General features: G+C 37.7%; 5 protein-coding genes and 1 long non-coding RNA gene across 15 annotated transcripts in view; 3 read left to right on the top strand and 3 right to left on the bottom strand.

Annotated features, from left to right (window-relative positions):
* Positions 1–949, bottom strand: part of tmem276b (transmembrane protein 276b) — a 12641-nt gene extending 11692 nt beyond the window's left edge. The window contains exon 1 of the mRNA XM_007554012.2: positions 229–949. Coding sequence (XP_007554074.1) covers positions 229–607 — 379 coding nt within the window. The 5' untranslated portion in view covers positions 608–949. The remainder of the gene's footprint in view (positions 1–228) is intronic.
* A 3335-nt stretch (positions 950–4284) lies between these two features.
* slc39a13 (solute carrier family 39 member 13) lies at positions 4285–17526 on the bottom strand. Of its 3 annotated transcripts, none has more exons than XM_016672492.1 (11): positions 17093–17526; positions 15804–15868; positions 13309–13674; positions 11249–11356; positions 10872–11014; positions 9222–9335; positions 7649–7738; positions 6552–6602; positions 6275–6401; positions 6071–6170; positions 4285–5181 (listed from the first exon to the last, which is right to left on the bottom strand). In XM_016672492.1, the coding sequence occupies exons 1-11, from the start codon at positions 17458–17460 to the stop codon at positions 5106–5108; spliced, it is 1608 nt and encodes a 535-aa protein (XP_016527978.1). In that variant the 5' UTR covers positions 17461–17526; the 3' UTR covers positions 4285–5105. The 3 variants fall into 3 exon arrangements, with proteins under 3 accessions (XP_016527978.1, XP_007554073.2, XP_007554071.1); XM_007554011.2 differs by having other exon boundaries at positions 6269–6401; positions 17093–17519; XM_007554009.2 differs by lacking the exon at positions 15804–15868 and having other exon boundaries at positions 6269–6401; positions 17093–17176.
* A 3820-nt stretch (positions 17527–21346) lies between these two features.
* Positions 21347–26197, top strand: LOC103139409 (uncharacterized). 2 transcript variants are annotated; one of them, XR_001662362.1, is made up of 2 exons: positions 21347–22063; positions 22632–26197. It is a non-coding gene; the product is annotated as an uncharacterized LOC103139409 (long non-coding RNA). The 2 variants fall into 2 exon arrangements; XR_001662361.1 differs by having other exon boundaries at positions 22615–26197.
* Positions 26198–33516: 7319 nt separating this feature from the next.
* LOC103139408 (transcription factor PU.1-like) lies at positions 33517–41266 on the top strand. The gene is made up of 5 exons (XM_007554008.2): positions 33517–33932; positions 34495–34585; positions 35659–35855; positions 37866–38016; positions 40070–41266. The coding sequence occupies exons 1-5, from the start codon at positions 33891–33893 to the stop codon at positions 40381–40383; spliced, it is 795 nt and encodes a 264-aa protein (XP_007554070.1). The 5' UTR covers positions 33517–33890; the 3' UTR covers positions 40384–41266.
* A 2864-nt stretch (positions 41267–44130) lies between these two features.
* Positions 44131–71787, top strand: LOC103139407 (myosin binding protein C3). Of its 6 annotated transcripts, XM_007554001.2 has the most exons (33): positions 44136–44237; positions 48005–48274; positions 49511–49633; positions 49930–50007; positions 50433–50581; positions 50921–51038; positions 51119–51167; positions 51694–51732; positions 54018–54077; positions 54198–54200; positions 55647–55819; positions 55908–56040; positions 56164–56166; positions 56253–56377; positions 56455–56560; positions 56968–57134; positions 58241–58406; positions 58514–58620; positions 58716–58745; positions 58831–58970; positions 59370–59441; positions 61299–61458; positions 61548–61652; positions 63099–63287; positions 65755–65889; positions 66097–66264; positions 66949–67037; positions 67803–67998; positions 68085–68224; positions 69483–69642; positions 69739–69875; positions 70751–70937; positions 71407–71787. In XM_007554001.2, exons 1-33 carry the CDS (start codon positions 44213–44215, stop codon positions 71445–71447), a joined length of 3843 nt encoding a protein of 1280 aa, XP_007554063.1. In that variant the 5' UTR covers positions 44136–44212; the 3' UTR covers positions 71448–71787. The 6 variants fall into 6 exon arrangements, with proteins under 6 accessions (XP_016527918.1, XP_007554063.1, XP_016527916.1 ...); XM_007554003.2 differs by lacking the exon at positions 51694–51732 and having other exon boundaries at positions 44137–44237; XM_016672432.1 differs by lacking the exons at positions 48005–48274; positions 51694–51732 and having other exon boundaries at positions 44131–44237.
* A 4773-nt stretch (positions 71788–76560) lies between these two features.
* LOC103139405 (leucine-rich repeat-containing G-protein coupled receptor 4-like) lies at positions 76561–115081 on the bottom strand. Of its 2 annotated transcripts, XM_016672490.1 has the most exons (18): positions 114186–115081; positions 104546–104617; positions 100110–100181; positions 99507–99578; positions 87418–87633; positions 85639–85710; positions 84594–84662; positions 83091–83162; positions 82880–82951; positions 82635–82703; positions 82471–82542; positions 80990–81055; positions 80827–80898; positions 80657–80728; positions 80438–80563; positions 78980–79077; positions 78195–78248; positions 76561–78077 (listed from the first exon to the last, which is right to left on the bottom strand). In XM_016672490.1, the coding sequence occupies exons 1-18, from the start codon at positions 114365–114367 to the stop codon at positions 76672–76674; spliced, it is 2934 nt and encodes a 977-aa protein (XP_016527976.1). In that variant the 5' UTR covers positions 114368–115081; the 3' UTR covers positions 76561–76671. The 2 variants fall into 2 exon arrangements, with proteins under 2 accessions (XP_016527976.1, XP_007554061.2); XM_007553999.2 differs by lacking the exons at positions 99507–99578; positions 100110–100181; positions 104546–104617; positions 114186–115081 and adding exons at positions 90272–90343; positions 90875–90946; positions 95308–95429.
* Between the last annotated feature and the right edge of the window lie 2948 nt (positions 115082–118029).

Below are 118029 nucleotides of genomic sequence, written 5' to 3'. Positions count from 1 at the left end.
AGTGAAAAAGGTTCTGATTCTGCAACAGTATGATTCTTTCAGCACCACGGACAGAGGACGATCACGACACGGAAAATTGCCAAGTATATAACATTTCAACGCGGAAACCCATTACTGTATGATGCGTCTGGATTGTTCTGCTTCATGTCAGCTTAGGTGTGAGCTCATCGCCGAGAATCACGGCCTGCTGCACATCAGCAGCCAGGTCTCCATCCCCCCTCTGTTTACCTTTGTAAATAAGGTCCTCGGTCTCCAGGTCGAATCCTTCCCGGTGACACTTCCTCCAAAGCCCGGAGACGGTAGAGTTGAACTGTCGGCTGCAGTGGGACTCCATTGAAGACGACGCGGGCAGAAAGTGCCGCTTCCCCCTAACGAGAGGAGCAGCATCTGGGCCGGTTTTTGGAGGCATCTGGAGGGGGAGGTTGTGGTTTGAAATGTAGATGTAACCGGGGTCGTTCCGCTTGTTGGCATAGTTTTTGCACCTCTCTCGGTGTCTCCTGGCGTCGGTCTCGTACCAGTAGTCGGTGCAGATCGCCATGGCGAGGAGACCCAGCGCGCAAAAAGCCAAGAAAAGCCCAGCGCTGGTTAATATTTTCATAGCGGCCATCTTCCTTTGCTCGGTGGAGAGCCCAAACAGTGGCAAGAAGGTTCCTCCGTGGCCGTGGTGGTGATGGTTTTGGCTGGTACCGGCGTGAAGCAATTCACGACGGCACTCAGAGCTTCCTGCAGTCCTTCGCCGGGAGCATGATGCTGCAAGGCCGTAACGGGGTGGACGGGATGCTGCGGTCTATTGTTGTGGTGCCCGGTGCATGAAACGTTGTTCCCACCATCTGTTATGGTACAGGAGGAGGAGAGGGGATGGATGGCGACCAACGCTGTGAGGAGGAGGCAGGGGAGGTGATGTAGTTGCGCTGTCTCTCCTCCAGGTTGCTGAGGGATGGGGAGCAGACAGAAATATGTTCTCCTTTTGAGGGGGTGGAGTGGTAACTATTAGTTATGCGTCGATGAGCGTCTTTTTCACTTTTGTAAATGTATAAAACCGATGTGTAAGTGTGGTTTTGCGTTTAAACCTATTTTGGAAATGAATGGTAACGCAGTAAATAGCAGAAAAACAAATGTAATTTATTTCCTTCAAATCATCTGTGATTATTTTACACCGTTTTTGTATTAAAAAAACGCTTTCATTTTGATGACGGAAACAAAGAAAAAACTGTATGATTTAAAACGCCTTTCAGAAGCATAGAAGCTACATTTCTCATTCTAAGTTTGTGCTTTCTGTTTTCAGGGTGGAATGATTATATAAAAAACTTTGATAGATTTTAAAAATTTAAAATGTGTGCACACGTTGTATTGAGTATTCTCTCCCAAAATACTTTTTAGGTAAAATGTCCAACCTTGGCAAGTTGCTCCTCCAGCACACAGTTTTTCATCAGCTCTGTTTGGATTTACCTCTCAAATAAATTAAGTTTATCTATTTTTTTTATAATCTTAGTGGGAGCATGTTGACATTAAATAGAAGCAGCCCCAGAATTGAACCGTGGGGTACCCCACGTCATCTGACTTTTGCCTTAATGCAACAATTTGCAATTGTAGATAAAATAAATTTATGAGCCAATTAGAACTAAAAAGCCTTGTAAAACCTAATTTAAATGACAGTCTGAAAATACAAGTTTGTCTCAAGATTCTGTAAATGACGTTAAAAAATAGTCCTGCAAAAAGTTCTTCATGCCAATGTCCATTTTTTTCAATTTCCCTCCATCTTTATGTATACTGTCAAAATTGCAGAGAGATACATTATTATACATTCACACTCAATTTCATATTTACAACTCTGGAGTACTTGCAAATAATGAATATCATTTATTATTTTTTGGCTTTTTTTTTCATTTTACAACCAACCACTTTATAGTATTTTATGATATTTTATCATATATAATAACACAAAGGAAAACATAATTTAGAAAGGTTATTGATAAAATTATTTACAAATGAAAACATCGGAAAAGTTCAGCATGCATCAACCTCTTTTACAAGCAGGACAAGACCTTCAGAAGTTACATAGTAGTAAATGTACCTGAGTAAAAGTTATTCTCAGAAATAAAGCCACTTTGCAAAGGAGGCGGAGAAAAACATTGAACTTTATGAAGAATGATATATATATATATTTTGTTTTTTTTTCACTACATACTGTCACAAGACATGTAATTTAAGTATTTCAGAATGTTTTAAAGCAGGGTATTGTTATATAAACAATATCAACAATATCCAAGAATTGAATGTATCACACAGCACAGCTCAACTTACAGGAAGAGTACAGTGAGACTTCCTACTGACCAGACGTAGACACCCATGTAACTGAGAAACAAGAAAGACTCATGGGAACTCTGGAGAAACTGCAGACAGTAAATGACCAGTATATGACTTGTGGCTTTATTTGATCAAAATGCCAAGTAAAGTAACACTTTATGAAATGTCTTTCCACACTTATTGATTTTTGTATTTGTGGATTATTTTTGAAGACTTCACTTTAAGTTATGCACTGTGTACATAAGATTCCAATAAATAGATTGAAGTTTGTGTTTGTAATAGTAGAAAATGTGAAACGGTTCAAGAGATACCAAACTTTTTTTCATGGGATTGTAACAAGAGTTGTTTACAGAATTTCAGTGGTGGGCAGCCAGCCGGGTGCGGTCAGTGCAGACAGTTTGGTGGATTTTAAATGTTTATTTTTTTTGCGTTATTTTGCCAAAGTTAACCTTTATCGACCCCCTCTCATAGCTTGTCTGATTTGATGTAATATAACTGAATGTAGACTAGCTTAAACTATTGTCTTATGAATTTATGCAAATATATTTTACCAAAAGTTGACTCATCCATCCTTCAATCTGAACAGTGAGTCAATCGGTATCTGGAGATTTAATTCTCTGTATGTTCATGTCTTTGTGGTATGGTTACAAGTAGCTAAATGTTCATGTTTGCAGAAACCTACAGGATCCTGCAGATGAATGGGTTTAATGGTTTACCGTACTCCTGGTCGACGCTTTGCTCATGGCTTACGCAAGCCGACTGTGTCCCTGTGTCACATCGATGTAAATCTGAATCCAGGACTTTTAATTCTTAGAGTAAATGGTGACATAAGAACGGGAATGTACCATCTGCCTCTGCGTTTACGGTTTTCTGCTCTAGGTCTCCCACTGCAGTGCAAGCGGTGATAGTTGTTTTTATGTGCTGTGACTGAAGAAGGCTCCCACAGACATTAAGCTGCTCAAAGCCTGATGACTAAGGAAGGCGACCTGCTGCTGAGTCGTTATGGCATTATAAGCTTGCCAGATACACTGCTGAAACTGGAAATGTGTGAACACAGAGTCATTGCCCCCTCCCCCCTGCTTCCATATGACAATTTATCACCCTTTGCAGTAGGATTATTCTAACGGTGAACATGTTAATGCAGAAAGGTCCATGTGACACCATGAGCTATCCCTGTGTATCTTTATGCAAATCCAACCATATATTTTTCCAAACTCAGTCATTGTAGAGTAAAAGGAGACACTGCTCATCTTAAGCTACAAACAGGAAAGAGACAACCCAGAGCCTGGACAGGTCACCAGTCTATTACAGGGCAAATAACCTCACATGCACACACTTGCACCTCAGGGCAATTTTGAATGAGCTGCTAACGTTGTGGGTGGTGGGAGAAAGCTGGTGTTCATGCATGCACAGCAGGAACATGCAAACTGCATACAGACAGGAACCCATCAATAAATACTAGACTTAAATTCTGCCATCTGTTCAATTAATTGTACCTAATTGTTGGGTCCCAGAATACTAATGCTGACATTCCATGATTTTGAAGTTATTAGTATTTTCAGAGGGGCTTTCAACTATAAATATGAATGTTTGCTATGAATTTACTTAACATATTTCTATATCAAAACCATTCTGTAAAATGGATGGCTGGAGAAAAAAAAAGAAAAAAAAAGAATGGATTGATAAAGACATGGAAGAACATCTGAAGAGAGATTGAGAAATGGACAAATGAATAGACAGCTCAATGAATGATGGATAAAATAACAGATGAAGGAATTGAAGGAAATATGGATGGAAAGTTAAGGCATTGGAAAAGGAAATAAAGTCAGTAAGAGATCTTGTTTTTAGTATTATTTTTATCTGGACCTGTAAAAGTTGTTTTTTTTCCCCCCCTGAATTTCATATTTTTTAAACTGCAGGAACCCTGCAGTGATTTGCATCACATTTTCCTCAAAATATAAAAACCAATCCCTTTGATACAGTTGTCTATAATTTAAAGTTTATTTCTTCAAAAGTCTTTTAAAACATGTACCATCCCCCGTTTTCAACTTTCTAAAAGCTATCTTTTGTCTCTCAGAAATAGCTAGCAATAAAAATTAAATGAAATTTAAGTTTTAGCAAATAACATCAATGTATTGTCATTAAATGTTACTACAAGCACTTCCTCTTGATGAATGCTGTGTGAGGAGCTCAAGCTGCTCAAAATGTGCAGGTTACACTGTATGTGAAAGGCAAACAGATAAAAGTTCTTTGGTAGAAAATAATACAACACAAGACAAGCGGGAGTGATTAAACTGTTTTCAATTTCAATAAATATTCAGAAGCTACATAAAAACTGATAGCAAACAGGACTAACAGAACAACATCTAAAAAAAAAAACATCAGACGAACTTCTGCTCTGCTAGAAACAGGGAACCAGAGTTTTTATGTTAGTTATGAGATTGTACGTCGCGTGTACCTGGCTGTAAATGTATGTGCAAAGCATCGTGATTGTCTTAAAAAACAACAACAATTTGGTAACAGATTTCCAAACAGACCTTTTCCTGATTCTGGATAATCAAGTACAGCACATTTCAAAGTGTCCAAGTACTAGCGTCCTGTCTTCTGATCACGACAGTCTTCCTTTCAGTCATCCCTAAATAAAGTGCTGCTCCTCGTCAGATATTTGCTTTAGTGTTTCCTTGGCTATGACGCCAGAAATCTCCTTGTCAGTATATTTCTGTGAATAAGAGGATGGTGGGGAAGTCGGTTCCTCTCCAGTAGTAGTGTTTAAGGCAAAAGAGTGTTCTCCTCCCACGTCACTCCACGATGGCTGAGAGCAAAGCCATGGTGCCCACCCCACAGAAGATGAGCAGTATTTGTAACAAGGAATGTCTGAAAAAAACAAAACAGATTTAGAAAGGTTTGTGGACTCATTTTTTTTAAACATTAAATAACTACCATATTTTCCAGACTATAAATCACACTATTTTTCATAGTTTGGCTGATTTATAGTCTTGTGTGTGTTTTTTTCTCTACATGACACATTTTTTAACTGATGATTACATGTTAATTCGTACTGACAGACATGAGCCAAGGGTTAAACATTACAGTCTGCAGCTGAGAGGAAAGCTAAACATGTGCTGAAGGAAAGATGGCCTGAGATGGAGGAACTAGTCCAGAGTTAGGTACTTGAAGAACGTCTCCCCGCCCCAGTAGTTGCCAAGAAGATGAATAAAAATGACTTTGAAGGAGGAATCCCTAGTGTTACTGCTTTATGCAACACAACTGCTGCTCTATAACCCCGGATTCACATTGGATGCTCCTCTCCACGGGCAAAGAGCACAGTGGAGTTGTTCCTGACCACCCCGATTTAGAGAATGGACCTTGGTAAGTCAGAAACTGCCAGCAGACTTTCAAGTCATGATTAAAGGTTTCCATGAGTACATTGAAAAGCAGGTAACTGAACTGGATCATCGACATGGAAAAGGCCTCCCTCACGTTTGACAAGGCTTAAATAAGTGTCTCCAGCTGTGTAAAAGAGTAATTTATCTCGAAATAGAAACTGGACTGAAATGTGTGACAAAAACACAAACATGGTCTTAATCTAAAGAAAAACTGCATCTCAAAAGCACAAAAAAACACTGATTAAGATAAAATCTGGTTCCTTGAGGGCTAAATATAAAGAAATGAATAAGGGATTACTAAAAAAAAATTTGGACACCTCTGTACACCTGATGGATTTGTTGTATTTGGACCTACAGGCTTATAAGTTCGTATTTACCTTAAACTAGACTCCTGTAGCAGGTCAGGCACAACATTAACCAAGGCAATGTAGAGGAAACCCCCCGCAGTGAAGGGCAGAATCCAGCTGGAGGAGTTTCCTTCAAAAACAACGAAAATCTTCATGAGTAACTAACCAAATTTACACAATTCCCAGCTCATAGCAAATTTTGCTGCATGTAAAATGATCTTCCACTACCTGCACCTTTGGGCGACTGAGCACAGAGGGCAAAACAAGCTCCTAAGACCCCAACCAAAGATGTAGACAGCTGCATCCGGGCGGCACTCCAGCGATCGAACCCGGCTCGCAGCAGAATGGCAAAGTCTCCCACCTGTGGAGGATGACATTTCTCTCAACACAGAAAAAGCTAAACAACAACTGTGTTTACAAAGACTCTAGGAGACAGATATGTCATAAAGCTCCAAGATATGCAAACAATTTATTTCCTAATGAAAACATTGAAGAACTGTTATAATCTCACCTCGTGAGGGATTTCGTGAAGCAGGATAGCAAAGGTGGTGAGGAATCCAACCTGGGAGGCAGAAAAAAAGGCAGGAGCAAAGTGATTTATACACAACAGAAAGTCTGTTTCTTGTAACACAGTAGAATAATGAGAAAATGCCTCAAATGTTAAAAAAGTAAAACAAGGTAGAAGGTTAATTTGTATAATTTAGCTTAAACCATTCGTAGCTAATTTTGTAGCACAAAAGGCCAACATAACAAAAGACAAACATAAATAAAGATAAGAGTTTAGAAAGTGTATAGCTGTAAGTCCTTTATTTATATTTAACTAAAAAAAACATATTTTTTGTTTAATTTATTTCATTTGCATATTTCAACAAGACAACTGTGACAAACACAACACGAGTAAACCAAAAAATGTTGGTAAAGTCTCGCATGCGCATGTTTGAAATATCTAGTCAACTTCCTTTCTGGCACAATGATCAATTCTTCATGCTGTTAACCTTCTGTCTCTCCAGCTGGACTCATGTCCCAGAACTGCAGATACACGGTAACCTACTGAAGCGGTACAAATCCATGTTTCTGGAGTTTAAAATGTACCTCTTAAAAAAGCTTGCATCGCAAAAAAAGAAACGGACAGAATATGAATATCTTTGAGTCTATAAACTCGATTGCTCAGTCGATGAGCTTTATAATTAGATGGCCAGGTTTATAACAGCTTAAATGAACATGACTTACAGTAATGCCTTTCATCTTTTTTATTATTTTGCGACATTAGATCAATTTGGACCTTTTCCCACATCAGTCATTGGCATCGTTATTCACCTCTTTAGTCAGTCAGATTGGAGCACATTTTTACTCCACACACAGTGAGGTTCTCCAAACTTTCACAGCTAGTTAGTGTCTTTTTCTTTGTGTGCACTTTCTGCACTAATGACCAACTTATGACTTTTCAGCATCAGCTCCTTTTTGGATTATTTGACCTAGGGTAATGAAGCCGCCTCTCCCACACACAAATGCATATAAAATAAATAAACCTGGCGAGCTTTTGAGCTGACACCGCTTGAAATGGGAACATTTACAAGGGTGATGAAACACCGTGAAATAAAATCCTACCTTCTTGCTCACTGAGAAGCTCCCAGCTACTGCCAGTCCATGAGTGAAGTTATCAATGCAGTTGGCCAGAAGGTTCAGGTATCCACTTGTCTGTAACAAATGTATCGAAAACTGTCTAATTTAAAGAAATTTTTTTTTTTTAGCATTTTCTCTTTAGTACCCCACGCTAAGAATCTGCCTAAAATGCGGTTTTAAACATATCTTGAATACTCACAAAAAACACTTACTCATCTTTTTACATGATGGATTAATTATTAATTGTCTTTAGCCACATTCTCAGGCTAAGCTGTATCACCACATGCCTGATTACTACCTGGCCTGTACTTTCAGAACCTGTCTGACCAAATGAAGCAGGCAACAAAATGTACAAACCAACATGTAACATGCCATGCCTTGCCCTAAAATAAAATCAAGAAAATATTTTTGAAACGTGTAATTAACACTCTGGAAAGAGTTACAAAATCATTTCTAAGGTTTTGGGACTCCACCGACCAACAATGACAGTGATTGTCCTCACATGGAGAAAACATGGGGCAAAGGTCAACCTTGACCAGCCAATCAAAATCAGACAGTATGAACAACCAACCAAAGACTTCACAAAGCAACCTTTTTGAGACACTAAGGAACCCACTAGCCTCAGCTAAAATCTGTGCTCATAAAAATGGCAAAGATGGCATCCATGAAATTGCTAATCAGAATAAACTTGACACTCATTTCACATTTACCAGAACTTATTTCTGACTAATAACTTTTGGAAAAATATTATCTAAAATGATGAGATGTGTTTTTTTTTGTTTTTTTTTTTGGAAAGTGTGTACCTCTACGTGGACTAAAGAATTTAAAATACAAAAAAAACCCTCCTGCCTATAGTCAAGCATGGAGGTGTAAGAGTGATGGGTTGGAGCTGCTCTGTTGCTTCAATGACTGCTGTTAAAATGTGCTGCCTTCACTCATTGACCTTTTTAACTTTGTTAATACAGGACACTGATCTAAAATTTATTTTCCGTCACCGAATGATGCAAGAGAATGAAAGTTTTATAGTCGCCTAGTCAAAATCAGAACTTAAATCCGATTCAGAAGCTGTTTATTTAAAAAAAAAATCCTGATATGGCTGAATTAAAAATACTCTGCAAAGAAAAGTGGGGAAAATTATTTTAAATCCAAACTGATGTAAAAGACTCATTGTCACCCATTACAAATTTTCGATGTCTACTGTAGTTTAAAAAAAAAAGCAGCAAATAGATACTAAGAGTTTAGTGGGGAAGGTGGCTTTGGCAGCTTTTTTCTCCTTAAAATATGGAAAAACATCATTTGACATCTTCATTTTGTATTCACTGATGTTATTCGTCTCGTACATAAAAATTTATTTTATGATCTGACATATTTAAAAAATTTGTAAGAGGGGAAATAGTTTTTTATTGCCTGTACTTTCATATTGCTGTTTGGTCAGGCAAAAATAATTAATAAATACAAGCATCTTATATAAGCAACCCACATCAAAGTTAACTGTTTATCCCTACTGTTGCCCCATTTTTCGTCATATTCTGGGATATGCTTTGGTTGTCAGCATTACCTTAATTTTCTCTGAGCTGTCTTGCAGACTCTGTAGCTTGGAGGATTTCCATGACTCAGCATGGTGTCCGTTTCTGAGTGATGCCTCCGTTTTGACGCCGAAAGCTGAACTTGACTGTGGAGAGAAAAGAAAAAAAAAAAACGCTTAACTTTTATAACACGTGCGCTCATCAAAAAAACTCGGAGAGAAAGTCCTCCCAGTAGAATCGTAAAGCTCCCAGCGTAACCAGTCAAATAAAAACTGCAGTTCAGTGGGAATCTAAATACTGCAAAGCAGCACACAGTTTGCTTATGGTCGCTTTTGATGTGCATTACAAGGACTCAGCCATCACATTTATTACTTGCTAGCGCCTCTGTTTTCTGAGAATAGCCAACTTCCCTGTTCCATCATTTAGAAACCACGTATGTTGTCATTTGGACTGAAGCTCAAATAAAGCGAGAAGGAAATAACCTGCGGTCCTCCGGTTGCCACAAGGAAATGTTTGCTCCATCTCAGTGACTGAAGCATGAGGAAGTAATGAAGTGTGATGAATTTTACGGCTATTAATGACCTCCAAGAGACGGGAGCTAAATTTCCAATCTAGAGCGCTGTGCAAGTTTTGTGTAAAAACGATGCATCGATGCAAAACACCGGCATGATTCGCTGCAAAAATATATTCACCTTGTTACTGTTCTTGCAACGCTCAACGTTTTAGGAGAGCACACTGTTAGCTTCCCCTTTTTGCTGTAAATCTCTGCCCATGTCTATTGTTGCCTCTGCCTAAAAGCGGTGTTCTCCTGTGGACAGCGAAATGGGTGAAGCAGCTGCTTCATCCCCTGAACTAAAAATAGACACAAGGAGAGGAGCTGAGACGTGGATTCCAATCTTCTCCCTCACTGGCATTAGACAGACATGATGGAACGTGTATTCTGCCTCTACAAACATACAGAACAAGGCTTCTTTTGTTTTTGTTTTTTTTTACAGAGCTAGCATTAACTATTTTACTTTATAGACGTAGCATAAAATGTGCATAAAATGCATACACTTTAATAATGAATACGGCCATGCTTTTATGTATATTAAACATGGCATCTCATCTCTGTGTGAGAAACCAAATACAAATATGAACAGCTGTTTCAAATCCATGAGCTGCAAATACAGTATCTTTGAGGGTTAAGTGGCTCTTTGATAAATGCACTTCTTTTGCTTTTAGCCTTTGACTGGATGACAGGATTGAAGTAGATGATTCACCTGGGTAAATATACACACAGAGTGAGCAGTCAGGCACAATAGAAGAGTACAAAACGCTGGCACTGAGAACATAGGAGCAGCCTGGCCATATCCATCTGCAATACTATCCTAAAGAAAAAAATGAAAAGCTGCTTTGCTTATTTTTAAGAAGGCAGGAGGCTAAACATGAAACCGACACTTTCTTTTTGCATAATTTATAAGGCAGGCAAGAAAATCAATAGGGATTTCTTCCCAAATGTGTAGCTGCTGCTGTAAACTCCCGGGTGTGCTGCGGGTCATCTGATACAACAGTCGTCAAAACACAACTGACAGATGTGCAGACTAAGCATCGAAGCATCTGCACAGAGAGCGCCAACAAAAGGAAATAAGCGAAGGCTTGCATCGACATGCGAGACAGAAAGAAATAACAGAAATACTTACAGACAGGTTAAAATTCAGGTCTGAATTTGGGGGGTCGTCCTCGAGGCCGTCTACATCTGGAAACATTTTCTCCAGCAGGTGAAAGGCAAACAGACCAATGAGTACCCACAAGCCCTGGGTCACGTAGTGGTTGTGTTTACTAGCTGGAAAGACAGCACAGACTGTAAATATGTGGGCATGAGATGTACACTAGAGATCTGGTGATGCAGCCAACACGCTGCTTCTAAAAACTGCCACAGACCTGAATGAAGGAACGTATAAATGCTATTTTCTTTCTTTAATGAACCAGTCTTTTTTTTCTTTTATTATTCTCTTACAAGAGGGATTCCTTGTTAGAGCATGAATATATTTATGAAAGCTGTGACTCTGAGACCCACCTGGAGGGCCAGAGAGCGCCCACGCTTCGGGAAGGAGGTGAAGGAACACGTCACCAAGGAGACCACCAATAGCAAAGCTCAAGAGCTGCTTCAGCTTCTGGCATCCAGCTGGCAAAGAAACAAGGTACCAATTATGTCAAGGTATGATTAACAACAATCTCCGTGCTGTTTTAGCTTTAAATACAGTTTATGATGAGCTTAAAATACGCGTTTACGGCATTAAAAAAGATTGTGATAAATTAGTGTCTCTTTTCAGCCTGGCTGTTGTCATTTCAACCTATGAGGCACTTAAATGCACAGTAGCATCTCTGGCTCACCATGCATTACCTATAATAACACTTCAAGGAAACTTTAATCTTGGAGTGGCTGCATTTCTCAGCCCTCAGCCTAAAATACTTCTGGAATGCCACATTAGCATGGGTGGGGCCTGTCAAAGCTTTCAGCCCTCTGGTTCACCTCAAGTGACTTTGGTCGGGTCACAGAGAACAAGGAAAGTGTACAGTAGATCATCAGAATCATTTAGAAGCTACAAGTCTGGATTAAACTGGATATATTATTACATGCAGATATTTTCCGCATGCAAACTCATGTTTAGAAGGAATTATCAAGTATCATTAATAACCAAGGATTGCAATAGGTGGTATGTGTATTAATGAAAAAGCAAAGTCTCAAAGAAGCAAATAATTACCAAAGAAAAATATGAATACAAAACTTAAGATAAACTAAACTCATTGGCTCCAGCTGGGCATCAAGTGAAATGTAAACATAAAGCACCATCGTGTTTGAATCTATCCTCACAGAACCAGTACCAAGTTTAAAAGTGTTTCTTTTTTTTTCTATGTTGTTGCACTTGGCAGCTGAAGCTCTTCCCACTCAGAACAGGAAACTCTTTACTGTAGATAGGAATCTTATAAAAAAAGTAAAAAAAAAAAAAAGAAAAAGAAAAGAAAAGAAAAGCTGTGAACTTGCATCATTGGACACTATAATTGTTTAGAAAACATGCAGCTGTGTTCATATTTGGCTTCTGCTGATAGTTCACTTCAAGCTGTGTGCTATAGGAAGGCTTGAAAATTTCAGATGCAGCTGCCTGCTTTCCACCAGAAACATCTGTGGATCCCACTGGAAAAAAAAAAAATCTCTAGTGTGGGGATGAGATTCATCACAAAGCTATCCAACTGTAAAACATGGAGGGGAGAAAGAAAAGAAGAAACCATTTATAGAATCTTACACCTTTAAAAAAAATAGTAGTAATAATCGTGATTAGGAAACATTAAAATCTATGAGTTATTGCAGATTGTCATTTCTGAATAATTGTAGTGGATACGTATGGCTTCTTATAGCAGCTCTATAGCAAAACAGAAGAAACTGAAAAAAAGCTGCTTACTCTGCTTTTTTGACAGATTATCTAAAGTGGTGAACCCGTTCAGAGACACATTAGATGTCTGGATTATATTATTATATTTCTGCAACCATGGATTTCTCATCTTTCAGATGTGTGAACCAGTAGCCCAGTTTACTCCATTTTCTTGCAGTGTTTCCATGTTTACAAAGAAGATAGAAAGAAGAAGTAAACCTGATCATAGTTCCCTCTCCCTCTTGCTACAATCCTTCATATTGTGGCAATATGAAGGACTGCTACAATAGGGGGGAAATTTGGGCTCCTTATAACAGGAGTTCAAAAATCTACTGGATCTGCATGTTAAAAAATATCCCTAACATTGAATAATATAACGGATGCTACAAAAACGCAAACTAAAATCATGCAGGCGTCGCAGCATCCAAACAAGCTAAAGAGAAGCAACAGAACGTCTCAGGAAGATTATTTTACAACATATTTATGCAATTAAATTGATGATAAAAACAGGAACATTTATTTAGGTAGCTACAGACATCTGAATCTGAACACTTCTGCTTTCAAAATTAAAAACGGAATTTCCCAGTTTGGTAAGAACATGGTTCAATCTGAGTTAACGTTGGATTTAAAAAAAACAAAAAGCAGTCGTGAATAATTTGAGCCATGGTTAAGCTGCAGAGTTAGGACTACATATTCCTTATCCTACCTTCAGTTTTGAGGGCAGCTCCTGCTTCAATGGGAACAACAAGCAGAGGGAAAACCCCACTGAGGCCCACAGCGACTGAGCCCACCAGGGACAGGAGCCATACATGTGTGTGTTCACTGGTTAAAAAGTCTGCGACCGCCTGCAGGCCTGGGAGATCATCTGCCAGACTGGGGCCCGGTCCCGCAGCTGTAGCCGTCGCATGAGCCATAGAGGTTTGTGTCATCTTCTGGCTGCTTGATGCTCCCCTGGAGGTGAGCATCAGCAGAGCAGCAGGGACACACAGAGCAGCGACAGCCCAGCTGGGCCTCCAACAGCTTCCACCTTTCATCCGTCTCTCAGCCCAAAAAACACTTGGAGCCCGTGATGCTGTAAGAAGAGAGTAGATATGTCAAAAAAAAAACAAACAAACAAACAAAAACAAATAAATTACTATTTCAAATGTCTAAATCTTCTGCATTCACTGAAGGCAAAAAAAAAAAAAAGAAAAGATAGCAATCAATAAGTAAAAAGAAAATAAATAATTTGTTAGGTTGCAAATGAATTAAACTGTAGTTCTTAGTGAATTTAGATGTTTAAAAATGTATGACTGCAGTAGAAATTCTGGGCACATAAAAAAGCAAAAGCAGTTTCTCATTTCAACAATCGCCTTGATGCTGTGCTTTGAACGCTCTGCAGGTGTACGTCCACAGAGCCAGATCTCTTTATCGCATTAAAATGCAAACCACTTGTTTGCTGCAGCCAAAAAGAAAAAAAATAAATAAATGAAAAAGATAATATTTTCAGTGAAAATAGCTTCAGCTGGATATCTGATGACATACAAGCCAGGGTTCTGGTTGTTTGCAACAAACTATTGGCTTTTCCAGCAGTACACGCTCGGTGCTCACGGTTTACTTTGACCAGATGAAATCTCAGAGGAATTCAGAGAATGTCAAAGAAAACTACAAGCATGTCTCTGGTTTTGTCATTGATCTGACATGTCTTCCTCTGTCTTTGAAGAGCCTCTTCCACTGAAGAATGTTTTTGCTTTCTTTGTGGCTCTTTTACATCAAACTAGTTGCAAGTACCAGCTACCAAATCTGCCTCCAAATCCCCAGTTTACGAAAGAATAAAATAATAAAAATGGATTCTATCATTTCTACTGAAGTCTCTCGTGTACATTCTGCACCTGCTGAATGTTTCTTATTTCAGAGTTTAGCATCAAATAGTTTTAAGTGAGTTAGTATGGTTGTGAAAATAATTAAAATTTTGAGGTATATTTAAAAATAGTTGACAGAAAAATTTAAGCACACAGTGACATACTAAGGATAAGTGATTGTAATATAACTGAACACATCACAAACTGGTGCAAACTTTCATAAAAGATTAACACGTTAGGTGCTGCCATTTTGTCAAACAGTGTGGTTAAATTTTATACGACATAAATTCTAGGTTTTAGTTTTCATTTAACAAAAGCTGACTTGTCCCATTCCTATTGGTTTTGCCCTATTTAAGGAAGTCATCAAACTTAGGTCAACAACAAACAGATTATATCTACATTTAAAAGTATAGATATAACCTCAGCTTTCAATGGAAGGTGTTTTTTTAATATAGCTGAAAAAAATATGCTTATTGTGAACTTTATTTTTTGCTGTGAATGCTGAAAACAACCGAAATCCACATGACGATTTTCAATGAGTTGAAAGCACAGCAGGAATGCTGCCAGCTAAGCAGATACGTTAATCCATCACTTATTGATCAGAACTGACCCATACTCAGGAGGATCATAACTTCTGAATTATTAAAAATCATTCAACATCAGCTCTTAAATTGGTCAACTGACTGACATTCATAATAGCTTGAATCCACTTGTACCATTCAGTAACATGAAATGCTTTGGGTTGGAAAGAAGAGAGGCTGTCATGCAACATTTAATCTCGAGTGTTATTTAAGAAGGGCATTATGTGATGACACAATGTGTAAAAAGCTATAAAAACATCCCTCGAAATGGATCTTGTTCAAGTGTACTTTTTAAATAGTATAGTAATAGTAAAAGTATATTTGAAAAGGTTCCATTTCAAGGGACGGTTTTACATATTGTGCTGGAATTTGCTTGATTTTTCTGGTTTGTTTTGAGTGGAATAATAGTAAATTAGAGAGCAAATGAACTTAAAACTGTCTTTTTTTTGTGGACATTTTAAATAGTTATGAACAGAAGCTGACCCCAATTTAAATAGTAAATTGTGTTGCATTCCTTGGAGGAAATGATTCTCAAACATTTCACAACAAGTATCACCCTAGCTAATACAGCTTTAGAAGCAACATCATCTTGACAGACATTTTAAACCCCCAACAGCCTTTTTAAATTTTGTTTAGTTTTATCATAAAAACAAACAAAAAACATTTTTTTTCTTCCCACTAGTACTGCTTCATTAGTTGAAATGTTAAGTTTAATTATACTGATGATCTTTTTTGACATAGATGATTATCATTCCCTAGTCTGAAACTGCATAACTTACCGAGATAATCAGTAGAAGTTGGAGCTTCAAGAAGGAAAGTTAGAGGTTTCCCCACCAAACTCAACCTAAAAATCCAAAATGGCAGTCTTGCTTTTAAAACTTGACAGATATGGTATGCAAACGTTTTCTTCACACTTCCGACAGCTTGTAAGTCTTTCACAAACTCTGAACTGTGAACGTCTGTGCATGTAAAACAGCAACTTTAGAAACTCAGTGAAATTGGGGTTGACATCATCCAAGTTACACATTGACAGGTAATTGATATTTAGCACAAGTCAAAGTGGCAATCAACATTTATTGAGTGGTCCATTGTCTGGCTGGGAGTCCCCAAAATTTTACACACAACACTTCCCTTTGAAGAAGATCTGCTTGAACAAGTAATAATTCTGCTTCTTAGTGGTTATGAGGGAACAGGGAAAACTTTTTTTATTATTTAACTATTGCCAAAAATCGTTTCCACTACAAGCACCAATTATCGCACCCTAATATGTTTACACTGCCACGTTTTGATTAGATCACTGCTCTGTCAGTTACCATAACAACCGAATATCGACAAAAACCTCTTTTATTTATTTAATCAGAGCAACAAAATCTGTGCAGTAAAAGACACTTTTGAACTTAATATTGATGGTTTTACCTTCAAAGCATGAATACAATTGACTGCTGTTAGAGAGATATGAGGCAGACAGAAAACTCCAGAAGGAGCAGACTTCCAGACGGACTTCCTCTTGGCAGATGATTATTTATAATTTTTTCCATTACCCATTTCAGGGCGTCTGACCAGCTGAGGTGACTACCTTTAGTTTAACTTATTGGATGTAAAATGAATGCGTGGATTTATCCTATTATTAAATATTACAAACTCCGAAATGTCAAGTCTGGGAGTTAGCGAAAACACGTGGAGTGAATGTTGATTAAAAACAGTTGAGCTGCAGCAGTAACTGAGCTGGAAAAACTTGGGACGCCATTATGCTAAAAGTGACAACAACAACAAAAAAAAGTGAGAAACTAGGTTTGCGATTAATAATATGTAGTAGCCAGCCCTGGGGTCTGCAGCTCAGAGTTAGCAGGCTAACAGCAGCGAGCAGCAGACGGAGGAATGCAGTCGGACACAGTTTGCTAAAGAGATTAGCTCCTCAAGCAGGTAGCCACGTAAGTTTTAACGCTAACAGCGGCTGCTCTCCGACAGCTAGCATCAGTTTCACAAACTTACTGCCATGAAAAACTTGTTGAAGACCTCCCTACCCCAAAAAGTACAATGTGAACAATGACTTATTTTATGTACATACCTTGTGGTTTCGACAGTCTGTGCACCAGTGTGTCCCTGCCATCCAGACCTTGATGAATAGCAGCCTGGGTTCCTGCAGACTCCCAGCTGCTGCTGCTGCTGCTGCGGGGCGGACGGGGACCCACACCGCTGCTCTCCCAAACAGCCACGTATCAGGAACATGAGGGGGAGCACCATGGAGAATACAAACACGAGAGGGGAGTCACAGCGTGGAACCCGCCTCACCAGAGATTGCAGGAAGTAGCCCATCCTCCTAATAGTCCCAAAACTAACACATTGGAAGGGATTGTTTGCGTATTTGACGCAGATACGCATGAAATAATTATTAAAATGAAACTTTCTCTCCTGGAGAAGAGGCACTAAAGGCATAAAGCTGCAGATGTTGCATCATCTACAGTAGCTGGTTTGTTTTGTTCAATACGACCGTAGTGTTTTATGCACTTTATTTATTCTATAATAGTGCTGCTGAATATATGAATTAGCCTCATGAGAAATTTATGACCATGGAAGTAACCAAACTATGCACATTTCTGAGCGGTATCAATGTTTCAAATCACTTTCAGTAGATGGTGGAACTGAAATTTAAACTTGCACGTATACATGACAGTCACTTTTTCCACATTTTAAGCTGCAGCCTTAGATCATATTTTATTTCCTTCCCCAAGCTTTTTATAATAGTTTGATGGAATTCTGGCCCATTCCAGTGTAACCAGGTCAGGTTTGAAAGCGACCTTTCACCCCATGCAAGTCAAGACTCAATCCGCTGTGGATGAAGACACTCTGTAACCAGCTTCAGCCCGTATCTTAAGGCTTTCGCTTTGGTTGCGGGATTAATCTGCACATTTCACATTAAAACATGTCCATCTGAGGACATGTTTTAATCGTATGAAAACTCGACATTTCATTCCTGTTTATAGTTGTGTATATTTTTTGAGTAGATGAATGTTTAAAAAAATATGTTTAAGGAGGTCCACATTTTTCTCTCTCTTATCTTTGATTATTTTTTTTTCCATGTCACACAAAGAAGCAGTGTGTTTGAAGTCTTACCTTACAATGCATTCAAGAAAAATACAAATCAAAATGGGTTTTCATTTAATTGAAATGTTGTAATTTAATCAGAAGTTTGCACAGCAGTGACTTCAAAATCTGAACTTTACCAAATTGCTTAAGGGCATATTAATTTAATCCATCCATCAATTGAGTATACTCACTTACCCTTGCAAGGGCTGGTGGCTTTCTTGAGCAGTCGCTTGGTGAGGAGTAGGATAAACCCCGGAAAAGTTATCAGGCCATCACCGAAAAACACAGAGAGTTGAAGAACAGATACAGGATACAGGACGCTCACACTCATAGGGCAACTTAGAAAGTCATGTTTTGTGATTGCGATGATGTCTAAGTACCCAGAAAGTACTGCTGTTAATGTCTCCTGAGAAATGCAGTTGAAATTATTTTATTTCTCAGATCACGTTCATGCTATCAGGACTCCAAATTAAGATGACAATTAATATTACAATATCAGTTAATGTTTCCAATAGATTTTACTTTTTCCAAAAACTTTATTTAAGTTTTGGAATCAGTAACAGTCAGATTAGTTTAACCTAAATAGTTTGTTGCTTTCTAAAATGGTTCAACACCAAATACAAATGACCTTAGAAATGGTAGAACTATGACATAAATCCTGCCATGATTGTCGCTGAAAGAAAGATGATGGTGGCGAATAACTCAGCTTTTTTTTTTTTTTATCTGAAGCTTTGACAAAAAATGTAAAGTATAAATGCTGATATAAAAAAATTACAATTGGTAGGACTATGTATTACTTTTAATTATTTTTTAGTAATCCCTAAAAAGTGATGTAAAGCAAGGTCTCAAAGTCATTCAGTTTTTCTTTAAAATCTGACTCTTTCTTGCTCTTGGAAACATTTTTTGTTTTTTATCCACTCAACACTGACCTATGAATCATTGGCATATGAGTCAATGGCTCCTAAACTGGAACAAACAAGTGTTTTATCCAGATATAAAAGACAACTTGGCAAAGAATCAATTTTAAATGGGATCTCTGGGCACTTTGTTACAGTGGCCATAGATATCTACCATGTCCTTATTTCTTTAGTACAGTCTATAAAACATCCCAGACAACTCAACTTGACCGTTTAAGCTCCAACAAGGCGATTAACAAATAGCTATTACCTAAAGTAATAGATTTAAATTATACATTAGGTAATACATTTCAGGACAATGTTTCAAAGAGATAACTTTTAGGTGACATTCAGCTGTTGATGTGTGTTTGACACACCTTCTTTTGTCCTCTGCTTGTGTTCTTGCATTTGTTCTTTTTTTCTTGTTGGCACTCTGCAACAAACTGTTGTGGTCAGGTAACGTTTCAAGGAAATTCTCTTCATTCGAGCGGCTAAACCAAAATCCAAAGCACTGCAGATTTAGGCGTTGCTGCAACTGAATTTCTCCTATTGGGACAAATTAAGATGTTTGTTCTCAATAACTTGGATTTTGCTGAATTTCAAATTTTCCGCTATTTGGTAGTTTTATCTATAAATATGAACAACTGAGTTAGTAAAGGCGTTAGACATGAACATTTTTGATATAAAATATTTTCTTTATGTGAATGTCGCCCATGTTGACAACCGTCTCAGCACCCCGCTCCCTCCCTCTCCTCAGTTGGATGTTTCACATTAACTACCCGACCACCAGGTGGTGCATGTGACAGGCATTTACTGCATGACTTTTGGCTTAACATTTGTTGAAACAGTAGACAAGAGATGTTAATTTATATACAGTGGATGGCATGTATTTATATCTTTGGCTCAGCACTGATTCCGTTTTAAACTTGAAGTAATTAACCTGAGATGAAGTAAAGAAGATTCTTTGCAAGTCGTCCGTTTAGATTTTGTTTAGGAATTTGAGGTGCACAAAATATCAATTTGTTCCCAGACAGTTTAGAACTAGCCACAAATAATGATCTCCGTCTTTAAATAAATAAATATATTTGGAAATATAATTATCTTCAAATAGTTGTCAAAAAACAAAGACAGACCTTCTGTCACATCATGTCAGAGGTCCAAACATGTTGCAGAAACGGACACTGTGCTCTTCAGAGACATAGTTTTTAATAATTGTAGACTAACCAAAGTTTGAAGTTCTCAATTTTTAAAAATAGACTAACGGACAGGCGGACTTAACAGTGTGAGATGTGAAGATAACAAAAAAGCATGATTAATATCCGCACTGACTCATCTTTGTCTGACTTGAGCAATACACAAAAAAGAAAGAGGAACTACTTGTTTGGTGGGATCGAGGCCCAAAGCCTTATATGGGTAAATTCGGGCAAAGTGGTTGTTTTTTTATGTGTGTAGTTTGGGAATTAAGAGTTTAAAAAAAGTTAATATCATGCATTGTGGAACATATTGAGATGGCAGATTAGCCAGACTTTGCAGAGCTACATGCTGATCTGTTTTGCGGGAAAGAACAACACACAAAAAAAAACAAAAAAACCCAGAAACAAAATTAAAGTGCCATTCCACTGTTTGTACGCATGTGTACAAATGTCCATGCGCCTCGTGATTCACCCTTGTCTAATAATATCCGCAGGCCCAGTCTGAGAGCTGAAGGTTGTGGAGTCCAGTGAAAATGAGGAATCAGGAATAAGAAGTGAGAGGGCTGGATGTCCCCTTGGCTTGCATGTCAAGTGAGCGTTCCATGTCATTGTGAAACACACGATGGCCACTGAAACCTCGGGGGACCGTCAGCCAGGAAGCACAAACCCTGACATGGACCGTCCGACGTTCACAGAACCGAAATATTCTGTGCAGTTTGTCCATTTTTCATTTAGAAATACAGTAGCTGGAAGCCCTCGCGTCAGCAAAAAGCAACTTTGCACGTCTACTGGACAAATTACCTCGGCGTTTTACTGGAGGTTCTGATCAAATTGCTAAAACAGAAATTAGAGTGAAATTGATCTTCTTTTTTTTTATCTTTCTAGTGAACTATAATTCTAATCACTCCTGCACGAGCTTCTGCATAAAATAAAGCATGCTATGCATCAGTGTTTATAAAAGCAGCTAGTTGTGACTATTTAGTTTTTGTTCAATATGCAGAGTGACATTTAACGTCACAGAAAAATACTTATTCATGCTAAATTTTCAAAACAATTTGCAGAGATTCTGTAATAATTTATTTGTGAGATAAAGTCACAATTTTGACCTGATGTCAGCGTTGCTTTTTTCCAGATGATATCTTCGTGCCTGATGTTTTTGAAATCTACTTTGTTTAGCAATCAGAGAGTCTCTGTTTCTCCACGCAGTGCTCATTTTACAAATTACTTCTGTAAAAGCTTGATTATTTAGATTTTGCCAGTCTGTTCTGCATTTAGTGCATTTCAAGTCAGTGTTAAAGGGGAAGCGTCAACTATTGACATCTCATAAAGACGTACCCAATGCCACTAAATTCAAATTATGGTGATAACCTTTATTATAGTCTCCAACAGTGCATTCAGTCTGTTTCAGTTTCATGATAAAATGGCTTTGTCAGGAGCACGTGAAAACATACACTTAAAGAACAAACTTCAAATGTAGTAATTAGAAAAGCAGGAGACAAAAATGCACACTGCATGTTTTCTTTTTATTCCAACTAAGTCGAGACAGTACCCTGTTGGGCTTGTTTGAACAAACTAAATTCAGTACCACCAGGATTTCTCACAGCCTTGACAACTCACTTTGTAGGAACAGTTTGCCACCTTCTTGTTTTAATAAGGAAGAAGAACAAGGAGAAGAAGCAGAAGCATTACAGGGCCAACCTAAATTGGAAGAATTAAGGAAGTTTTTAGTTCCCCTGCTAATACTGAGATATATAGAAAGCTTGCATTTTTCAACCACCTTTGGCAATTTGCTTCCAGCGATTCAACATCTCCCTGGTAGAGACCTTTGGAGGCTCGCCGCTGGGTGTTGCTCAGAAGATGACGGTAAGAGACGAGCCCGTCAGCCTTCCGAGCGAGACTGTGGGCGTTTCCTGATTTTCCTGCTTAAAACCCTTTGATACGAATTGCTGCTCAGCTGTTACAAAGTGTTTTGTGTTTTGCAAGTTTAGATATAGAGATGGAATTGCTTAAATAAGTGCTTAAATGTTACTGATTGAAGGAACACAGTGATGTTTATTTTCAGTTTTGCCAGAGAGGTTTCAATCATACCCTTAAATCCTGCAAAATGTTGTTTGTTTGTTTTTTTCAGTGTGTTATCTTCACGTATCTAGATTTTTGCATGTATTTTATATTCTTAAATTTTCAAATGGAGAACAGAATGTTTGTTTGTCTCAGCTTAAATGCATAGTTAATTGCAGACGGTGTTTAAAAAAACACTCAAAACATGATTTATTTATTTGTAAAGTGATCTGTGGGACATTTTATTGGCTTAACAAACTTAAAAGAAAAGAAAATTGCAATCTTTTCCCTTATTTCTAACTCATTGTACTAAAACCTTTTTTTTTTCCTTTTAACCTTTTTTTTCTTTCTCTGAGTTACTCAACTGGCTCAGAAGAAATGGTGAGCGAAGACGATTACGAAATTTGAATACTGCCGCAGGAGTTACAGAGTGTGGACATCAAACTGCAGTCATTCTGGCCAAACTGATGTTCAGCAAAGGAGGAGTGCAACACTTCCTGTTGCGACGTACCCTGTATCCTGTTTTCCACAGTCAGTGGTCATGCGTGTCATTCCCCTCTGCAGAGCAGTGTGGGCACAGTCTTGTGACCCTATTCTGTAAATTTTTCTCTGACTGGTTTTAAAATGTCTGCAAAGTTCAGAAAAAGAAAAAAAAAAAGAAATACATCTATCGTCAGCAGAAATTATGCATTATAATAGCACTGTAAATGTGTATGCATGCCTGTTGAGAAATAGCTGTGGGTTTAGTCAAAAATATGATCAGGCAAATCAAGATATTGCGAAATGGCAGACTTTTATAGCGTTAAGGAAAGCGTAACAGTAGCAGCATTTGGAAACCAGCAGCACACAGTGTTTTCTTTAGAGTATAAGTGGCATCTTAAAATAAGTGCATGGAGAAACAGTAATGCGAACACTGACACCTCCATATAGCCTGTGACTCAAGGGGCCAAGCTACGTGACCATGATTAAGAGGTGCCAACACAACTGTTTGCATGCTTGTGTAAGCTTTTGGCCAGCTCAGATACGTATCTTGTGACAGCGTTTAGACTAAAAACTGTGAAAAGCACAGTTACACCCTGTGGTGTGACCAAACCAAAAGGCAGCCCTTTTGGCTGGAGGTGCAGGTCACAAGAAAGGAATTTCACAATATGACACTTGCACTTAAATATATTGGTTCTGGAAGTTTTTATTTTATTCCCAGCAGGTGTCTTAATGATTAATGATTGGAGTGGTTCCTTCTGAACAACCTCACTTTATTTATGATTTTAGCAGGAGACCTTGTGAAGCACAGGTCATCTGTGATGTTGTATTCCATATAAATTGTTCACTTTTGTACCTGCTGGCTCATTCTTATAGTTTACAGCCGTTTTTAATGGAACAAGTGAATCTTTTTCAGTCCAGGCCATTTTTCCTTCTCTTTTTAATTTCTGTTCCTGCAATATTTTGATGGCATTTCAGAGGATTGACAGCTTTTCTGAATTACCTATATTGTGGTAACAGGTGAATGTAATTATTGACCTTTATTTAATTTTTAGCTTCATGCTCAACCACATTAATCCCAGCTTGTAACTCTTCTTTCATATTGGTTTACCAGCTCTGCATTTAAACGACTGCAAGAAAGGCTTCATCAAAATTTAAAATACACAAACGGGGTTTAACTTAACTAAAGACAAGCACATTTTGAGATATTTTTTTCGAATAATTATCCCAATGCAAAACTCTGTATTATTAACTAATCAGCCCATAAATGATTATCGTGAATGCCAACAGATATGCATTCTACTCAATTCTAATGAATGAGCCAGAACAGGCTTCTTCTGAAGAAAAAAGGCTGCACTCCTTTGCAAAAACAAAACAAAACAACAACCATGCAAACTATAGTTTGGATTACACTGTAATTCAGAAAGCTCGCAGACAAGACTTGTTCCTCAAATTACATTTCCACGCAAATGGCAAAAACTGCACTGACATTGTGCATGCATTTAGGAGAATAAACTAAAAAAAAAAAAACTCTAGTTTATAAAGACACCAAGCACATCTCATAAAACTTTCATTAAACAAGGCTGGAGGCACAAACAGCAAGGGGAGAGAGAATAGCAATTTTTCAAATGTATTATTTTAAAATGAGAGGATTCTATTACCTTTAAGAAAGTACATATGATTTAGATTATGCTTCATCATTGCATCATTGTTCACAACCTGTAGCTGTAAATACATTTATTTATAGAGATCTTCCAGAACATGATTGCTCTGTGATGCTCTGTTAATGTTGATGGGTTTTTGGGGTTTACAGTGAGATTTTTGTTTTTATTTCGCTGTCCTGTTTTATAGTTGAAAAAAGTTGTTTTTTGGGGGGAGTTTTTTTAGATTTTGATGTGCAAAAACCAAAGGAATTTGATTTGAAAAAAATGGTGCAATTAGCTTTTCTAAAACAAGGTGAGACTGAGCTGACATTTTGTTCAAGGAAGGGAAAATAATCACGCAGTGGATGCAGAATGATGGCGTTTCTCACCTGCAATAGTTACGAGGTCACAGGTGGTGAGACTGCACAGATCTTTCCCATTCGGAAATCGAAATTCACAAACCAAACCCAGTGAAGTTTGTCTATCGGAAATTAACAATTTTCAGATTAAGAGGTCAAATGACGTGGAGCAAGTAAATAAATTAAGCTATGAACTTTAAAAAAAAGGAACAGTTCTTTTAGACAATGGCTTGTGAAAGTGCAAAAAACTTTTCTCTGCCATTTTTTTTTATCTAAGAGCACTAAAAAGACTAACATCACAGTGAAACTGGAAAAAGGTCATCAACTGGTTTGTTTTGGTCAGTTTCTAATACGCAGAGCTCACCTAATGCATGAACCCAGTCATGCTGACACTGGTTGCTGAAGTAAACAGGAACTTTTGGAATTTCAAAATAATGCGTGCAGACATCTTAAGCCACTCCTCATTTCATTGCATTTCACTTCTAAGAAGCCTGATAACTTGCAGTTATTTGAAAGGCCTTAAGAAATCATCTAGTGACCTTTACAGTTCTGCTTGAACACATTTTTAGTTCAAAGCCTTTCCACCTGATTTTCTTTATTAAGTTAGTTAGTTTTTCCAGCTTTCAAATAAAACCCCTTAAAGCAACATCTTTCAAAGACAAATAGACATTTAATCTTAGAATATTTAGATCTAATGGACATATATAGAAGTTGGCAGAGAACAATGTGTTCTTGGAAATAAACTGAAGAGCTGCGGACGCCTCAGTATATCTTGTGTATTACTGTAAGAGCAGAAAACTGCATATTTTTTAGTTGTGGGGTTTTACCTGCTACAGACCATTGTCGGGGTCTTTAGGGTTTTATCATTTTATCCTCCACTTAAAGTTAATGTTTTAGTCATGAATTAGGAGAATTCAAGCTTGGCTGATGTAATCACTTCTGCTTTTTGCATAGCACAAAGGTGGTAACTTTTCAGAAAATAATTTATAACTTGAAAAAGATTTGAACAGCATTATCTTGAAATTATATATTTTTTCTCTAGGACTACGAGGATGTTTGTCGTATCATCTGCATGGCCTGACGCAAAATGAAAACAAGACTTTTTCTGGCTTTCTTTCAACAATGGCATTTTTTTTTTTGTCACACTTCCATAAAGTTTTTAATCTATTAACAATCTGTGAATTGTTAATAGATTATTCCATTTGGATTGAATGTCTCTTCTTATGTTACCTTGGCTGCTTTCCTGATTAATGTTATTGCACATACTGTCAGGTCAGCGAAGGTGAACAGCTATGTCTTGGTAGACCAGCAGCTGCTCTCTACTCTATTTTTAGATTATGTGTGGAACTGTGCTCTGTAAAGTGTTCAATGCTTAGGATATATTGTAACCCTGCTTTCATTTTATCCACAACATTGTCCGATGTGTTTCTTTATCTTCGTTGTGCAACTCCCCCCCCGCTCCCCAACAAACATCCGAGACCTTCACAGATCACCTGTATATTTTACACTGCAAATCAATTACTCCCACACAGATTTATTTTTTTTCTGCCAATTATTGACAACATGTCATTTCAGGGCAATAGGCTGCACTTGATTTTATTTAGTGGTATCAGACCGAAAGGGAACGAAAACATCCACTACCCAGTTTTCAGTGTGTGCTGGTTTGTGTTGGCCTTTTTAATTTTTTAAACTTAAAAAGTTTTAAAATTATCATGGTATATTTTCTTAAATTATATAATTGGGCAAATCTATTTTTTAGTTTTCTTAGTCTGGAGCTCATGCAAAAATATTTGGTGTCCTTATATAATTTATAATTTATAAGCACTTTGAATTGCCTTGTTGCTGAAAATGTGCTATATAAATAAAACTACCTTACCTTATAAAGTCTTCAGTATGTTTTTTTTTTGTCACATTTAAAGTTAACTATTCTTATCCGGGGACATGCTGAACTGTAGCTTGGAAACTTCAAGGGTTGAACAAACACAAAAACATAAAATATTTCCCGCTATTCCCTGATAACAGACTGGGGAAAAAAAAAGCTTGCCAACAGAAAAGTACAATTGGATGATGGTCCTGTACTACATAAACATATATTTACACTATTGTTTTTATATTTGCAGTCTTCCTTTTTTACCATGTTCAGGTTCATTTGCAACTTCTAATGCTGACGAAGATGCATTTCTGAAAGTGTTGAAATTATTCAAATTACTAGATTCAGACTTATTAGTAATTGTGACACTGTGTTATCACTGTGCTAATTTCTTTTTTTTATAAATATGGCATGTCTGTGTTTGGTAATAAAGAAAAAATACCAAGAAAAGGAAATCAGCAAAACTGAAATTGACTGTTGATGTAAAATTATATTGTATGTCTATAATTATAATTATAACAAAGTTAATAAAAACATTAACTTTTTGAATGTGAGTGGAAAGGATAAAATATGCTATTAAATATGCCTTAGAGTGATTTTGCAGTTGCATGTGATCTATTGTGGTTTATGTTTTATAATTTGCAATCTGTCTGCAGAATATGGAAAAGAAAAAAACAGATCACTATGAACTGAATGGTTGATTTTCTTTCTTTCTTTATTTATCTATAAAACCTGTAAAATGAGAATGTACAATCAGTCCTGGTGCTTCTGCAGCACATTTCTGAGCTGTAAGAAAGGAACTTTGATGAAATAAAGCTAAAATTCTTATCTTCCACCATCTGTTTGCTGTACTTTCTGGCTTTCACAATATTCTCTATCACACGGAGTATTCACGCAGCGACTATCACGAAACTGTTGCATACTATTGTTTCCTTTATGTTTAGAAACAAAATCAGAAATTTAGATGCCTTTAATCAAACTTCACCAACCATTTTCAGTGCTTTGACAACGGCATTTTAACATTAAGTAATAATAAATATAAAAACAAAAAAACAAAGAGGCTACTGCATTCATGGTTGACAAAAGGTTTGGAAATCATAAAACTGCATGTGCTTATCTACCGAGTGACACAAAAAAGATCCCAACAGTGCAACAAGCTCCGATGGCAAGGTCTGGGTCATCCTGGCCAAAATAATGCGTAAATGTATTCATTTAAAGGCAAGTTTCAAGGAACTGAATCTGAAAACAAGGGCCAGGTTCCTCATTTAGCAGCATGTTGCTCTTGTTTAGCATGTAATGTGCACTGCATGTCTTTATCTCTCAGGCCACAAGGAACACAGAGTTACATCCTTTAAAAACCAAACTTTGTGGTGAAAAGTTATCACAGTAGCAAAGTTGAGTAACAAACCAGTTTAAAACTCTTCTAAAGTTATATGTTCAAATTAAATACTGATTGTTTAGATTGTTAAATACGTGTGGAATAAAGGACAATCTGCAAAGTAGCATGACTGAAGGAGTAAATTGCAAAGCCTCTTGACTATATGACATCTATAAAATAATGCTCCAAAACACCTCGAATGCCAATAGTAAAAGAAAAAATCTACTTATCTGATTAATATAAAATCATGATCATTTTTATAACATTTGTTACTTACAGCAAAAATGAAAAAAAAAAAAAACAGTTTTGATCACAAATAATCTTAAAATAGTGGCTGGATCTGGTCTTTTGTTTGTCTTCCCTCATCTCAGAGAAAATGTTTAACAACAATCTTTCTTTCAGTGCTACTAGCAGAAAAATTAATTGCTTTATGGCCCATGTTTATTCTCAGAAGAAAATAGATCAAGACAGACCCCTGAAGTACGAATTCAAACTTAATGTCCTAAATGACTGCCTATATTGTATAAAAGATTGTGCACGCTGCAAAACTATAAACGATATTGGTTTATGTTTCACAAATATCTCATGTGAACTTGAAGAAATGTTCCTTGGCACACATGAAATGACAAGAAATACATTTGCATAATCTTTTATTATTTCTAGAAGTTAGCACCATCATAATTTGCAATACTCACTCTACTTTTGCACATTGCAGCCACACTCAACTACAACCAGCTTAAACAAAACGTCTGAGTTTTAGCCACCAAGCAGAATCCAGTGCAGTCTTTAATCCTATCTCTCAGGTTACATTCAGTTTTTATAATCTTTATTGTTTTATTAATAACCACTTCATTTTACCAAAGATGTGGGAAAGCCATCAGGCATTTTTAAAAAAAATAATTTTTCTTTCTATTCACTCTGGGTAATGAGAACCAGTCGTATTTGTCCACTAAACACAGTTTGATTCTCTTTTCTTTTACCTCGTCTGACCATTCCAGAGAGATTAACAATTAGTTTGACTCAAATACCTCTTGGTTTCAGTCATCACTGCTGATTCCAAAGTCTGACAATTTCCTTGTGTTAAAACTCTTTATGTCATACTCGATACAGTTCCTTTAATAAGACAAGCTTTAGTTTTTTGCTCTCTCTGTCTACTGTCATAGAGATTGTACTAATCATCCTGGGAAACATTCACACAGTCAGCAGCACAGCTGCTTTAGGCAACACCATTATTACTTTTTGCATTGATCATTTTAACTGTCTCTACTCTCATGGCCAATGTCAAAAACGCCACTTACTCCATTTTTTACCATTGAACAAAGTCGAGATTCTCTAGTTGATGTTAATTTCTCCATAATCTCTAAATGCTACATCTCCTTTGTTCCATTTGGCAACCTGCCCATAATAAGCTTAAGAGTGATAAGCCACAACAAATCCCAGCCCTGGAATTAACTCCTGCTCTTTATCCATACCACTAGCATGATTAACATGAAGACTGGTTTATTTCATATTTTTACTTTCTCTTGATCGAGTGTGCTGAAATGTTGTCTTGTTCTACCAGGATTTATACCTGTGTAGAACAGTCAAAAGTAAAACATGCTCTTACTGCTATGTCCAAGAGAGACTGACTTTTTCAAAATGAAAGACAGGGAGGAATTCAGTGAACAGTAAATACTGAATCAGCAGATGGTCCAACAATCCAAGATTACAATTTCTTGGTACAAAAGTGAAAATAGTGTAGGAGTGTCCAACATGATGAATAGAATCATGACAAGACAGTCTGAGGAAATGACAATATAAGCCTGAAAACTACCAGAAATGTTTGTGATCTTAGGAGCTTCAGTCAACTCTGGATAAAAAAAAAGTCTATGATTTGAGCAAGAAAGAGACTTAGAAAGTTTCTGGATAGTTTTGGTGTATATAAATGCAATTTGAGTCTTTCTCATGCAAAAAAAAAAAAGGAAAAAAATACAAAATAAAAAATAAAGTCTATTTAAGAAGTTTGAAACACTATAGAGGGTTAACAAGTAGCAGGAGCAGTAATGTAAGTTTAATATGCTCCATGTCCTTTAAAGATAATCTGGATTTAATCATATCTGTAAAAACACTGATAACTATTAATTAACTTAGAGTCAAAGTGTGCAAGTTTGCACTCGCATGTTCTCCCCAAACTGCCTTGCTTCTTCCTTGCATTGATTCAACAAAGTGTTGGAGACATTTTACCGTTTTGACATAAAAGCGCCATGCAGTTATCGCTGATTCAAGTCTCGCATTCCTCAAGATCTCAAAGATGCTTCGCTGGATTAAGATCTGGGGATTTTGGAGATTTTTGGAGTCAGTTTATGCTCAAGAAAGCAGTCTGAGATGATCTGAGCTTTGCAGTGTGGTGGAACTGTCCATCCAGAAGAGGAGAAGAGTATGGGATGGGCACAGTCAGCAGCAATACCCAGCTAGTCTGGGACATTGAATAATACGCCGTTGGTAAGGGGTCATGGTGTGTGAAGAAAATGTTCCCCACACAATTACACCACCACTGAGTGTTTTCTTTCTTCCCTGTTATGTTGCTGTAGTTAAACTTCTGGAAGTCAACTCAAGCGGTCCTTACTTCTTTGTCATTGACTATTTTGCAACAAAGGGTAAAAAGCAATTGAGCAGGTGTAGCTAATTTGTTCCTAATGTCTCAACATTTTCTTAAGCAAAATCTACATATATATACATATAAAAATAATTCCTCCGACATGCATGTGTTGCATCTCCACAAAGCTCTACAAAAACCTCTATCTTTTAAAGCTCAGTAGCATTTTAAAACTCCTACTTGTTCATCTGGTTTGATAATTAGAAATGACTGATCAATTGAGCTAATGTTACATTTATGTTCAGCAACCTTCATAGATGCCAAGTAACACTTTGTTTCTGTTATTGGCTCAATGTTGATGTGACTTTTTATTTTCGGGTTGTATTAAGCATGAAACAAACCAGAATCTAAGTAGTTTTGGATCAACTAAAAATAGTCATGATGGAAATAGTGCTGGTCTAGCAGCAGCAGCAGCAGCAGCAGCTCTCTGTGTATTAATACAGTCGGAAAATGCTGCTGTATCAGTTATGTTCAGCCAGCTGTGATTAAGACGGACCAGTGGAGGGGTTTGGCCACAGTCTGTGTGGTTTTAACAGCTCTCCAAACAGCGGACTCTAACAAAGGTGATCTCTCTCCAGTTCAGTTAAAAAAAACAACAAAAAAAACCCGCTTTTTCACAACATATAAACAGGAATGCTTATATATAAACTCACATCTTTATCTAACACACATGCTGCTGAATTATGTAGTGATCATTCACCTCCCTTTTCTCTGTATGTTTAAAAACACTTTGTCTTTTGTGCATAGGGGAGAACTCTGTACTCCTGATCAGGAGACCAAAATAACTTTAGTATTTTAAACGTACAGTAAGTAATCTATTCACTGCTCTGTCTTATCACAAAGCTGCATTCTTCCCCTTGAACAAGCAGCCCTAATAATACACATTCAGATTTGTGCTGCATGCTTACTGTACTATTCAACTGGTAGTTTAGCATAAAGGATATGTGTGTTTATTTTCAGCTGTTGCAGCAGCCTCCTCTGAGACTTGTCAAAGACACCTAACCATAATGTCAACCAGACATTTTGACCAGAGTTTAACAGAGCGTATTACACACAAACATGCGGACAGATGAGAAACTAACCATCTTTTATCAGTTTTCTAGTATGACAGAAGAGCTGTGCAGTTCCTCTTGTGGATGGTTCCAAACAGTGACTTCTCTGTGAACTGCTGCAACACTATAATCCTAATCTTCATTCACAGCTCAGAGTGGTTTCAGCACAGAGACTGTACCTTCATCTTATCTTCCAGCTGTGCATGGGGATGTGTTGTGGCTCTGCAGAGGATGGTGTGGGGGCAGGGGTTGGGGGGAAGTGGCTTATTTTATTTTTATTTTTTTGCTAAATTAAAAAAGTTTAAGAAGTTTGTTGATGCAACAAGACTGCAGAATTGAAAAAACCTCTGAAAAAAAGGAGGGGAAAATATGTTTTTCAGTGTATCTGACTCAGTCAGTCCATTTTTAAAGTCTAATTCAACAAATTATCAACTTGTGTCTTCTGTTTCCCATTTGGACCCACCAGGCATGATACAAGTTATTTTTATAGGGTGTTGAGGAATTAATGGTCACAGAAATGTCCAGATAATAAGCAGGTGTATTTTATATAAAAACTTTCTTTTCTTTTCTTGTTGTTGTTGTTGTTGTTGTTCATCTGGTTGCGATTTGGGCTTAATGACTCCTTTAAAGCCTGGCATGTTGAAAACTTTGATGACACCGGAGTAATTTTGAATTGCCACCTGTTGGTTTTTAGAGTCACATAGCCACATTTCTTTAAACTAAGCTGTAAGTGGAAAACAGAAAATTACTTTCACTGTGCAGCTCTCGAAGTACCAATGACAAGCTCAGTTGGTGCAAATTGACCAAAACTACAAAGCTACGAAATGGCAAAATAATCAGTCCACTTAAAATATCCCTTCTGTTTACAATACTAAACAGTGGGTTTCCAATCCATTTTTACAACACTGTTTGCACTTTTGTTCTGTTTGTTTCAGGTCTGGAGTCAGAATCTGAATGCATGATGGATTACCATGACATACAATGTCACCCAGTTAACAGACAATGGACGTTATCACACCATAATAAGGCACTGAGATTAAGCTTTTCTAAGGAATACTGCTTTCAAGTTTTTTCCAATAGTCAGAACTTGTCTCGTTTAACCAATTTTATGTGTAGGAACACACAGCAACATTGAATGAAAATCTCAGGGCTGCTTGTTTGTCCCCAACTTTCCCAACCAGAATTCCCACTTTAGCGGGTATTCATGTTTTTTTTCCCCCACTTGGGACCTCAAAGATTTGATTTCCAGTTTCAAAGACAGTGCATCCAAACTCACAGTTTCTGGGATGAATCTCAAAGCTTCTTCCTGCTCAGCTGGGGGTCTCCTGTGTTAGCAACAGGAAGGAGACCCTTTAGATTTGATGCACAAGTTAACAACAGCTTAGTCGGTGAAGCGGACGAGGATTTACATTAAAATTTTCAATTTTAAAATTTGGCCTTTGGAGGATGTGTTTTGGTAAATCTAATTTTAGACTTCCTGCATTAGCTTTTGCTTACAGTATAAAATGTTTCAGACAGAGGTTTAAACTCTTACAACTGTGAATAACAAGCTCTCTTTCAGCTCCCACAACTCTAAAAACTGTCTATTGTGTTCAAAACACATGAACATACATAGATGATCTGATATTGTGCATCAAAATATCAAACACTGTTTAAAATTAATGTGCAGAGTGTAAGTTTAACAAGTTAAATATATTCGCACAGTTCACAGTAGGCTGTGTTTATCACCTGTGAAGCAGATCTTTGAGTGAGAAACTGTCGCTGAGGAGAGTCCTTGAAGATGATTGGCCACTGAGGGAGGGGACAGTATATTCTTCACCGATAAATGTGAAGCTTCATGATCTTCTCTGACAAATCATCAATAGCCAGGAACCTGCAGCAGGCACACTTGAATGCTCCCACCCACCGACATTTTACAGAAGTTAAAAGTTCCTTTTTCATTTCACCGGCAAACAACACCGAGGCCTCGTTCAGTTTGGCTTTGCCTGACAGAGCAGCAGGCCTACGAGCGCGGCTAAGGTCACAAGCTTCTGCTATACAATAAGAGTGAGAGAGACATCTTTTTTTTTTTTTTTTTTTTTTTGGAGTTGGTTTTCGTTGAGTGAGAGGAAATTTTGAAACATTGTGCAATGGTGCCACAAAAGTTTTGAAAGGTTGTGAGAGCGTTTTTGCCAGCAAAGCGTCTGAGAGTCGGGTTGCTGGAGAAGAGGTCTCCATGTTGCATCCATACAGAATGGAGAGCTACCTCATCCCTCCTGTGAGTATATTTCTTTCTTTCTTTTTTTTTTTTTTTTTATCGAAACCCTCCGTAGACTTAGGACAAGTGAAGTGGCTCTGGTTCGGTCTGATTTAAACTAGCCCTGTCAAAGACTGAAAACTCTATTTCATAAACATGAGAATGGATATTAGATTTTTTTTTCATATTAGTTGACTTATTGTGGTCTCTGCTTCAAGTTGAGTGAAAGACACAAATTGTAAGAGTCTTTTATAGTACAGGAGACATGAAAATGAAACTCAAAAGTTCGAGGGAGTTTCAGAACTACAGGGACAAAAAAAGAAAAAAAAAGACTCACAATTGTTCACGATTACATTTAATTTATAATCGTTTTTCTAACCTCATTTGAATGAAGGCAGCTGCATTGTTTATGTGAAGATTTCACAAAACAGAGGTCTCGTTTGATTAACTTTATGGATTTATGTGTGTAAGACCATGACGGGTGTAGAATTAAATACCATTAGAGGAGTAAAAAAAATATTTGTTTTCTTTGCCTATGTTTCTGAAAACAGTTTTTTTTTTCTCTTTCCATATGTTCTTTCAGCACACAGAAGAAATGTACGAGTCTGACATCTACAGACATCAAATTGCAGAATATTATAATCCATACGTATTAGATCCTGATATCCAGGCAGGTGAGTTTTACTTCAACATAAATATTTTAAACAGTGACTTTGTAGTCAAACGGAAAAAAAAAAAAAAATCCCCTCTGAAGCTGAAACAAATACATATGAATTTTTATTTATAATTATTAATCCAATGAAGGCAGATGATTTCCAACAACTTGGCCTTACTGTTCAGAAGATCTTATTTTTTCTTATTTTTTTTTTTTTTTACTTCCCCAAGTTAATCCACCGGACGTTTCATATTTTAAGTCCATGACCCAAGGCGGTAACACTAACTTTTTTGGTTTATTGTACATAAAAAGAAAGCAGCGTGTGCAGCTGGAGCGCACCACATTAGGGTGTATGGAAACACAGGAAACAGATGCCTTTTCTTTCGGCCGCTACAGCTACAGACATAGAACAACTTTCGCCCCTTGGGGTTTTGTTAATACATGAGAGGGTGCTTTACTTTCTCTTGAAATCAACTGTTTTGAATGTTGCACCAAAACAACTGAATTTGGGTGTAGGTGGGAGGCAGTTTATGGTAAAAAGAAATGTCTGATGTGGGTGTTGGATAAAGTTCAAAAATGATCCTGGAACAGCATCAGGCAACGGAAAAATGCTCATGTGGACGTAGTAGTGAAAGAGTGGCTTTAAAGTTTTTTCTTAAATTTTGCTTGTACTGTATTTGATTTTATCAACTTGTTTGTGTTGCAGCACCCTCTTTCTATTTTTAAATTTGTTAGAGTTTACACTTTAGAAGCACGAAAGAGGTCCAATTCAACAATTGCACTTTCAAAGCGCAGGCCTTGTTGTTAAGTCCAACAAGCAGTCTGACTTAGCAGGGTTTAGTGAAACTCTTTTGCTTCTAAAGGGGTATTTTTAAAAGTGCTCAGCCCGACATCTACATGAGTGTCTCCGCTTTATCAACTTTTGTAGAGGGCATTAGTGTTGCGTGGAGGTGTGACTCTAAATTAGTATCCGGGGGTTGCCGTCAGACAGAAGACAAGCTGAAAATGCTGAGAACCACATAAGAGGCAGTGTGAAACAGCAAAAGACTTCTGCTGCTACCATTATCACTTTTTTCCATTGCCTTTGTTTAGATCACTGGGACTACCATTCGCACCCGCATGTCCACCCTGTCGAGTTTGAAAACCTCCAAGAGAGCAACTTCACAGAGCTGCAGAGTGTTCAAGCCCTGCATCCACCTGGGCTCATACGACACGATGCCCTGCGGTTCGACCCGGAGAACCTCCTCGACCCAAACCTAGCCGCACATTCGCATGTGCTGCAGCAACCAGTGAGTTTTCCTGTCACCAAACAGCTTGAGTAACACATTTTGGTTGTGTCGTCGTGAGGTGGAACCACGACGTTAGCTCTTTTCAAGGCGATGACTACAACTGAGGAAGGGTTTTCCTCAGGAGGACGACTTTGACCGATCTTAACGTTAACTTGCCACAGCTCTATCTGTGAGATAACAGAGAAATTATCAGTAAACAGAAATCTTAAGTTTGATACACACTTCTATGCTTGTACCACTAAACACCCTTGTTTTATTTTAGAGTTTGGATTAAAATCACACGGGGGGGAAGAAAAAAAAAATGACAGATTTGAAGCAACAGAGTTTGCTTTCAGGACTCTGAGCTAAAATCAGGAAGTGAATCTTTGGGTTACAAGAAACACTTCAATTTTAGTCTTCTTACTCTTTTTAATCAGTTCAAAAACAGCGTTTTCTCTGAATAGACAATGTCGACTCAGCTTGGCTCATTTGAAGTCACGTCTTTTTGCTGCGGTCTCTTTTTGTGAGCCACTGAGCTATAACAGGGGCCTAAAGTTTTTGGATAACATTTCAGCTCAGCATTTTCGACATATAAACATCATAAGTGTGAAACCATTTCACTTCTGCACTGCATATTTGCAGCACTTTACAAGCTACTTTTCCCTTTAGCATAGCAGATGATTAGTAAAAACAACCTGCACTGTATTTACGTGGCAAAATGTACTACAAAAGTTACACTTTATGTCAGAGTTAGCAGATTAGAGCTGGAAATTTTAAGGATTTTTACAAACAATTTACAGAGGGCAGAGAGCATGTGTGCTTTCAGTAAATTTTGTAAGTTTCACTGGAAATTCAAAGAGTTTTTTTCCCCGTGTTTAATGTTAAGACAATGTGTGTGTGTATTTAAGCGAGGGGAAAATGAAAGGTGTCACTTCAGTAATAAAAATGTCATGTAAAAATACAATGTGAAAACCATTGTTCCATTGCAGCTCCGTTGTCCTCCTTTGACTGTGTATTTTTTTTTTTTCTTTAACAGAATGTTATTAATAGATTGACAAGCTTTACCCGGCTAGGCACACAGATACTGACGTGTGCACACATCACAGCTCATGCAGAGAAAAGTTTGTGCCAAAGTCTTTTACTCACAGTGAGAAATACATAATAGAAACCCAACACAGTTTGGTATTTTTGTCCGCTGTTGGGGGTATGGTGTGAAATACTGCGTCAGTTACAAAGCAATGTAACTTCACCCTGAACACAGTCTAAACATTATATTCAGTCTTACGATCTTAAAGATTTCAAAATGGAAAATGTTAACATGGTTACAGAGAACTTCATCAAAAAGATACCATTTAAAATATAATGTGAATCTGAAATTGCTAATTACTTTTTAAATTATTCTAAACAGGGATAATCTAACATTTCCTATACTTTAAAAGTATAGTATTTCCTATACTTTAACAATTTTGGTTTTGCTAAACCAAAATTGTTAGCCGATTTTGGTTTAGCAAAAATCGGCTAACAATGGAGATAGTGATTTAGGAATTTAAAACATGGTCCGTCATTTATTTATTTATTCATGTGGAGTTATCCTGTGTGCTTCCAAAGTCTGATGGCATGAGAGGCACCATATCTGTTAGTGATTGATAATGCATGTTGGCTCTGTAGTAACAAATGCCGCAATCCAGATAAGATTTGTTGTGTAAGAGGAAGATCTTTCTTATTTAGGCAAGAGAATGCAACCAACAGGCGTTACAACAGTGTGGCTTCTTAGAAAGACAAACTGGATTATTGTTGTTGCCATGACAAGACTCTGTGCATTTTAAAAGGAAAAAAAAAAAGATAACTTAATCTTTTGAACCTTTAGAGAGATTATACTGGACAGAATTTTTACCGTCTGTGTTTAAATACAAACATAGGAATAATTCCCATAGCAAAAATAATGTAATTATTCTTAAGCATTTTTTTTTTTATGTCAAGTGAGTTTATAAGTGAATTGTACTGATGTGTGACTCTTTGATTCTCATATAGGTAGCCTTCTTCTCTCGAACTGTATATCCGCCCCGTGTATCCCAACGCAGCTCTGATGATGAGGACCACGGAGGAAGGAGTCCCCCGCTTGAAGTGTCAGATGAAGAGTGCTTGAGAGATCGAGTCCCTTACGTCACATCAGCAGAGCTCGGTAAGGATTCATACCGCCTGTACATCCACAGTGACGTGTTTTCAAAAAGCCTTTCATGAGACTTAATTGTCTGCAAACCAGAATTTGCATGTAGAAAGATTTGCTCTTAAAATAGCAAAGCCGTTTCTTTCTCTCTGTAGTAAAGCAGATTTGAATGAGGGAATTTGCATCAAAAAAAAAAAAAATATCGCCACTATTGAATTATACACACTTTTTAGGGCGGTGTTCAATTCTCAGAGCCCACTGGTATTTGTGACCTGGAGATGGCATGAAACAAACATGTTGGTGGAAGGAAATATTGAATGAAAAAAACGTAATATTACCCTGCAGGGACGTTTGTAGAAGGGGGCAGAACGGAGAAGTGCAGGGCAAGCAAGCGAATGTACAACCAGGACGCCCTCACCTCCCCTTTTATAAGGTCTAGACGTCACATTTAAAACATCTAGATACATTGTAGAAACAACTTTTTGCGTTCCTGTTACACACAAGAGCTTGAGTCTTATCAGGACCCTGAGTTAACTGAGGGCAAATATTTTCCTCTGTCTCTTTGAACACCTCTGCACCTGCTTGTGGTTGAAGCAAGGGCAACTCTGTCCAGCAGAGATCGTTCATCTCTGCTGGATGTGATGCGAGTGTTTGCATCCACACGCCTGTATTTTACTGCATTCTGCCCTGCTCTGTCAGTAGCACAACAGCAGAAGAACCAAACTTGGTAGGGAGGGATTTGACAGGCGGTTTAGTTTTTCATTTTGCAGGTTTATTGTTTATGATTTTGTACAGCACATCGATCTGCTTTTAGTATTAAGGATGCTTTATAAATATGATTTATTTGTTGATTGATTCATTAATTGATTCACTGGATCCACATCCACCCAGTCGCACTAAGAAATGAGCATCTGTACAAAGACTGGTTGGCAACTTGGGTTAAGTACTTTGGCTGGACAGAAAATGACAATTGGCAGGGAAGAGAGCTGAAATCCAACACACAACCTTCTGAATGCAAGACAAATACTTGCCCCATTAAGCTGTGCCTTGGCGCTTAACTCTGAAGATGTTTCATATCTCATTAAAACTACTTGAATTCTGATCATGGGTTCAGAATTTTGATACTTGTTTCCTTTGTGTAAACCTGAAGTCTTCAAAAATAAGAAGTGAAATATCTTTAAGTAACACAAGGAAGGGGGTCCAATTGCCTTTTATTTAAACTCTTGGCTCCACCGTCACAGCTTGGTGAACTTTCACCCATCGGCCTATATGTTGGCACTTCCAGGTTGTTCAGGCATCAGGAATTTTGCTGTGTTATTGTTATTTATGATTGATCAAGTAATAGCGTGTTAATCTTAATGAACTTGACCAATAAAGTAAGAAGGGAAAAGACAGAAATCGTCCTTATCTTCTTTGTTTCATGTTCATGTTGTGTACTTACTCAGCTTTTTGTTCTGCTGACACCTTAAGGAAAAATGTTGTAGAATTGGTTGCGCAGCTGTTTTTGACACTGCTGGTTTTGCATGTTTTATTGAGGAGGACATTAAAACTGGGTTATGTGACTACATATTTATGCCTTGTCCATTACAGGAATTACATTATATAAAAAAAAGTGTTTAAATATTGGAATGTTTGGGGGATAATTTTCTCCACTCAGCATAAATGTGATTGTGTGTTTAAGTTTGGTTAAATCCACCACTCTGAGTGTCAGCAATATTTTTGTCAAGCTATTTGAACATATTCATATTTATATAAAAAATATAATAAATATATATACAGAGAGATATATAGAGAGTTGGGTTTAGCTGTGTCTAAGTCGGGGCTTGTTTAAGCACTGCAGTTTGTTGAAATATTGTGTTGCTGAACTACAAACGGACAAAAGAGTAAGACGGGGGGGATGGGTGTTTGTGATTTGAAAATGTGACGAGATGCGTCATTGACAACATGTGCTTAGTAACTGGCAGCTTTTTCATAAACATATGACCAAAATATTGAGACAAGTCGTTCTTCTTAATGTATTTAGGCAAAAGATTATAAGTAATAATGCAACACCATGTTATTTCCAAAGGTAACAAAAAGAAGATCCGTCTGTACCAGTTCCTGTTGGACCTTCTAAAGAATGGAGACATGAAGGACAGTATCTGGTGGGTGGACAGAGACAAGGGGACATTTCAGTTTTCCTCTAAACACAAAGAGGCCCTCGCACATCGCTGGGGAATCCAGAAGGGAAACCGGAAGAAAATGACATATCAGAAGATGGCTCGCGCCTTGCGCAATTATGGCAAAACTGGCGAGGTGAAAAAAATCAAGAAAAAGCTGACGTACCAGTTTAGTGATGAGGTTCTCGGGAAGAGTCATCTGGAGAGAAAACCTTACATGTAGACTGTAACGACTGTTTCTGGTGTATATCTGTTGGAGAGCATTATAGAAATGAAAAAGATGACGCTGTACAGTACCAGTCTGGTACTTATGCTAGTCAGCCCGCTTTCCTGATCTCCAGACTCGTTCTTTGAGAATATGTGGCGGGAAACCACTTGCTGAGAGTTTTAAAGAGACCTTTAGAGGCCAAACTCAGTGAAATGCATCAAAGGAGAAGCATAAAAAGGGTTGCTTTAACAAAATGAAATAATTAATTTGACAACTGGGAGTAGCTTGTAAGTGAGGAGTTAAAAAAAACACACAAAACAAATTAAATAAAAGATTAATTAATACAACTTCACAAGCATAAGCAACCAAAGCTATTAAAAATACATTTTGTTCCTCTTCTTTCCTTCATATTTCCTGTAAAACATTTTTCCTCTATTTTTGCCTTATTATTTAAGAATACTTAATAGACTTGCCCATAGTGTTTACTGAGGATCCTATGGTTAAGTCGTAAGACTAATTTTCTGTCTGCCGCTAATTTGTTTATCTTATGACAGTCATTCTGTCCTTCTTCACCTGTCTGAATGTTATTAGGTTGTAGATTTGTGCATTAATAAGAGCAGCGTCAATTTGAGTAGCAGAAGGCCGCCACATTTTGTTGGGCCTTGCTCATTTTCTCCACTTTGTTTGACTCTTCTCGTTTTTCATACAAACAAGTTCTCTTAGTTGTGTAAATTTACTGTGTTTATGTATCCTCTTTATAGAAGAAGGTTAGTATTTAAGCAGCCTGGAAGTGTAAAGACATCCTCTGTATCCAGGTAATATTGTGCCTTGTTATATTCCAATAATTGTACAAACTGTACTGAGAATTGCTTGTAAAGAATAAATTGTGCATTAATTATTCTGTGTGTTGTTCTATTCGCAAAGATTACATGGAGGCAACTTCAGCAAACATTTGAAGCTCGAAAAGAAGAAGAAGAGATAAAATGTGAAGTTAAAGGGCGCTAAGTTGTTCAGATGAAGCTTATTATCTATCACTACATCTTAAAGATAACAGCTAAACAGCTAAACTTTAAGGAACTTTGAGGTTAATGGGGGCCTGAGGAGGTGAAGTGTCTTGTCACTTAATGGTTACATATATAACTGAATCCTAACAAACTGCAGGCATCGGCTTTCCGCTCGTGGCTGGTGTGACGACTCTGCAGTGACGCGTCTGGTTTCTTCATGTCCGTTGCTGCAGTGACAAACTTACAAACTTTACTTCTGTGTCCAAATTATTGTCTCTTTGTTAAGAGAAAGTGTTTCATTGAAGACAACAAAAGACAGACGAGGTTATGTTTAACTAAATTCTCTAGTGATATGTCGTGTTTATTTCTTTGCATAAAGACAAAATATACATTTTACAGTTTTATTTGTGGTATATTTAAAACCAGCAGCAGAATTCACATAGAAGGAATGACTAAATATTGCAGACCTCAAAGAAATAATATTCTGTTCTGAAAAGGACGTACCTGTTTTGTTAACATGTGCAGTGCAGTGTGCACATATAAACCGACTCCAGGCTTCTTGAGAGCCAACAGCTCCCCACAATGGTCAGCTTGCACCCATTGCTAAGAGATGAGAGGACTGAATGAAACATGACACAATAAAATACAGTGTACTGAGCTGATCCACTTATTGAGCTGTTACACATGTTGAAGGCATGTTTGCAGCCATGGAAAACCTTTAAAACAACTCTCATCTCTCTTTTTTTACATTCATGTAATTATTTCTATGTTTAGTCTGTAGTTCTTTAAGGTTTCTAATGTTGGTTTCTAATGTTCCCTCCAGGTGAGTTTCTCTGTACAACACATTTTGGTAACACTTTATTTGAAGGGGTGTGCATAAGACTGACATGACACTGTCAAAAACATGACATAACATCTGTCATGAACATAAAGAAGTCTTTATGAATGTTTATGACTGTTGTCATGAAGTGTCATTCGGTAAATAATGACACTTTTAATGCAAAGTTGCTCTAAAAGTTGCATTAAAAGTCCATTAAAAGTGCCAATTTGCATGATTTTGTAAATAATGATAATTTAATGCACAGATGGCATTTTTAATGCCCTGCCAATGCAACTTTTAGAGCAACTTTGCATTAAAAGTGTTTTCAACTACAACCTCATTGGGTGTCTGTCACCTGGTTGGTGCTCGAATCCTGTTCTGTCTGTCAAACTGATTTATAAGAACTGAGTTCATACGCCTTTTAAGCTTCTGTGATTAAGAGTGTATGTGACACAACTAACAAAAACTATTAATTTCAGAAATTCAGTGTGCAATAAACCAGCAAAAGCTCCAAGAAAAAAAACTCTCAATGGCCTTTCGAAAAGAAAAAAAATATAAATAAAAAGAACAATCCATATTTAATGGTTCTATGAAAAAAGTATACGTATAAAGTCTTAAGGTGAATTGATGTTTTCATTTAGAAGCATCATGTCTCACTAATATTTGCTTTAAATCTCTATTTGGAGGATATTTATTTGAAGCGCAAAAAAATCCATGCTTAGAAATAATTGATTTTTTTTTTTTTTTCACAAAATCACTGATGCCACAACGAAAACCAGCATGAACATGTACAGAAAGATCACAGCTTTGTTTTGTTTACGACTAATGCATGCCATAACATTAATGTTTCTTATTTAGCAATGATGGACAAAGGTAAATTGTTTCATATAAGTTTTTTTTCAACAGTAATTACTCACATGAAATGACATTTAGCTGAATGTTTACATCACTGGTACAGAAAGCCTGACAAAAGTCCACGTCCAGCTTCCTGCAGCGTTTCACCTGCCTCAAATGTCTTGAGAGGCTTCAGGAGCAACAAGTATTCAACCGCACATCGCTGCCATCAAAGGAGTCACTGTCATAAACAGGGATTTCCCCAGCAGGTGCGCTTTTGTGGTGCGTTCAAGTACAATGGATTTAAGACAAAATGTAAAAAAAAAAAAATAAAAAAAAAAAAGTAAATTTTTGAAATACAAATTTGGCATGAATTCATAAACTACAACCTTATCCATTTTAAATGATTTATTTTTATATTGAATAATCCTACTATATATACTTTGCTTCATTTGGTTATTTCCTCTTCAATCCAAACTTCCATTGAGTTTTATTCTACCCCTTTTTGAAACACTTCAATATATTGTAAATTGTTAAGACAATTCTTATACATTTATTTGTTTGTTTTTCATTATTGAAACATACTGAACTTACTGATCCATGACTGAACTTAGATACACGATTTTTGTGTCCTGATTACACCTCTTGTCTTGTCAGAAGCTCTTTGCCCACCTCTGTAGCAGAATAGTGGTCCACCATCAAATACTTGTTCAATTTGTAACTAAAGTTTTACAACTGAGCTTCCACTGACATAATCCACAGTCAAAAAGAAACAAAAGACCACCTTGCAAGTCTCCTTATTAGAAGTAGATGGTGACAGGGTGCAGCACAAAACAAAACCTTCTCTTAAATTCTTTGTTCTAATTATATCCCCTGTGCCACGTCCCTTCCTCACACTCTCAAGGCCTATCATTCAGCTGAGGTGGTGTGGAAAGGATAGTCGAAATATAGCTCAAGGTCAGGCGTGACCAGGGTTGGGTGGTGGTGGGAGCCAGGTCATTGCTCTGATGGAGAAACAGTGTGTGTGTGTGTTTTTTTTTTTGTTTCTTCATACTCTGTTAGGTCTGAGGTGGAAAATGGCTGATGGAGTGGGCTGGGTTTGGAAACAAGACCACTATTAAAAGCTGAGGCTTGACCCCAGGAGCAAACTGAGCAGCACTGCAGAAGAGAGAGGATATCGTTCAGGATGCCAGAACCGGCCAAAAAAACAGGTATGTTTCTTCATTTAGCTGCTCAACTTACAACAACTTAACGTCTTACCTCAGATTACATCTGCTCTTGCTACAGTCACACCAAATGTATGTTTTTTGTTTTTTTTTAGGATATTAAACGAAAAAGGAAAACTATTTCAAAGCACTAAACATTTTGAAAATATTTGCATGAATTGGATAAAGAATGAGACAAATATAAAACTGCATCATAAGCAAAACATAAATGAGTTCAAACTTAAAGGCACTGACAATACAAAGAGTAAAACACAACAAGTGTAACGTCTACATTATAATTTTAGTTTTGCGAATTACATTTGTTTCTTTTGTTTCATAATTCATACTGCTGGTTTTAAGATGTAACGGTGCTCAGGTGGGAGCCAAAGGAAGCAGGTGCAATAATGTGCCGCCACATTCAAAATGCTTTCAGCAGGAAACAAGTCGGTCACTACAGGAACTCTTGTCAACGCGCCCCCAGGTGGAGGCTTCGTATGAGATGAACTCCACACACTTGTCACATTTCTGACATGGCTGCATACACAAAATGATCCAGAGATCCAAAACCCCCCAACAGGATTCCAGCCTGACAAATGATAACCACAGTTTCCCCTTTGAGGGCGAGGATGAGCTGCTTGTTTGTGCTATCGGATGGCACAGTGGTGTCCAAATGGCTCACTTGTGTGTGGTAAGACCTGCAGTGTGAAGCATTTGAGCAGCACAGAAACTGTTTGGATCATCTTGAGCCTGTAGTTATACTAATAGCTGTTATTAACACCCTGCGGCCTGTGTGATGCAGAAATCATTTGACAAGCAAAGCTAAATAAGGAATCCACCTGTTTTTTTGTTTTGTTTTGTTTTGTTTGTTTGTTTTTTTAAACAATATTCATTCAGCTTCTTTTATGCTAGAGAAATACACCCACATTTACAAACTTAGGGAACATATTGATATTTTTCCCATGACCACATTAACTTAAAGTGTCTGTGATGTGAATACTTAGGCACAACATCCTGGGCATCATGTTTTCACAGGATGGTACAAGAAAAAAGAAAAAAAAAAGTTTTAGCTTCCTTCGCCGGTCAACTGTTACTATGGTTCCCATGTTGTACCCAGTATAATTCCTATAAGAAAATATGATTATAAACATTGTCTGGGTAAAGATGCCGGCACACACACCCACACTCTCTGTGTCTCAGTCATTGTGACTGCCTCGTTTCTTTCAGCTTGCCCCAGGGCAGCTGTGGCTACTTGTAGCAGCTGACCTTCAGCATGTGAATGGGTGGAAGACTGACCAAATATAGCGAAAAGCACTTTCTAGTCCTTTGGACTAGGTAAGAAGTTATGCAAGTAAATGCCATGTACCATTTATTTAACTCCGAACAGGAATAATACAAAACACAGCTGAAGACTACTAAGGCATTTATTATATTTGCAAAAACTGTATGAATTCAAAATTAATGCAGATTCTTTAAAACACTGTTATTTTATGTTAATCTGAAATTATTTTTCCAGTGTATAACTTAGAAAAAAAAACAACTAAAATCCCCCATCTGCAAATATGAAAAATAGGGAATTAATCTGCAGATGATGAGGTCTCATAGCAAGTTAATAAACAGAAATGGCTTTAAGTATGCCTGGTCAAAGTGCATTACAATTCCAACTCTACAATGAAATTCATGGAAAGATAACGTGCAGTGGAAAGTATTTTTGACAACCCCTGTGGAAACCAAACTAGACATCCTTGAACACGGCTTGTGTCAGAGGCTTCTTAAGAAGTGTGTATCTCTATGACATGCGAGTAACAAAACAGCGACACAGGGAGAACATGTGACGCAAGTAACCTCGAATACGGAGAGGGAATGTGGTGTGTTGTACCATCCAAAGCCACGACTGCACAGTTTATAAGATGCCTTTAAGCACGCATGTGGATCTGTGGAACACACCAGTGAAATTTACGACACTTGTCAGGTTGGAGATATTTTGAAAGATAAAAGAGACACTATGGTGTGTAGTGGTTTGAATTACTCCATTACAGAAAGATCCACCCAACCATCCATTCATCCACTGGAGTTTAGGTTCCTACTTTTTAGATGATAACACCCTAATATGATGTGATGGCTGGAAATCATCAAAAAATAATTACTGTTTTATTAATATGCCTTGCTTGAAAATGACAGTCTTATACAGTTGTATTTTATTTTATTTTTTTATTAATTTATTTGTCTGATTTTATTCTTTTTGTATTTACTGTTTGGTCCACATTGTACTCATATGCTGAATTGTCCCACATTTAAATCTGTAAATAGCATCTGTATCTATGTAAGGGCGCATACATACAGCTCAGGATTCCAGGCACACCATGCTGTGTGTTAAACACCTCCAGCGTCAGAGCTTTCAGTCGCACTATTTTTAGACCCCTTTTAAAGACGACAACTGTTTGCCAGCAACAACTTTTCCAAACAGGGACAAAGCAGGAACTTTAACAGATGGCGTATTACGCAGGCACAGCGAGAAGACCTTTACAAGGAAATATCATGGTCAGGGTAGGTCGCTAACGACACTCAGCATTGCAATTGATTCTCTAACATCAGTTTTTTTAATATAATGCATTTCTGATATTTCATAGCTTCCTATTTTGATTTATGACTCACAATCAAAAGTATTTAAGCTGATAACCTTAAGGGTCAGCCTTATTTTCACCTTCAACCTGAAAAATTGTTGCTCAACATAACTGCATTTCTTTTTTTTATATCAGTGGTGATTTCAGTGGCATCATTCTTGTGTATTTTATTTTAAAAAAAAGTTCACATCTTCTTTGAGAGAATTAGAATAAAGCATCTGGTTTTTCTGCTGAGTGCTTGTGCTGCAGTAGTTGGACATGGGATGGAAATCAAGACGGTTTGCACATGTGTGGGTGTTTGTGCAAACAGAATTAATTAGTTCTTTTAAATAGGAATAAACCAGGAGGAACTAATATGAAAACTGGTCACTAAACTGGATATAAAACTACAACAAAGGCAAAGATAACAACAATGTAGAGATCTGACAAAGAGAAATGCTGCAACAAATCTAGAGAGAAATTCAAGACAAAAGACGACAGATGTAAGAAAAATAAGATGGACGTTCTGATGTGAACATTTCATTCTTCACATTCTTCAGCACTAAAGCAAGAAAGACCTTTTTTTTTGCATCAACAACGCCCCTTTGTTTGACACCACACGAGAATAAAAAAAAAGTTCTGTCTCTGTAATATTTTGAGACCAAGCTGTAAGAATGTCTAAACCAGGACCATAAGAACAAAATTAAATTAGGAGTGGACATTGTTACACCCCGAGCAAGGCAGCAAGAAGAGAGAGAATTTTGTTCTTGTAGCCCAGGGAGAGCGATGTACATGTTTTTAAGAATGTGCAACCTTTCACTAGCAACCCAAAATAAACCCTAAAGTGTGCAGGCAGATTTGGGTCACTTTAATAGGACGTAACACTTGATGTATTGTTTTGAACAACTAGACATGCAAATTTTTTTTATTCTGTTGTTTATAATGAGGCCTTTCGTTCATTGGCTCCTACGACGCCTCTGAAGCTCTTAATCTCAGCTTCCCCCCTGCGAAACGAGATCAACATAAAAGGAAGCTCAATATCTCTTTGGCATTGACACAACGATTGATTAATCACCACTCAGCAAAAGAACGAAGAGCTGAGCTCCCTGATCGAAGAGATCGCACTCACTTTTCTACGCTTCAGAGAGTGTACTTTGACTCCAATGTTTTTAGTTTCAGCATTTTCCAAGAAACCAAAGACTCAGGAGGCAGAGGAGGGATCCTGTGTGGTTTTTGAGGCCGAGACAGAGAAGTCTGAAGCTAAAGTGAAATGGCAGTGCAACTCAAAGGACATCGCCAGCGGCAATAAATATGCAATCACAGCCGCTGGAAACAAGCACTCCCTCACCATAAAACACATCACCGTGGAAGATGCCAATGTCTATGCTGTGATTGCTGGTGGTTCGAAGGTCAAGTTTGAGCTGCGGGTCGTATCAAAGCCAGGTGGGAGACTTTGATGCTGCAGCTGTGCATTTGAAGCCTCTGATCACTCATCCACAGCTCGTGTAGTCGTCACCGAACACAAAGCACAGCACTCAATTTGGAAAACCACTGAGGCAGTAAACACTTGATGCACTGCATGCGCTTGATGTTACCATGATTCTACATCCTCTGATCAAATCTCTGAAACAGCCTGAAGTGGGTTTTTTGTTGTTGTTGTTGTTGGCTTTTGAAGAGTTAGTAGAACATGTTGAGAAATTAACAACTTTTTCCTCCACTGAAGCTTTTTAATCAAAAAATTAAAAGCCAAGCTTTGATCAGAGTGGAAGCTGCAAACTTTCTAAAAAAAAAAAAATGGTAGCTCAAAAACTGGGTTTAGAACTAGGAGAAAAATGGAGCAGCACTCACCTGTCGAAAAAAAACCCCTAAAACATTCAAAATCGGAGCTTTGCTTTACACCATAATGAAACAATTAATTTGCAGTTTTGAGAAACAACTTAAGCCTAAAGTTAAAACAGTACTTCTTTAACACGCCACGTGTTTTTAAATAGTTGATTATCCTTATTCATTGTACATAAAAACACAAATTTCTAAGTGAAGAAACCAGATGTGCTAGTAATAATAGCTTTTTCCTCCAGATGAAAGTAATAAACTAATGATGAGTGTTTTCCTCACGTTACTCCGCTGTTCATTAAAATAACTGTGGTTTGAGAAAATGCTCCTAAAGTGTTTATTTTCCCATTTGTTTAAAAAATTCCTTAAACGTTCCCAACAGCCCTTTCCCAAGTGCCAATTGTGTTTCATTTCCTCCAGGATATTAGCACTGCATTTTCCCAGGTTTTGCTTAGTGTCACTGACTAACATTGCACCAGTGCACTGTCACTGTAACGTACTTAGGATGTTTATATTTTATAAGACGAAAGCAAATGTTTTGAAGAAAACCAGCTGCCGCCACGCTCGCTCTTCCTGCACGGTGACCTGGACACCAGCACATTATTTCCTCATGAGTAACCGCCACTCAACAGGCCCTGAGCACCGTCATGACAGGCCACTGATAACATGTGGAAAAGTTAGCCTGCCACTTAGATAATATAAGTCATAAGAAATATTTAGAACTTAAATGTTCAGTGCAGCATATTTGCCGGATAAATACTCACTTCCCACGCAGAATGTTTACTTTCACTGCTTTTTATCTCTTTTGCTGTGCTTTTGATGCCACCAAAAATAAAATCGACGCAGAGGTTCCAGCTGAGGCCCCTGCTGGTGAAACTGGGAAAGCTGACCAGGGTTCGGTTCCACCTCCTGCAGCTTCCACGCAGGGAGAAACCTCTGCTGCAAAACCCGACGCTCAGCCAGCTGAGGGTGCGTTACTGGGTAACCATCATCAGGCTCCCATTGCATTTTACACTGAAACATTTCACACGTTTTCAGATTTCTATGTAAAAGACTTTCTTCATATTTGAGTGCAAAAATAGTGTATGTTCTTATATACGAAAACAAAACTCATTTGTTTGTTTATTTCCAGCAACTTTAACATCTTCTTAAAATATAGACTGAATTAGTCGACATTTAAATGCGGATCTTTGTCATGCAGTTTGCTCATCTTTAATTTCCTTTCACTTTGTTTGTTAATTAACTTGAGCTGGATTTTTCTTTAGATGCTCACCCTCCAGACACCAGACAGGACTTGACTGGACTCTTTACAGAGAAACCTCAGTGTGGAGAAGTCACTGTGGGTGAGTGGATGTGATGCACCAGACTTCATTTTGAAGGAAAGCTTACTTCAGTGTTTCGTGTTTTTAGTTTAACCAAGTAAAAAAAGTTCAATATGGACGTAGAAAAACAGAAATAGAAGAAATAGACAGATGCTGGTCTCTCATTGAAGTGTTGCCAGTGTTTCAGTCCAATTACTGAATCAGACATGCTAAATTAAATTGCTGTAAAAGAGACAGACCAGTGTTGTATTTCTAATTCGTTGAAAACCAATATAACATAATATGAACTCAAATTTCTCATTACTTTTCATTTCCTCTTCTTTACATTTCCACATCTTCACCCAGCAGTAGAAATAATAATAATAATAATAATAGTAATAATAATAATAGTATAAAAAATGCTGCTAACTTTCAGAATGCTGTATCTGTATTTTTCTTGTACGAAGGTGAAAATATCACATTTGTGGCTAAAGTAAATGCTGAATCACTTCTGAAGAAACCCAGCGTGAAATGGTTCAAAGGGAAGTGGATGGACTTGGCCAGCAAGTCTGGAAAACACCTGCAGCTGAAGGAAACTTACGACCGCAACACCAAGGTAAACTGAAGGCATACAAAGAAACACGCTGATTGTTCATCATTTCAGTGTTGATTGGTCTTATTTGTTAACATTTATTAGTTGTAAGAATTTGTTGAAAACAAGTATAAAACTACTAGAGGCAACATATCTGTACTCTGTACTTTTTTTTTTTTTTTTTTTTTTGCCAAAGTTAGGAAAGCTCTTTCTTCAGACACATGTGCTAATCACATTTTGAACTGCATGTGGGACTCTCTGTATTAAAAAAGCAAAGTTGCAAAGTTTTTAGTTGCTTTGTTGAGTGATATAGTTCAGTATTTGTGTTGTTGCACCTTGTATCATCACCATCTGTCGTTTCAGGTGTACACATTTGAGATGCAAATCATTGCTGCTAAGCCTAACTTTGCTGGAGGTTACAGATGTGAAGTTTCATCCAAGGACAAGTTTGACAGCTGCAATTTTGACCTTGTCGTACATGGTGAGTGTTGTGCATGCTTTGCTTTCTATGTATTATGATTACAGATGTTTCGATCAGTTTGGGATCTGCTCTTGTTTCAGAGGCTCGAGCTCCTGAAGGTCTGGATATAAGAGCGGCTTTTAGACGCACGTAAGTGACTCAGAATGCATGAAACGTTTTTATTTACGTCAAATTACAAAGCATGAATTAAGGATCTGCGGATCTTTTGCTGAATTTGAGCTAATATTGTGTTCTAATGTTTGAAAAAAAATCATTTGATATTAATGCTTTGCTGGCTAAATGGAAAAAAAAAATGTTTATGTCAATGTATTATGTATGATGTAAGAGAAAAAGAAGGATTTTGGCTTGAAGAGTAACACTGATTTTAAAGGAAAAATTAAGTTGTTTTTTTTAAGAAAATAACCAATGCTATGGTTGTCTAACCAGAAATTATTTCAGTGTCAAATAGCCCCTACATAGGTGCTAGAAAGAATAGCTTCCTGCATGACTTTGTAGTTGTACTTGAAATCAAAGCCTAGCAATAAGAAAAATATTTTCCTGCAGAATTCAAGTTAGGAGCTTCATATTAAGCAGCACAAGTACTGAGTATAAAAATGCATTGGATTAATATCATAGTATGTGTGGTAAATAACTGTGAAAAATGCTAACTTATCAGGAGTGAAGGCGGTAAGAAGAGAAGTGGAACAGCAACAAGGTAGAGATTTGGTGCAACCACGGAGGCTCGTTGTCAAATTCTAAAGACTTGGATTGTTTAAAAACAGAGAAATCTGGACCAGGAATAGAGGCTGTCGCTCTCTTTCACGGACTGATTATTCTCTGCGTTCAAGCCAAACAATCCGACGTTTTGGATTTCTCAGCCGCCAGTTGACCGAGTTTTGAGACTGACCACAGGAGGAAGATCAACAGAGAGCTAAACCCAGAAGTTAAATACCAAAATTAACATGGTGTTAACCTTTAACTTTATGATTTGGTCTTCCATCCATTAAATAGCTTGCAGCAGCACATGTCAGCTTCTTCTGATCCCCTCCTGAGTCTCAATCAAAACAGCCGAGCCAGCTGCCCAAGCAGCCATGTGGCCGAGTGAGATTTGACGGTGGTGTTATTGTACTGAAAGTGCAGGATGTGCTAAGACATTCAGGCTTTTCAGCAGCAGACCACCTCCAGGGGGGCGGGGGGGGGGTTGCTTGCCTCACAGAGGAAGTGCAGCTACAGTGTGTTGTAACTTCACCACACAGAGCAGAGACTCACCTTCACGTGCTGTTGGGTCAGAGGTTGGAGATTATCTCGTCTATGCCTCTGTTTTTTTTAATCTTTCATCCCACTGATAAGAAACAAACACACGCTGCGGTTGCCTGCTTTGCTTCACGACGACTGTTTTGTTTTGTCATTGCTTGGATTATGGCTGCAGCTTGGTGAGATGGTTTTGTGCTTTTAGGATGTGTAGAAGGTCTTGCTACATATCGCATCTTTTATGTCATGTTTTTCTCCCTACTGCCTTTTTTCCTTTCTTCGCTAGGCATCATGTGACCTCCCAAAGGAACAATCACCTACTGCAAGACATGACCAAATCATGAGTTGTTAGCAGCTGATGCTGATGAGTAAAGACAGGGTTCCTACACGTTTTCCACTTCTAAATTCCAGCTGTGTGCAAACTCATTTTAAAGGCTCCAAGATTGTGCATAAAAAGCCCATTTATAAACCCAAACAGCGTGCATGTAAGACAGCAATATTTCAAGGTCGTCTTGTTTTGATCCTGTTTCATATTTAATATCTTGTGACATAGAAATATTCAGATCTCAAGCTTATTTAGCAGTGATAACATTCCTATCTTTCGTTGACCTCCTTTCTCATGAGCTTATTAAATTTAGATAATTACATCTTAAGCTTTTTGTCGTAACAGTTCAGTTACCTCAAGATATCAAAACACCAAGCTTGTTTTGTTCTGACAATAGTTTTACTATTATGGTAACATGACGTATTACGATTTAATGCTTTTTTGTTTTTACCGCCGTTCACTTATTCAATTAACTGGAATTGTCACACAGAAAGTTTCATTATCACACAATACTGAGACCCCCCAACTTAATTTGGTCATGGAAACAGTTTTCATTATATTATTATCTTAAAACACAGAGATGTTTAATTTGGCAATTGCTCCTCATTCGTTTAACCCTTGGGCTTGCGAAGACTGAGGAAAACGTAGAGGACTGTGGCAAATGATACGAGTTTTACGTGTGTGGGGTCGGTGGACCCCATTTCTAGACACAAGGGTTAAATATTTAGCTCTTCATCTTATTTACATGATATTTCAAAATCTCTTTTTATCAAGATAACTGTATCTCAAACTTTAGTAACAGTATCATGATTTTTAATTATCTTGAGGTAATATGACATCATTTTGAACCAATGTTGAGAAAACTACTGCTTAAGGGTTTTGTTGTTATAACAGTTTAAGTTTTTTTCTGTAAGATAAGAAGGCTGTACACTTTTTTTTGCCACTCTAACTGTTCTATTGTTTTGTTATTTTGAAATATCACAGCTAAAATTCACTCTTGAAGAAATGGATTATTACATTAGCCCAGCAATCAATACATTGAGCTTGGCAGCTGGTTCAGTCTTCAGGAGGAAACTGTTTCCCATTGAAGTTCAGACATGTTGCTGTATGTCATTTCATTCTTTTCCATACTCATCCAGACTGGTAAAAGCTTAAAAGTAAACTCTATACTTTGTCATTCTTCTGAAGCATTTTCAAACTATTGAGTTGGGAGCGACTTGTGACTGCAAAACCAACAACCAAAACCATTGTGTGTATCTCTGATAGAACAAAACCACACATGGCTTTTTTAATTTTGCATAAAGCAAATGCAATATAAAGTGTTTCATTAGAAGGAAACATCTGCAGTGACACGTTTCTGTTCTTTGGAGAATCTAAATGATTAAGCCATATGCTACACTGTTGATGCTTTTTGATGTCTGCAGTAGCACAGATGGTAAAGACGATTCAGGAGAGCTGGACTTCAGTGCCTTATTAAAAAAGAGGTGAGAAAATAAACATTTTAAAAAGTTCTACTAAGAACAATGGTGACTTTTTTTCACTTTCATAAAAATGCCTGATATTTTTTGTTTTTTTATTCTTTCTGGGTGATCCTCTGTCCACAGAGAGTAAGTCATTTCTACAATTGCAAACTATATAAGTAACCTATAGGAAACAAACTTATGATCACTAATAACAATTTCACTTAATCTCTCTTATGACAGTCAGTGCATATAAAAAAATCTTAACATTATATTATCATAATAATGAAATCGTTGCAAAATAAAAGCAACGTTAAACCTACTTGTTGCATGACGTTAGCATGGCGTTAGCATGCGTTTGAGGTCCGACTCATGTTATTTGATCCCTAAAAGTTCAGCAGTTTGCTGAAGTGGAAAGGGAACCCCTTCATTCCTAATTACATAATATCTGCATTTTTCTTAATTCTCATAATGGTGCTTTTGTTTTCAAATATTCTCTGCACGAGTGAGAGCCTGCTGACATTTTCAGAGGTTGGGAATCGTATTTATTTATTTTTTATATAAAAGTAATTCACTGCAAAAAAAAAAAGAAAAAAAAAAAAAAAGAAATGACTTTTGAGGACGGGACAATTTCTTAAGATTCTGTGAGCTTCATCCTGTGGTGTGAAAAACTACTACTTTATCTACTTTTATGTCAGTCTTTAGAGACTTTATTTGGACCAGAGGTGAAATATTTGGGATTTGACTCCCCATACATTTGAGAATTACTTTAGCTTGGGAAAAATTACTTTTTCTGGTAATTAATTCTGGTAAATGTGATTTTCTTCTTAAATGTATTACTCTTAATCAGTCTTTGGCTGCTGCTGTTGCTGTCACAGAGTATGTGGCTAAATATGCTGTGGTTTTAGTCATGCTATCCTTGGGGATAGTGAACCTTCAGTCTTGCGGATGTCATTCTATCGAGACCTGGAGAAGGGTGACATTTGTAAAGAGCACAATACCTCCACAGCATATCAGGACCAGCTGGTTCAAGGTTATGCTATGCTTCGTGCACAAAACACAGCACTGCATTGGAGTTGACCGTCTTGTGCAGCTGGAACCTTTCATGCAATGTTTGCCAGCCCTCACATTCCCATCACTTCCAACTCTGTGCCACTGTGACAACTGTTAATTCCCCACGATTCGACCACCCATGTAAAGCTGTAATGGGATCCATGTCTGGGTTTAGTGACCTTCACTCACTACTGACGAACTCTTGAGAAACACCTTGATAAAACTCCAGATCGTTGGCGATGCCATCATTTCTGCCCTCTGGTGCTTGTTCTGAACATGTCAGCTCCTTGCAAACCGCAATCATATTGACATTTTTCTATTATTTCTAAGTTTTTAGCATATTTTTTAACCATAATATTTTTAAATATTGAAGCTGATTTATAATTTTAATGTATTTTGGACAAAAAAATAATACAACTTAGATTAACATAAGCAGCCCAAATCTAATTAGTCTTTTCAGGTGTAGCTTTTTGTTCATGATTTACATTTCAAAGTCTTTGCTTCGTGCCTGATTTTAACAGCGTTACCCGATTGTCTCAGGTCCATCAAACCGGCACACATGAACACAGATCCTGATGTTGATGTGTGGAACATCCTCAGTCACGCTCCCCCTTCAGAATATGAAAAGATTGCTTTCCAGCACGGCATCACCGACCTGAGAGGGATGCTCAAGAGGCTTAAGAAGATGAAGAAGGAAGAAAAGAAGAGTGAAGGTCAGTATGCCGGGATTAAAACAGGCATTGCTTCATCTGAACCTGCAAAAACTTGAAAGGCTGATTTTCATTTGCCATTTATATTTAGCATTCCTCAAAAAGCTGGATCCTGCATACCAGGTGTTAAAGGGCCATAAAATAAAGCTGGGAGTCGAGGTTGCCAATGAAGATGTGGAGGTGAAGTGGTTTAAGAATGGACAAGAAATCCAAAAGTCTGGAAGGTTTGAACTTACTTGCATATAATAAGGACGTTCTGCCCCCATGCATATGTACTTAACTATGAATATCCACTTTTCTCCCCTGCATCTGGATCATAATGACCTATCCTTTCAATACATCTTCAGCAAGTAAGTATCTTCTGAGTTTTGTTGAAAAATTGATATAAAACAATGCCATCTCTTTGAGCTACGAAAATATTCTTGCTTTCCCAAAGGTATATCTTTGAGAGCGTTGGAAACATGCGCTACCTTACCATTAACCACTGCTCCTTAGCGGATGATGCAGCTTACACATGTGTCATTGGAGAGGAGAAATGCACAACAGAGCTATTCGTTAAAGGTAATAAACAGTCAGAAGCAGTTTGGACCAAATCAGCACGCAATGAACTTTATGTTTCTCGTCTGTTTTGTCTTTAGAGCCTCCTGTTACAATTGTAAAAAATCTGGAGGATCAGATGGTGATGAAGGGCGAGCGGGTAGAGTTAGAGTGCGAAGTATCAGAAGAAGGAGCCAATGTGAAATGGTGAGATGTTATTCTCTACACTACGGTTTTAGTAGTTTAAGCTTCATGCTAATGAATCATGGCTAAAAAGTAAAAAAAAAAAACCATGTTAATCATAATTGCCAAAATAAAATCTATTTTCCCACTAAAGGTGTAATGATAAAAACCATATTATCCAAAAGCAGACAAAAATGTTTACACAATCATATCAGATGAGATTTACTTCAGTATGCCTTATTTTCATTGACTCTTAATGATTACATGTTTAAACAACTTTCATAAACAATAAATGTAAATGTCAGAGGTCTTGAGTTAAAATGGCTACATTGTAAATGGATAAAGGGAAACAAAACACCGAAGAAGCTCAAAGATACCTCAAACACAGTGAACTGACATTATTAGTGAATGGTAATGTATTTCTTGTCCAGGGAGAAAGACGGGGTTGAACTGACCAGAGATGAATCCCTGAAATATCGCTTCAAGAAAGATGGCTGCAAGCATGTGCTGATCATTAACGAAGCCACCAAAGAAGACGGTGGACACTACAAGGTCAAAACAAACGGAGGAGAGTCTGTAGCTGAACTGCTGGTGCAGGGTGAGAGTTACACTTTGGCTGTTTCTTCTGTCAGTGATGAATTGTCCAAATACACATCTCATCACAGCTAGGCCAGTAGTCGTGCAGCCTTGTCATTCTTGGCAGGTTGACACTGTGTAGCTTGCGTAGATCCGCACAGGTTCCGGCACCAGGAGCATGTCAGCTAAAGTTAGAAGACGTACATGTGCATCACCTGAAAGGCAGAGCGCCATTCAGTACGTGCTGGTTCTCTTTCTCGGTTTTGAGTTGTTGGATTGGAAGTGAAAAGGAAGAATGTGAGCTCATTTACTGACATTTTATCCCAGTCAGTGATTCAGATGTTAAGTTTCCATCCTCCATTAAAACAATGTTTTAATGTTTTAAACCTCCAGATACAAATATGCTCCATCTAGTTCCACCCATGACTTCAGTTAATCTCTTAAAATACATATCCTCCTTTTAAACTTAAAACAACTTTGAACACATGCATGACTTCATAAATATTTTCACATTTTTTGTTTTCCTTAAAGTCAAATTTTAGTCCAGTTGTTGCACTGCGGATAGCTTTTCCCTTATATTCCTGACTTAAATCTGTTCTGATGTCCCAGGAGGTTTTGTGTATAATTTGAAGCCCAGTAGCTGCTCCTGCTGTTTATATGCCTTGTTAATTAAACTCTAACCTGCCAAGAATGACCAGCTGCTGCACTGAGACAAGGATCAACACCTCAGTCCACAGCAGAGTTTCTATTATAGCACCATTCCCACCATATCTGTTTATTCTGCCTGGGCAGTGTGCTGACTAGCGTAGCCTTTGAATTTCACAGTGGACAATATCGCCCATGCATATTTTATTATGATATGCAGAAATAATCTAGAGCTCCTGCATGTGTTTTTCAGGAGGTACCCATTTTATTTTTCTTCACAAGTCATACACACTTCCTCTCTTATCTCCGTCACATTGCTGTATTATAGAAAACGATGCTTCATGCTGGACCTTTATTATCACGCCACTCCTCAAATGGTATCCCTGTAACTTTTTCCATCAAAAGTGTAAAGCCCATGATGATTTTAATTCTGAGCTCCTAGGGCTTGTGTTTTTTTTTGTTTGTTTTTTTCTGACTGCACAGAGAAAGAACTGGAGATCTACCAGAGCATTGCGGACCTCACGGTAAAGGCAAAGGATCAGGCGGTGTTCAAATGCGAAGTGTCGGATGAGAATGTGAAGGGAACTTGGTACAAGAACGGTGTTGAAGTCAAACCCAATGCCAGGACAAACATCTCTCATATTGGAAGGTGATGACACTAAATTTGCTAAATTATGCATGTGTGGTAACATGTACATGTTATGTAATTGGTTCCCGTGTCCAATGACATGATTTTCTAAATGTTTAAACACACAGAATCCACAAACTGACCATTGATGAAGTGAAACCTGAAGATGAGGGAGATTATACTTTTGTGCCAGACGGATATGCTTTCAACCTCTCAGCTAAACTCAATTTCTTGGGTAATTATTTTTTAAGCTTGGAAACTTCAAAGTCATCATTTGATCCTCACAAGCCAAACGTTTAAAGAATTTCTCCTTTATATTTGATCTTTCAGAGGTGAAGATTGATTTTGTGCCTCGCCAAGGTACACAATTGCAAACTTACAGTCTTGCACAGCAAAGAAAAATGAAAGTCAGACCCCATTATAACCAGATGCATTACTTTTGAAGATCCTCCCAAGATCCACCTTGACTGCATGGGCCGCACTTCTGATTCAACAATCATAGTGGTGGCTGGAAACAAACTGCGTCTGGATGTCCCCATAACTGGAGATCCTGCTCCCACAGTGATCTGGACCAAAGGAGAGAAGGTAAAAGAGATGTAGCACCTGGTGTTGTTAATATGCTGACAGGAGCCATCTGTCCAGAGAGCTGTAGGTAAGAGCTGGCATCTGCTGAGAAAGCAGTTTGTCATTCTACAACCCTGCAATTTAATATGCAAACAAGAAAGCCCAAGCGGGTTCTAACATATTTACTATAAGCTCAAAGGATGCTAATCGCTTTTAAAAGCAGTTGTATTTTCATGTATTTGTTTTTGCAACAAGCATGCTGTGCCCCACTAATGTCAGGGAAACTAATGCATTGGCTGTTTTTATTTTTTTTACCCAGCAGAGTGCTACTATTATCTAAAAGCAATAATCTTAGGTGAATCAGAGGTTTCTCACCCTCCCTGTTATCAGCTTTTACTGCTTTGCTGTCCTTAACTGTAGGCTAGTTCTGTAAAACCTGGTGGGGAAGAAAAAGAAGGGCACTCAGCCTGTTGGACCCTAAATGATGGAGAGGTAAGTGCATGATTATATATCTATATCTATATTTTGTTTTGACTTATTTGGTACAAGTTTGCATGACGCCAGCATTCAGCTTCAATATTGATAGTCTCTTTGAAAAAACAACAACAAAGGAATCAAATTTTCAAAAAAAAGTTTTAATGCAAGAAAGATGTTAGTTATGAGAAAATCCATTACATGTGAATTAGTTAACCTTTTATGTTTATAATATTTCATTAAAACCAATTTTAAATTTGACACCAGGCTCCTCACAATCTAAGGAGAATATTTCTCACCAGTTAAGAAAAAAGTGTTTTTTTTTTCCATACAACTATATAATTGCCATCTTTTCTATGTTAAATAAGTCATCTCATTTATGTATATTTTTAATGTAAAAATGATTTTCATCTCTTGACTTTAATTCTAATTTGTTGTGTTCATCAAGATGGTTGAATGATTTTTCTATTTTGTACATGTGATCAATGGAAGTACTTGATGATGATGCTAAACTGAAAATATAAAAAGCTGGAAAAGTAAACAAGTTAAAACTGAGCCTTGTGGGCTGCCATAGAGAATTTCTTCTTTTCAATTATTAAATAAATATTTATTGAAAAATCCTAATATTTCATGTGAAATATAATGAAAGCAGGCTAAAACCTGGGCTTGTTCAACAATAAGTAATAATAAAAAAAACTTCTTAATATTATTTCAGTTTTTGCTTTTGTGGTTTAAATTGTTTATGACATAGCTTTTTTGAAAATTGGATTCCTGTTATCTCACCAGTAATACACAGGAAGAAAACCCCATCATTGTTGTAAACAGCTAGCTTTGGGAATGCTATAAAATTGTACTAAGACCCTAAAGAACTGTTTCAACACTACCACTTTGCTGTTTAAGTATGACAAATATTATAAAAGTACATCTAAAATATAGATGGTATTTTTATGTTTTTGTTCAGTGTTATGCACCAGTCAAAGAGCATGATACCAACAGCATGAATTATCTTTGATTAAGGTAAGCTTGTGTACTGAAGCCTCTCAGGCAAAGATGACAGGAGACTGAACAGTAAGTATGCTTTACAAAGTGGCCTTATATAGTAACAAAATGGGGGGAAAAAAAGTTTAATTATGTTTTATATTTATTAAAATACCTTAAAATCTTATCTTAACACATGTTCCTGTTGTCCAACACTGATCTAAAGAAGTCAGTGATTGGAAAGTTTGATGAAGAGGTTTTTGTTTGTTTGTTTTTGGTTCATTTTGTCAGCTTCATCATGACAGGACTGGAAAATGTGAATGAATAACAGTCAAACTACTGACATAAATACTCTGAATCTGTGCTTAAATTAGTTTTAGAATATGAAAGTTGGGTGGCACCATGGTACAGTTGTTAGCAATGTTGCCTTGCAGCAAAAAGCTACTGGGTTCAAATCCAACCCTGGTGTCTTTCTGGATGGAGTTTGCATGTGCGGGTTCTTTTTGGGTAGTCTCACTCCATGCCAAAAACGTGACTGCTAGGGTAACTGATCCAAGTTGTCCTAATTTGCCCTGGGATGGCCTGTCGACCAGACCATATCCTGCCTCTTGCCCAAATACTACTGGCAAAAGTCACCCTCCTACATCTCCCCAACCCACGCCTGCAATGATAAGCAAGTATAGATGATTGAGGAATTGCATAGTCACTTTTAACCAAGTGGCTCACCTCTGTCCACCTCTTTGACAATATCCAAAAATCCTTACTTAAGCACATGAGCCTCCGCTCAAGCAAGTTGTAGTTAGTTAGTTGTTTGCCAACTGTTTTATATAAAAGTATTACACCACAACGTCAGGCCTGGGTTTTTGCAAAATGAGTTGACTCATTTTTAATGATTAGGTCATCACAGAAGGAGACGGCAGGGTCCACGTGGAATCCACCAAAGGTCACTGCATCTTCACCATCGAGGGTGCAGAGAGACAGGATGAGGGGATCTACTCTGTCGTCGTTCGAAACCCAGCAGGGGAAGACACAGCTGATATCAGTGTCAAGGTTGTTGGTAAGACAAAGATACTCTGCTCCTTGATAAAGACAAAATGAACTTTTAGAACAAACATGTTCTAACTACGTTACTGTATTACCACATAGATGTTCCAGATCCTCCCCAGGCTCCTAAAATCCTCAGCGTTGGGGAGGATTCCTGCATTGTTCAGTGGGAGCCCCCTCTTTTCAATGGCGGAGATCCAATCATTGGTAACAACACTACTAAATTGTTGAAATTGGCCAGTTTATGTAATAAATTTTATTCCATGTCATTTCAATACATTTTGGAAAGAGACTTCCAATATATACCTATATACCTCTTTTTCTCCTGATACTAAGCAGAAAAGTTTGTTTTTCTTCATACTTTAAGTATTAAGGTTGAAAGAAACACATTGCAAATCTTTTTTTTTTTTTTTTTCATAAAAAATATTTCTTTGAGTTTTTCAAATGTCTCTTACACTGGACATCTGGTCTTGCTTACAATTTGTCTTTACTTAATGAGCTTTTAAAACTGATAAATTCCATTCATTTCCATTTTCTAAATGATTAAAACAGATTCCTACTTTTTAAAATTCATGTTTTGAAGAAATTGCATGAAGAAGTGCTCTTTGCACTTCTTCACGACGTCACATCCGCATGAGCGAAATACAGCGTTCTTGCTTCTGCTTTGAGTTACCATGACAGCTAGGAAAGACAAAGTCGTATTTCAGAAGCAAATAAAGCAATACCAAACATTGTTGTCTTCTAAATACAACTGGCTCTTAAGTTTTCATGGATTTCCAAGCGATCCTGAATTAAGAAGACGGTGGCTTGTAAATATTTGTCACGGACAAGTTAAAGCTAACGCTGCGCACAGCAAAGTTTGCAAATGAGCCGTCCCTGCGTTATTTCAGTGGAATCACTTCTGTACTCAGCCTGGAAGAGCAAGTGTATGGGAACAAGTGAGCAGACCACAGCCAGACAGCCGAGCAATTAATCCACCTGTGCCTACTAGCATAAGCTAAAGTTAATGTTAGCCATAAAGTTTAAAGAAAGTAAACCTAACCTTCGTATCCATGAATACATAATGAGGCATCTCAAAACCTTTCTCCAGCTTGTTTGTTGTAGCTTTGGTTCCCGCCTTACAATACGATGTACATCGTTAATTGTTAGCTTGGACAAGCCCTGCAAGCACTCGGTGTAAAATGCCATTTTCAATAGACCGGAAGTGATCGGCCGCTTTTCCCTGAATACGGAAGCAGACGTGCAACGAACCCTGTGTATGTCTAAAACACAGGTAAACATCAACATACTGTTACAAAATATATTTCATTTAGGATATTTTTTTGATTAACATGCATTCTCTAAAGTAGACAGTGGCCCATAGCTGAGATCTTTTCGTCTGGAGTCGTTTTTGATGAGGGCTGTTATTTTTACGCTGTATTTTTCTGGCACCTTTATTTCTGAAGATGCTTTTGCTAAGACTTTTCATTCTGATGCCATTTAGTCAGACATCTGATGGCTTTTTGTCTACGGTCTCACATGTGAGGCAGTTTGTGCTAATGTTACACCATAATGGACCAATCCATCAAAGTCATTTTTGCTCAAAAAATGGGTGTAGTAAAATGTATTTGTCTGTATAGACAGGAATATAATGTGCTGCTCTTGAATGCTAAGGTTATGTCGTGGAAAGGAAGAAACTGAGGAGCTACAGGTGGATGCGACTGAACTTTGACCCATACCCTGAAACAACCTTTGAGGCCAAGCGCATGATTGAAGGCATGCCATACGAGATGCGAGTCTATGCCGTCAACAGCATTGGCATGTCACATCACAGTCCAGCCTCCCAACCATTCGTGCCAGTCGGTGAGTGTTTATTAGGAATCTCACACCAAGTAAATTTCTTTTATTCAAATTACCTCATGTGTTTACTAAATGTTGTTTGTTGTTGGAAGGCTGTCGTAAAGACAATTTGATTAAGACAGGAGGAACGAAAGAGATTTCTCCAAATGTCATACAATGGTTTTAGAAATCTTGTGTGTTGCTGCAACAATATTTGCTGTGGTTAGATCAGACTCAGTTTAGTCCATGAGATGTTTTCTTTAGGTTACAGAGTTTACTCACTCGTGGTTATGAGAAGATGTTTATTTGTGTTACAAGAATACGGCCTCGTTTGTCTTAGCAACATCACACAGAGTGTTTGTGTACCCAATAGAGGAATTAACACTGTGGTGTAATGTTAACATTTCTGTCACTAATTCTAAGAGAACTACTAAAATCATGAGGCTTTAGCATGCATATGATTTCAGCTTACTCTCAGTTCCTCCTGAAATCCCTTGGTAATTTGAGTCATCATGGTGTATATGTTTATATTTGCACAGTATGGACAGTTAAAGACTCTTTATGTTGCAAGGCAGATTCAACCAGGGGCTTGTGGTTGAAAGGCTGTCTATATCCATCTGTATGAGAGCAGTGCCATTTATAATCGTACCTATCAAAATATTACTGAAATTTTATTTTAAGATGTGTAATCTGAGTAACTCCTGATTCAGAATCAGTCCAAGATTATTTTGGTTACTAAAGTAAAGACAGCGAAAAGACAAAAGGGATTGTTAAAGACAATGAGAAGATGAACTCAGAAAACAGACAACGAAACACACGGCAGACTTGATAAGCAGCCATACAGTCACTGGAAAAATGATAAAACTTTAGCTTCCCAATGTAGCAGAGAAGAAGCCAGTGGAGGATTTGATGCTTATGGAAGCAGAAGAAGAAACCAACAGAGCCAAGAGCTCTTTAACTCCTGCAGCCAGGGGATTATCACCAGCAGCACCCCCTGCAGAGTTGGCCTTCTTTCTGGAGGTGGGAGATCCAGCTGACAATGAGGAGCCAGCAGGAGGGAGTGCATGTTTTCCTACAGAGAAGGAAACCGTGGTCTCCGAGGAATCTGCTGCAGACAACATGTTTGCAGAAGGAATTATTATCTTTAGGTGTAGTTTTGTCTTGTTGCTTTCATATTCAACCTGCCAAAGAATACAGGAGTGTTTGTGTTTTAAAATCCAGATGATAGTGATATTAAAATGTGAGCTGAACTACAAGAACATTCTTTCCATCTGAGTTTTATAGGTGATGGTGCCGGTTAAGGTTGTTGTGGTTCGTCAAGGATTTGATTATGTATCGAGCAGCGCATAAAAACAGCTTTCAGGTCATTGTATCCCACTCTGCCTGTCTAGATCGGCTCTGCTGACAGAACAATAAAACTTTGAAAACAACAAAAGAATCAGTTGATGCTAAGTTGGCTTTATGAGCAGCTTCCAGAAACATGCGAAGCTCAATTTAGCAATCTATCACATGCTTTGTCTGTTTCCCTATCAATAATGCACTTTCATCTGTTGCGTTTTGCCCAAAGAAGAGGCCAAGCTGTTTCAAAGGGATGTAACAGTGGTTTGCTTTTGGCACCTCTGCAGTTAGAACATTGCGTGGGTTGTAACCAATGAACCAAGGTCTTTTTATGCACATCAAAATCATGTCATTTTATCCCCACTAGACACGTAGCACAGCAGGCACTTAGACCTCAGTCTGACAGTGAACTGCAGGTCAGACAGAGAGCTCATATTTCTCTGCATGAAAGAAGGCGCCACTCACAGGCTTACAGGGTAACAGACTGTTAGATAACTGGTGTCCCATTTAAAAACAGGCTGGCTGAATCCACCCGCTGTGTGTAACCAGTGACTCGTTAACAGAGATGAAGATCATGTAAGTCAGTCGACACTTATGACTTTCACAGGTGCCCCTTTTTCAGTGGTTTTAATTTTAGACATATAAAGACATCAGTGGCCACGTCTGGTGTAAATTCAAGCTGCCTCATTTGCTCTCATTTTTACTTGCATTTGTCTCTCTGATCACATTCAGTTTGAAAATAAAAACCAATATCCAAAAACGTACGCAACATCAAAATCATCAGACACCAAAAAGAAGAAATAACGATGACGCATTTGCAGTTTGTTCACCAATGCTGCCATTTATTTATTCATTAGAATTACTGAAACAAAGTTACGCTTTTGTGTTGCACGCTCACCGGGTCACACATGCACGTTAAGGCAACGCTTTAGTCTTCAGTTCTCCTGTTCATTTTGATGTAAATAGCAAATAAGTAAATTCCAGTAAATTCAAGGGAGATAGGGAGATTCAGACATTCAAACATGCCTGAATGCTCTGCAGGCACGTTAGTGGCGTCGATCAAGCTCGTCCACTTGTTTAGGTGTTCATTTAGTGCCTTTAATTCTTTAACCGCCTAAGCAGGCTCTTTATCTACCCTCTGCCGCTCTCTCAGCGCCTACTAGCGAGCCCATTGGACTGCACGTTGAAGACATCAGCGACACTTCTATCACACTGAAGTGGCGAGCTCCGGAGAGGATCGGCGCTGCTAAGCTCGAGGGCTATGGGGTCGAGTACTGCAAGGAAGGCAGTAAGTGCTGCCACCTGCATGCTTCTGATAAGGGCAGCTTATTTTAGAGTTTATCTCCAGAATGGAATACTTGCAGCAAAATGGCACATGAGCTGCACAACTTCTTCCGCTCATGTTCATTAATAATATTTACCTATCTTAGCTGTTAAATAGCAATGCATACATGACAATTATGTGACTTTGACTTGTATTCCTCTACGGTGGCAGCTGATGAATGGATTCCAGCCATCCAGGGTCTGACAGAGAGACCATCAATGACTATCAAGAACCTGACCACAGGAGACAAACTGCTGTTCAGAGTGCGGGCCTACAACATGGCCGGGCCCAGTTCTCCGGCCGTTCTGGCGCAGCCTGTGACTATCAGGGAGATCATGCGTGAGTATTTCTACAGCTGATTCTTGTGACATCCCCGCTAAGGCCTATTCAGTTTCTCATTTTGCTTCACGTAAGCGTAGTAACCAGGAATCTGTGAGGTGTTTGAGTTCTCCAGGGAGAAATTTAATCATTTCCAACGTCTTCCAAAGCCTCAGTATATTTGTTTTGTTTTTTTCTGCTCACTTTCTCTTTATTTACACAGCTACGGATACATTTGCTGAGCACAGCCTTCCATCCGTGTTGATATTTTTATTGTGACTTACCAGACCTTTTCCTTTTCAATTAACTACTTGACTAATTTCAGAGATTTTTTTCTTGTTTTTTTAATCCCATTGGTTAGGTGGACCTTTGGAAAAACAAAGGTACCAGTCTGATAGCCTTAAAAATGCAGTGCACAATATTATAAATGAGATATGAGGATTATCCATAATCAATAATGAAGTTTTTTCTTTTTTTACTGTAGAGAATAGAATTTAGTTTTTCAGCTTTTACTCCCATATATTCAAACAGATGTTTGAGATTACTGATGTGTTAAAATTAGGTAAAGAATAAACAGCAGTGACTGTTTTAGGGTACTTGCCTATTTTCAATTTTTCACTTATTTTTCATTTTAAAGATCCTCCGATGACCCTCACAGGTTTTCTAAAAATGTCCTACTGCCCACTTTGGTCTTGTTTTCTACAGAGCGCCCAAAGATTTGGCTTCCACGAAATCTCCGACAAACCCTCATCAAGAAAGTTGGAGAAAATGTTAACGTTTTGATCCCGTTCCAGGTGATTTACATTTTAATTTTACTATTATGTTCAAAAAACACAGTAAATACCTCCAGACAGCTAGTAAAGACAATAGGAGTCATTGTCTAGTGTTATGATAAACTCTAGAGTCTAGATAATGTAATATTAGCTTGTGCTAATGACTTACTATATATGTATTGCACATTAGTGTGTGGGACACGCTGTTTCATTGTATATGTTATGAACATTGACATTGCACATTGTGAACTTTACATTTTAGAGTGGTGTACAGCACTGAGATAAAAAAATAAATAAATAAAAAAATAGTCCCTGAATTCGGTGGTCCCTGCTGGAGGCTTGCAAGAAAGGTTGCAGGCTGATTGCAGTCTTTCATGATGCGTTCTGTCTTTATGAGACAGCTGGGGGGTGTAATTGTCCCAGATTGCTGAGAGTAATGTTCCAATGATCGTCTGAGCCCCCTTACTTCCATTTTCCAGAGCTCTCTTCCCCTGAGCAGAGCAGCTGTCACACCGGGATGTGATACACCTTATGATGGTTCAATCCTCAGAACACCTATAGAAACTCCCTTCATTCTTTAACAGTTGCAACAAAGCAACGTTTTAGATCCAATTTCTAAACCTTGCATGAGACTAGTATTTTGTTTTAACCAAACAACTACCACTTATTAGGAGTCATTGTTCTGTCGGCCTTTGTTAAATAATATTGTAATCGTGACACTTAGTTAAATGTCATTTAAAGCTTTACATTGTTGCATTTTGAGCTCAGTCTTGCCTTTGTCTGCAGGGTAAACCCAGGCCAAAGATTACTTGGAGTAAAGACGGTCAACCTCTGGACCCCTCAATCGCAAGCGTGAGGAACAGCGATTTCGATTCGATCTTCTTCATCCGAAAGACGGAGAGAAAGCACTCAGGGCAGTACGATCTCAAAGTGCAGATTGAGAACGTGGAAGACACAGCAAAAATCACGCTGCAGATTGTTGGTGAGTTGGACTGCATTCAAAGTTTAGCCGGGCTGAATTTCTGTAATTATTCCGTAGTCATTATAAAACAATTATTGTCCCCGTAGATCTCCCAGGGCCACCAGAGGCCCTGAAGATCGCCGATGTGTGGGGGTTTAATGTGGCCCTGGAATGGAAGCAACCAAAGGACAATGGCAACTGTGAAATAACTGGCTACACCGTTCAGAAAGCTGACAAGAAGACCATGGTGAGAATCTGTGCTCTTTGTTATAATGACCGGGTTGAAAACATCAGAGTAAAGTTGAAATTAATATTTAGTTGTATTTTAATTAGATCGGCAAAGCATAAAACTTTTGTGTGTTCCTTACTCACATGATGTTTTCCTGTTATTTATACCATGAATTTATTTTGTTGTGTCAGATGAATGAACAAAAATGTCATTTATTTATTTGTTTGTTTGTCATAAAGGATATCTCTGATCTTGCAGAGCCACCTGGTAATTAATATGCTAAAATGTCCAATAATTTTGGAGGTTTAAAATCTAGCTCACATGTAATTGTGACAAAGAGTCTCAATAGCGGGAAAACAAACACTAACAGGAAATGGTCATATTATTAAGACACCTAACACAAACAAAACTAACAAGTGTTCTGTAGTTCGGCTTTAGGTATTATTAGAAAAGAAACATAAAAAAAGACTCAGGTAGCAACAGAAAAAGAGAAAGGACAGACTGACACTCAGATACTATTTAAATAGAAAAAAACTACCACTTACTTCCTCACAGAAAAAGGATGAGAAAGAGGAACAGAGAGAGAGAGGCATTTATTCTTCAATTATCCAATGCTGAGCATGCTGTCCACTTTGTCCACCAGTAATGATGAACCAGTTGGCAACCCACTCCTACTGCCACCGTCCTCCACCTCAAGCTGCCAAGAATGTCATGTTACCCAGGAATGTCCTAATCTCATCCTCTCAGCCTTGACCCGGTCTAGATAGTCTGTGCAGTGACGCAGAGACATTGTTCGCCAGCCAGCATGGCGGTCAGCTCGCGTTTCACCGCAGTCATTATCAGATCAAATTAATTTTACTTGCAACACAATGAGCTTTTAGGTGGTGGTCATCGTGTTACCAATAAGTCTACCTGGTTCATGTCAGAGAGAAAAGCACTGAGGTCAAATGTGCTTTAAGGTTGCCTCGTATCCTGTTTCTATCCTGCATCTAAGAAATAGCCCGCACCAAAACGCCTTCGGTTTCTGCTACAATATGAAGACAAGTGGAAGTTTTTCCCACATTTTTCAATAGGGTTAAGATATACTTTTGTCTTCTTCCGATTTCTCTTACTTTTGTTAGTTCAGTAGAAGAGAAGAAGAACAAAAATAAAGCACATTTGAAGCAATGCATCTCTAAAATTGCACATGCAAAGGACAGACAGATAAGAAGTGATGTTTTGGACTTATTTAGTTTCATCAAACCTCATTGAAGCGTTTTATGTGATTCACATAAAGGAGTGGTTCACAGTCCATGATCACTACAGACGAACACACTGCGTGGTGTCCGACCTCATCATGGGGAATGAGTACATCTTCCGAGTGTTTTCCATCAACCTGGTGGGCCTCAGCCCGGAGCCACTCACCACAAAGGACAGCGTGTTCATCCAGAAATCAGGTCGGCTCTGTCTTATAACTCGGGGAAAATGATAGGAAGTACAAGGAGAACGCGATAGAAGAAAAAAAGTTGCCTAATCTTTGTGTGTCTCGGCAGGCATCGACTACAAATCTCCCACATACAGGGAGCATGACTTCTCAGAGGCTCCCAAGTTCACACATCCTTTAGTGAACCGATCGATAATAGCAGGATACAACGCCACCCTCAGCTGTGCTGTGCGAGGAATACCAAAGGTATGCGTCTTCAAATTAGTTCACGAAAACTCAGGTTCTGTATTTGATAAAAAAAGGATGTTGGTAATTTAATTTGAATTAATCTACTGTTTGAGATTAAGGACACAACAGAAGTAATCTCTGGGTGCTTTATGAGACAATCAGATTCAATGCATATACATATGAAAAAAGAAAAAAAACCTGTTAATTTTGATTCAGTCAAATTCACTTTAAATAAAATCCTGTCAAATACAGACTTAAATCAAATCTAACCAATCACAATTGGATTCAGTATGTAGCAAAAAGAGCAGTTTATCTAAGGAGATCAGCAGCTATTTTGGTGCTAAACTTTGAGGAAATAAATATACAACAGCACAGAGCGAGGAGTATTTTTTTATGGATAGAAAAACAACTAAAATAAAAAACAATTACAAAAATATTGTCGTTTTAGATTCAGGACACTGAAGTCAATATCTGTTATGTCTAGCAGTAGCTTAAGGCCTAGTTCATACCTGCTGGTGTGTAAATTTCTTCATCTGTACCCATCCAGTAGGGTTTGCTAGGGATTTCTACGGCTATCTGGTCCAAATACTTCATCTTCCACAGCTTCCTGTTAAAGACGTGATTAAAATATTTGACAAACTTTTAGTTTTGACACTGAAACACCAAAACTACCCAATTCAAGGCCCGGATTAACTATGAAAGTTTTTAATCAAAATAACTTAAATTTGGCAACAGAAAAATATCTTAACAAATAGAAGTAATAATAGATTAATAAATTACGATCTAATTAAGGCGAATTTACAACCAAACATAATCTGCAGTTAGATTGGACCAATGATGGCTCAAAGTGTAAAAATGTCACATGACTGTAATGCTTTGTTCTGCCCCATTAGCCCAAAGTGACCTGGTACAAAAACAAAATGGACATCTCCAATGAAGCCAAGTATCGCATGCTGTCAAAGCAAGGTATTCTGACGCTGGAGATCCGTAAGCCATGTCCCTTCGACGGCGGCGTCTACATGTGCAAAGCTGTCAACGACAAGGGCGAGGACGTGGTGGAGTGCAAACTGGAGGTCCGACGTAAGTGGCTTGCTGGTTTCCATCCATGCAACGGTAACCTGTTTTATTTTTACAGAGTAATAGAATTTTGGTAACTTTCTCCAGAAAATAAAATATTTATAGTCATATATGAATTATTAGAGTATCTGCAGCATCCTGTCTCAAATTTCCACATTACGAAAAACATGATTAAAGTTCTCGCAGGTCGTAGGGATGGGGTTAGGGCTTGCAAAAAATGATCTGTAAAGGAAAGCTGAATATTCTCAAATGTACTATACTAAATATACCAGTTGGTTAATTTCTCTCCAAATCACCAAAAGTAACTTAATGCAGGTTTAATCCGTAAATGTCCATTCTTTTTTAACACAAAGGAGCAAAGGAACAATCAGTGTAAAATTGCTGATTGTTCATTTTTGCAGTTTTTTTTTGTCATCTCATACAATGCCAATATATTTTAATGAGTTAATGCATATTTATTTCTGATTTGCAGCTCAGATTGCTAAAGAAGAAAAGAAAGAGGCCAGTAAATGAGAGTTTTGTCTTTGAACGAAGAGGCGATGAATCGATCTTCAGCAGGATAACGCCTGAGAACCACAAAATGCTTAAGTTACATCCCTAAAAGTGCTTAATCAATAATATCTTTGTCCTTTTTCATCCGCCGACATTTTGGGTTTCTTTCAGTGACAGAATCGGCACACTAATGTGTTACTTTGAAAGTAAGTCATAGTTTTATCAGAGTAGTTGCTGCTCTTTTCAAGCTACAAGGATTGTGATTTCTGTGTTTGAAAAGCATATATGACTGATAATAAATATCAAGTGTTGGATGATGATGTCTGGATCAGTGTGTGGATAAAACCATAAAAAAACCCAACTTGACTGCTGTTTTACTTAGTTGTGATTGAACGATTCACCTTGCATAAAGGAATTTTGGGCTCTTGCAAATCATCAGTGAACGTGTGAGGTGTCCTCCTTACGCCGCGCAGCAGGATGCGTGTGATGGAAAGAATGATCTGGGATGTCTCCCAATGAAAACATTTGTCAGCAAAATGAAGCACATGCTGTCTTTCGGCGTTTACAAGCTGGGGCAAGTTATTCCTCTGATGCTGTGAATGTAAATATTTTCTGCCTTGATGTACAGCTGCAAAAGATCCACTGAACTTTCCACACGTCTCTCTCTGGCCACATAAAGGCGCCAACAGCGCCTCTGTGTCTGTCAGGTGTTTCGACACTTAACCAGATCTCACAAATTATATGTGCAAAGGACAGCAAGGTTCAGAGCAAAGCTTGATTTATCAAATTAGTTCCAAGCGTTACGTTTCTGCTCATCATCAAGACAGAGCAAGACGGCAGCAACGGCAGGATGGCATGACCGCGCTGGACGAAACCACGCAACATTTTTTGAACCATAGCCAGAAACAGCAGTATTGTGACACCGTGCTAAGTAGAAAAGTTCTCGTTACAATGCTTTATTTTCCCAGATGCTTACAGATGTAAGACATAAAGCTGGTAATCCAAAAGTTTCAATGTGACAGAACATGATGTTTTAGAAGGTAATAGCTTAATACTGCTTAATCAGCTTAATACTGTAAAAACTGTTTCAGTTCACTGCTAGGTCTCTGTAGCCAAAGCATTTATTTATTCCAAGTCTGAGTTCTTTTGCATACACATTTACTTTTTATTTGTCTACATGCAATTTTTTGTGTTATTTTCTTCCCCCAAAATAGAAATATACTTAAAAAATAACAACAAACCAATAAATTTGATACATAGACCTACAAAACACAGAAGGTATATATTAAATAATTTACCATATTTTTCAGACGATAAGCCGCTACTTTTTTCCCACGCTTCGAACCATGCGGCTTAAAGCCCGGTGCGGCTTATAAATTTAAGTTTCCAGTTTTTTAAAAAACCATTGTAGATGCAGCTTTTAGTGAGGTACCCCATAGTCTGCAAAATATGGTAATATTTAAATTAAAAACAACTAAACATGCTCACTTCAATACTGTTTTGCCTCAAAAGGTAAAAAGTATTTTTTTTTAAATCAATAAATAGATCATAAACAATCATGCGACTCTCTTGTAAAGTATCATTATGTAACTGTTACTGTTGTAGTTTCCTGTATTTGCTAGCTGTGCTGCAGTACCAACACTAGCTTGTATGCAAGCTAAAACAAATGGATATTTATCTCTCTAACAATGCTACAGTAAACATGTTTTATTATGATCTCTTTATAACAGTGTATGAGTCTTTATCGCTTCTTGGTTGTGTCATTTTTGCTGTCACTGAAATGTCTAAAATGCAACCCTTGAGATCCGAATTAGATTATGTATTTCTTTAAATCAAACCCAAAAAGTTAGCATGAAAATTGTAACTTTTCAACTCCTCTGTTGAGCAAAATGGATTCCTCTTTTCAGCCACCACAAGGGGGAACTGCAGCTCCTGTAGCCACCGTTATGCTGATGGTGAGGATTGGGATTCAGTCTCAGGAAAACAAACACTTTGTATGATTCATTTAAAGAGATATTTACCTACTTTAATCAGTCATCTTTTGATTGACCATGAAAACAGAGCAAGCCAGTAAAGATGCAGATATATATTTGTGGAAACAAAACGCTTTTTTTTCCAGTGTCAAAGGATAACAGGTGCGATTCTCCCAACCGGCTGATCTCTGTACTGCTGACATGACAGAAATTGAGAAAAATGTGTGATTTTTTTTTTAGAAGAGCTTAACATTTTTCTTATTTCATGTTTTTTAAAATAATATCTTGTTTCTTTGCACTATTGTTTTATGTAGCAAAACTAAAGTTAAAGCCTGCAGTTTGAGAAGTTGAATTTGGCCAGAAAGTATCTTTTTTTAAGTTTTACTTTAGAAACCAAATTTATAAAGTAGTAAAGATATATTGGCTTGGACATGTGCTATAATTAACAGTTCAATTCCACACAACGGTGTATTGAAAAGATTAACAAGTATACTTCAAATTTAAATATTTAAGACTGAATGAGCATGAAAGAAGATCCATGTTTTTTTTCTTTTAATTTTATTCATTCACAATTTAAAGAATTGATTTACCTATTTGAAAAGAAAAAAAAAACACAGGGAGATCTGACACAAAACTACAAGTAAAATTCAAATTGAACAGAAATAATGTATATGAATATGTATTCTGTAATTTTGTATCTATGAGAGGAAAAAAAAGTTGTATTTAGGATTTGGTTAAGAAACAAGAAAAAAAAAATCACAGTATACAGTACATAGATTCCTCCCACAACTTGTACATTACTAAAATGATGTACAGCCAAGGTTAACATCATAAAGCTGAGGATGCAAACAGTGAAAAATAAAAACAGACTCTCTTTTACAAAGCACTGCTGGCAGCCTCAACAACCAAGGAGGTAGCTTCCTTAGCAAGCATCCCATTCTTGAGTTTCCTTTTTCAAATAATTTACATTAAAAATATATATTAAAAAAAAATAAACCACTGAAAGATTCGTACATTTTCAGTAGACAGGAGATCAGGTGGCAAAACCAAACCGAGAATCGATGCGTCTTGTTGTAAGATGTGTCTACAATAATCAAACTGAACACAGACTGGAGCCTAAAGAAGACAGGAGAACGTCTCGGTGCTGGAGGAGAGCAGTTCCCTACATTGCCTGAATTCCTGAGCACTCGCATGGCGTGCGCTTGTGGATACATGCTCCGAGGGTGTGACCACCTCAATGCGTGCAGTCATGCTTGAGCACACTAAACATCCGTCAGACTCTGTCACGCCCAGTCTCAACCAGGTCAGGATGAAAAGACATCTACACTTATTCACTTTGTAATACAATAATGCTCTTTTTGTCACATACATAAAAAAAACAAAAAAAAACCTAATTAAGGACACAGTAAGAAATCACCGATAATGGAACTTGTCAGGAGAATAAATATGTTATCTCTTACCATATTTTAACCATTTCTTACCATAATGTATACATTTCAAGCCACAAAAAAATAAAATAAAATGTGGATATATGTTGGTCCGTTTTGTTTTATTTGGAGCAGGTTTCTATACTTTCTTGTTGACTCGGCTGGTTGCCAGTCGTTAAACAGCACAGAAAGTTAAACTCGTTCGTGAGTTTAACTTGGATGGAGACTCAATTGAACTGAATTGTACCATAACTGGCAAGGATTATTTAACGAGGCTCAAAATAGACAGAAGATACAGTCAAAGCAACACTATTTCATTACAAAGTCTGGAAGAAGAAGAAGAAGAAGAAGAAGAAGAAGAAGAAGAAGAAGAAGAAGAAGAAGAAGGAAAAAACAAACAGGATAAAAAGTTCAAAGTTTTAAAGAAGGTGAGATTTTCCTAATTTGACCTAATGAAAGACAGGAATAAAAAGAGAGGCGCTGTTTTGGTGAATGCTTGGATTATAAAGACTTGTGTACTTATTATTCGGAGGCCACCACAAATCCGCCTCCACCCAAACACTACTGTCTGCTTAAACAATAAATAACACGTGTCAAAGTGAACACACACAGTTGTTAAAACAGTGATATCTGCTACTTTTATCACATTCTTAGTATGAGGAGGTTAAAGCAAAAGACTTTTTTTTTTCTTACAGACTGACCTCCACCATTGCTGCGCCGGTGTGTGACAATCACGTGCTCATTGGCTAGTAGTTATCGATGCTAAATCATTCAACCCTCACAAGGTGAACGTCACCAGGATTCCAATACATTGATCGCTTACGTTTCATGACTCAACTTTCCAGCGTTCTTTTATATTTAATATTGAAGTTCACTGAAAAAAGGGAAATGTAGGAAAAAGCAGACAGGAGGGAAGGAGAAGGTCATAAGGTGACAATAAAGGAAGGACATAAGGAAGGAGAGAAGGGGGATAAAAGACATTAAGAGGAAGAAAAACAAGAAAATGAGGAGGATAGATAGGGAACAAAATGTAAAGACAGAAGGACATAAGATAGTAGGGAAGGAAATGACACAACGAAGAAAAGATGGACACAAAGTGGGAAGGATATAACAAAGAACACAATTTTTAGAAAATGGGAAAGAGAAGTCTGAAAATACAATAACTTTTCCTATTTTGTTTTTCCAATCTCATCTGGACCTGGAAAATGTGTTGGAACCCTGGATCACCTTAAACATTCACACATACACACACAAAACAACCCTAAAAAAAAAATCTAACAATGATTATTACATTTGCTACATTTATATATAAAATCATCAAATTAAAAAAATAAACTTGCTGTGGAGACATGTTAAAATTTGTTGCATGATACCTTAACAAAGCTTATCAGTACAGAACAGATGATAATAAAAAAAAATCATTACATCTTTGACCCCCTTTAGCTTGCGTCGTCGTCATGTCAGTTGATCGCAAGAGGCAGGCAGGCACCGGTGGTCAGGTTTTCTTTAGTTGAGCAGTTTGTAACATGAAGTACTCAGTTCATTTCATCTAGAAATTATCTTTCTGCTGGAAATTCCCTTTCAATGATTGGTTGCATCTTTGCTAACAGTAATTACAAACATAAGTGCTTGATGAATTGCAAAGGTAGTTGGCACATTTTCTTTTCTGACATATATATATATATATATATATATATATATATATATATATATATATATATATATATGTGTGTGTATCTGACATATATATTTATATATAAAAAAAAATTACATAATCTTGAAGAATCTAAATTCACATGACAGACATATCTGTGCACACTGACGTACTGGAGCACTGAGGCAACCTTAGTCTTTGACTCGAGGTATGTTGTATGAATAGTGTACAAGAGGAAGTCCTCTGCTTTGGCAGAAGCAGGCTCTGCCACAGGCTTGAACCTGGTCTGAACTGTCTGAAACAAACGAGTCCCCCTCATCGGCGTACTCGGACTGAGCAGAGGGCGTGCCGCTGTCTGCCCAGAACCCCTCGGAGCGCGGGCATATGGCGGCTCCAGCCAGAAGGGTGGGACAGCTGTGAGACTTCACTAAATGTCTGCAGACCGAGGAGGCTGAGGGGGAAGAGCAGGTCCGGGCACGCAGGACTGCCTCGCACTGTTCGCACACAGTCTCTCCACAAAGCTGAGAGTACACACCACAGTCAAAGCCCAGGTGGGAGAAGGATCCCTCGTCTGTGAGCTCAGACCCTCCACCGCCATCGTCGCAGCCGCTTTCAGTGCCGGCCTTCACCTCTTGGGTCAAATCCATGTGACCGTGCAGCCTTAACCAGTCCTCTCTGAAGGCCGGGCTGAAAAACACATACAACACTGGGTTCAAGCACGCGGGGAGGGGGAAGAAAATGAGGGTGACGGACTTGGCGATTTCCGGGCCGCCGGCCGTGGAGCCGGTCAGGAGAGGGGCGAAGGAAAAAGCCGCGACGGGACAGAAGAAGATGCAGTTGGTGAAGATGAGCCAGGCGACATGACGGAGGGCGCCGGTCTGCTCTGGGTCCGCCAGCTCCACCCTGCCGAGGTGGCAGTAGAGCTGGGTGTAAACTGCAGCTGTGAAGAGGTAAGCCAGGGCGTTGAGCAGGACCAGAATGACTGTGACACTGAGAGCCGGACTCTCCCCACCAGCGAACGGCAGGCAGAGGGGAGAAGACGACTGGTCGCTGAAGGTCAGAAGAGGCAGACATGCTCCGGCCGCCGCCAGCAACCCCAGCAGCCCTGCGGCCAGGCCAAAGCACTGGTAACCTCTAAAACACCTGCGATGGCTACTGCCGTTCCTCCTGGGCGACATCAGCACTTTTCCCAGGATCATCCGGACCGCCATGCTGCGCTCCACGGCTGCCAGCGCCAGCAGCAGCACCGACCACTCCGAAGAGAACACGGCGAGAGCTCCGGTGATCTGACAGCCGGGACCCATCTCCCACCACGCGCCGAACTCAGCGAAGGATCCCCACGTTGCCGCGTCGAGCACGGTCAGAATGCCGACGTACAGGCCAGTGAGCAGGTTGGCCAGGGCCAGCAGACCCATTAGCAGCCTGGCTGGTGACAAAGATGGAGTCAGGTAGTGGGAATAACCGGCAGCTCGGTGAGCGGGCGAGAAGGTGGTCACCAGCACCAGGCTGTTGAAGACCAGCGACACCAGGCAGATAAACCACACTGTCAGACGAATCATCCAGTTCCCCAAGAGGTGCTCACAAGGCTTGAAGGCTCCTGAACACAGAAACAGTTTAGATGCTTAGCAATTAAAATGTAATAAGATCATTTTAAGAATTTTTCTGCATTGTTTCATAAACACAGAGACAAGATTAGAGAGGCTTGACCGTTTACCTGGTGAAGGTGAACAATGCATTATCATTGAGACCTGCTCACCACCTTCTACACCTACAACGGCACAAAAGCAGACAGAAAAAAGAGTGATCAGACTATGTGAATGTGTGTAATCAGCAGAGATGTACACAAATCACGTTTTCAAAGTGCAAGACAAATCCCAAAAAGTCTTTCGCCCCAATTCAGAGTGAAGTTTGAAGTTTCTAATGACTTGAAATGAACATTTTCTAATTAAACCCACATTTAGTGCAGCTCTAACTCTGCATTGATGCTGTAGGTGAATAGCTAAATCATTTTTCCTTAAACCTAAATTATCATGATAATTCTGTTTTAAGATTTATAAACAGCCATCCAAAAAAACTAACTTATATTATTTTGAAATTTATTCTAAATTAATATTTACACCATGTAAGAAAAATTATAGCACTAATTGCAAAACCCGTTCATGTTGAATTTATCATTTTATCACAAACAATGCTGTGTTTTGGTGTCTTAATAATGACTAACTTAACACGAGTTTATTCATGTCTTCATTTTATCCAGTCTGTCATTGAATATTGCATTAAATATAGTTTGGATGGTTTTCTTCTGACTCTGAGCCTGAGAATTTTTTTTATATTACCGCGGAGTCTTATTTTCTAAATCCAGCTTTAAAACCTTTGTTGTTAATTCTACATAGAGATTTAGTTAAACTAAACCACGTGAATCCATCCTCTATGAGAGACAGCACAAGTTAACACGTCGGCTATTTATTTCTAAAAAAAAAGACGAGCGTTCATTCCCACCTGTAGATTTCTTCACGTCCGTTTGCTCAGCAGACCTCGTCACCGAGTCGCATCCAATAAACGCGCAGCATTGGTAGGCATAAGGGACAGAGATGGACCTGCAAACAATAATTTAAAATAAGGAATTAAAGAGTCTGTTGTTGATATGGGCACGTCATCTTTAAAAACACTCCTAAAAAGATTATTAGAAGTGTGTGGCTCAGCAAATATTTGGGCTTTCTGATTGTTTTCGCCCAAATATTTGGAAGTTTTCCTAGAATAGCAACAAATATGCAGAAAACAGATTTGCCTGGCTTCCTCATTAAATGTTAACACGCAGAGTTGGATTCTGCTTTGCTGTCTCTTTGCATGCAATTTCTCATTTGTTTCCAGGGTATCAGCTAAACTAAACAACAACAGAGCACTCAGTGTGAGTTTATGCAGTGCAGTCTGCATTACTCCTGTGGAGTGCTTGTGCTTTTGTGATACAATTTGTCCAAGTCCTAAAAAACACTCTTGTATCCTTAACCTTGGAAAAAACACGCATATCATTACAAAACACATCTCACAGGCTGATAAGGTTGCCTTTCATTAAATGTTAATGTTTCCATTTATAGATTTGTTATTCAGGGTTTTTCCCCCCCTTTCTTTTTCCCTCTGTGCTTTGGTTTTTATCACTTTTCAATGACTAGTAACTCAACATTTTATGTTACAATGTATATTTCAAGAAATCAAATACAATACTCAGCAGAAGTCAGTTAATACCTCTTCAACTTTTCCCCCATTTTGTTATGCAACAAGCACAAACATTGACATACTGTTTGTGCTCCGTCAACACAAAGTAGGGCATAATCATGAGGAGGAGGAAAAAAATATTTTTTTACACAAATGGAAATCTGAAAGGTCCTTTCCCTGATTCAATAATTTAATGAACAACCTTTTGAAGCGGCAACACCTCAAAGTCCATCTCTCCCAGCTTTCAGAAACTGAGATTTTATTATTTTCTTGGGAAAGTCATATTAATCCAAGCTTGCAGAGGGCATCAAAAGAAATGTAATTACAGGTTTAGCCCATTGTTGCACATGAACATGCTTTGAACAAACTCATTCCATAGTTCCGGTTGTATGTCTTAGGAACGACTGAAAGGTAAATCTTTGCCCATGTATCAAAACGTTTGTAGCCTTCAAGTGGTTTTCTAATTGCCCTCTCTTTAGTTTCATCCATCTTCCCATGAACTTAAACCAGCTTCTCTGACCCTGCTGAGGAATTAATGCCGTCATATCTGCCAAGTCATATTTTCGTACATTTGAAGTTACACCATAGTCTTTTTATTCTGAGATGATGAATTGAACAGAACTCTGTGAGACGCTCAAAAGACGTTGTTATTTTATATTAAATTTAAACTCAAACGTCACAGTTCCACAGTAAATTCTCTCCTGGATGCTTCAAGCGCAAAAGAAAACACGAGTTCATTCTCACCTGAGTTTTGGCAGGTTTTTTGCAGGAAGAACATTTTTCATCTGTGGGTTTCCTGAAAGTTTTAGCTGAATGACGGCACTCAGTCCAGTTGTCGGAATCACAGACAGGGAGTTCATACTCAGATCTCTGCAGAATCGTTTGAATAGATCCAGTTAATGTTTATGAAACATTTGCAAAATGGACAAATCCATGGAGGAGATTTGTAAGGTTTGTACTCACAAGTTGGTGAGTCCAGTGAGACTGAGGAAAGCATCTTTGTGGATAACTCGAATTTCGTTCCTACTCAGGTCTCTATAAATTATCACATTACAAGAAAACACAAAAACATGGAGTAAAATGTTTTTTTTCTTGGACTTAGTTTTTGTTATTCCGTGTCTTAAAGGACTTACAGCAAACGGAGCGCTGAGAGATCCTGAAAAGTATCTCTGTCAATTTGTTGAATGTGATTGTGCTGGAAGCTTCTGCAGATTTCAAGAAGAATTTTTGACATTTATTTAAGGAGTCATTTATTGTAACAACTAACGGTATATTTACAAAAAAGATTCAACTCACATCTCCTGCAGCCGGCTGCAGCCCTGGAAGGACGGTAACTGCTTCACCTCGTTGTAGGACAGGTCACTGTTGAAGAGAAAAACCCAAAAACTTCAATAAATAAATAATTATATAAACTGCTTATACCTCAAAGCAAGGATTCTGCAAATATTGGCAAGTTAAGTTTAATCTTTTTAAGATAAACATGATTAAAATTTTACATTAATTATGAAATAAACGTAACAATATACATATTTTTTTTATAATTTACAATAAATATAATGTTACCTAACTTTCTATAACGGTTTGAAAGTTTCTTGATAGTTGCTGACAACAAGCTTCAATTAAGATTCTTTCTTACAACCCAAACCTCCTCAAATAGACACTTTCCTGTAATGATGGAACAGAATAATGTAAAAATAATACCTGAATTTATTTTGAATCTTAAAACCAGTTTAGTCAGTTTAAGAAGCAGAATCATTTCATAGGTTTGTTGGGAAGGCAGAAAGTCTGGAATTAAATTCATTTCAAGTGCTTTCCCTGCATCATGGGGCTTGTAGTTCAGATATAGGATTACATGTGAAATCCTATATCTGAACTACAAAATACAACGCAAGGACATTTCTCCAAAAAGATCACGGGAAAATGGGGGAAAAAATGGGCATATTTCAAATCTTTAAGGCTTAAAAAAAGATATATGACTTTTAAGACCTTACAGAAGTCATGTAGAAAATATGCTGCTATTAGATGATATGCTGTCACGATTTTTACTGTCACTTAAATGTTATTTTTCATCTCTCAACTCCATTAGATTGGTATAAAATAACACAGTATGCAATTAAACCCAAACTTTTCTAATAAGCATAAATACTTTTTGACCAGATACAAACCAAAATGTCATAGTAGCAACATTCAACTTGGGATGATATAGAGTATTAAAAAACACATTGTTTAAGTAGTAAAAGGTGATTAATTAAGACCACCTTACTATTCAGCAATGCTGCTGTGACCAGATCAACATCGGCATTTAAGACAACCAGAGCTAAAGCGAACAGGAAATCAGAGGATGAAGCCCTGGAAGCCAGACTGGATGATGTGATTTACATCGACAACAGAACTACTCAGAAATGAATGGACCCCCTGCTGTCAGTCTGAGAGAGGCATTTGTAAAGTAGAGCTTCACAATGTCAGCAAAATATGTACTTGCAATACTATTACTGATATTACAATGACAATGTTGATTACAATTAATCATCACAATGTCACCTCCACTCTGTCAGAATCAGCAACTAATACTAAACATCGTCATTTGCATCGAGGACAGTCCAAAAGGTCAAATTTATTACTAGCAAAAGTTTCATGCACCAGCACCCTGAGTTATAATATCCCAGTTTTTTGCAATTGTAATATTTCAGACACTAATACTGCAATGGTGGTCGTAATTGTATACATTTTCCAGTTCTAAAGAAACGCACAATACTGTAACTGGAAGAGTCTCTTACAGTGTCTGAAGGAACTTGAGATCTTCACACAGATCAGCAGGTATGGATGATATCTTGGTACCTGAGAGGGTCCTAGAGATAAAAATAAATAAACAAAAATCACACTATTTATTTGCATCTGAAACACAAATAAGCAGCAAAGAATAAAATGTTGTATTACTCACAGACTATCCAGATTGTTAGTCCATGTGAGGATGGGGAAGTCCTTCATCAGACTGGCACCACGCAACATTCTGCAAAATGCTTATAATTAATACTGGAATATTTATCGTAAAAACTGTGGTATGTGTTGATGGGGATGACACATGGATGCTATAAACCACATATAATTAGCTTAGGACTTGTTTTGATCACAGCTGACTTGAAGAGGTCACACAGATAGTAACTCGTGGTTCAAAGTCAAACTTACAGAGACCGCAGGTCTGAGAGATTTTGGAAAGCTGAAGCTCCCACAAAAGACAGAGGGTTGTCATAAAAGTGTCTGAAACGAGACCAAAATAAGAGAGGAGAGCACAATGAGTATGGCACCATCTTCTGGACATTTGTTCTGTGCCTTGAACTTGTGTCCTTTAAAGATGAAAACAAATGTAGACTATTCCATTATGTGAGTTTGACCTTACATGGTTCGCAGCATGGGGTTGTTATGAAAGGCCCGTTCTGGAATGGCAGCAATATCATTGCTGTGAAACCCACTGCAGAACAAAAGTCAAGGGACAGCGATCAGATGCTTATCGCCACTGTCAGGTTAATGTGACAAAGACAATATAACGCAAAAGGCCAAAACTAACATGATAAAGCAGTAAGCATAGTTAGTTCCATCAAATTAAAACCAAACAGAAAAAGCCAGAAAATATTTTAAAAATTTAAATAAATAAATTTGTTTTTCCAACTGTTTTAGGTAAAGAAGCCTTCAAACTAACAGCCTGGAAGTTGTTAGTTTGATTGTGTTATTTTCATTGTGCTCTCCTCTCTTATTGAAATTAAGAAGCAAAATGTTCTTCAAAATATTGACATAAAAAATGAAGTACTTGTTCAGTTGCAGATTTCTTTCATTTAGTTTTTTTGTCAAGTATCTCAAACTCATTTTACTACCAAAGATAATGAATCAAAAACAAAATACAGTTTTTTAAATGATGGCTTCAATATAAAGTGGAAAACATATCTAAAGCAATCTGTAAACAAGTAATTTCCCCTAAACCAAAAAACATCAAGAGTTTGTTAAATCAGGTAATGTGTTTTCGACATTGCTGTGGTGGTAAACTTTTGGCCCACTGGATGAAAACAGCCACTGGATGAAAACAGAATTGTTTTCATCCAGCTACTGGTTTTCAAGTTTGTTTGAGGTCATGTAAACAAAATCTTCACAAGAACTTTAGTCCAGTCTTAAAGCCATAGTACATAGCTTTTAAAAGAAGTATATTTTTTGCATATTTGTTAAAACTACCATTATGTCATGAGTGTATAATGTAAGAAAGATAATATGAAAATAAAATCAAGCTCCTCTGCTTTCTCCCAGTAATACCTGCAGAAATACACCACTCAGTCAGCAACAGCCAATCAGAGCCAGGAGGATCTTGGCGCTGTCAATCACACGTGTGTGCGCACCACTCACATGACCCCCCTTGCTCTTTCCTATGCTACAGCTGGTTCACCACAACATAGACTGCCACGAATGCTAAGGCAAGTTATTATTGCCACTGGTGACAGAGGATAAATGGTTTTCCTATAGTGGTAAATTGTTTCTTTGCCATTAGCGCATTTAGCAGCAGGTTTATAAGCATGACTGACAGCACTAAGACATTCTTCCTGGCTCTGATTGGTTGTTTTTGACCTGGAGCAGTGACTTTCTTCAGACGGCAATAGCAGCACTAGAGAGGGTGGAGGAGCTCGATCTTTTCACAGATCGTCTCATATTTAACTGTAAAAACAAGAGACATTTTCATAATACTTTCACACTCAGCATAAGCCAGAAAACCCTGCTTGTTTTCACTGCATTAAAATGTTCATCTTCTCAAACTTATAGCTCAAATACTAAAGTACTTGTATTTTTTAAGACGTACAACACAGCAAAAGGGGTTACTCATAGCTTTAATAGCCCTTATCTTAAATCGTTATATACTTACAGTTCTTTCAGTTTGGGCAAGGCCTCTATTGCTTTAGGAAACTCCTTCAAGTTGTTAAAATTAAGATCTCTAAACAGAGAGAGAGACAGAGGTATTTGAGTCACAGTGTAAGATTGCTGCAATTAGCTTGTGTCTATGTGAAAATTATGGACTGCCTTTAAGGTAATTTTAATCAAACTTAAGTGAAATGTGGGGAAAGGAAGAGCCTATTAGATTTCAACAGCTTCAGATGGATTTCTTTAATTATCATAACCAGGATCAGAACCATAGCTTTCATAAACACATCCCCTTTGTTCAATAATAAATTTATACATAAACTGATTCCATAATGTGCCTTGTTAAGTAGTTTATTGGATTATGAAAATAAATACAAATGGAAATTTGCTTTCAAAAATCTGCTGTCAAAGTGTATTAAAAAAAAAGTCTTAAATGTTTCCAATGGCAGCCTCCAAAATGTCACGCATGAATCATCTAACAAAGCTACAAAATGTCTGTGGTGAAATTCATTTTATTTGATACATTATATTTCATACGCAGACTGATGGTAAACTAACACATTTTTTTCCAATATAATGAAACAATTGGTGAAAGTGTGAAATGATCACCATGTACAAAACATTTCACAGTCATTTTACTTTATCAGGATGTTAGACAATTTCTTAAAAAGGCAAATTGCCTTCAAATCTTCAATATTCAAGAAATGAACAACAACAGTTCAATTTCATATTTCTCAGCTGACCATTCAGAGAAGATTAATGTTTTTGTCATTAGGTAAGGCTGTGAGCCAGTAGGAAGTGAACGGTTGGGAGGGAAATTTTGATAAGCATCATGTACTTTGCTCTATTTATCCTAGAGCAATTAAAGGAGGAAGTGGACACAATGATGTCTGAGGACTGTAGCAGAGATGGGTGGGGGAGCTGTTGGCACATACAAACAAGAGTCCAAAAACCCAAACTGACTCAAACTGATACATAAACACACGCAGGCATGCAAGTATACATCTGCACACACATATAAACAAAATACAGAGTAACTGCAGACTTACAGCGTCTCCAGGTTCACCAATCCAACGAAACAGTTGGCTCCTATCTCCTTAATTCGGTTGTTATGAAGATGCCTAGAAAAGCAAAATAAGTTGCATCTCTGAGATATTCAACAAGACTTTATAAACTGAACACAAATATTTTTTTAAATGCGGAGCAGGGTCAGTAAATGAAGCATCTGTACTGTATTCGTACTCCACAGCAGAGCTGAACTCACTAATAAATTCAGGTCATCTCTTCCTGTTTATTCTGGTATGTTTATACAAACCTTCACCAGTACCACTCAGTGTGCATGGGTGCTTGGATGTTTGTGTTTGTCCAAATGTGGAACAGCAATAACAACTTTGGTGAAATCACACAGTATCTAATGCAAGCTCCCAATGTGGACGGTGCTGTTTTTCTCTCCGTCTACGAAACACAATAAACCTAATTCAATATCACTGTTTGGGCATTATCATCTTTTTCCACACTGAAACCCCGAAATGTGAGTTTCTCACATTTGCCACCAAAGAAAATTCTGAGTTGTCGCCTGTGTGGGAGATAATATAGAAAAGCTATGGCCTGAAATGTCCAAATATCATTATAGAAGCATGGATCCATCAACCTCCCAGGTTACACGTGTCACATAAGTGGAGGATGTAGGTGTTTTAGCTGCCAGACTTCTTTGAGTGAGATCCTGCAGTCTCACTTAAAAACTGTCCATCCAGTCTGGATGTTAATATTTTGTAATGGCCCATTCTCTTATAGGGGATCTATAGGAGATGCCGAAAGGCCCCAAAGACTTGCAGTTCATCAAATATAAACTGGGTAAAAGAACAAGCAAACTGCACAGTGATAGAGATGTTGTCTTGCAGCAAGAAGGTTCTGGGTTCGATTCCTGGCCCCGGTCTTTCTGCATGGAGTTTGCATGTTCTCCCTGTGCATGCGTGGGTTTTTTTCTGGGTACTCCGGTTTCCTCCCACAGTCCAAAAACATGACTGTCAGGTTAATTGGCCTCTCCAAATTGCCCCTAGATGTGAATGTGTGTATGCATGGTTGTGTGTCTCTGTGTTGCCCTGTGACAGACTGGCGACCTGTCCAGGGTGACCCCGCCTATCGCCCGGAACGTTAGCTGGAGATGGGCACCAGCAACCCTCCCGACCCCACTGAGGGACATGGGTGTAAAGAAAATGGATGGATGGAACAAGCAAAAGGCTGGTCAGCTGATTTTGATTGCAATAATGCCAAGAACACATTTCCACTGGCTATTATTAATAAGGGAACAAATCGTTTTTGACATACAACTTTAATACTATATAAACCTCTGGAAAAAATTAAGAGACCACTTAAAATTATCAATTTCCCTGATTTTACTTTTTATAGGTATATGTTTGAATAAAATGATCATTGTTCTTTTATTCTATGAACTACTGAAAGTCCAAGCAAAAATTTAGTATTTATTTGCAGAAAATGAGAAATGGTCAAAATTACGAAAGAGATGCAGTGCTTTCAGACCTCAAATAATGCTTGAACACTGACCTGTATTTACACTGCAGGTTGACCAACGATAAACAAAGCCAAAGTGTACTTGATCTAATGAACATATTTAACAGCTTATGCTGAAGACACCAGTGTAAATAGCAAATTACACTTCATGGTCTGATGGTTACACTACTCTGCACACACCCTTCACTATGGCAAACTCTCCAGAGAAACGAGTGAATCACATTGTAAATATTCAATGCCGCAGTGTAAAACCATATCCTAAACCACAATCAGACCCGAAGCTTAATAAGACTTACAGCACAACTAGACTCGTCAGGTTTCCGAAGGCGTTGTCTGGTATATACAAGATCCGGTTGAGTGCCAGAGTCAGAGCTTGAAGATTTGACTGGTGTCTCAAGGAACTGACGGGGACGTCTGTCAGGTGATTGTCATCCAGCCACAGGTGACGCAACTGCTGCAGACCTTCGAAGCTGTCGTCAGGAACGGTTGTAATGTGGTTGGCATCCAGGCGGCTACAGACCCAGAAAAAACATCAGTGGATTAATCCCACGTATATGAAACTACACCGATAATAAACAACGTTTTCAATGTCTTGTTTCCACATGCTGAAATAAATGTATAAATTTTTTAAATGAAGGGTTTCATTTTATGATTTCTGAAGTACCCAGACTCACTGACGGACATGTTGTTGTCAATTTCCTTTGAGAGCAAAAGCTTTAAAATCAAAATACAACAACAACCTTGATGTTTCTAAATACAGTTTGATGAATTAAAATGAACATAATACTCCCTAATATGATTCCATAAAGCTTAAGATGCTCATGTTTAAATGCTTTAATCACAGTGCTGACTAATTATTACAGTTTTAATATATGTGTCATTTAAATGTCTTTGGGTAAAACTTTATTTGAAGGGGTGTGAATAAGACTGACATAACACTGTCATAAACATGACATAACACCTGTCATGAACATGAAGAAGTCTTTGAGTGTTTACGACTGTTGTCATTAAGTGTCATTCGGTAAATAATGACACTTTTAATGCAAAGTTGGCATTTTTAATGGACTTTCAATGCAACTTTTAGAGAAACTTTGAATTAAAAGTGTCATTATTTACCGAATGACACTTCATAACAACAGTCATAGACATTCATAAAGACTTCTTTATATTCATGACAGGTGTTATGTCATGTTTATGACAGTGTCATTACAGTCTTATTCACACCCCGTCAAATAAAGTGTTAGCTGTCTTTGAAAGTATTTCAATATTTTTTAGATGTGGTTTGTATGGTTGTAAATATTCTGTTGCAGCTGCTGCTTCAAACAAACATCTTAGCGCCACTGTCAGGAAAAATATGACTAATACCAAACAACACTTCTAGATTGTACACTTGGACACTGCCAGTGTGCTCTGATTGCAGTTAATGGATTACAAAAGTAGTAAAACATTAGAAAGCATTAATCTGTAGCTCCACTGCTTAAGAGCAAGAAAGAACTGTCAAATGTAAGGAGAGTAAAAGTCATGATGCAATCCAAGTTATAGGCAGACCTGTCCACTTCTTTCTTCCAATAATCAAAACCAAATTATGTCCACTGCAGGATCTCAACATAAAATAACACCAAATGTAAATTATATTTAAAGAGGACAGAGGAGATGTGGAATCTTTACACTTGACAGAGATTTCTGATGGACAAACATTTCCTTGAAGATGACTGAACAAAATAAAGTTGTCTTTGTTTAAGCTTTATGAGTGTTTTTTTCACTTGAACCAAGCAGTTTTGTCCTACTATCTTCCCTGAATGTGAGTCTCACCCTCCCTCAAAATTCCTCAAGTATCTGCGCTGGAAGGAAAACAGTCTTGATTGACATTTAGCTATCAAAGGCTTATTACTAACCAAGTCTTTCCTTTTGCATAGCATATTTCTTAAGCAACAGAACTTAAAACTATGAACAAAAAGAAAGACATCTGTTATAGACATGAAAAGGCAATTTAAAGGAGAAAGGAGATGTAAAGTACAGGGGGAGGAAAAAACAAGAGTGATTGGTGAAAACTGAATTTTCAGCACATCTCGGCAGCTGAACTCATTACTCTAAGTCCCTGTCAAGCTCAAAGGCACATTGTGGAGGGAGGCAACAGATACAAAGCTAAGACCTTCAAATTGTATCAAAGATGAAGGCAAGTGGGGGAGGAAGCTTTGAACAATAACATTTTGCAGGCAGAAACATGATGACATTCACAATCTTCTAAAGAAAAAAGAAAAAAAAATCAGTACAAACTGAAAATGAGCAAAGATAATGCCCAAGTGCACAAAGGTTATTGTTAATAAGAGGAAAGTTTTCACATATAATCAAACCTTCTCATAACAAGTGTGGGCATTTTGTGATGCAGTAGTTATATGCAAGACTGTAAAACCCAAATTTAGCAAGACAGTCTCAAATTATGATATTTGCCCCTCAACTGGTTGTTTCACTTAAAAATAATATTAATAATAATAAAAATCACTTCTCACAATAATCCCCAAGACTCGGTGATTATTTGCTTATTATGTGAAATAAATGCAGACTGCAGAACAGAACAGTCATTCAAGAAGACAGCAAGTCAGAGTGTTGGAATGAATAATAAAACAAGGTCAGTGCAGACATTTTGGAATTTGGGAGGTAAAATGTTTATTATTGTGATGACACACGTCTGTAACATGTTATCTTGACTGTTAGCAGATAATCATACTGAGTTTTGAATTAGATTTGTATAATCAACACTGAATACAAAGCAAAGCTGAAGTGCTGGGGGAATTAACGAGATATTTATCAGTTGCTGCTGTGCTTATTTCAATGGTGTGAACTCCACATGCACTCTGATTAGAGCGCTCAGTACTTGACTATAACGTTTCATATAACATGTACCAATTATTTTTTTTTTTCTTTACTGCGACAGCAGAGACGCATAAACACACATGATGAAGATGCATATAAAACCTTAGTTCTGCTTTTGGAATAGCCTTGGGTTCTTGTGGTATTGTGTATACTTGTGGTATTACTGCTGGACAGGAAGCTCCACCCAAATATAAAGGTTTTGCAAAAGAAAACACCCATAAATAATTATGAAAACACATATGTGCATGCATGTGTGTGTTCATACTGAAGACTTACAGAGACTGGAGCGAGTGAAGGTTTTTCAATGCTGCATTGGGGACAGATTTAAGTTGATTATTTTGCAGCATCCTGAAAGGAAAAAAAACCAAAAAAAAAACCGATTCAAATGTAAGTCAAGGCCAGAAAAATATTTTATTATTATAAATTTTAAGCAAGTTCACACAACAACACAGATTAGACCGGCCCTGTCACACATCTACATGTGTTAACCTGAAGTTCACACGCTTAGATGAAAGCTTAATCAATGAACACAGGCAGGTGCAATCCAATTCAGTTGGTGAAGAAAACAGGACTACGACTTATTTACTTGGCGCAAAATCAACAGAAAATACCCTTTGTGTATCTTTTAGGACAGACAATGTGTGCACAACTAGTCTGATGCAACCTGGATGATGAAGCTCTAAAATTAAAGCAGTTCTTGTATTCACTGTTCCTGTTGGGTCTGTCTCATACAGATTTTGGACCGAGATGAACAAAACGCATGCTATACCAAACTTCACCATTTACACTAAGCCTGTCATGCGGAAAACTTTGTATTGCCATATTTGTAAGTCTGTATGCAGATGCTTGTGTACATTGGCAGGGAGGATGCATGCTTACAGGACTTTGAGCTGATGCAGACCAGACAGGGCGTCAGGGTGGATGAATGTCAGGTCATTCCCAGCGAGTCGTCTGGATGAGATAATGAGTCAAAATTACATTTAATTATTAAGCTTGCACACATTTCAAAAACATTCACTATACTTTATTTATTTGTATTGAAACGGTAAAGCACAACAGAATTTTAAATCAATCATTGCTGTAGCTTTAAAAGCCCACACGCCCTGGGCAGCTTAGGTTCCACCTCTCAAGCTGATTATGGAGCTCAAGGTGACAAAGACATGTACCTTTGTCATGGCCTGTCGTCAGTTCTTCTATCGCCCAACGTAGATTATACCTGCCTATGGATAACTATTTCGTTAGATCCCCTTTTTTTAGTAACTGCAACTTCAATAGCAAGTAGTCCTTTCACAAAAACATTGAACAAAATAATTAATCCCTCTTAGGGTTACGCAACCTATATTCCCCTGGAACTGTTATTATCAAACAGCTGCTTCAGTGCGTGTCAAAATTATTTAAGAGAGAGGGGACACCTCCCTTTCCTGCTGGGAACAGGAAGTAAATAGGAAACCTGGGTGTAAATAAGCATGGGACAAGCTGACTGGGACATGAAGCCCAAGTACACTATCTTGCCTGAGAGATTAGCAGGAGATTTATCGCCATGCAACATGAGTCAGACCAGGCCGAGTTCCCAGCAACAAGAGCTGCTATGTGTGAGGCTGAGAACCAGAACTGGCTATGTTAGAGCACCAGTAGGTGTGAGAGATTACTCAACCCTGGCCTGGAGTTTGTTGAGAGTGCTACCTATCTATTCGTGGATATTCAAATGGGGAATATCCACTTTGGTTTAGCACCACAGGCAAATAAACTGTGAGACTGCATCCTTTGAGAAAGTGAGAGTGTTGGACGACTTTATACTTTATGAGGTCCTAAGACATGTTGCTTCACTCTATGCGATATATATAAAAACTAAGGGCTTGAAAAAAGCAAGAATGTGACTGATATCACAGGGAAGCAGAAATCTTAACATTTTTATTCCAGCAGCCCAAAGTCAAATCAAGTTGGGGTTGAAAAGAATGATCATTTCTACTTAGCGTAGAAAAGTACAGTTGTCTTTTTGTTATTATATTAGTTAGTTTGTGGTTACTTTTAAGACATATTTAAAACAACAAGGTAGCATGCAATTATTTCACTCAAAACATATATTTGCTTTTGTTCTTCTATTCTAATAAAACATTTGAGATGTTTTGCCATCTTGCTTTGTAGGTGGTAAATAAAATACAATAAAATTAACTAAAACAAAACAAATATAAAATAAAATTAAAATGGCATGCAAAATGGCTAGCGGGTCCCTCTTATGACATTGGCTTAACTCAGAATATCTGCACATCATTAGTAGGTGGAAATATAATTTAATCCCTCGTATATTTTGCATTTGAGATATTTGTTATGAAAACAGTTGAGGTTTTTGAAAACCAACATGATGTAATCACATCTTAGTTACCAGTAGTCCCCGATAATTATTTGTTATTAATTTATCCTTACAGTCAGGTTATTAATTTAGATCATAAAATTCAAACTGCCAACACCAGGATATTAAAACACAGTGGCTGCTACTCCAAGTTAAAATGTATGAATGGTCAGTATCTTTGAAAAACATTTAGAAAAAAAATTAGATTCAAACCCAAATTTATCAAAACAATCTTCAAAGTGGCAGCAAAATGAACTAAGTTTTATTTGGTAACTGCAAATAAGAACAAACAGGATTTGACAAATGTTTCAGTTTGGCTACCGGTTTCACAACCGAAAGTGCTTCTCCACTTTAACCTTCCAGGTGATTTATCACCTGTTTGCTCCAGGGCTTTGACAGCTGTCACGAAGAAGAGGCACACTCTTCTAGTTGTGCAACACTTCTCCAACAAGTCTGCCTTACACTGTAAATTAAATGACAAAGTTGAAACTTTTTCTTTGGGACGTCATTATACATAAAAACCAAACTCCACTTCACACACACAAACTCTCGATACGTTTCTACACGTTCAAGGCAGTTTCTGTACCGCTGTTAAACAGGTGACACGATGATGATGAAGTGAACAGCATGACTTCAATTCTTATGTGCATTGTTGCCAAATGAACACATCTCATTTCAGATATGTACCTGCCCTGGTTTGAGTCAGTTTAATCTATATATGGTTTATAATGTTTCTTTACTACTTTCAAAAACATTCACAACTTCTCAACTTTTTCCACACTTTTATGTTATAAGATAAATTTACTTGAGTTTTACTTTATGGTGTAATTGTGAAGTAGAAGAAAAGCCATGGAAGGTTTTGAAAGTTTTGAGGTAAAAGAATTTAAAATAAATATTGTGTGCATTTGTACTGAACCCCTGGAGTCGATAGTTTAAATTCAATTACCTTTGCACTTGCAGAGACTGACATTTTTACCCATTCAATCAGAATTATGGCTGCATCTTTAGGTTCTTGCATTGGAAGAACGCCAGCCTCAACTTTAATTTTTCAACTGCTCAAACAGGTTTTTGTCTATATTTAGTTCCCTCCATATTCCCATCAGCTCAGACCAGCTTCAACGTCCCTTCTGAAGAGAATCATCGCAGCAGCATGATACTGCCATGACCATGTGTCTTAGTGGAGAAAAGTGTGTTCAGGGTTAAACTTTTGGTCTCACCTGTCTAGAACTCCTTCTTCCACATGTTACTTATGTCCCTTACATCTCAAACTGGATTTCTTCTGGTTGTCTTGGTGGTAAAATATTGTATTATACCAGAAAGTATTTAAAAAATCTTTGCCCATTATTGTTTAAACTCCTTGATTATGTGCCAATTTGGTTTGGAGTATCAGATAAAACCCCAACAAAATACATTAAAATTCTTAAATTGTAATGTGATAAAATCTATAGGTTCAAAGTTCAAGATATATGAAGACTTTTGAAAGGCCGCTCATGTAGATAATCCAATTAAAAAAAACTGTCAGTTTATGTTATATTTAAACAGAGCAAAATATGCTTCAGTACAATGAAAATGTACCCATATGAAACATTTTCTGGAATATAAAACATTTCAAATATAGCAAGAAAAATGCTAATCGTTGCAGATCACAATACATTACTAAAACTGAAGAATCATAAGCAGTCCAATGTTAAAAAAAATATAATTTTATTTTTCTGATAATAAATGATGCCAGAGTGTATCACAGTATCATTTGCCAAGACTGGCACTTGTGAAATGACGTTGTGATTGCTACATGGATAGGATTATCAATTGCAGGTTACCATTAAGAATATAAACAAACTGCAAAAGGAGACAGACAATATCTCTTGTCATCAAGTCTGTTGATCTTCTGGGCATTCAGCAAAAGAGGTTGCGTGACTAAGAAGGAGGATTTTTTTTTTTTCTCGCTTGCTTCCCTGTCTAAGGATGGCCTGCACTTTGTTTTCCCCCTCTTTCCCTGTCAGCTCACTCTGCTTTTGCCCTCAGGGCCCATGCTTCAGTTCATTGACAATGCTGGAGACCTGAAGCAAAAAAGTCCTTCTCCAAAGTTCACAGACAAGACTTCTGATTTGTTCTCAAAGAAACAAAGGTTACCCAAACACACAAATTAACTAAGGGTTTACGTCAATCAAACACACCATCAGTTTTGATGAGTTAGGACAAGACACTCGTCATGGAGAGATCAGGCGAGTTTTTAAGTCCCGTTGCGATGGAAACCATTGTTTTGCCCTCTTCCTTCCTGCCTTGCATTCCTCTGCACAAAGCGATGAAAACTAAATTGCTTCTCAACAAAGAAAATTGGATTGGTGTAAGAAAAAGAAGCGGGTGAAACTTCGGCCAGCTGAAAGATGCACAAGGGCTGAAAAAACATCTTAACAAAGGCCAAGTGGAGCAGGAACCTCTGGAGGATTTTAATTCATTGGTCATTTTGTCTTCAGAGGGCTGCATGTTACCTGATATCAGGCAGACTGATTTTTATCTTTGACTCACAGCAGAACTAAGCCAGACACTGAAGTATTTAAAGAGCAAAGAAAAAACATCCACCAAGATCAGATTTATGCCCATTCAACGAGGTCCATGCGCACAGATGTTTTTGTTTTTACCCTCATAATCCCTTAAAAGCAAAAATCCACATCGGATGTCACATGACTGTTGCTTCAATGCGTGTCACCTTGCAACGCCTTTTTAGCTGAGCTGCATGACATGCTTTATAACCTCCCTGGCTCAGTTCGTGAACGTTGAGTGATTTGTTGCCTCATTCCTGTTTTCCACACCTGAGAAGGAGGGGACGCTCTACACCGATGCCGTGCGTCCTGCAGTGTGAATTCAAATACCCAGGTGCGTTTCATAAAGAACAGCCCTCATGTCAACACTGTACAGAGTAAATACATCCTTAACACGAGAAAGAAGGGCATGTACTCACAGTTCTTCTAGGTAGGGGAACTTCTTGAATACATATGCTGGAAGCTCAGTGATGTTGTTCATACTCAGGTCACTGTGGAGAGAAAATACAAAAGCAGCACAATGACACATTAGCTTAGCCAGTCATTTGGTTTAAGATCTCAATGATGCTTCAAGACTGAGCTCATCAATGAGTTGTTTTACCTGTTAGTGATTAATAAAATGCTTACTTTGATATTTTTACTCTTTTCTCATTTTCCAGTGTCCTAGTTTTCATTTTAGACATGGAATCAAGAAATATTTACCTTATGTAATTCTAAAATCAACATTGCTTACAGCTGTTTTACGTATCTGCATTAGTCTAAACGAATACCATGAAAAAAGCCCTTCTATTTAGCCCCAGGGATCTTCCTTTTTCAAATCAACAAGTAAAAACAGACATGTAGCTGCATGAAAAGTATGCATTCAGTACTTGACTTCCTTACTAAATCCACTGTAAGTTTGTGTTTTTAAATTTTTACAACAATTGTAAAAAAAAGTAAAATAAAATAAAAACTTCTAACAGGAATAACATCTAATGGCACTAAAACAAAAGGATAAAAAACAGAAGTTTGCCATCATGCCTCCTGAGGCAGAGATGTAAACAATGAGGGCAAATTCATGTTTCATCTCGATAAGAATGAATTCCCTTACCTGGCCTAAAGAAAAGATCCCTAGATGACAACATAAAGGATGNAGGGACATGGGTGTAAAGAAAATGGATGGATGGAACAAGCAAAAGGCTGGTCAGCTGATTTTGATTGCAATAATGCCAAGAACACATTTCCACTGGCTATTATTAATAAGGGAACAAATCGTTTTTGACATACAACTTTAATACTATATAAACCTCTGGAAAAAATTAAGAGACCACTTAAAATTATCAGTTTCCCTGATTTTACTTTTTATAGGTATATGTTTGAATAAAATGATCATTGTTCTTTTATTCTATGAACTACTGAAAGTCCAAGCAAAAATTTAGTATTTATTTGCAGAAAATGAGAAATGGTCAAAATTACGAAAGAGATGCAGTGCTTTCAGACCTCAAATAATGCTTGAACACTGACCTGTATTTACACTGCAGGTTGACCAACGATAAACAAAGCCAAAGTGTACTTGATCTAATGAACATATTTAACAGCTTATGCTGAAGACACCAGTGTAAATAGCAAATTACACTTCATGGTCTGATGGTTACACTACTCTGCACACACCCTTCACTATGGCAAACTCTCCAGAGAAACGAGTGAATCACATTGTAAACATTCAATGCCGCAGTGTAAAACCATATCCTAAACCACAATCAGACCCGAAGCTTAATAAGACTTACAGCACAACTAGACTCGTCAGGTTTCCGAAGGCGTTGTCTGGTATATACAAGATCCGGTTGAGTGCCAGAGTCAGAGCTTGAAGATTTGACTGGTGTCTCAAGGAACTGACGGGGATGTCTGTCAGGTGATTGTCATCCAGCCACAGGTGACGCAACTGCTGCAGACCTTCGAAGCTGTCGTCAGGAACGGTTGTAATGTGGTTGGCATCCAGGCGGCTACAGACCCAGAAAAAACATCAGTGGATTAATCCCACGTATATGAAACTACACCGATAATAAACAACGTTTTCAATGTCTTGTTTCCACATGCTGAAATAAATGTATAAATTTTTTAAATGAAGGGTTTCATTTTATGATTTCTGAAGTACCCAGACTCACTGACGGACATGTTGTTGTCAATTTCCTTTGAGAGCAAAAGCTTTAAAATCAAAATACAACAACAACCTTGATGTTTCTAAATACAGTTTGCTGAATTAAAATGAACATAATACTCCCTAATATGATTCCATAAAGCTTAAGATGCTCATGTTTAAATGCTTTAATCACAGTGCTGACTAATTATTACAGTTTTAATATATGTGTCATTTAAATGTCTTTGGGTAAAACTTTATTTGAAGGGGTGTGAATAAGACTGACATGACACTGTCATAAACATGACATAACACCTGTCATGAACATGAAGAAGTCTTTGAGTGTTTACGACTGTTGTCATTAAGTGTCATTCGGTAAATAATGACACTTTTAATGCAAAGTTGGCATTTTTAATGGACTTTCAATGCAACTTTTAGAGAAACTTTGCATTAAGTGTCATTATTTACCGAATGACACTTCATAACAACAGTCATAGACATTCATAAAGACTTCTTTATATTCATGACAGGTGTTATGTCATGTTTATGACAGTGTCATTACAGTCTTATTCACACCCCGTCAAATAAAGTGTTAGCTGTCTTTGAAAGTATTTCAATATTTTTTAGATGTGGTTTGTATGGTTGTAAATATTCTGTTGCAGCTGCTGCTTCAAACAAACATCTTAGCGCCACTGTCAGGAAAAATATGACTGATACCAAACAACACTTCTAGATTGTACACTTGGACACTGCCAGTGTGCTCTGATTGCAGTTAATGGATTACAAAAGTAGTAAAACATTAGAAAGCATTAATCTGTAGCTCCACTGCTTAAGAGCAAGAAAGAACTGTCAAATGTAAGGAGAGTAAAAGTCATGATGCAATCCAAGTTATAGGCAGACCTGTCCACTTCTTTCTTCCAATAATCAAAACCAAATTATGTCCACTGCAGGATCTCAACATAAAATAACACCAAATGTAAATTATATTTAAAGAGGACAGAGGAGATGTGGAATCTTTACACTTGACAGAGATTTCTGATGGACAAACATTTCCTTGAAGATGACTGAACAAAATAAAGTTGTCTTTGTTTAAGCTTTATGAGTGTTTTTTTCACTTGAACCAAGCAGTTTTGTCCTACTATCTTCCCTGAATGTGAGTCTCACCCTCCCTCAAAATTCCTCAAGTATCTGCGCTGGAAGGAAAACAGTCTTGATTGACATTTAGCTATCAAAGGCTTATTACTAACCAAGTCTTTCCTTTTGCATAGCATATTTCTTAAGCAACAGAACTTAAAACTATGAACAAAAAGAAAGACATCTGTTATAGACATGAAAAGGCAATTTAAAGGAGAAAGGAGATGTAAAGTACAGGGGGAGGAAAAAACAAGAGTGATTGGTGAAAACTGAATTTTCAGCACATCTCGGCAGCTGAACTCATTACTCTAAGTCCCTGTCAAGCTCAAAGGCACATTGTGGAGGGAGGCAACAGATACAAAGCTAAGACCTTCAAATTGTATCAAAGATGAAGGCAAGTGGGGGAGGAAGCTTTGAACAATAACATTTTGCAGGCAGAAACATGATGACATTCACAATCTTCTAAAGAAAAAAGAAAAAAAAATCAGTACAAACTGAAAATGAGCAAAGATAATGCCCAAGTGCACAAAGGTTATTGTTAATAAGAGGAAAGTTTTCACATATAATCAAACCTTCTCATAACAAGTGTGGGCATTTTGTGATGCAGTAGTTATATGCAAGACTGTAAAACCCAAATTTAGCAAGACAGTCTCAAATTATGATATTTGCCCCTCAACTGGTTGTTTCACTTAAAAATAATATTAATAATAATAAAAATCACTTCTCACAATAATCCCCAAGACTCGGTGATTATTTGCTTATTATGTGAAATAAATGCAGACTGCAGAACAGAACAGTCATTCAAGAAGACAGCAAGTCAGAGTGTTGGAATGAATAATAAAACAAGGTCAGTGCAGACATTTTGGAATTTGGGAGGTAAAATGTTTATTATTGTGATGACACACGTCTGTAACATGTTATCTTGACTGTTAGCAGATAATCATACTGAGTTTTGAATTAGATTTGTATAATCAACACTGAATACAAAGCAAAGCTGAAGTGCTGGGGGAATTAACGAGATATTTATCAGTTGCTGCTGTGCTTATTTCAATGGTGTGAACTCCACATGCACTCTGATTAGAGCGCTCAGTACTTGACTATAACGTTTCATATAACATGTACCAATTATTTTTTTTTTTCTTTACTGCGACAGCAGAGACGCATAAACACACATGATGAAGATGCATATAAAACCTTAGTTCTGCTTTTGGAATAGCCTTGGGTTCTTGTGGTATTGTGTATACTTGTGGTATTACTGCTGGACAGGAAGCTCCACCCAAATATAAAGGTTTTGCAAAAGAAAACACCCATAAATAATTATGAAAACACATATGTGCATGCATGTGTGTGTTCATACTGAAGACTTACAGAGACTGGAGCGAGTGAAGGTTTTTCAATGCTGCATTGGGGACAGATTTAAGTTGATTATTTTGCAGCATCCTGAAAGGAAAAAAAACCAAAAAAAAAACCGATTCAAATGTAAGTCAAGGCCAGAAAAATATTTTATTATTATAAATTTTAAGCAAGTTCACACAACAACACAGATTAGACCGGCCCTGTCACACATCTACATGTGTTAACCTGAAGTTCACACGCTTAGATGAAAGCTTAATCAATGAACACAGGCAGGTGCAATCCAATTCAGTTGGTGAAGAAAACAGGACTACGACTTATTTACTTGGCGCAAAATCAACAGAAAATACCCTTTGTGTATCTTTTAGGACAGACAATGTGTGCACAACTAGTCTGATGCAACCTGGATGATGAAGCTCTAAAATTAAAGCAGTTCTTGTATTCACTGTTCCTGTTGGGTCTGTCTCATACAGATTTTGGACCGAGATGAACAAAACGCATGCTATACCAAACTTCACCATTTACACTAAGCCTGTCATGCGGAAAACTTTGTATTGCCATATTTGTAAGTCTGTATGCAGATGCTTGTGTACATTGGCAGGGAGGATGCATGCTTACAGGACTTTGAGCTGATGCAGACCAGACAGGGCGTCAGGGTGGATGAATGTCAGGTCATTCCCAGCGAGTCGTCTGGATGAGATAATGAGTCAAAATTACATTTAATTATTAAGCTTGCACACATTTCAAAAACATTCACTATACTTTATTTATTTGTATTGAAACGGTAAAGCACAACAGAATTTTAAATCAATCATTGCTGTAGCTTTAAAAGCCCACACGCCCTGGGCAGCTTAGGTTCCACCTCTCAAGCTGATTATGGAGCTCAAGGTGACAAAGACATGTACCTTTGTCATGGCCTGTCGTCAGTTCTTCTATCGCCCAACGTAGATTATACCTGCCTATGGATAACTATTTCGTTAGATCCCCTTTTTTTAGTAACTGCAACTTCAATAGCAAGTAGTCCTTTCACAAAAACATTGAACAAAATAATTAATCCCTCTTAGGGTTACGCAACCTATATTCCCCTGGAACTGTTATTATCAAACAGCTGCTTCAGTGCGTGTCAAAATTATTTAAGAGAGAGGGGACACCTCCCTTTCCTGCTGGGAACAGGAAGTAAATAGGAAACCTGGGTGTAAATAAGCATGGGACAAGCTGACTGGGACATGAAGCCCAAGTACACTATCTTGCCTGAGAGATTAGCAGGAGATTTATCGCCATGCAACATGAGTCAGACCAGGCCGAGTTCCCAGCAACAAGAGCTGCTATGTGTGAGGCTGAGAACCAGAACTGGCTATGTTAGAGCACCAGTAGGTGTGAGAGATTACTCAACCCTGGCCTGGAGTTTGTTGAGAGTGCTACCTATCTATTCGTGGATATTCAAATGGGGAATATCCACTTTGGTTTAGCACCACAGGCAAATAAACTGTGAGACTGCATCCTTTGAGAAAGTGAGAGTGTTGGACGACTTTATACTTTATGAGGTCCTAAGACATGTTGCTTCACTCTATGCGATATATATAAAAACTAAGGGCTTGAAAAAAGCAAGAATGTGACTGATATCACAGGGAAGCAGAAATCTTAACATTTTTATTCCAGCAGCCCAAAGTCAAATCAAGTTGGGGTTGAAAAGAATGATCATTTCTACTTAGCGTAGAAAAGTACAGTTGTCTTTTTGTTATTATATTAGTTAGTTTGTGGTTACTTTTAAGACATATTTAAAACAACAAGGTAGCATGCAATTATTTCACTCAAAACATATATTTGCTTTTGTTCTTCTATTCTAATAAAACATTTGAGATGTTTTGCCATCTTGCTTTGTAGGTGGTAAATAAAATACAATAAAATTAACTAAAACAAAACAAATATAAAATAAAATTAAAATGGCATGCAAAATGGCTAGCGGGTCCCTCTTATGACATTGGCTTAACTCAGAATATCTGCACATCATTAGTAGGTGGAAATATAATTTAATCCCTCGTATATTTTGCATTTGAGATATTTGTTATGAAAACAGTTGAGGTTTTTGAAAACCAACATGATGTAATCACATCTTAGTTACCAGTAGTCCCCGATAATTATTTGTTATTAATTTATCCTTACAGTCAGGTTATTAATTTAGATCATAAAATTCAAACTGCCAACACCAGGATATTAAAACACAGTGGCTGCTACTCCAAGTTAAAATGTATGAATGGTCAGTATCTTTGAAAAACATTTAGAAAAAAAATTAGATTCAAACCCAAATTTATCAAAACAATCTTCAAAGTGGCAGCAAAATGAACTAAGTTTTATTTGGTAACTGCAAATAAGAACAAACAGGATTTGACAAATGTTTCAGTTTGGCTACCGGTTTCACAACCGAAAGTGCTTCTCCACTTTAACCTTCCAGGTGATTTATCACCTGTTTGCTCCAGGGCTTTGACAGCTGTCACGAAGAAGAGGCACACTCTTCTAGTTGTGCAACACTTCTCCAACAAGTCTGCCTTACACTGTAAATTAAATGACAAAGTTGAAACTTTTTCTTTGGGACGTCATTATACATAAAAACCAAACTCCACTTCACACACACAAACTCTCGATACGTTTCTACACGTTCAAGGCAGTTTCTGTACCGCTGTTAAACAGGTGACACGATGATGATGAAGTGAACAGCATGACTTCAATTCTTATGTGCATTGTTGCCAAATGAACACATCTCATTTCAGATATGTACCTGCCCTGGTTTGAGTCAGTTTAATCTATATATGGTTTATAATGTTTCTTTACTACTTTCAAAAACATTCACAACTTCTCAACTTTTTCCACACTTTTATGTTATAAGATAAATTTACTTGAGTTTTACTTTATGGTGTAATTGTGAAGTAGAAGAAAAGCCATGGAAGGTTTTGAAAGTTTTGAGGTAAAAGAATTTAAAATAAATATTGTGTGCATTTGTACTGAACCCCTGGAGTCGATAGTTTAAATTCAATTACCTTTGCACTTGCAGAGACTGACATTTTTACCCATTCAATCAGAATTATGGCTGCATCTTTAGGTTCTTGCATTGGAAGAACGCCAGCCTCAACTTTAATTTTTCAACTGCTCAAACAGGTTTTTGTCTATATTTAGTTCCCTCCATATTCCCATCAGCTCAGACCAGCTTCAACGTCCCTTCTGAAGAGAATCATCGCAGCAGCATGATACTGCCATGACCATGTGTCTTAGTGGAGAAAAGTGTGTTCAGGGTTAAACTTTTGGTCTCACCTGTCTAGAACTCCTTCTTCCACATGTTACTTATGTCCCTTACATCTCAAACTGGATTTCTTCTGGTTGTCTTGGTGGTAAAATATTGTATTATACCAGAAAGTGTTTTAAAAAATCTTTGCCCGTTATTGTTTAAACTCCTTGATTATGTGCCAATTTGTTTTGGAGTATCAGATAAAACCCCAACAAAATACATTAAAATTATTCAATTGTAATGTGATAAAATCTATAGGTTCAAAGTTCAAAATATATGAAGACTTTTGAAAGGCCGCTCATGTAGATGAGATAACCCAATAAAAAAAACTGTCAGTTTATGTTTTATTTAAACAGAGCAAAATATGCTTCAGTACAATGAAAATGTACCCATATGAAACATTTTCTGGAATATAAAACATTTCAAATATAGCAAGAAAAATGCTAATCGTTGCAGATCACAATACATTACTAAAACTGAAGAATCATAAGCAGTCCAATGTTAAAAAAAATATAATTTTATTTTTCTGATAATAAATGATGCCAGAGTGTATCACAGTATCATTTGCCAAGACTGGCACTTGTGAAATGACGTTGTGATTGCTACATGGATAGGATTATCAATTGCAGGTTACCATTAAGAATATAAACAAACTGCAAAAGGAGACAGACAATATCTCTTGTCATCAAGTCTGTTGATCTTCTGGGCATTCAGCAAAAGAGGTTGCGTGACTAAGAAGGAGGATTTTTTTTTTCTCGCTTGCTTCCCTGTCTAAGGATGGCCTGCACTCTGTTTTCCCCCTCTTTCCCTGTCAGCTCACTCTGCTTTTGCCCTCAGGGCCCATGCTTCAGTTCATTGACAATGCTGGAGACCTGAAGCAAAAAAGTCCTTCTCCAAAGTTCACAGACAAGACTTCTGATTTGTTCTCAAAGAAACAAAGGTTACCCAAACACACAAATTAACTAAGGGTTTACGTCAATCAAACACACCATCAGTTTTGATGAGTTAGGACAAGACACTCGTCATGGAGAGATCAGGCGAGTTTTTAAGTCCCGTTGCGATGGAAACCATTGTTTTGCCCTCTTCCTTCCTGCCTTGCATTCCTCTGCACAATGCGATGAAAACTAAATTGCTTCTCAACAAAGAAAATTGGATTGGTGTAAGAAAAAGAAGCGGGTGAAGCTTCGGCCAGCTGAAAGATGCACAAGGGCTGAAAAAACATCTTAACAAAGGCCAAGTGGAGCAGGAACCTCTGGAGGATTTTAATTCATTGGTCATTTTGTCTTCAGAGGGCTGCATGTTACCTGATATCAGGCAGACTGATTTTTATCTTTGACTCACAGCAGAACTAAGCCAGACACTGAAGTATTTAAAGAGCAAAGAAAAAACATCCACCAAGATCAGATTTATGCCCATTCAACGAGGTCCATGCGCACAGATGTTTTTGTTTTTACCCTCATAATCCCTTAAAAGCAAAAATCCACATCGGATGTCACATGACTGTTGCTTCAATGCGTGTCACCTTGCAACGCCTTTTTAGCTGAGCTGCATGACATGCTTTATAACCTCCCTGGCTCAGTTCGTGAACGTTGAGTGATTTGTTGCCTCATTCCTGTTTTCCACACCTGAGAAGGAGGGGACGCTCTACACCGATGCCGTGCGTCCTGCAGTGTGAATTCAAATACCCAGGTGCGTTTCATAAAGAACAGCCCTCATGTCAACACTGTACAGAGTAAATACATCCTTAACACGAGAAAGAAGGGCATGTACTCACAGTTCTTCTAGGTAGGGGAACTTCTTGAATACATATGCTGGAAGCTCAGTGATGTTGTTCATACTCAGGTCACTGTGGAGAGAAAATACAAAAGCAGCACAATGACACATTAGCTTAGCCAGTCATTTGGTTTAAGATCTCAATGATGCTTCAAGATTGAGCTTATCAATGAGTTGTTTTACCTGTTAGTGATTAATAAAATGCTTACTTTGATATTTTTACTCTTTTCTCATTTTCCAGTGTCCTAGTTTTCATTTTAGACATGGAATCAAGAAATATTTACCTTATGTAATTCTAAAATCAACATTGCTTACAGCTGTTTTACGTATCTGCATTAGTCTAAACGAATACCATGAAAAAAGCCCTTCTATTTAGCCCCAGGGATCTTCCTTTTTCAAATCAACAAGTAAAAACAGACATGTAGCTGCATGAAAAGTATGCATTCAGTACTTGACTTCCTTACTAAATCCACTGTAAGTTTGTGTTTTTAAATTTTTACAACAATTGTAAAAAAAAGTAAAATAAAATAAAAACTTCTAACAGGAATAACATCTAATGGCACTAAAACAAAAGGATAAAAAACAGAAGTTTGCCACCATGCCTCCTGAGGCAGAGATGTAAACAATGAGGGCAAATTCATGTTTCATCTCGATAAGAATGAATTCCCTTACCTGGCCTAAAGAAAAGATCCCTAGATGACAACATAAAGGATGACAAGGCAATAACTGGGGGAAAAAAAACCTACACAAAAGTAAAAAAAAAAAAGAAAAACAAGCTTTTCAAATTAAGGAACCCTTTGAACCCTCCTTCCTTTTTCACTCCCCAACTGACCATCTTGAGTTTCATAGCCAGATCTCTCTCAGACCTTGTGTGTGGGCCCCTGAATCCTACAAGGATCACATTGCTCTTCCTCTGCAGACCCAAATACACACACAGACACATATGCACACACACAGGCTTTAAAATATGCACCCTGACAGAACCCTCATCATCTCAGCGACCTATGTCCCATCTCCACTTACCTGCTTATCCAATTACCCTACGGACTTCTCAGCTACAACGTTTGTATCAACATCTAGCTTACCTCCCCAACCCCACTATCGCCTTTTTCTACCTGGACCACTTCTCTGGTGGTGGTCTGAAGACAAAGTGTGTGTTTAGCTGCTAGTATTCAAATGGGTCCATTCCCAATTACATTTTTTATAGTTTGTCTAAATTCTCCATGAATTGTTTACTGGTCTAAACCTCATGTAGGGCTTGGATAGTGGAGGCCTCACAGTGACTCTATCACACTCTTTCCACCCTCTGTGCCTGGCTGCTTTACTCATCAGGGTCCTGGCCTGTCCCTGCTAAAACAGATTTCAAGAGGACACTAAAAATGCAGCTGTGATAAATGGTGACAGGCTTAAATGCTTCCACAAACAGGTATCTGCAAATTCCTATCCCATGTGCCCTTTGGATTTATTTCAGCACTGAAGCAGCAGATAATCTGACAGAGAAGTGAGGCATGCTAATAAAAAAGAAAACAGAGACTCTTAAGGGAGAGGCCAGAGTTAAACATCAACAACTAATGTAAAGACATCGCAGCAAACCCAGTTTACAAAATGGTTATTGTTAAGCTTTCAAAATTGCTTTCCCTGTTTTTAAAATCAAATTATTGACAGAACCCTGTTTACCGGCTTGCAGTGAATGTTTTTTAATATTTCTTTTCAATGTATATTTGCAGGCAAAATAAATCTTCTGCATTACAGGTGTTTTAACAACCACAAACCATGTCAGACATCACATTTGGTTGTCAGTACACACACTGACTACAACTACATTATGACCACTAAGGGTGCACAATATAACATGGATATATTGTTAATCATATTTTCTAAGTTATGAATTTTCATTTGCCATGCTATTCTAATATTTAGTATTACCCAAAAAGCTTAAGATCACAAACAGTTGAGAAAGAGAGAAAATAAGAAAATAGGCATATATTGCAACTGCCATTGTGATGTTAACCAATAATGTCACTATCACAAGATTTTCTAGTGTCATGCAGCCCGAATGTTCACCCAATAAAGCCTTAGTACACCTTTGTGTCGTTGATGTCTCAAGTTATGTAGGTGTGAAGATAGTCCCTTTGAATTGTGTTGTTTTTTTTGTTTGTTTGTTTGCAGTTCTTCAAAACAGTGGATGTTACTGCTGATAAAATCTGCGCAACACTTGGTAGCAGAAGAAGAGTGTACGCAAAAAGTTGATGCCGATGGTGGCGACGCTGGTTTGATCCCTGCTCTGTCATTGTGCCCTTGGGAAAGACACTTCACCCACCTTGCCTGTTGGTGGGGTCGCAGGGCCTGGTGCCGCCCGGTGCATGGCAGCCTTGCTTCTGTCAGACTGCCCCAGGGCAGCTGTGGCTACTATCCAGTAGCTTGCCACCATCAGTGTGTGACAGTGTGTGTGCATGGATGGGTGAATGACTGTAGTGTGAAGCGCTTTGGGGTCTTCTGGACTTGATGAAGTGCTACACAAGTACAAAGCTAAAGTATATTTCTAACATAACTAACTACAAAGTTTTACCTTACAGTTATCTTTGATCAGTTTTCAGAAATGTATGCAACATTTTGAAGTTTTGTTCATAGTCAAGTGGGCATGCGCTTGTAAAAACCAATATCCTTTTAGTTTCTACATTCTACCTTGTTCTTCTTGTTTGACGAGCACCACTCATAATGCCTGCAGACCGTTCTAGAAATGGGAATGCGCACAACTGTCTGAAACAACAAAGCACGCCCCCTAGAAACAGTGCGCTTCTGTAGTGAGACACTGGATGGGAGGAGAAATATGGTGGGCACAAACTAGGTCCAAGGCACAATCGTTATCACAACATCAAATATCAAAATCGCGAAAGAATCTTTGGATGCAAGTTTGATGGGCAAAATTATTCCAAGTGTCATGCAGCAACATCTTGTCCATATAAAATTAGCTGGTCAGAAGAATTGTTACCGTTAAGATTCTGAAACTTACAGAGAATAGTGGGAGCAATGGGAAGATGAAAAACGAAAAATGAGAGGAACGTGGACTAATTTCAACTGATGCTATAACTGCAATATTCAAATGAACAAAGTTAGTCACTAAATGTAACTACAAGTTAGGCAAGACCTTAACATTAGCTTAAGATAAAACCAGAGTTCACTGGCTCACACAGAGGGTTTTTTCAGCAAGATAACTAATAAAGCAGTTGACAAAAAAACCTGTAGATAGAAAGCAATACCCAGCAGCAAAAAAAATATATATATATATGTTAAAAAATGTATTCTAGCACTTAACCTATAGTGCTAGGTCTATAGTGTCATTTTCATGAAACTATAGACCATATGATTGCAGGTCAAACATGTGAAGAAAACTCCCAAAACTGCAGTAAGACATACCATGTTCTATGTACACTCCTGGCACACTCCCACTTAAGAAAAATATTACAAAGCATCAGTGTTCCACAGCTGCAGCCTAACAGCATTCAAGCCACGTTCGTTGCTGAATCCCAGTTCACCCCATCCTCGTCAGTCTAGGCCTAACTTATACTGTGTTCTCTTCAACGTTTAGGAAGTTACAGCTGCTTCAGAGGTGTAGAAGAAGCCCTGTTTGCAGTCCACTAAAATGTTATATTTTTAATAATAACCATAAAACAGAAATAAGGTACGACTTAGGTGAATATTTTCTTCATTAAATTATTTCTGTTAGCCAAACTACATAATTCTGTACTTTGAGTTCTTCACAGTAATGTTTTGGCATCACTGTTGGTGATAATTATTAGCATAACAAATACCAGAGGATTTCATATTTAAAAATATTGTATTGATTAGACTAACCTATGCCAATTTTAAACAGGCAGAAAACGATTAAAACAAAAAAAGAAAAAACAAAAACAATGTTGTACTTATCTGTACTTTTTTGTCATTACAACAAATACAACAGCCAACGAATGGTGATGTCTAGTGTCGTTTATATGTCACATGGGAACATACTGAAGTTGCATCTGTTGTACAAGGAATTCACCTTAAATAAAATGGCAAAGAACGTAGGGTAAAGATAAGCCTGGGTATCGTAGTATGGTAAAATTCAGCCTTGGTTGTTCTGAAGGCAGAGTCACTCCTTGTGATGTGCTGTAGATAATTAAACAAGTGCGGCTAGATAAAGCAAAAGAAAATTTGCATAAACTGCAACTCCAACACACAGCTATTCCAATTGTTGAATTACCGTCTTAGTTTGTCATTTAATTCTGGATCGTCCTGGTAATGACCCACTCATCTAAATCAGGTGATTGAAGCAGAAAAACAACTTTAAAACATGCAGAGCAGTCTTTCCCGAGGACCAGAGTTCAAGACCATCAATGTGATGTTAAATTCTCATTACATCCCCATTCTTTAAAAAAAACATTACTTCTTATATTGCAATAAAACTACTTGTCTCCCCTGTTTAATGCTAACTCTACCTGAGTCTAAAGGGTGAAATCCTGCTGTTTTTGACCCCGCCAAAGTAAAATTCTTCCATGTTGTTTGATATAGTGCATAATGATAAAGTCTTTAAGGTAGAGAAAAATCACACTGTCCTCCCAATTTTCTAACCTTGTTGAGAAGACATTAGCCACACAGTGTAATGGTTATTGTGGCACTCAAATGTATTTGTGACAGACAAGACTACTCTATTTTTTTTTATTTCTTCTTTTTTTAATTCTTTGGTCTCAAAGGATATCTGCTATGACATAAAATGTAATAAACATTGCCACTTTGTATATGCAGGAATTACTTATTTCGATCTGCATCTTATTTGGGTTATGACTTTGAATAATCAAAATTTAAACATGTCTGCTAGCAGTCTTAAGAAAAGATTTATTCAATAGAAGAAAGTGGAAATTTCCAGTTGAATGTTGGCAAAAACACAATTTAAAATCAGAAACACCATATGGCATTATTACATCAATTGCTCATAATTAGGAATAATTATGAGCAATTGTTGTGTTTAAAACCACAGAAATTTAGCATGGTGGGATGCTGACTGTTATAGCTAAATCAATTATGAAACAAGCTTAGAAAGTCGTCTGAAGGAGCTCACAGCTCTGGTATGTTAGTTGAAGAAATTTCAAGAAGAATTTACTATCAGCTACTACACGTTACAGGAAACAAACTACAAGTAAAGGACATTAAGCTTTAACTTTAAGCAAAGTATTTAAAAAGACAGTCCTTCATTTAACACATTACATGGTACCAACTCAAATATTGTTAATTCGGTAATATTTTTCATTTTCAATTTTTTTTTCTTGCTCATGTCAAGAAAAAAATATATAATTATAACAATATTTAACTAAAATAATTTAACTTTTTTTTGCCCATATCACCCATCACTATATTAACATAATCTTCTGCCTTTTTGTATGTAACTTTACAGCTGCTATGCTCTTCTTTGTTTCTCTAGCCTGAACCGTTTGCAAAGCTTTAGAAAAAATAGTAAAGCACCACAAAATGATTACAAGAGCAAAACAAGATACACTAAAAAATAATTTTTAGTTCTTAATTAAAGCGAAGCATTTTCCATAATTTAATAGAAGGGATGTATCTAAAACTGTTGCTGAACCAGTGTTGGCTTTAAAGTAGATAAAGTAAAATTAAATGCTAGCCCATTTTCAGAATGTCTGTCATGTTCATTCATACAATACATAATTTAATATATATATTTACAAAGAGCATCAAAACTGTACTTGACATAAGTGAAAATAAGTCTTAAAATGGGCAAGCAGATCAGCAATAGAAACAGATTCAAATTCTACAAATATTTCACTTGTGAATATAAATAAAACAGAGTAAATTTATTCAACATTAAAGAATATATATATAAAAAAATAAAAACCAGGAAACCTAAAAGAGAAATGCAGCTATTTTTTTAAAGAGAATGGAAATGAGTGTTTTAAAAGAGCACAATAGAGTACTGAGGGCAAAAGGAGTAAGGAAGGTTAATATTCCTCAATTCACGCTGCTTTGCAGCAGGAACTACTGACTAGCTCCTTTCACCTCTACTGACCAAGAACAAAAGTATCATTCAGATGAAATGGACTGAGGGCACCAATGTTGAAGCCAGCAAGTTCCACCAGTTGAGTGCAAGACCCCCAACGCCACCCCTTGTTTTTCCCCACGTCTTACCATTCAATGGCTCACCCAACCAAAACTGAAATGTAAAGGACAGTGAAACCTTATATCTTAAACTGGACAAGAATTTGTGCAATCATTATATAAACAACATCCATTTGCCAAGAGTTAGAAAATAGTAAGCTACATACTTTCAAATAGATTGTTTGCTTTATTACTGGCTAAGCAGCTCCGTTTTTTTCTCCCTCATCTGCTTTTCTGTGACAGGGCTGTTGCCACTACTTAAGCCAAACCTCAGTCCCAAAGTGAGCTGCAGGTAAGATTTTATGCCAACGCTGTCACAAGATTTATTGCAGAAATGTGTGGTCTTCCATGAGCAGGTTTTTCCTACAAATCAAGAAGGGATTTACAGCCAAATAATCTGTTACACAATCTTGTGACTGAATGAGTTCCTTGCATCTTGGCTACTAAGGTCTCAATTTAGGAAGCATTTTTTTATTGAAGTCACAACCGATCTAGTTAAACAAATAAATTTTCTAGCAGATTTTCACCTTTTCAGTGCCACAACTTTGTAGAATGCATTGATTTGAAGTGCATTCAACAAATTCCAGGTACGGTAAAAACAGAGCACTTCCACGTGAGGTCTTTCTTTAAGACATCAGCATATCGCTGCGGGTGCATTAGCCCAGAAAGAGGGAGCATTTGCAGCTGCAATATGTCACACTAATCCATCATGATCCCTAACCCCACCGCTCTACACACAAAGGGCCGAGGGAGAGGGAGAGGACAACTAAAGTTCAACAGACCAGGAGAACAAATGAGCAGAAGACAGAGAGAGGGACAAACAACCGTTTGCATACTTTAAAACGCAAAGGTTATTAAGAAATTCCGTATTTAAACCTGCCAAAGTGCATTAGGATCTCAGAATTAAGCATCGAAAGATAAAAGAAAACGGAAAGTTGAAAACATGTCTTTTAAAAGAAAATATAGCATAAAACATTTAGAAAAAGGAATCTGTAGAGATACAATTTTCATCTTGTGAGATTTTTACTTTGTTGTAATTGAGGCATCAGAGTAATATGGAGTATGGTTCATTTTTAGCTTCTAAAAGGTCTAACCGGTCAATGCTAACACTCAGCATTTTGTCCTACTTGTAGGCCTTGTGTGACGCATTTTCATATCTGCTGCTGACTTCAAGTGACACACGTTAGTTTTCGTCCATTCAATCCTACACCAACAGGCTTAAAACATATTCACCGTTTCTGTATTTGAAATATTTGCTACTGCCGTAACCAAGTCACACACTGAGATAAACAGTCGCCCAACTAAAGTCATAATTTCTTTTATTTGTCTTTTGCGTAAGCTCATGGAGGAGCGGTTGGTTTGGTTTGTGATTAACCTAGAGATTGTGAAACAAACTGTTACTCTACAGGGCAATCATCAACTGAATCAGCAACACTCTATAAACACCTAACCTACCTGGTATTCATTTCCTTTAGTTTCTATGAAACTTAGTCACTTGTTTTAACGTGGCTGTAACACTCAAACTTTGCCAGGGAATGTCATTCCCCCACCCCAAATTGCCTCCTTTATTTTAAGTCTAAAACAAAAACATAAATAACTTGGAACAAGTCCATGCTACCCAAAAGCCCAACAAAACACACACAGATTTATCTATGTGACCTTAGCTGTTGTCAAGATAGCTCACATAACATTGACTAGCTACCTTTTTTACCAAGAACCAATTAGCAAATTGTTTCATTTTGTTGTTTGTTTTTGTGTTAAATTAAAAATCTTCCATTTAGTTGGCATTAATATACTTTTCAAGACAACCTGTTGAAATATTTTAATTAACAAACTGCACCGATTTGTGTCTGAGTAGTTCAGTTTGTAATGTAACATGCTGAGACAGCTAATATGCTGAAATACTAGATGTTAATGCTGATGTTGTCCACAAATTTACGGTTTGTGGAATGTATAAACATGGATCAATGTGTTACTTAAATCACAAAAAGGGCATACTAAAACTCTAGGTTTGGAAAGATTTGCAATGTAGCAAAGAATGTTGCAAATGATTCATTACTTGATATTTAGCAAAAGTTTGAGGTTTTGCCGCTTTACAAGACAATGTGGCACACTTTAAACAGTGCACTAAATTAACTAATCACAATCAGTTTGATTTTGACAACCAAATTACATTGAGTAATGTAATTGTGTTGCTAAGCAATACAGAGATAGCTTTAAGTTCCTGGTATGTAGAATATTGCCCTTTCCTACTTATCAGTTAAAAGTTAAAAGTAAAAATCTTAAACAGAGTGAAAAGAAAAATAAGAGGTTAAAAATGTGTCAAAAATGACAAGATCAAAAGTCTTCAAGCAACGAGGTAAAAAAATCAACTCTACTCAACTACTGGATTTCATATAGGGAAGAAAAAGCTCACGTTTCACAGCCTCATTTAATAGAAACTTGTACAATAAATGTGTGTGAAAAACTTCCGGCTTTTTCAAAAGTAGAGATGAACTAATCCAACGGCAACTGATTGAATTCAACGCAATTATCAATTGCAATCAATTCATTCTTCAATGCTGGTACTATTTTTGGACTGTAAAATCATTAACAAGAAGCAGATTATTAAATTTAAATATAGGTCAATCTTGTAATCAATTTTATTAGATCAATGGTACCTTTATCAAAGGATATGAAGCTCATTTCCACATTTCATGGTGACTGTTTCTTAAATTTAAAACAATTTTTAAACAAACATGTTTGTATAATCTGACTCAATCTGGCTTTTAATGGCCAACGCCAATTTTTAGTATCATTTGAGATTTGGCCTGATAAATGACCCATATAGATATTTTCTGCAAAAAAAATTAAGTAGGTTCTTTAGTAGAATAGCTTTAACTCAAGCAGAAAATGAAAGAATTGCGAGACCATTTTCATTTACACGACAAAGCATGTCCTGCAATTTCAAGATTTTTTTTCTTGAACTCAAAAAGTACATGCTGTTACTTGACTCCTGTACAAACCAATTATTTAGATTAATTGGACTGAGTGGGTTGGGGTTACAATATTCCAGTAATAAGCCAATCAATTGAAAATTAGTTTTGAACTCTGTCCAAGGAAATGGTCCCTCTAGTTTGTGTGTCCCTCTAGTTTGCAATTTACCAAAGTCAAAATGGGTCAGACCAGACAGACAACCAGATATAATTATTAGCCAGTAAAAAGCCTGATTGGTGCAGCTCTATTCAAAACAATAGTCTCTTGCATCATGTCCAGTTTTGCTGTCTCTCTCTTTTAATCATACTCTACTGCAAAATTATAAAATGCAGCACTTTCAGGGCACTGACTTCCAGCAACAACAGAAAGAAAAAAGGTTTACAGTGATGTTTAACACCATGTTTTACTTATCTTGTCAGAACGAAAACTCCAATTGACAAAAAGAAAAAAAAAAGTGTAACACAAACGTGGTTTCGATTATGGGATTCTCATTATGGACGCTGATTAGTACTTACAGGTAGTAGGTGAAAGTACTGAGCCCAGTTGGGACGGTGGTCAGTCCTCTCCCCGAGCAGTCTGCTCCCCCATCTTCATCGCAGCTGCATGAGGGCGAACATACGGCCGTCGACTGCCCTTGACCGGAGGCGCTTGGACGAATGAAGCACCACAAACATATCCAAAACAAATCCACACGCATGTTTTTGTTTTTCCCCTTTCCCAGTCGGTTCAGGTGGAAGCGGTGAAGAAGAAGAAGAAGAAGAAGAAGGGGGCCTTTGTTTGCGGTTTATTCTACCCCGGACGTCGACTTCTCATGTGGTTGGGTCGGTTGAGGCATGAAGAAGGGATGAAGCCCAGCCGTCGCTTTTTTAAAACCCAATCTTAACGTCCCCAAAACAAACGCATACTCACAAGTCCGAACAAAAACGTGAACATGAGCGCATAGCTAGCTTAAAAACCCTCACACAGCCATCGAGGACGAGCACGTTACCTTACTGTGAAACATTTCCCAGCCCTGTTTATGTCGTATTAGTCCATAAAGTAGCTCTGTTGGCGACAGGAGCGGCAGCCTACCTTGCGTTTTCTTGCGTTTTCGCTGTCCCATTAAATAGCGAACACACTAAGTATGCGCAATACATGATAATGCCTCGCTAAAAGACTGACCCTACACAAGCTTGAAACGCACAATACGATATTTTGCGTCCTGGTTTGTTTCCTTGCAGGAGAGCACCGTCAGTTTTCAGCCATTCCTCACGTTTCCCCCCCCCCTTCTCCTCTCCTGACATCAACAGCGTGTTGTGTAGCTCGACAGGCACCCTACCGGACAACCTGCAGCAGCAGCACTGGGGCCCCTGGCCTGCGCAGCTCGGAAACCTGCGCTGCAGCGTTAGACTGCCAACCAGAGCACACTCCCCGACCACAAGTTTCAACACAGTCAGGTAAAACATCTCTGCAGGGCCATTATGACTGCTTATGGGTGTCTCTGCATGTAAAGAAGGGCATGGATCGCTTGTATTTACCTCATGAGTTGTACGTGTCACATTTCACAACTACCACACTCAAGGAGACACTCGAATCATATCCAAATCATAAATGAATTTTAGAGTTTTAAAGCGATTCACTAATTTTGGTTCTGTGTAAATATAAAACTTAACACCCTTTGCCTATAGATACTTTTTGTTAAGTTTATGCTTTGTTATTGTGGTTTCTTTGACGAATAAGGTTATTTGGTCGTGGTCTAAGTACTTAATAACAACAAAAACATTTATTTTCTATATTCAATCAGTTTTGTAGGTTTATATGCAGAATTTACTCTTGAGATGTAAATCCTTCAAATAAAAATAAACTATAGACACTTGATGACCACTACTGACAGTATTTTTCTAAAAGTGGTGGCAAAATAAACTTGGGTCCTCTTGGGTCTTGTTCAGCCTTTATGAGCCTTTTTGTCTTATTTCTCTGGCTGTTTAATTGACTTTTCAACACACTTCTGCCTTTAGTGAATGGCATGATAACTTGTCTTATTGTGGAGCAGCTAGAAAAATCGACTTCTGTGCCAGCTCTATCTTTCCAATATGTTATTGTCTACCTCTGGTAAGCGTAATTGTAGCCAATACCTGCTGTGGGACTTTGCTGTTGTAGACTCTATGTTTAAAGATTTAACATATTGTTAATTCAGAGTTGGTGTTTGGATATTTGAACTATTTATTTGACCCCATTCTCTATCTCTTAACATCAGAGGTCAGTAATTGTCTACACAATTACTCCTCTTTTTCAAACGATTCTCTGTAAACCTGAGAGATGGGTTATGCTTGAAAAACCCACTAGATCAGCAGTTTCTTACACAGTCAGACCAGCCCACCTGGCACCAACAGCCACGCCACAGTAAAATTGAACAGGTGTACCTATTAAAGTGGCCTGTGGGAGTACATCACGCTCAAGTTCTGGTTTTCTCAGATGTTCACTGTGTAAAATCTCAGTCAGTTCTCTTCCAGGTAATAAAATGCAACTCACGCAATTAAATGCACTACACTGTTTGTCTATTCTCTGCTCCGTTTAATGGATCATAAGTATATGGTTTCACAAAGTGGAGGACTCCCTGTACTTGCAGGTACTCACACTGTGCTTTAACACCAGTGCTTTTCTTCGCTAATCTGATGTGATGGATAATTGACTGGGTGGAGACCTTACAAAAGGAGCTTCATGATGCACAGAGTTCAGTGGAGATTACATTAAGTACGCTTGGATAAGTCGGTGTTCTGTATGCGCCACGTCCCAGGGAATGTTTGGAAAATAATTAAGTACCAAGAAATGAATTCAAGCCGCAGCACATGTAAAATAATAATATGCTGATAAATTGTGCTGAAGGGCAAAATGTGTACAAAGGTTTCTAGCAGAAATGCAAGTCCATAAAGGGTTAACTAGTTAACTAGTGCCAAGAATGCAGAGGCTAATGACTCCTGCCTCCAGTGGGTTACACATTGTTGTTTTTAGGATTACCTTTTACCTTGTTGTCTGTTTAACCCACAGTGCACAGAAGAGCACAGCACTGAAGGTTTAATTACCTTTAAAGTAAACAAGAAAAGTGAACAGCTCCTCTGAGTCAGGTTAAAGGTTTCCTAGATGTGGTATTTTGTTTTCTCTGTGTGTATTTTTGAAAATCAAATTGTTTGTCGTGCACATCTGGGAAAGATGTAATCATTTCATCATGAGATTTCCTTATTCAATTTCTTTGATAAATGGTACAGCATTAGGAGTTGTTCAATTTATCATCCGAAAATATATAAGATTTTCTGGCTGATTTAAAAGTTAACTATATGCAGAGGATTCTTTAAAAGAAAGTAAAAGAAGGTATGGTTTTAGATTATCTTAGTTTCTTAGACATAAGGAGGACCAGGAGGCATTGCAACCTGAAGTGACCAAAAATCATAAACTAAGAATGACTAAATTGGTCAAAAAGTGCTGTTTTGGTTCTGAATCAATTAAAACACAAAACGTGAACTATTAAAATGATGAATGAAATGCAGTTTCACATTTATGCCTATAAGATTCAATTTTTCATTCTTCAGTGTTTCGATTTTTTTCTGATGACAGATTGATTCATAAATCTTCAAAGATCATTTTCATTTTCTCTCTGTTGGGGAGTTTGGTTACTTTTGGCTAAAGATTAATGTCAGGAGTCAGAACATCTTTTTTTCTTATTTTAACCGTCTAATTAGTTTTACTTATATTAAGTTTTGTTTTTTTTTTCAGTTTTTGACACCTGCATCATTAAGTCTTTTTTTTTTTGTCTTTAACCATAAAGTTCTGAACAAAACAGTTTCCAGACACCAGGAGATGGTTTGTCACATGCTATGTAGGTGACATACCTGACCATTTCTTCTGCAGTGTGCCTGAGATTGTTATCCTACTGAAATATTCCTCTCCTGCTATGGAGACTGGCAGCTATCTCATCAGCCAGCGTTTTGGTTTATCCACAGGAATTCATGTTGCTATCTGCACGTGCAATCTCCTCAACACCTTCTACCCCCATCCAGCTGCGTATCATCACTCTTGCAACTCTGTGATAAACCGTTACAATCATGCATTCACTCTGATCCTTGTCAGTTGCATGCCAAACATGCTGTGTCCCATCTGAGACTATAAAAATTTTCAAGACAGTTGTGTTTTAACTGATTTTCAAGGAATCATCTCTTATCTTTGCCCATCCTTGTAAAGAGTCGCAATCAAATTTGTGCTTATTCTGTTCCATGAAAAGCAGTCTGGCAAGCATGCTGAGGCCAGAGGTTGAAAGCTTTTAAAACCCTGGAGACTCACCAGTAATTACTGGAACTCAACTTTCTTTGAATTTTGACAAAGGAA

This window comes from Poecilia formosa, unplaced genomic scaffold (genome assembly GCF_000485575.1).
Source record: "Poecilia formosa unplaced genomic scaffold, Poecilia_formosa-5.1.2 Scaffold61, whole genome shotgun sequence".
NCBI lineage: Eukaryota > Metazoa > Chordata > Actinopteri > Cyprinodontiformes > Poeciliidae > Poecilia > Poecilia formosa.
Note: the sequence above shows the minus strand (reverse complement) of the source record. Positions and strands in the feature narration are given on the sequence as shown.

Coding starts and splice junctions, on each gene's coding strand:
- LOC103139405 (XM_016672490.1), bottom strand. CDS start 114,367: ATGCGTGTGGATTTGTTTTGGATATGTTTGTGGTGCTTCATTCGTCCA. Junction 82,952..83,090: donor AACCCCATGCTGCGAACCAT/GTAAGGTCAAAC, acceptor GTCTCGTTTCAG/ACACTTTTATGACAACCCTC. Junction 82,543..82,634: donor ACTAACAATCTGGATAGTCT/GTGAGTAATACA, acceptor TTTTATCTCTAG/GACCCTCTCAGGTACCAAGA.
- slc39a13 (XM_007554011.2), bottom strand. CDS start 17,460: ATGCCTTTAGTGCCTCTTCTCCAGGAGAGAAAGTTTCATTTTAATAAT. Junction 7,739..9,221: donor ACAGCTCAGAGAAAATTAAG/GTAATGCTGACA, acceptor CATTTGTTACAG/ACAAGTGGATACCTGAACCT. Junction 5,182..6,070: donor CTACAGGAGTCTAGTTTAAG/GTAAATACGAAC, acceptor TGTTTTTTTCAG/ACATTCCTTGTTACAAATAC.
- LOC103139408 (XM_007554008.2), top strand. CDS start 33,891: ATGTTGCATCCATACAGAATGGAGAGCTACCTCATCCCTCCT. Junction 34,586..35,658: donor AGATCCTGATATCCAGGCAG/GTGAGTTTTACT, acceptor GCCTTTGTTTAG/ATCACTGGGACTACCATTCG. Junction 35,856..37,865: donor CGCATGTGCTGCAGCAACCA/GTGAGTTTTCCT, acceptor ATTCTCATATAG/GTAGCCTTCTTCTCTCGAAC.
- LOC103139407 (XM_007554001.2), top strand. CDS start 44,213: ATGCCAGAACCGGCCAAAAAAACAG. Junction 49,634..49,929: donor CGACGCTCAGCCAGCTGAGG/GTGCGTTACTGG, acceptor ATTTTTCTTTAG/ATGCTCACCCTCCAGACACC. Junction 61,653..63,098: donor TGGCGGAGATCCAATCATTG/GTAACAACACTA, acceptor TTGAATGCTAAG/GTTATGTCGTGGAAAGGAAG.